This window comes from Psittacula echo (genome assembly GCF_963264785.1).
Source record: "Psittacula echo genome assembly, chromosome: Z".
Taxonomy (NCBI): domain Eukaryota; kingdom Metazoa; phylum Chordata; class Aves; order Psittaciformes; family Psittacidae; genus Psittacula; species Psittacula echo.
This window is the reverse complement of record NC_137742.1, coordinates 25,171,717-25,315,895: the sequence shown is the minus strand read 5'-3', so window position 1 is coordinate 25,315,895 and position 144,179 is coordinate 25,171,717. Positions and strand designations below refer to the sequence as shown.

At 40.4% G+C, this 144,179-nt stretch overlaps 1 protein-coding gene across 5 annotated transcripts; it reads right to left on the bottom strand.

Moving 5' to 3' along the window:
• Positions 1 to 67,200: 67,200 nt before the first annotated feature.
• On the bottom strand, positions 67,201 to 127,130 carry PIK3R1 (phosphoinositide-3-kinase regulatory subunit 1). 5 transcript variants are annotated; one of them, XM_080636516.1, is made up of 16 exons: positions 126,922 to 127,130; positions 121,405 to 122,161; positions 93,948 to 94,040; positions 92,968 to 93,042; positions 89,471 to 89,602; positions 88,384 to 88,585; positions 88,106 to 88,185; positions 78,447 to 78,549; positions 77,679 to 77,777; positions 77,374 to 77,554; positions 76,774 to 76,899; positions 75,594 to 75,736; positions 75,149 to 75,325; positions 74,979 to 75,047; positions 72,433 to 72,603; positions 67,201 to 71,981 (listed from the first exon to the last, which is right to left on the bottom strand). In XM_080636516.1, the coding sequence occupies exons 2-16, from the start codon at positions 121,736 to 121,738 to the stop codon at positions 71,792 to 71,794; spliced, it is 2,175 nt and encodes a 724-aa protein (XP_080492642.1). In that variant the 5' UTR covers positions 121,739 to 122,161; positions 126,922 to 127,130; the 3' UTR covers positions 67,201 to 71,791. The 5 variants fall into 5 exon arrangements, with proteins under 5 accessions (XP_080492642.1, XP_080492643.1, XP_080492645.1 ...); XM_080636517.1 differs by lacking the exon at positions 126,922 to 127,130 and having other exon boundaries at positions 121,405 to 122,237; XM_080636519.1 differs by lacking the exons at positions 88,106 to 88,185; positions 88,384 to 88,585; positions 89,471 to 89,602; ... (2 more) ...; positions 121,405 to 122,161; positions 126,922 to 127,130 and adding an exon at positions 82,125 to 82,586.
• Between the last annotated feature and the right edge of the window lie 17,049 nt (positions 127,131 to 144,179).

Below are 144,179 nucleotides of genomic sequence, written 5' to 3'. Positions count from 1 at the left end.
CTTGAGGGACCACACGCGGTGTATTGACGATACTGATGATAGACTTGTGAGAAAACTATTTCAATCATCTTTTACCTCCAGGCAATTATTAGTATTAAGAGCATTGGCATCACAGCTGGACAAAAAAGTCCAAAGTAAACATTCTTCCACTGAAAAATTATATTCTGATACATTTAGATGAAATATTGGATGCAATTAGGTGAGATGTGTCTATTTCAGTGAGCTTGTATTTAGAAAAATTAAAATTAATTGCTTGGATTAATTTTTTAACTTATCAGAACAGAATATTTTCATATTTCATTTTATATTAATTAGCTCTGAATTAATAAGTTAAAAAATATAGAAGTTTATGTTACTCCTATTTTCCTTGAATTCAGGACTTGTCAAAGAAAGGCAACAGTCTTGTTTGACATGATTATGGGTCTGGTTGACCTATAGGTACATCTGTACTGATACAACAGCTGACATCTTCAAGACATCCTGCATGGCAATTTGATTTAAACACTTGAATGATGCAATTTATGGGGATCATGCTAGGTGGATTAAAAATCATCTATTGATGTGTCTCAAAATGCAATCAAGTCACCACTGAGGAAGGATCAAAGAGTATGCATAGGGCTGATAGTGGTAAAGTTTCTCACACATCTGTTCATTGTCACTGAGTGTTTTATAATCCATATACAGATATAATCTTGTCATGGAGTCGTCATCAAATTACAAAGATCAACAAATGGTCCAGGTATTATGAGGAACACATTGGGATGTTTAGCAAAGAACATTAGCCTTGAAGGATGAATTAATCTTCAGGAGTTCTTTCATGTTTGCAGGAGGTTTTTTATTAAATAGTTGTGTGGATCTGCATCTAAAGCAACAATATGTCTGTGGACACATCTAAATTATGTGAGTGGCCAAGGGACCTGACAAGGAAGTTTTAACTTCAGTGTGATCAAACCACCTCCTATAAGAATGGCTGTCAGCTCCTCCAACAGGTACAGCTGAAAAATCATCTCTAGATTATATCAGTCACAGTATGGTCTGTAAATCTGATTTAATTTCGTACACTTTTTTTTTTTTTAATCTAAGAAAGAAGGAAAATGAAGAGAAATTATCTTACTGTTTCATTGTATGTTTTTTGCTAAATGTAGCATCAATTACAGTGCACGTTGCCTCTGACTTTTGCGTGATTACATCTGCGTATTGTCAAGTGGCATGGAATGAAGTTCCAGTCCCTTGCTTTGAACCAGGTCCTTTGCTCCAGACCCTTTGAACCAGGTCCCCCGCTGGTTCAGTCCTGTGGTAAGGGTAATTGCAGTGACCTACTTCTAACTTAGATAAAGTCATCACTCTGATTCTCACTGGCATTTCAGTTTCATGAACTCATAGTCACTTGTTGCTTTTACATCTCAAATTGCTTCCCTGAATATTTATGTATGGAAAATATGTCATCCAGAAAACGTGCTCCTTACTCTCCAAAGCACTGTTCTATACTTTCCAAAAGAATCATGATTAAGGAGTAGTTAACAGACAATCTGTCACTTTTTTCTTTCTCCAGAGATTCCTCATTAAAACCCAGTTAAATAGGGGAAGAACAAATCCCTAGTGTAATTGGGCCACACACAAGATTCATATATAGGAGCTCTTGATAACAAACACACAGAGGTACGTAAAAGCATTCCAGCTGCAGTCTCAAGCTTTTTCCTGTCTTTTGTTTGTACAAGACCACCCTCTGAATGGGGGTATCTAACTATACTTTCTACTTTCTTTATTAAGAGACATGGATATCTATCTGTGAGTCTTCATTACCAAGCCACTATCTTCTAGGTAATGCTTTGAAAATCTGCCTTCATTGAGATGGCAATAGTACTATCACTAATGGTACCTTGGTCTTCTCCAATCTAGCCCTTGCTGACACAGAGATTGACTAGTTTAATAGCCACAGATATTTTCTTGGGAGATTTGTGGCCCAAAACATTGTGTCTTACAGTGATCTGGAACTGAAAACATTTGCTTGAGATGATACAGTCATCAGCTGGAAGAGAGCTATTTCATTTCCGTTCTAGGTTAGGCATGGAAAATGAAAGTAAGGTTTGAGCGGAATGATATCTAGTGTGTGCATGCCATTGATAATGACAGAGAGCAAGACAGGTTCTTAATTCGTAGTGAACCACTCAATTCATGTGGCTGGAGCCAACAAAGTACTGTCTACAGAAACAGCACCATCTTCTTGATTTTCCCATGAAAACAAGGATGTACAACAAGGCAGTTGGAAGGAACTAATGAGATTTACACTGGTAGGCCTTGAAACATTCACCCCACAGGTGTGAACTCCTTATCTTGGAGATCACAGCTCTTCCCTGGCTTACCAAAATCTGTCTACTTACAAAATAAAATGGCAGATTTTCCTAACTGCTTTTTATTTCGACACAAGGTATTAACTAGCAGCAGAAAGTTGTACAGGTGTTAGTCATGTATATCATACCTACATGTATGTATCACATATGTATTTACAGAGGCATCATGGAAATCACATATTATTTTGAGCTCCATTTCCAGTTGAAATTCAAGACAGAAGTTATGTACATTTCTTCAAAAAGAGCATAACCAGTTTTGGGTAGTCTTGAAACATCTTGAAGAACCATATGGGACACTCAGAAGAATAGGGTATAAGATGGAGAGCTAAGTATGAGACTGGCACTAGATTTAGTGCATAGACCTAAGGTCAGGAGTATCTCAGGAAAAGGTCAAGTACAGGAGTTTCAAAAATAGCAGTTTATGGCTTACCCTTCAAGTCTTTCTCTGAGGTCTTCTCACAGTAGATAATGAGATAATTCCCATATAGATCTTGCTACAAACAACTTTAAAGAGGTAAGAATACACTGACATGCACAGAACAAGCCTTCACTTTATGACAGAAATGCTTCTGGTGTTAAGTCACATCAACATGCATCCTTTGCTGTCTTAGTCAATCTTACTTGAGTTTCTCTTCATAAGGAACATGTATTATCAGTGTCAGAGTTGCTTGGAGGTTCTTTTTTAAGCTTATATGAGTTTAATGTGTATTTCTCATATTTGAAGTAAAAGAGCTGAATCCAGCAGGAAGCTGGTAAGTATGTTTAAGAAATTGGTTTTATATCAAAGGTACATTGCAACAGATGGATGTAAGTTAAGGAACTTGGCATCTTTTTTCCTGATCTAAATTTATTACATATAGTATCTGTCTACTATACATATTCTTGTGTCCAAAGCTGTAGATCAAACCCAGATGCTATAAAGGGCTCCACTTCATGAAGATGCAGAGGAAGAGACACTATTATTTATTCAAGGTTCTTTCAAGATCCTACAACTTTCAGTATCCTATTCCTCATCTCTTGCCCATTGTGGCTTTGCTTCACAGCACAGGAAAACTATTTGAGCTCACACAGAGAGAGGGGGACCTCCCACTGGATAACCAAGAATGCAAGGCATCCTACTGAACAAATAGCTGTTTCCTGAGATGACTCATTGGTGTCTTGCCCACGTCATCACAGGGCAGGTCCTGCTGCTGCTAGGGTCCACCTGGATAGTTGTCTCTTTGCTGACTTGCTGGAGAACTGTGCTGTGCCTGGGGCAACAAATGATGCAGAAGCATTGCAGGAGGTCTGCTTCCTATTATCAAGGCAGGGGACCCGAAGAACCGGTCCTGTTTCCCCGAGGCCATGCTCCCATGGAAGCACCATCCACACAGTAGGAGCACTGTATTCTGTAGCACAGCTGCTCTGTAGCTGGGACCTTGGTGACATCGAAGGCTGGTGTAAATACACAGGTCTTGCATCTTATACCTACTGCATAGTGGGGAACAAAAACCACAGGGTGCTGCTAATGCCTACCAGAAAAGAAGCAGCTGCATTGAGTCTATTTTCTATGACTACTAGTTAAGGCAGGATCAGCTCCAAATGCACTGTTTTGTGATTGTTTATGCAGGTATCTCACGGAGGACACCCATCACAGCCATCAGACAATCGTAAACTAAGGCTGTGATAATCATGTCTTTAGCTGGTTGGGCTTCACTGAAATTTTTTAACTGAAGAGATGGAAGTACCACAGGAAACATGGACAGCTAGAGACCAAAGATCAGAGACCACTGACTCTGGGACATGGAATTTTCTTCCAGGACTGAGAAAAAGCAGCGCTTTCAGCAGCCTGTGTAGAAGATCTGTGAAGGAAGACAGGGTATCACCAGAAAAAAAAGGCTTATCTGGTTATACTGGAGAAGATGTGCGTCGCGATTTAAGCCTAGCCCGTAACCCAGAACCATGCAGCCTCTTGTTCACTCCCTCCACTCCTTCCTTCCTCCTGCTCCTGGAGGGATGGGGAGGAGAATCGAAAGAATGAAACTCCCACGGGTTGATATAAGAACAGTCCAGTAACTAAGGTATAACACAAATCACTACTGCTACCACCAATAATAATAATGATAAGGGAAATAACAAGGTGGGAGAATATAAAAATGAAAGGGGAAAAGGAAAAGAAAACAATAAACACAAGTGATGCACAATACAGTTCTCACCAGCCTCCGACCAATACCCAGGACAACCTGAGCAGCGTTCTGGGCCTTCCTGGTGACTCTCCCAGTTTATACACTGGGCATGATGTGCTCTGATATGGAATACCCCTTTGGTTAGTTTGGGTCAGGCTCTGCTTCCTCACTGCTTCTTGTGCCCCTCCTCACTGACAGAGCATGAGAAACTGAAAAGCTATTGATCAGGGTAAGCACTCCTGAGCAACAACTGAAGGCATTGGTGTGTTACCAGCGTTGTTCTCAGACTAAAGCCAAAACACAGCACTGCACCAGCTACTGAGAAGGAGAAAAATATCTGTTACAGCAGAAGCCAGGACAATGTAACATCTTGCAAATAGTGAACTTGCTCTAGATCAGGAAGTGATATCAGTACTGAAAGTGTTTTTCTGGGACCAGATGATTTGGGCTGAGCTAGTACAGGTAAAAGTGATTTTTCACAGGCAACATTTATTCAAATGAGCCATATCTGTGTCCTGCACTTGTGGTCCCTGGCTAACTGGGAACCTCGAGAGCTAAAGTTTAGCTGCATCCAAATGCCTGAGCACCTGGGAGGTCTCCAGTGAGTCTACTGACTGGACCTCTAGAAGGGGCAAGAACAAATCCAGAAAAGGCTCATGAGGAAGTGTCCAATGTGTAGCAATGCACATCCTGCATCTGAAGGGTTCATGGAGAAAATCCTGGAGAATCAACCACTGGCTGCCAAGCACTCTGAGGGAGAGTCTGGACATGCAGTAATTTGAGTTTAGGACAAGAAAGGCTGAGGTATTTGCAAGAGCAGCATCAGTGGGTGCATCAAAGCATCAAAGCTCTATCCTGCAAGGTAATTTAAAGAAAAATTTGCTGCTTGCCCATAGAGCTAGTATGTGTTATGTGTCTAAGGTAAACATAAGAACAACAGCTGGCTAGGAGAAGGAGGGAACTGTATCTTCATCCAGAGCTCTCATGCAGCCCATTGCACTGAGTGCTGTCATTTCCCTCCTGTTGTACAGATGCTGCGCAAGAGGAAACCAATAGAACATTATCTCAGCCATTTAGACACTTTGAGGTTGTGCTCTGCCCACTCAGGATTCAGCACAGATCTCAGTCCTTGAGAGGAGCAAGTTCATGTGCGTCAGCTGAGCCACAATAACGAGCTATGTTTTCCCTCAGTGTAAAAGGTGGTGATTTAAGCATCTGTGAAAGGCATCTGACCCTGTGCATTTGAGGCTTGAAGTATGCATGATCACACTGTGTTTCAGCTGGTGCTGAAGAACTTCACCAGAACAGGAGGAGGTCTTTCCCACCTAGTGGGTAACCCCATGACTACAGCAGCCATCAAAAAGATCATATATGAAAGACTTAGTTATGAAACTGTCAATCTGTCACTGCTGCATCTCCATGTGGAGAGAGCTACATAGTACAGCAGGAAAAGCAGAGAAGTTGGCTTTGGAGAACACTGAGACCTTTCCTATGTGGAGGATGCCACAGAAACAGCATTCTCAACTGCAGTTGGGAAGTAGTCAACTGCTGGGGACACTTTTCTCCTAGTGCAACAGGGACCTTGGTACAACTCTGGAGCAATGTGCATTTAACCAAGGCAAGTCCTTTCCTCATCTCTGCCTGCCACAGAGAGGACAGCCTGCATCCCCAGACACGTACCAGCAGGCTGCTGAGGTCTGGAATGCCAACCTCCACTGCCTCCTCTCTCAGCATCCTCTATCCTTTGGAATTAAAGGGAAAGATAGAAGGTCTTGATGATCCTGGCTCTTGGGAAATTGGTTTTGCCTGTTGCATGCTGGACACCTACCCCAGGCAGTTCAACTAAAAAGGAGCTTTAGTGTCCACTCATAAAAGTGGTTTTGCATTTACAAACTTCCAGCTTATCATAACTGTCTTAGCTTGATAAAAATACTTGTAACTGGTGACTGTACCAGAGGACATTGAAAACCTGTAAACTACAGAGAACACATCTTGTTCTCTCAGACGTGCTGCTACATATAAGAGGACAGACAAGAACCTTAATTAGTTCTATTCTTTTCTTTCGTTTTTTCTAGAGTATCACTCCCGGAACACTATTATTAACTTTATCTCTTCCACACATTACTGAAACAAAGGCTCTGCAATGTGTATGATATATAACCTCCAAATCACACAGAAAGGAAACCTACATGTTCACATTTGGGCAAGGAGTACAGCCCACCCAGTGCAGACATTGTTTAGATCCTCTAGGTTTATACAGGAAAACAGACCCTTCCTCTCAAAGAAACCTGTGCTGCTCATTTAGAATTAGAAATGAGTAAGTGAGGTTGTCCAGGGATGCCACAGGCAGACCTATTTTCCTTCTGATTGTCCATTAGACATTAGATAAGTTTGTTCTGTCCTAACATTACATTCCTCTCTGAATTGTCCCTAAGTAAAGGGGACAATCATGTTGGCTTAAGAACAGAACTGTCAGGAGTGTCAAGATATTTAGGGAGGACCATTGTCATTGGAATGTTGTTGCTATTTGTCTTCTCCTGTGTGTGCTGTGTTGTCTGGCCCCTAACACTGTTGAGGTACTTCAGTCACATTGGAGGTGTCAAACCTTGTGCAAGGGCAAACAGGATGTGGCTCCTCCTTCCAAAATGTCAAAGTCTAGTAGAGTGGAAAACGACTAGGAAATAGAAATAACTTTTCCACCAACTGTGATTGTGTGTGTGAAGTTGCACAAGAAAAAGCCATTCTGACCTGCAAAGGTCCCTTAACTGCAAAATCACCACCCCTTGTAGAGGCTATTAGCAGGTTATTGCTATTTTTTATTATAAGTGAGTTACTGAGTAATGGCTACTATAACTTTCTTCATCAGGGCATTTACTCAACTCTTTGTAGTTTCATTTCTTGTTTCATTAATTTTTTGGATTGACGCTTGGGTTGGGCACTTAATTTTTTTTATTTTATTTTTTAGTTGGCTGTACTGTTCTTTTTGTCAACTTAGCAGTTATTTGTTAACCATTTTTCATTAAGATCCTTAAATTCATCATACCGCGTGTCTTCCTGCTAAGGCTTATGCTACTTAGTGTTCTTATAGAGCAAATGCAATTCCTTCAGTAAGTTGTTACTTCAGTTCTTCAACTAATGTGACACTGGTCCTTCCAACAAATGATCTTCATGAATATAATTTCACTGTAATTTCTTGCCATGTGAGACACTGAAGAGCAAAATTAACTCTTAATAGTTTTTGATTTCCAATTCTACACATAGTATAAAGTCTGGTGATAGCAAAGTACATTTATAAAGAGATTCCACACCTATTAAAACTTCATGTGACTTGTCATGTAGATCAAGCCTTAAAGTCTGCAGTGGCAGATGAAACAAATTTCTAACAGTAGAGCTGAGGTTTTTCAGTGTCTTCTTTACTCATTGGGTTGCTACAGTAGAATTAGTTTCTACAGACACTCAAACTGCACTTAATGTTCCTTACTTTTCTTCTGAGTTCAGTTCTAACCCTACCATTGAATTTTGCTTGGGGTGAAGAAAATTTGAACATTTCTTTAACTTTTTTCTCTTTGCAACCTATACTGTTCTAAATATCTGATATAGCTTAACTTTGGGTTTTCAGCTGAGGAGTTGCAGGTGTGCAGTAAAACACCAGCAATAGGTTAAGCTGAGACTTAAACATAGTTATATATGAGGTCTGTGGTTTGAAGACGTGTTGTGAGCCCACTGCTAATTGTGGGCAGCCAGGCAGGCTGATCAGTGGGTTATTCTGTTGTAATGGTCTCATGTCTAGTAGCTTTAGTGTTGAGAGAACGGTGAACAAAATTCCCCATTCATAATAACCTTTTAAAACTGATAATTGGTATATATATTATTCTAGAGGTAAAAGTTCAGCTTTCTTTCCTAGATGCAATGCATTAGTATCTTTCACATTAAGTGCAATAAGAAACAAAATATAGATATGGAAAGTGAATAGGAGAGCAAATATGTTTAAACCCCTCCACCCCCCCTTAGAGTAACAAGGCATGCAGTTGGGGGTCAGTCAGTGACTGTCAGAGAGTGTCAAGAAACAGTGGGCACTAAAATTTACAGTTCAGCTCTCTAACCTGAAAAAGCATTTCAAATGAGGTGTTTTAGCCTCTTTTTATCATGCCATATAGGGCCTTCCTGGATATACCATTTTTCAGGTGGAAGCGAGAAGATGGACAGGACCACTTACTGTATTTCTGTGTATTGTCCTGTTATTGACTGATGATTTCTGCCTTTGTGATGGGAGTATGTGTGAGGCAGAGCAGGTAAGCATTTTATATTTGTACTGCACAACATTGTTACAAGGAATAAAACACTGAAAGGGACAGTTCTGTGACCATTTGTCACTCTTGAGGGAGCATTTTCCATACCAATGTTTAGTATTGCATTTATTTCCACATCAGTTCAGGTATATTTTGCTTGTCCAATGTGCCTGTTTGCAACATGGAAAAGTATTCTGTAAAAATATAGTTTGACTGATGGCTGCATCTTCCTCCCACTTCACATTTGCTAGGACAGCTGCCTGTTTCACACCAGATTTTATTAAGTCCTGCCTGCAGAGCCATCATAGCTACTGCAGATGCTGTTCTGCTGCAAGACATACTCTGTCTCCCCAGAACGCCAGCTGAATTTTCTTTCTTAATCACATGCTGCTGACAAAGGTTCATGAAATCCCAAGAGTGCTGCTTGATATTAAGGTAAAGATCGAGATTCTGGCGTGCCAAAGGAATGACTGTGTTTTGGAAGACACAGAGAGTATATGTAAGGGATGCTACTTTCTAGGCAGGCTTCTTTCTTACATGAAGAAATGTCACAGTGCTACTATGTGATATAACAAGTGGGAAATAAATGGCAGGGAAGAAATGGTGATATGACAGTGTGACAGCTTCTGCAGCAGGCTCCTGCTTTCTTGAATCTATGTTGCACCATTACAATCAGCAGTGTGCACACTTCAGGTAAGCAAGGCTTCTTTGCTGTGATTGTACTGGGTCTGGTGGGAGTGGAGTTTGCATTCTTCATAGCAGCCCATATTGCATTTGTAGCTAAAACTGTGTTGATAAGACACCGATATGTTGAATACGGTTGAACACAGCACCAAGGCTTTGTCTCTACTCCCTCTCTCATTCGGAGAGTAGGCTGGGAGTGTACAAGAAGCTGAGAGGGCTCATAGCCAGAACAGCTGACCCTGACTGATGAAAGGGATATCCCTGACCATTTGACATCACACTGAGCAATACATACTCAGGGAGAGGAGGAAAGAGGGATGTTTGAAGTCATGGGTTTTGTCTCCCACAGCAACCCTTATCCCTGCTGAGGTCCTGTTTTCCAGGAAGCAGCAGGACATCCATCTGCCAGCAGGAAGCAGTGAATGAATTCCTCTTCCTGCTTTGCTTGTGCATGTGGCTTTTGTTTTCCCTAATAAAAAAATCATTATCTCAATCCACGAGTCTCTTCGCATTCTCTTTTCTCCCCATCCTGTGGGAGAGGGGAGTGAGTGAGCGTATGGTTGGGAGTTTGGCCAGGGTCAACCCACTGCAGTGGTGGTATGTTTTTTACCTTGTATGTGGTTATTGACACATCAAGATCTCAGAAGTTACATTGCTTAATGCAATGATGTATAACACAGCAGACAGCAAGTGCAGAAGTACATGGAAAATTACTTTCAGCTCTTTTGCCCAGGGAATAATCGGTAAGTTTATTTAGCTTTGCAAAAGTGTTCACACTTACACATCAAGAATAGCTTAGATGTGATGGTCCACTTCTAAATCCAGTGATTTCAGACAAAAGAATCTAAACTTCAAATATACAGCAAGAACAGATTGTTCAAGTTGCAAATATTGTATTTCAATTGAAAGATTTCTTCTCCCCGTGGTAGTTATAATGCACTGGGGCTTCAGCCGACGGGGGGAGGCAAAAAGACTTTACAGATTTTTCCTGCCCATACACACCTTACAGACTAAGTAGTATGGTGACTTTCTTTTTAATCATTAATTACAGTAGACCCGTCAGGTACACATGTGCCAAACTTCCCCACAAAGATTTACTGCCTGTCACCCACACCCACCCAGCTCACGTGAGCCATCATTTTGTCACTGGTCAGCAAACTCACAGGCCCCATGTGAGGACTGGACATCTCACAAAACACTGCTAATTGCATAAAGCCATAGGATCTACAGAAAACCCAAGTCCTAAGAAAATCAGCTTTTCACATGATCTCCCTGCTTACAAGTACTTCAGCTGTAACTGACATTTCTTACGTTTCCAGAGAGGTGAGTGATGTAGTGTGACCATCTGGTTCCCCAGTATTCATGACACTAATTCTCAAAATGCACGAGTGCCTGTGGAAAGTGAGTACGAAAGTCAAAGGTGACTGAATATACATGAGTTTTCAAACATGAACAGGTTTTCAGACATTGCTCTTTTCCTCTGTGTGGGTTTGCAGTGCTGAGAAAGAGAGAGCTCAGTGAATGTGCTGACCTCTGGGAACTGCAGGAACAGCTTACACAAGAGTGATGGAAATTCATCTTCTCAAAATCTACTTTCTTTGTTCAGGAATACAAATATCTTCAAATTTCCTTTGAAATGTGAATCCTAAATTAAATATTTTTGTTACAATGTTTATTTTTTCTAAAGTGTGTGTCTTTTGAATTGTTTGCATATGTGCTTTTTTATATAACATTATGTACAACTACTGACTTGTGAGGAAATACAGAAGTAAAGCAACAAAAAGGGTTTTAAAAATCTTGAGTTAACAAGATAATTGCATTCCAAACAAATTCTGTATTGAAAATATTATTTGGAAGATTATCAATCTTTGTTCAAAGTGTTTTCACTCTGCTGAATTTTGCTGCACTTTAAGCATTTAATGGAAAAAAACCCCCCAACATTTTCTAATGGAAAATTATTTTAGACAAAAACCCCTGATCAGTTATTACCTGATGAGTTTACTAGATGACACGAAGACAGTCTTTTTTAATTTTTGGGATCATCCTGTGATCAGGAGGTGATTTAAGTTGGTTTCTGCTCTCGTAATATTTACTTGAACATTTGCTTTTCTCATCACTCACAGAACCATTAGCATTTGCTATGGGACTTCCATATCATAATTATTATTTTTATTAAAACAACTACTTACATTTTATAAGCAGTTAACAAGTACACACACACACACTTGCAGATGGAGTTTTTTGACTTTGAGCTAGAGTGACTTGCATTTCAATTCTTTCTGAGTCAGGCTGAGCTGCCTTCCATGTGTCAAATTCCTGACAAGGCAGTGGTTTTCAGATGACAATGCAAATTTTTTACAAAACGTGCATTTTAAGCATGGTGCAGGAATGAAAGAAAACTTTTTTAAAATTGCTTTTTTTGGATTATGTTTCATGTATATTACCAATGGCTGAACAGCTGTTGCAGTTCAAACAACGTTACAAGTATTTTCATATACCAGTTCTATTTTCAACTTCTGCATTCTCACTTTAACTATTGCCTATGACTACTGATTTTCTTTTTAAAAGTTTTCACATGAAAAAAATAGAAGTTTATCTGGATGCTTAACTGGATTTTGTTGCCAGTTGTTTGGAACTTAACACTATAGAGGATGATTCTGGTGGCAAAGACGATTGCAGGAAAAGGCTACCAACTTCAGTGAGCCAAGGAAATATCTACCAAGTCCTGTACTTTACAGCTGTAGTGGCATTATTGTGATTGCCAACCAGTCACCATTCAGCCAATAAAGTTACAGTAATGCAGTTATGAAGCAGCTTGCTCTAAAACAATTTAGTCCTTCTCATGTTTCCTAAAAAAATTACTTGTTCTTAAAAATCTGCAAGATCTGCATGTTGCAACTTTCATGGCCGAGCATTTTGGGTTCATTTTGTGGTTTTGAGTGCTGGGGTTTTCATTTTGGTTTTTTGTTTGTTTGTTTTAGTGTGAGGTTTTGTTTGTTTGTTTGTTTTTTCGTTTGTTTGCTTGTTTTTGTCGTGGTTTAAGCCCAGGCTGTAAATCAGAACCAAGCAGTCTACTTCCCCCCCCCACCTTTCTTCCCCCCACTCCTGGAGGGACGGGGAGGAGAATCGAAAGAATGCAACTCCCACAGGTTGAGATAAGAACAGTTTAATAACTAAGGTATAACACAAATCACCACTGCTACCACTAATAGTAATAATGATAAAGGAAATAACAAGGAAGAGAATACAACAGCTCACCAACCGGTACCTCGCCCCCACCCCGCAGTGATCCAGCCCTTCCAGGGAACTCTCCGCTCTACCTCCTGGGCATGACGTGCTGTGGTATGGAATACCTCTTTGGCTAGTTTGGGTCAGGTGTCCTGTCCCTGCTTCCTCCCAGCTTCTCCTCCTCCCTGGCAGAGCATGAGACTCACAAAGTCCTTGGTCAGGGTAAACATTCTGACCAGCAACTGAAAACATCGGCTTTATCAGTATTATTCCCAGGCCGAAAGTCAAAACCACAGCACTGCACCAGCTACTAAGAAGGAGAAAAAGTGACTGCTACTGCTGAACCCAGGACAGTTTTGTTACTTTATTTTTAATCCAAGTTGCACATTTTTAAAATTAAAGGTTATAAAATGATGCTATCTTACCTGCCTGAACAGTGACTGGGCAGTTGTCTGTATCACCTTCTCACCTCCTTGTTTGAACAAAGTACTGTCCATGTTCAGCTCAGACTTACCTCCTCATCCCTGAAGAATGCATGTCCCTGGCAATAGCAGAATTTCTAGTGGCAAATGAAAGATTCCGACAAATACGTTACCTTCTGGTGAGAGATGCAAAGCACTACATGATGTTTGATTGATAAGGTATTCCACCCTACAACAATAACTGTATAGATGCTGACAAAGTTATTTTCTGCATCTCTTAATGACCATGAAATAATGCTTTTAAAATATCAAGACTTAGCCATGACCTTAACCAGCGTAAAGCCCGAGCCAGTTTAATGAGTTACTCCTAATCTAACTCGAGTAATGAATGCCAGAATGGAAGGCCTTACCCAAAGTTTGTACATGACTCTATTCCTATCAAAGGACAGTGGAGCAGGTTTGTTTTTTTCTGCTGAACTGTAAAGATTTTCCACATTTTAACATTAAGTACTGCAGCACAGATATCAGTAAATGTAAAGATGTTCTAAATAAGCAGTTTCTAGAAATTTATGTTCATTAGCTGATCTCAGTTGTAGGTTTCCTGCTTTTTCTTGACCATATACATACCCAGACAAATTTCCCATAAGGTGGCAAACTGTTCAAGCATTGCCATTCACCTACATGGGCTTGGAACAGGATGCCATGTTAGCTTACGGATAGCCGGATGCATCCTTTTCTTTCTTATGAGGATGAAAATCTGATGAGTCCTTAGGAAAAAGCTTTGGGAAAAGTTACATTGAGACTGTAAATGTGATAATGGCAAATTAACAAGAAAGTTGAGTGCATTTCACAGGAGGGAAGGGCACCATACCTTCCAACTGTAAGTAAGAATTCTTCAGAGGTGATCACACTCCATAGTTAGAAGCATATTCCTGCAGGATTTTCTTACCCATGTCATTCTACCTGTACAGAACTTCCGTGGGACCCTGACTTTCATATGGACACTAACCAGTGTTTTCCTTACTACGAAAGTTCTGGCTACCTTCCCATCCTCAGTGCCAAGCAACTTCAACAGCGTGAAGTGCAAAGTTTAAAAAGAACAAGAAGTAGCAAGCCAGATGATAGAAATCTGGAAAACCAACACTGTTCCTAAAGTTATAATTTTAAAAGTTGATAAAGAAATCAGAAACAATCCTCTCCACCCCACAAGAAGACACTCACTTCTCTGGGCAGAGCAGGGTCAGCCAGTCACACTGTAACTCGTGTGTGTTTCGGAAAGCACCTTGTAAATGTAATTCCTGCATTGATCTGAAGGAGCAAACTTGAACTCTTATTCTCAGAAGTCCCTAGCATCAGCTGCAAGAAGGTGTCCCCCAGATTCAAATGAAACAGGGGTTTTGCAAGTAAAAATTCTGAAGATGTGAGATAAATATGAGACTTTAGGAAAGAATTCAGTAACAAATAGTCCACTCATAGGAATGTAAAGCTATAAACAGACCAGTAGTTTTCTGATACCACAGTTACTTAATTACAAAACACACAAGTGCAATAAAGAGCACAATATGAATGTTAGCCCACATGACATAAAATGTTTAAGATGATGTTATATTTGTAAACAGGACACTAGGTAGATTACCACAAAGCAAATTCAATTAGAGACAGAGTGACCTTTTACTGCTTATGCTCAAAAGCAGCATAAGGAACATTTAATGAACATATTTATATTTAATGAACATATTTAAATGTTCATTTATAATGAACATTTAAGGAATGTATAATGAACATTTAGCTATCTCTACTTTGTTGCTGCTTTCTAGCATTATCTAAATGAACATGTCTTTTCTATATTGCAAATGAATTTGGATGTCTGTAGCCTTTCAACAGAGAGATTCCCCTTTCTAAGCTCAGTGTTCGGACTATTGTCAATGAGGTCATACGTATGTTCTTAGTAACATAATGGTAGCTTCAGCTTAACCATCAAGATATTGATTTCACCCTTGGGGAAACTACCAAGCTGGGCATCACTAAAATAACATTTGGCACTTAACAGTGATTGCAGTAATGCAATGTCTCCTCTGGTGCACCAGAGAACAGCATTCCCCCTTACTGTCCTTCCCATAGTGAAAGCTGTGTGTTAAGTGGTGCCTGCTGCAGGTGACAATCCATACATTAGTTCACCTTAGTACATTTGAAATCAAAATTACAACCTAGGCTAAGGTGTGGTTTCTTCTAGAAACAAAGGAGAAGTCCTTTAAAAAACTGTACTGGCTTCACCTAAGAAAAATAACTATCATTTATGCATAAAAACTAATGAGTACCGCGTGATCAAGATCTGTTTTATCTCTCTTTTATGTGATAAAGTGCTATAACCCCTTCACATCATGCTGGTAAATTGGCTCAGTAATGACTCAGAACATGCTACCTGTGCTTCCCACCCAGCAGCTGAGTTTTACTACAAGTCCTGTAATTGGAGATACAATTTTCCAGCTAGGCTTTCTTTTGTAACAAAGGTTTTGCTCTTGTGAATATCTTGCACTTGCTTTGTCTTAAAATGTAGTGGTTGGCATATACAGTATGTGCTTCGGAATAATATCCTTCAGTATAGCAAATGCAGCGAAACATACAGTGTCAGGAAGTGGCTTGTTGAGAGCAGGGGCCTGTTTTCATTAACATGGGAGAAAGGCGCTTTGCTGTGCAGCATTGGATAGGCTTCAGGTACAGCTGCCTGACTCAATGCTGTGAGCGGAACAATGAGCAGAAATTAGTCAAGGGACTTAATTATAGGAAAGCAAGGTGTGGGGGATGGGAGGCAACCCTGGGGAGGGCCTGTGATTGGTGGCATGTTCAGTCAGGCTGTGCCGGCCACCTGCTCTTTGGGAATGCAGTCAGAAAGCCTGGACGGTTGGTTAGTTGAGGAATACCCCTGCCAAGCACCCAGGCTGCACCTGGAGGGGCGGAGGGGGTTAATGAGTCCCTCTGGTCCCAACAGAGCGGGTGACAAGAATGCTGGGGAAAAGCATGAACTCACTGTGGGTACTCAGCAGAGACCTAAAGGAAAGCTCTCCCTCCTCCTGGAGATCTCCAGCTGAGCACAGGGCCAGGAGGCGGAAGGGGAATGGTTTTGCTACTCTCCAGGACAAGGAGACCATATATGTACATCATCTTGGGGTCATTGTTAAAAGCAACATCTCCCTCTCACTCCTCATACAAGTGTGTTCAAGGCAGGAATAGCTAAACTTTTCTCCAACTAAGGCATTTCTAGCTTGTGAGGGACTGGAGACTAGGTTTCCAAGGGGGATGAAGGGTACTAAAGAAGGCACTTCACCATGGGTTCCTATGGACCTTAGTTGCTCCAGCCCTGACATGATGATTGCTCAGACAGCATATAAGCTAGTTTGCTCCTGAGCTGTTTTGTGTTGTGGATCGATGAACTCCTCCCAGAAACCCAGAACTGGTGGATGAGGACTTCGCTCCAGGATTTGCTCCATGCAGCCCACGAGGATGTGGGCTGTGAAAGGCTTCACCACCTCAGCTCAACAGCCTTTCAACATTATCTGTGTAAGTCTTGGGCTCCCCAATGTCCCATGCATGCACGACAAATTGCTGCTTTCCTGAGACAAAAACACTATGCTTGTGGGTTGGTAAGGCTCTGTCTTTAAATATATGTCTTATTTTGTATTGGTACTAAGAACAACTAGCATGTTGCAGTTGGCACAGAGGGCAAAGCTGGGGCTGAAGTGGTCAAAGTTATCCCAGATGCCCTCTAGAGTCCATCACTGGCTGGAGGATGGACATGGATCTTACCAGCAGCTCCTCTCTCATCATAGGTAACCCTGACTGTGCAATGTAAACCATGTGGATAAACAGTCCCAGTACAGTGGCATTGCAATCATCTATCACCTGTGTGACCACAATGAATTTTTTCAGCCATTAAATCAATGGCTTTATTGAGTCTGACATTTTTTTTACAGAAAAGTGCCTTTGAAGTGTTGGTGATGTGGCTCAAAGGGGGTTCTCAGTTCCCAGCCAGGCACCTTATAGGTGACCTTCCATCTCTGTACATTTTGCATCCTGGGTTGAAGATCTCACATGGTTAGTCCCAGCAGCGACAGACACTGGTGTCCGTAACCCCAAACCTTCTCTGTAAAAGGGAAAGACTGCTGAGGGCTGCAATCAAAACTGAGGTTATTTAGCACATGGGGCTGTGTTGGGGAAAGCTAAAAGCAAGTGTAGTCTGCATATCTAGGAGCCAGAGTTGCACCCTCTTAGGTAGTACCCCTCATGCAAGTGTGCCCTATCTCAGCTGAGCTCCCCCAGGCTGAGGCTCTCTCAGTGAAGGGCTCCTTTTATCAAGTTCGAAGAAGCTGTGGGTGCAAGCAGGGTGGGAGCAGCTTTGCCAGGGAGTCATGATGGACGTGTGCTGCCTTTTTATGGTGTGCTTTGTTGTGTTCCCTGCAGAGCGCAGCACAGGCAGTGAGGACACAAGGGCACACTGGCAAATGAATATGAAGGGCACTGGGAAGGTGACAAAGTTTGTTCTGGGTTTTGCTGCAGTTGGCCTGCTCCAGGGAGGCTGATCATGAAGAGCGTGAGCATGAGTCACCCTGCACCAGCTAATTGGAGGCTCCAGGCTCCCTTCATGGGTAATAAAGACTGCATAGATGTAGCCTAAATGTCTCTGTAAGCATCAGCACTCAACTGTCAGTCAACACTGCTACTCACAACTTGTCATTTGACAAAGTAAATTCTTCTGAATCTGATTTTCCAATAAAAGCTTCTAAATCTGTACCTGTTTTTTTCTTGCTGGGGGGTAGACATCCAAATGGTATTCTGTCCAGGGAGAAATCCGTGACTAAGTCTTCCTGGAATTCACAAAATATATCTTCCTACTTATTCCACTTTGCACGCACATACGCTGAGCCTGCTGACACAAGGGGTGTGGATTCGTGGAAAGGGGGAAATGAGACTGTAGCAATATCACCTGATTTCATCTGTTACTGAGTACCTCCTCAGAAAGGCCCAAGGACAGGGTGTGCTCACAGCTGGAGTGCCCAGGGATCCTGTCTGGAGCATCCATCACAGTCAGGAGCCTGTACCTGGCAGGGTCAGCTGCTGCCCAGACAAGAATCCGTGTCTCTGGGTATTCTGAAAGAAAGGCTCTGCCATCGAGATGGCTGGTCCCCTGGCAAGTAGGAGTCACAGCTTTTCTCCACACTAGTTATTTGAAAGAGAGTTTAGACTACAAGGCTCAGGACAGTGTTCATGAGTCAATAAGTCATGAATTTTCCCTGAAAATCTTAAATCAAAAAAACCCCTCCCTGCCAACTCTACTATAGATCAACATTTAGATCAATACAGTAAAATAATTGCTTCAAATTCACGTTTCTCTATTTAACATGGTTCTGACCAGTTCCCATTTTGTAATAAAAATGCTCACCAAGACTGCTGCAGATAGCGTCTGCTTGATTTATATTGATCTGAACTTCCCTATAAATTTGTGGGGAAAGCCCATGCTTGTAGCATCATTACAGGCAGGTAGAAGGGGAGGAAAGGCAGAGGGTAGCTAAAAAAAAAAGACTTCAGATTTACTGTGCTAAAAATACTGGAAGTGGCATTCTGATCTTGCAGGTTTGATGGAACTAAAGGGAAGTTTCAGTAGCGTTTAGTGGTTTGAGTGAAAAGGAATGAAGACTGTGGATTTTTTAACAAAAGCTTCCCTATTTCATGTGTTAATTAATAATTGATGCTACCTAGTTAATAAAACCTAAAATAAAAATAAATTATTAAAAATAAAATACCTGTTAATAAAACCAAACAGAAAACACAGAGCTTTGAAAAGGGCTTCTTGAAATTCTTTCACTCTCTGTTCATACTGAGGTTTTTTTGCCCTACGTAATCTCACCATTTCTTCAGCTCTTCACTCATCCTGATCTCCCTAGTCTGCAGGGTTTTTTTAGCCTTTACTCCTGATGGAAAAAAGGGAATTCCTAGGGGAAGGGACAGTCTTTTGCTATTCATTAGGACAGAGCCTCGCTCAGTCACAGGGATCCTGATCTAGAAGCATGACCTGTAGCTGCTCTCCCAGTGGCAATGACTCAAAGAGTCACCCTTATCTCTGGGCTGGGGATCACATCGTGCTGAGTCTCTACATGGTGCTGTGCACCACTGTCCTGTCTGCAGTGTTGCAAGTACTGCAAGCAGATAGTACTAAAGGGCAATCAGCATCTCCTCATTGAAGTCTGTAACTCCATATGTGCAGAAGTCATCTCTTAAAAGAACACTAAATATTGTCTTTCATCTTACTTCATAGCCGCAGGTCTGAGCAGCTGCATCTCAGCCATCACAGGGAGGGCTCACACGGGGGGCTTCATAAAAGTACTGCTGCAATCTAAAGAGAAAAAGATGTTGCTATTCTCACTCCCACTCCTTCATAGTGTGAAAATTCAGGCCTGTTGACATCCAAAGGCAAACATAAATTACATACATTTGTTAATTATTCCTTTGTTCACTTTTACTTTTGCTGGAAATATTCTTATACTGCTACGTTATTACTCTCAGTAATGTTTGATGCCAAATCTGATACGGATCTCTGGTGTGACTTGTATAATTCATACTTTATCTTTCTTCAGACAATGACATTAATATTTTTCCTCTTCATTGCAATGGAACATATTTTCAAACACTTATATAATGTTTCACTTTTGTCTTGGAAATCTTTTTAAAGTGAAGCTAAAGCTTTTGCTGGGACATCAACTTTCAATCTAAACCTATGTCTAAGACCTTTAGGCATCCTTTTCATGCTGAACATCATTCAATTTCTCCTTTCTGGATAAACTCCACCCAGAACCTGTCTGGTGAAAAATGGTGAGTAAATAAAATCTAAGTGTCTGAGATGGGTCTTATATGCAGCCCTTCAATGGTAAAGTAAAGGTAGTTCTTCAGTCATGCTGACTTCATTCCTTTGGGGTTTTTCCATTCCCTTAGACGCGTGGTACACTCTGTCTTTCCTTTTTCTGATGCAATGCAGCCTACATTATTGAAACACTCCATTGCTGATTTACTAATTAGCCTTTATTACCAGAATTGGTCTGACCTTATCTACCTTCAGTACTATTCTTCCTGGCTCTGTTCCTCCAGAGCATTCTCATCTATTCCCATGTACAACGTGCATTCAGGAGCTTGTTTGGGTTATGAGTCAGAAGATAAGCCCGTCTCCCAGTCTCCAGCTGTAGCTGGAAGGCTCTTGAGGCTGCAATCTCCAATATTCTTTACAGTAATTGTTATTTTCTTTACAAAGTAGATTGAGGGATCAATATCTAAAAGCAGTAGAGATATTATTATAATTTGCCTGGCATTTTTAATCCAGACTATAGACTACAGAGAAAATTTTACAGGCATAGAAGTGCATACCCTGAACATCACAATGTTTTCTCTGCTATTAAGCACAGTGGGAGTGCCAAGAGTCCCCAGCATGAGGTGAAGAGTCTCTGGAGGGTGGGTAAGGTTTGTTCCACCATGTACTTCTTACTCTGAGAAGCATGACAGAGGCTGGTGGGAAGCTGTTGTCCCACCTTCTCCTTCCTGAGCAGCTGTGCCAACACTGTCATGACATAAATGATCAAAATAACATTAACTTTAAACCAAACACTAATCAATCCAGAAAACCTCTCTGTTGGAGTAGGCAGCTGTAAGCTGCAGTTTCTCAAAAACACGTTTATCTGCTCACCAGCTTAGGTGATGTGTAGGAAGCCTGCCCAAGGGGGCTGATTCACTAGCAATCATCAAGATTACACCAGATTACAGTCAAGTGTAGTTGAAAGGCTAGGACTGCTGTCAGAAACTGATGAGTTCAGCCACACAATAAAATGGGTGCTACCACAGAGTGACATGCAGAGCACATGGGAGGCTGCTGGTACTTGTGGTTTCATATAGGCAAATAGGCTGGAGTGTTTCTCTAAGATGCTCTTTTGAGTCCGTAGGACTTATCTGATTTCTTCAGACCCCTGAGCCTGCTGCCTTCAGTGGAGCAGCAGCACCTTACAAGAGTTCAGGGCCTAAGCAAGAGGAATTATATGTTGTTAGATCACTATTCATATCCTGCACTTTAGGAATGTCACACTACACATGCATAGCAGCATGGCAGCCTTAACGTTTTGCTACCCAGATGAAATGTAGGAGGAATTCCCTGCATTATATGAATCTGACTACATCGCTCTAATCACAACATGATTTATCATAGAGATTTGGAAATGAATTTCTGTAAAACACATTTTTGCCTTGATAATGGAGCCATTTTCCACAAAGTGGGAAGCACTTCTTAAGGCTCTCTGCCTTTTACTCCCCTTCATAATAGACAGATTCATTTTAGACTATTTTTTTTAGTATGTTTATCGTATTTTTTAAGCACAATGCATAGCACTTAACACTGTACAAACCTATCGTGTAATGTTGTCTCCCGCAACATTGGTTACATTCGTTATATAATTGTTATATTATAGACTTCAGAGATAGCTGGTACACGGACTATTCTATAGGCAAAAAGGCCAAACTGTTTCCTTATGAGGCATTGTTAAATTATCGACAGCATAGAATTGCCCAGTTATGAGCAGGCTGGGGCGTGTTGTAGTGTTTGGAATAACACCTTCAATTTTCCCTGTAGGTTTTGTCCTGAGAGAAGATGGTGCAGTCATTATTCATTCTCTTTATAAAGCTATAGCAATTTTGCACTCAGCCCCTCAGCTGAGGGAGCAGAAGGGGACTGTGGTCTTTATTCAGATGTAGCCATTTTTCAGGAAAATACAGCTGACAATGACAGAAGACTTCCCAATACAGTACACAGATCATGGATGAAAAAAACCTCCCAAAAATCCAAAGTGCTCCAAACAGTCCAACCAACCCTCCTCAAACAAAGAAAGTGGTTCTTGTGGTAGCTACCAATTTCCTGTTCCCAAGCAGATGCTTTTGAAAAGAGATGAATTTACCAATTATTTTGGCAAAACTATGTTTTCGTGATTGTGCTAGTAAAACTGGAAGACTGCAAGAGGCTGGCTAAAAAAGAAAGCAAATGTAAGAACTGGCTGTAATGTTAGCATGGTGGGAAAGGCCATCACCTGCATCAGTAGCATTCAGCATTGGCAGACTAGGAGGCTCCATCCAAATTCCTAGAAATGATCAAAAACCATACTCAGTTCCCCAAAGACATAAACCAGCAATCTATCTTTCAGTGGCAGTGCTCACAGAGAAGGGAGACTGATCAAACTGCAGTGCATGCAGAAGGACTGACTTGAGCAAGAAGCAGCTTGGAAAAGGTGAAGCAGTTTTGACTAGATTCATAATCAGCATGAAAAGCAACACTATTCAAAGTAAAACAATCCAAGCAGCCATTTAAATCCACCAGGACTGATTGTCTTGGGCAGGGCTAATGGGCAATTTTCCACTTGAAGAAAATGTGGTGGTCTAAACAGGGAAAGCATGCACAAAAAGAGAGGAGACAAGCTGCAGAGAAAACACTAGGAATGCCATGATGGAAAAACTGTACCAACACGGGAAAAAAAGGAGCAAAATAACAGAAACAAGTAGGCATCCAAGGAGTGAGTACTTGTACATATGCAACACAAAACAGCAAAGGAAACCACCAAACACAAGTGAACAGAAGATGCCTGTAAAGCTCAGCGGAGTATCAGATGCAAGAGAAGGGCTGAAGCCTGGGATAAACCAGAAGTCAAAAGCCAAACAGACAGTGGGACATGGCTTCCTATTTTATGTCATGAAGGTACCCTGAGCCTTTTGCAAGGAAAGAAAGTGAAATTGCAACTAGCCAAAGCAAATTAAAATCATATTATGGCATGCTTACAAAACCAGAAACAAAGAGTAGCTTGAAAGCACGGTGTAGGGAAAGAAGAAGGCTGGCATTTCAGGTAGAGGACAAAGACAACAAAGAAGCCTCTGCTTTTATGAAAATGTGACCCTAACAACCCTGAAGCCAAAAGAAATGTTTCCCTCATAGACAAATGGCAAACTGAAGGTGTAGCAGGAGGAATTAAATGTTCTGTTCCATCAAGGCAGATAGAAGGCTTGTAAATTGCTATTATGTTGGGGTTTTTTTTGATGTACCAGGATGTCTTCCAGACTTGTTACATGTGATAATAGATAAAAAAGTTTGGCTATTATAGGAACTGATTCCCAGAAAATCAGTTCCATTACAAGAGCAGAACAACTAACAATGGGAGCCACAAAGAAAATGGAAAAGGAGATTGTATTGTTACAGAAGCCTATTGTTGCAAGAGTTGGATGAGTAGCATGCTTCTTGCTTAGAAATCAGACACACTATTTGCCAGAGACCCTTATGCTTCAAACAAAGCATTAAAAGGACTCAACATCAAAGGCATGCAAAAGGAGAAATATAAACTGACTTGACATCAGTGAAACATCATTGGCAGGCAGTGCCAATGATAGATATTAGTAAATGTCATCAGAGCTACTTCACCATATTTGGGATGTCATCAGGTTGATACAAATGGCAAAGAATGACATTTGGGTAAAAACTAAGGGCAAGACTTTCAGTGCTACCAAAAAGTTGCAAAACCAAGATTCTTAGGAAGTCGCATCATAGCAGATGAGGTTTTGGTGGCACAGATACAATGATAGTTTAGGGAAGGCTGCTGCAAATCATGGCAGAAATCCTTACTGTCTTCTGGGATCACCCAGGAGTGCAGGACTGCAATTGGAAGTGGTGTCACATGCAGAAATCCACTGATCACACAAGGTCCATGACCTTGCTTTGGAGAGACAGAAGTAACAAAACACCATGCTGGAGGGATTCAGTCATTTTACAGGCTAGTAGCACTGCTAAACATACTACACATTTTTTTTTTCCCTGGAACCATTAGGTTTAAGTAAACTTTCATGATCACTATTATACAAATGTGCTATATAGTTACTTCAACATGGCGTAGCTATCCCAAATGTCACAGACTGCCTACCCATCCCGAAATATTGCGATATCTACAGAAAGATGTGACAGAGGCTTCAGAAGTGGCATTAGGTGGCTTCTGTGTTCAAGGCCACACTGAAACAGGGTCTTGCAGGACTGTGTACATGTGAAAAGTACACGGGAAATACATCCAGTGTGTCCAGCTGTGGGAAACCTTCAAATAGAAGTGACCACAAATGACTAGATAAATTTTTTAAAGCCATTATTGTCAGCTTCTGGAAGCTTTCATTACTTGCCACTGATACTGCAGAGCTGGCATTTAAATATATACTTTAGGAGGCTGAGATGTACCTAGCTGGCTTCTTTTCCAAAGGGAATCGTAACATGAAGCATGGCAGTTCACCAAAAATATGACATCATCTTCTTGAAAGAAATACAGGCAACTGAATGACACAGAAAACATCTATCAATGTAGTTATGAGATAATTTCAAGACAGAGGTTAGAAAGAGTCTGAGAACAAGCTATATAAAACAACAAACTGCAAGTGTTCATATCAATTGCTCTGTCGGGAGGGTGAACAATTGGGGCAAGGCATGATCTGCCTCTGAAGACTAGTGAGATGGAGTGGACGGACCATGACGACATCATATGCAGAATCAGGCATATCACAGCAAAAGTTTTCTTCAGGACACATTCGTGCCAATCTGGAATAAAAAGCAGAGATGCCATAGCCAGTGGACCGTAAGAGCCTGTGGTCACTGCAGATATTTGTGGGAAAATTCAAAAGCAATTAAAGTAAACCACTTTCCTAACAGACCTGTCAGCATTGCAGGGATGGAATTTTTCATTGCCATCATCTCGTGTGCTTCCAATAAAAACTGCTGCTTGCACTCCTAGGGACTAGAGATACGGACAATGTAAGCACAGCAACTGTTCTGGACAACGCAAGTAAGATGCGGCAGGTCTGTAAGCTCATGGTGTGGTTTCATAAGTGAAATTGAGGTTACATAAAGCTTCATTCAGGTTACCTGTGTCTAAGAGGTCAATATCAGATCACCACTACTGGAAGAGGGCTAGAAATTTTTTCTCATGTCCAGCACAAAGTTATGTGATTACCACAATTTGCCATTTCTGCAGCAAAATTTACTGACGGCATTTGATGTTCCTTGCGAAAACCATAGGAGAAAAACACAAAAGTAAAAAAGGGAATTGGTAGTCCAAAGATGGGGCTCCCATTCTTGACTCTGGTGGATTCAGCATTCAAGTTCTTTACTCAGCAGTGAAGAAGGATTTTTATCTGAGTCTTCCATATTCCAGGAGAACATCTTTGACCAGAAACATATTCTGTTCTGAGATCACTTGGCTTTTCTCATGAGTTTCTTTCCCTTAATCCTTCATGTTTCTGCTATTTTGGGGGGAAAATGAGGGGAGGAAATTACTATTTTTATTAAAGATATGATGCAGAAAATCAATGTGATCAGTGTCCATAGGGGAATGGCAGGCCATATGATACTCCTCCAAGCACTCTCTCATCCTTCACTACTTCAGCTCAGGGGATACCCTGACTTAGATGTGCCTCTGCCTATTAGTTTTTTTCTTGTCCAGTGTCTTTCTGAGTCCCTGTTAACCTTCAGTAGTGATTTCTTTGTCTCACTCTTGTTTTATGCTTGCACACTGAGCACAGCCAGCTGTCTTAAGCTTTTGCTTGATTTCTGTATATGGAGAGTTATAAAACAGCCTTTTAAGTAAAGAAAATCCTCGAAGTGGCACAAAGCTCATGGTCTGTAGCTACATTAATTTATAGAAAAGTCCTTGTTAAAGACAAAAAAAATAAAACACTGTAGAGTTTTCATTTTATCAGATCTTTATACCAGTAGCATCACTGCAAATTTAGATCCTATCCCCACTAAAGATAGCTTTAAAAATTTATATACTGAATGGAAACTTACATTCAGCAAGATGTATGATTAAATGACACTAATGTCTTCCTCATTAATTTCTTCAGTGCTCCTGAACATGAGCCTCACACTGCATTTTTCTAAGAAGTCCTGAACTCTAGCTTATGTTTGCACTGGCCACCACTCATCATCTGTAGGCATGTGAAGCTCCTTTCTAAATCTGCCTACATACCTCCTTTAGTGATAGCCAGAATGGGTCTGGGCTGAGCACAGAGTCTGGCTGGGCACATTCTTCCCCACGCCACTCATTCTGCTCCACTTGTGCCTCTTCTCCCAGGGAAGTCTGTGGGTAAGTTTTGAACCAGAAGGGAGTTAGGGCTGACATTAAGAGTTCAAAAGCCAGAATCATCTGCCATTGCAGAGAAGTATTATTGATCTCTGTTCATGGCACAGAGATGCTAATAACTACTCAGGGGCAGGATTTTTTGTTTTCTCAACCTGTGGGAGTTTTTAAGCTTCCACAATTTTTCTGTCTCTTTTATCAAGGCATGAAGTTGAAATACTGAAAGCCAAGTCAAATCCACTTCCTTTCCTTCCTTCTGGGTCTTGTTGTTCAAACTGTCTTTCATTTTCAAATGTATTCTTCTGTATTCTAATTTTCCTTTGGGAAGAAGTCATATGTCATACTTAATCTGCTCCCTTTTTCCCACTGCCCTCCAGAAGCAAATGCGCACACCTCTGGCTGTGCCCTCTCACCACATCCCTATGAACAGTGGGGCTGAGCTAGTGTAGAAGTCCCCAGTACTCTCCCTCTTACTGCTACTATAGTACCTATCCAACACGACATCTACAGACTTTAGCCAAGGCTCACAACACTTGTTCTTGAGCAAGCAAGCATATTAACAGATAAGCGTATTAACAGATAGGTGTATTAACTCCACAGGGCCATACCTAATTTCTTTGCTCCTATTATGTCTCTTTTAACGGCAGGACACAGCAGGCCAGGCCATTTAGTCCAGTTCAGACCCCTAGGTTGCACCTTTGTTTGCCACAGCAATGGCAGCAGTATTAGTCGTTTAGTATTATTACTGCAGGAGCTGGCGGTCTTTTTTGTACCATTGGAACCACCATGCCAAGGACAGAACAGCCACAAAGCGAACAGGAGATTGCTGCCTTCAGGGAGACTGCAGCATAGCAGAAAGAGAAGGGCCGGGGCAGATGGAAGAGCACAGGAAGCAGTAGGGTGGCACTTTGCTAAAACGATGGCTTATTCACACTCACAGCAGCACACAGGCAGTCTAATATTCTCAGGTTGCCCATGGACAACTGCAACAACAACCATGCATCCTTCACCTGCGAACAACCACAAAGCCAGCCTTGTGGTTCTTCCAGCTATCACCTGAGTACACAAAAATCAACCAGCAGAACCAGAAGTCTGCTTTAATCCAGACTTATGGATGCAGAAATGTGAGCAAATGAGCAGGGCTTGTACCCAGGGATGTGCTAAGCTCTCTGCAGCCCCAGCCACCTTGTCACCATGAATGCTTGAAAAATATCCCAGAGAAAATAACCATGGTTCTACTAAAAGGTCTTCTGGCCTCCTGAGTGCGCCAGGGATGACCAATGCCCTAGCAAATTTTGTCAGTGACACTAGAAATAGCAATTCAGAAAGGAACCTGATTCATTGACATTTATTCTATGAAATCTCACACTGATGCAATTTTGGGTAAATGCACATAGGTGGAGTCAATCCACTTCTACTTCAGGTAAATAGCATTTATTTATTTCCCATGACCACAAATCAGCAGAATGAACCTGCTGCAGCCCTGCATGATATGTCCAGTTAGCTGATCAAGAAGCAAGAGGTAATTTCTGCAAATTGATACGGGTAAGTTTTTAAGCCAGCTCCATTTCTGCAAGAATCCCAGAAGGCTGAAACTGCAACATGAGATAGGCAGAAGGAATGACAACAAAATAAAACAGGCAGTAACTGGAGACTCAGTAAAAACCTGATAGACACTGAACGGCTTTGTGCAGTGTTTGTAATGCCTTGGCTTAGTGCTATGACTTAGCAGACAGCATGGGAAAGCTCTGAGCCTTGCATCTCTGGCTCTGATCCAGATCAGCCCCTGATGTGAAGAAATCCCTGGCAGAAGCTGTAAAGAGCAGTGAGGACAAGGACACGGCAGTGGGGTCCCCTCTCCAGACCTGGTGCCATGGTGGCTCCCAGCAGGAACACACAATATGTGGAGCGTCAATATAACACAGTGTTGAGCTGCTGAGTGAGGGGAAGACGACACTGTGCTCCTTCAGCATTGCTCTAGCTTCTTCCTGATCCTCCTGATAGATGAGGAAGTGCCATAATTCAACATTAGGGTGCTGCACCTCCCCGATGCACTATTAACACTTCAAACACAGAAGTGAGCTCCAGTGTTTGCATGCAAGGCTGCTGGGCTAACAGCAGCAGTGCACGCTCTCATCTCTCAAATCAGTCTTCAGCAGAGTTTTAATTTATTTGCTCGGAACTATTTATCTACCTTTTTAAACCTTACACAAACAAGGCTTCAGCAATTTGAAAGGTTTTAAACCATTTCCACATCCCCATTTCATTCCAATGTTGAAAGAACGATACCTCATATGCATTATTGAACACCAAAGATGGGAACAGAATTGAAAACCAGACAAGCTAAAGCTGAACAAAATATACTTGGCAGTCTATATGTTACGTTTTTGCTCAGCTCAGAAAGACCCAGAAGAAATTGCCCCATGATACCCTACTTGTGTTATGTACCATTTAGAAATCAGAACCTAAGGAACAGCTTTAGCAATGTTTTGTCAGCAGATAAGCTGGCTAAATGTTAACCATTTTTTGCAATCCGTAATCAGAGGTTTCCATTCATACAGCTGCTCTGTACTCTGAACCTTGAGTTAATGTGTCGCTGTTTTACAGGAAAGTTTTGCTCACATTGCTTTTGTATTCTGCAGACTTCACAATGTGAGCTCCTGCTGCCAGCTCAGGAGGCAACCTGATGCTGCCTCTGCTTAGGTCATGTTAGTTAACAAGTTCACATCAGGTCCAGTTTTTAGCTTGTTGAGCACAACTTGTGGTTTCCAGATGAAGAGGACCATCCTGAAAGCAGAGGTTTACAGTCTGAGAGAAAGTGCTGTGATTTGGAAAGTCACATTAGATAGACAAAAATAGCTCCAAATCCTGTACAGGAGTGAAACAAGCCTGAAGCAGACTCCTTGCCTGGGAAAGCAGACCCTGACAGTACAGCATCTACAAGTCCTCAAGAGTCTTCCTCCATGAAAAAAGTAGAAAATGGGACATTTTGATGTTTATGGATTGTGTATCAATGTGGTCTATTTTTTAAATGTGAAAAAGAGAGTCACATTAGCTCATCATTTATTGGTCCTACTTATTAAAAAATGAACAGAGATAAGGGACATAATAGCAGCAGAAGTGTTAGATTTGCACTGCAAATCTTGAGTTGGTAATTTAGGATTGTTTTGTGATTTTTCAGCAGTGCGGAGCTGAAGTTAAACTGATGCAGTTGAACTGGTTGCAGGACAGATGCAGAGTCCTGGGGTAAAAATGTTCTTGCAGAACAGCTTGGTGGCTCCGTGGTCTGTCATAGTGGGGTGAGGAAGACCGGAGTATCTGAAGAGGAAAAAGCATATAATAATTCTGTCTGTCCTGGACTGCCTGGATTTTGAGAATGTTTTGTGAGCAGTGCTAGGCCAGCATCCCCACATGGCAGAGCCATGCTCTCTCTTCCGCTCCCGGATTCTGCAGCTCTAGGACTTGCTGAGCTACAGCAAGAACTTGGAACAAGTCTTGCTCTTGGTATCCTGGGTAAAGAGACTTTGTTTCGGTGTGCTACTGCAGACTTACCCTGTCTCTTCTCTGTCCTATGAACATAGTTTTATCCCAGCTCCTGTTCAGATATTTTATTTTTCCAGACAAGAAATACAGCTGGGTCACAATTCAGTAAACCACCCCTACCCTACACAATAATTTGTCACATACTTAACTATATCTTTAGCATGGACCTGAAGGGGATGTGAGCCCATACTCAACTTACTGTCCATGCTAAATTATTTTCCTGAGCAAGGACAGCATGAAGGATCAATCTGTAGCTGAACTGGGGCCTTGCCAGATTTTATTTCTGAGATCTCAGATGGTTTTTTTTTTGCTGTTGTTTAGCTTGAAATAACCCAAACTGCATGGCAAGAATTTTACAACACAAAAAAAGATACGTTTTATACTCTGTTATAACTCAATGACAATTAAAATGCTAAAGCTCACTCATTTATTTCTGGTCAGAAAACAGAGATGAACATTTTCAGCTCAAAAAGTGAATGTTTTTCAGACTTACAAAAGGTAAGAACTCAGGCTGACAACTGAGACTCCATTGTGGTCTTTTTGCAGATTTCATCAAAAGTTCCTGGGTGAATTAGTTCTTCTTACATGCAGGCTGAGAAGTAAACTTTTTGTAGAGGTACTTAAGGGTACTGCAAAGCAGTCCTATGAACATAACATCATCAGTACAGGGATTATATTTAATTTTCCCATTGTACAGCTCCAAACACACTCTGACATTAAACAAATAAGGGATGGTAGCAGAGAACAGGGTCAAATATAACCCCACGCTAAAAACAAAACGATGGTGATTACATTAGCTTTGGATTTGAGCACAAATAAAGATACCATTTTCTGACTGTGTTACAGCTGTGGCCAGGATGAGCTCTCCACCAGCTCTCAGCAACCACAGTTCTTGCCTGAGGAGCTAAACGTTAGACTCATGCAATGAACAGCGGTAACATAGAAGCCTCCTGTCTCTCTCCACATCCTTTGAGTGTGCACCACACTGCTAAAGCTCAGTGTTTGCTGCAATATTGGTAACTGGCTATTTATAAGTGTGGACCCCTGCTCCTATTTTGGGTATGAATCCTGACAGAACAGGCTCAGCCCTGTGGGGTGCAGGAGGCAGCAGAGCCTTGGATCAGAGCCTGCCGCCGCCCTACCACCCTGCTCAGCTCCTTTCCAGCCCTAAACATGACACCTCTGCTAAGGCTTTTCACAGAAGTACTGAAGTCCTCCAGTGTCCTTCCTGCCATGGCCATCCTAAACTAGCTGTATCCCAAGTGCCCTTCCCTTCCCAGCCTCCAGGAAGCCTTTTACAGCCTATGTTGTCTCACCTACATGGATGTACTTCTCTCTGGGATCTTTCTGTACTCATGTAAGAGTGGGAAAATAATTTCCTCCTAAGAAATTATATAAACTTTACTTGTAAGTCCCTTGTGACTCACCACCCTCATCAGCAAATTTCTGTTACCATTTTTTATGTTAGATACAATCTAAATCATATATACATGTGTTCTAGGCTTCTGCTATGCAAAGGATTTCCAACATATTGAAGCAAAACCTGATAACTGCTTAGGACTAAGCAGTATTATCTGATTTTTTTTAGTGTCTCAAGAACAGTAATCATACATTACTCTGCAGTAAAGCCATTATATAATGACCCATCTGTGGAAGAAAATTTCCCATGAACCTAGTGGTAAATAGATGACCCACTTTAGCTGCCTATCATTTCCACATGAGGAAGAGAAGCATGGCTATAATGCACAAAACTGCATCTCCAGGCAGGCTGATGAGAAGTAGAAGCACATGGATGGAGACTGGCTTGCTTGAATAATATTTAGCATGGGTAGGCTGCAATGTTATTGTCTGCATCTGTTTAGATTTTCCTCTGTGGTTACTGAGGGGTAGCAGAAGCATATAGTGTCATGTGCAATTACAGAATCCATCCCTCTCCTTGTGGGAGGAGGCAGCACGGCTTTCATTAAACATTTTTTTATCCCAAGCTAAGAACTGTACACAAGCGATCAATAAACTAGAAAGTAAAACATATCTTTTATTCAGATTAATAAAAACTCAAACTGAAGTATAAGCACAAAGGGTCAGACTGTGATGTCCTTATGGCCAGAGAACAGCACTAAATGTGGTTTGGTGGAAGCGCATAGTGGACACAAGGGAGCTAAGAGGTTAGCCAGTGTCAGTAAAGCACCACAGTCAGACAAAATCACAAGAAAAAATAAAAAGAGAGAGACAGTTCCATACTGCCAGGGTTGCATGGAACCGGGTAGGTTTTCCTCTGCTGAGAAATGTTGCCTAATATTCGGTGCCTTGGTACACTGAACCCCCTCTCTCAACAGATTTTCACAAAGATACCGCATTTCAGATGAACCTATCTGAAGCTATATATGTTCCTCTATATTTTTGTTACGTGCATGCATGTTATATACAGCTAAAAGGCATATACTACAGAGTATATAATAGATGTTATCAAATTTACAGTGGCCAGAACAGCCTGTAGAAAAACAGCAGTGATCCAAGCCAGTAAAAGGTAACAAATCTCTTCCTGTGCTTTCAGCACATGGAGAAAGGCTGCAACATCTCAAAACTGAAGTGGCCCTGCAATTCTTGTTTCCTTTGCAACTGCCTGAGTTTCTAAGAGCAGGTTGACTTACTTCTTACTTGTGCCTCTTGCAAGGCAACTGTTGGAGCTGCGCTATGAGGTATTCTTCGAGTTGGATGTACATCCAGATGATGACAAGGTTTTGGTGTGTTTGTTTCAGGGGGTATTTTTGTTTTGCAATTTCCCTCTTTCGGCTTGCAGGTAAGATTTATAGCTTGCTTTGTTTTTATGCAAAAGCAATTATGCATTTCCTTTCTGCATGAAAACTTTCATGTCTCTTTTGTGGCTGCTTTCCTTTTCAGGATGCTGCTTTAGTTTCAAGACGTTCTAGCAATAATAGTTCAAATTTTCAATTGCTGTTCAGCAGTTAGAAGACAGGGGGCACTAGGGCTAGATGCAAGCTGCAGTGCTGATGGGGAAAAGCAGCTGGATAAACAACCGCGACAGTCACCTACTTGCTCCTATGTCAGCAAGATACACACACAACCATGCAGAGAGGATGGACTGGTGAATCTCTCCCTTGATGTGTATCTTCCCATGGAGAAGGCCTTAGAGTGATTATTTGCACGGCTTGATAAACCTTCATCTGTTTGAGGAGCTATTCTCTTCTAACCAAGAGAAGATGTTAAAGCAGGCCCTTAATACACAAACAGTAAACGATGTTAATCTCCTTTGTGCTTATTTTACACCAAACTGACTGCCTGTATTTTGTATGTCAATGACAGACATCCTCCTTTCCTACCCAGCCCACTATGCACCACCGGCAACTGCCGGTACTGCCCCTCAGGGTAACTGATTCATTGAGGAGTCTTTTGAAACTGAGTCCCACAAGCTTTCTCCTTTGCCACAAAGCATACACTCTGATTTATCTTCATGACCATGCACAACTGCAAATATAATTGTCTGTGACAAAAATAACTTCCTAGCACCCAGCCCCAGCTTTCAACTCTGTAGCCATTTCTGAAGTGCAAGCCACACATATTTACAGTTCTGCTGCTGAAAAGCCGGGTTTTGAAGTCAGCATGTCCTTCTGGGTTACAGCATACACAACCCAAAAAAGGCTTTCCTAAAGCTTAACCCTTTCCTAAGACAAAGTCCCCAAGTGAAAAAAGCCAGCAGGAGACCTAAAAAAATAATAGGTCTGGGACACACAGCTGGAGTTCAGTTTGTCTCTCATAATAGCTCCAGGAGCATGCTCCATGTTTGTAAGCATGTGGAAAAGAATTTATGGACACCAGAGTTTTGGGGTGATAGACTTGAAGGCTTGGCAGACATGGTTGGTTAGCGGTAAGGTACTCAGAGGTTGTACAGAGTGAATCTTCACATTCAATGCAGTGCAGCTCCCTGTCCTGCTGCTTACAGTGCACTTTGCAATTGCATCTGCAGTGTCTCTTGCATGAACAGGAATTCTCTTATTTCCACAGATGAGGAAATTGCATCACAGAAGGGCCGAATGATTTTCCTTCAGTCACGCAAAGTCAGAAACAAACTGCAAAGACATCTGATTCATCTTCCTGGCTTGAATCATGAGATGGCAGTTCCTTGGGATGAAGAAAACAGGCCACTTTTTCAATAGCAGGTCATAATTGCTCCACCACAGGGAAGATTGTGAGGCCATAATTATTTGAAACCATTGACATAATTTTGAGAGGTTAATAAAAAGTGAAACATCATTATGAAATGGTTGTTCCAGTCTCTGTTCTTGGTTCTGCCATTAGCACTTCAATCCTCCGCACCTTTCTGAAACCATGGCATTTTTCATCCTTTTCTTAATCTAAGAACTTCATCCACAGGTTCTGTAGATAGATTTGCAATTTTAGACAGATGGTTTTGTGAGGGGTCTTAGAGAATAAATGCAGCGGTCAGATCTTACTGCCCATATATCTGCTTCCAGAACCCAGCATAATTTATCACAATAGAGTGTTAACTCCTGATAAGGGCCAAGATTTGACTAACCAAGTTCTTTGATAAACTCTGAGGAAGAATGCACAGAATACGGTATCATCTTTCTTTCCTTAAGTGCTCAATTTGAATTAGATTTCAAAGAATGTGGGGGGAATAAAGAAAAAAATCCTAAACCCATGACCTAATAAGGAAATAAAAAGAAATGAGTAGAGCAAGGAAGGTTTTTAATAATGTGGAAATCCAGTTCTTCAAGTAGAAAGAAGTTTAATCCATTGTAAAATATTTAAACTAGGAAACATTTTGTAAGAAACATTTCAGATAATTCATTCCATTAAAAAAAAAAGGAATTACCAGAGATGTGTGATGGAAAGCTGGAATGATTCAATACCAGGATAGTGAGGCATTCCTAGTGGGCTCCTGGTTATTTTCTTGGCCCATGCTTTCTAGAATTTCCTGGGTCCATTTTTTTCTATTTCTGTTGCTAGCTGCACAGTAAGCACAACGAGTGAGCATGCTGGGTCAAGGAGGCTATGGAGGTGACAGAAGCAGTTAAGCCTCCAGGGAGGTATCAGCATGTGGAATGGCACCAGGGAACCAGAGCAGTTCCCAGAGGAAAGCAACTCAAGCCAGACAGAGATGAAACAAGGAATGTTTTCAGGGACACTGATGTTTTCCTTGATTGAGCTGACCAGAACTCTGCTAAGTTCTTTGCATCTGAGTGGTGTTGGATACCTAATTTTCACAGCAAAGAAAGATAGCTTTGGGCCTTTATACCGACCCCCTGCCTTGTACTTTTTATTGTGGGATTCTTTTTCCTTCTCATTTTTGTTTTTCTTCCCCTTCTCTATTATTTCTGAGGGAGAGAGAGCAGTGCCATTTCTGTTCCAGAAACTCCAGTCTTTTAAACTCATAGCAGTTCCCCTGGACTCCTAAGAGAACAAAATCAGGACAGTTACCCTGTACTCAGTAGGAGTAGATCAAGGAGACAGATCTAGGGAGCTGCAAGAAGCTCTTTCTGTCTCTGTGCATGTAACTATGCCCCTGACTGCTCTCCAGATGCTGTGGAAATCTCTTTGCAAACTTAGCTATTCAGACCAGAAATAGGCAAGGAATGGAAGAATTACAACAGGATCACTGTTTTGCCTCCTTCCACCACAAAGAGAGGGTCTTCATTTCTAGGGTGTGTAAGCTGTCCAGAGGATAGACTTACATTCAGAAGAGGTCACAGGAAGAGTAATGAAGGCTAGTTTAACTATGAGAGGTTGTAGTCTGAGGCTCCACTGAGGCATGTGAAGTAACAGCAGTGGCCCTACCATTTCTGGGACACGTTTTCCTCTTCGTGTTTTGGTTTCATTTCTCATTGTGTGTGTTAAGGAGGAAAAATCTGGACATCGCTCAGTTGCAAGTAACGTGCTTTATTCACACATGCACCCATGAGTCCTGGTGATTTCTACAGTGTAACAAAAAGAAAATTGGTCAAGGTCTCAAGCTAGTAAAAGGAGTGCAATGTTATAACTTTGTACCATTGGAACAATTGGTGGAAAGTTGTTCCAGGAAAGTATAACTTTCCTGAAGGAAGGGTTTTCTTTTACAACATTCTGTAAATTCTTCTAGTGTAGGGACTACAATGGAAAAGATTTTAAGGAGGCATAAAAGAAATAACTCACCTGTCATATGTAATGCCATTTGTCTTGTAATCACTGAATTCAGGAGCCTTCTTTGCTTGCTTAAAGTTTCTTCTGTGTTCAGTTATTTTAGGAGATGAAGTCATCTACATTAGGCATACACAAAATGATTGAGTCATCTACATTTCCCAGAACCTTTTCGTTCGCCACCCTGTGGCACATTTGCTGCCTGGTGAGACAGTAAAGAACAGTTGACACAAGTGGAATAGAAATCTCTTGCATGCTGCCATAGGATTTTTTCTGGTTTCCTGCTTCCAGATGTGGGGTGTTAAACACATTTTGGGGTTGCCGTTGGAAGCTAAGTGCTCAGCACTCTCAGCTCCTCAGCTGAACCTAATGTCCATCTAATGCTCAGTCTTTAGCTCAGGCAAAACAGCCTGGAGTATCCAGACACCCTGCTGAACTGTAATCTCTTGCAATGCTGCAGAAGCAAACTCCTTTGATATAGAGTTATGTCATGAGGATTTTTGTTTTCTACAGTGTTGTCACTCAGGTATCTTTTATTACTTCCATTTGGTCTTTGCTCAGAGTTCACCCCCTTCATGTTATTGTAGTGCTAACCAGAATTAATGTCTTTTGAAAGTGTCCTTTTCAAAACCTTAAACAGTTTCTGAACTGAAATGAGTATCACATCTCATGAGCAAGCACAGATGTTTTTAAATAGACTAGAGGTATATGCTAACCTGTAAGTGTTACCAAACATGTTGCGATACCATGAGTTTGTCTCAGGGGCTTGCCTGACGGTCAAAAGGTTTAAGAGAAAATATTTATCTGATTGCATCATAATCACATTATTCAGAAGTGCTTTGGAACCAAGCCTAATATATAGGATTAGTCAGGTTCAAAAAGTGCTCCCAGGAGAGTCCAAGCTTTGGTTTAGGAGAACCAGTGTGCCACCTTCTTCATGGTGGTGTTGACAAGCTCTGTCAGTAATGGTGCTCATAGGTATTTTTCATTAGCTATGGTTGGAATAGGTTTGACTTACATGTGGTTACTCTGATTTCTTACAGCTCTTCTCTGCTGCCTGACTCTGTTAATGTGCTGAGATCTGGAAGAGGAAACTCATTCTCTCGTCTGCTTTCAGTGTGGCTGCTCACACATGGAAAGGGCTTCTGCAGTGCCAGAGATGCCTGACACATGCGTCTGCCAGTCCCCCAACACTGTGCAAAGTTGATTTCTGGAGAGACATTGGAGCATTGAGGGCTGACAAGTGGATGTAGAGGTTGGGACAGTCTGGAGTGTGGGAAGAAATTTAGCTGGTACAAAGGGAGAACTGAGACATCTCCCTGCCTTTGACACATCTATGATGGAGGATTTGGGGAACATTTGGAGGATATCTAGATATGCTAATCTTTTTCATGCCTTCTGTTTTATTTTCATTTTCAATATTTAAACCTGATTTTTCCTGCAGGAATGGTTTTGGGACAGCTTGCACTCCAGTGACAGCAGTCTTCTTTGGTATTTAACTATAATTCTTTACCAGCTTTTAGATCCTCCAAGGAGTGGGCAACATTCCCTCAAGGTACGCTTCAGCTGTGAAGCAAAGAAAGGGTATGTGGTAGGTGGAAGATGGAAGAAGAGGTTAACACACAGAAAAGAAGTGTTACTCCGTGGAGTTTTAAGTACAAAGGGAATAGTGCTATACCGTAAAATGAATTTACATCCCTTCATTCATTCTCACTGTAGTATAAAATGCCCTAAATGTCTCTGCGCTTCATTTCTTATTGGAAAGTACATAAAGAAGAACATCAAATGATTAAAAGTGCCCTGGTGCACTAAATAAATAACAACAACAACAAAAATCGGGAAAAAAAAAGACGGCCAAATCTAACACACTAGAATCGTTTTGTGATAAACCAAATTAATTCTTTAGTGTGATGCATTGATGTGTGAGGTTCTTAGCTTATCTGCTGCTAGGAGATTTTATGCTGCCTGCTCCAGCATTATAAATACCAACCAGAAGATGGCTGGTTACTCACATATTTAAGTAGTTACAGAACAGCAAGCTTTTGGGTTTGCTGGATACTTAGGGTGCTTCAGTCTCTTAGGAGACTTAGACTGAAAAGAGTTATACATAGACCCTGAGAGTTCAACGAAAAAATAATGGGACATATACACATCACAAATGAGATTTGGATCTCGCTTAGGCTTGAAAGTATCCAAACAGAAAAGCATATAAGCCTTTTGCATACTTACTAAAGCCTCCAATACGTAATTCATCCTTTCTACTTTGCCCAAATGGAGTTCTTTCTCACATCATCAGACAGATCAACTGAGTCTTTCTTCAGGAGACTTGCTTTTGGGCTGGTGTTCCGGGTTTGGCTGTTAACAGTTATTTTTCTCCTTCTTAGTAAGTAGTGCAGTGCTGTGTTTTTGACTTTATCCTGTGTCCTCTCGCCCTGCAACAGCACTTTGTTTCCTGCAATGCAGGTGACTTAAAGGTCACCTCTGTGACCCAGTATAACCAGTGCTGAATACCTTCCTCAATAACCACTATCTGCCGATAATGTGATGTGCCTGTTACTTTGTGAAAAATAGAAGATTTGTTCATTCAATATCATACGTTTTAGACAGAAGACCTTGTTTGAGATTAAGTAATTAAAATGTAATAACTCCATCATGAATTTCCATTTTGATATAGTGGTGTCTACATGATAGCAAGGACTTGTGGCCCCTACATGACAGCGAAGAAGAAAACACAGACAACATCTTTGATAGCAAAGAGGATGACTGATCACAGAATTCAGTGGAAAGGTGGAGCAATAGGAGTGTTATCAGGCAGAGCAATTAGACAGAAGACCTTGTTTGAGATTAAGTAATTAAAACGTAATAACTCCGTCATGAATTTCCATTTTGATATAGTGGTGTCTACATGATAGCAAGGACTTGTGGCCCCTACATGACAGCGAAGAAGAAAACACAGACAACATCTTTGATAGCAAAGAGGATGACTGATCACAGAATTCAGTGGAAAGGTGGAGCAATAGGAGTGTTATCAGGCAGAGCAATTCAAAGGTAAAATATCCAGAACTGTGAGTTGGAGATTACAGAATTGCCCTGGTATTACAATGCTCCACTACTGTTAATAGGAGGAACAGTTTGATCAGGAGCCTCTAAGAAAAACTAAATTCACAGGCAAAACTTCTCTCTGAAGGACTACCGGTGGCTTTGGCAAATGGGCTGGGGCTGAGCATGCACTAGGAAGAGCAAAAGATGACTCTTCCGTACCAGGTTTAGCTGAGCCAGTGCTCTGTCTGAGCAGTGCTGGAGGGAGGAACACAATCATACAGGTAAAAGAGCTAACGAAGCAATGCTCTGTAGACTGCTGTAGGCCTGGGGTTTAGAAGAGCAACTTAAAATTAATACTTAGGCAAGAAAGTCAGTTTCTAGAAGGAAACCACAGGTTCAGGAAGAGCATAGAAAGTATTGGAGAAAGAGGTGGCTAAGGCATGTCTGCCTCTGCACCGGCACAGCAAGCAGTGAGCAGGCTGAGAGAAGCTCTGGATAAAGACCGTTTTACACCAGCCTCTGTGTGTGAAACCAGCCAGATCATTTTGCCTTTCCTGGGCTTTTTTCTCCTTCTCACTATGGAAAAGTGTCTTGCTCCAGGCCTGCATGGTTCTAGAACAGGAGGGCCTCTGTTTTTCTGGGGCTTCAGGCACCATGGCACCTAATGTGACCTGGCTGTAACAGAAATAACAGAAAAGAGGCCAGGTCCAAGTACAGGCTTGGCAAATGAAGGTAATTACATAGAGAGAAAGTACAAAATGTCCGTTAACAATTACTAGGAAGGAGAAGTGCTCACCAGCTCTGAAATCTCTGCCTCTCCTTCCCTGTGTCCCTCCCTTTTGCTCTTGTCATTCCTCTTGTATTGTGCTTTAACTTTTACAGATATCAGCCAACATCCAGCAGCTAAAATTTACATGTGTCATTCCCAACTGTAGCTTGCACATGGCTACAAACTGCCTCCCTAGCCCTGTTTCCATGGAAATGGAAGTTAGCAGCATGACAATAAAATCAGAGAAAATCGTCAAAAGAGAGCAGTCTAATACCTTTATCTTTCTTCTGCTTAGTAGTAGCAACAAGGCAAATGATTTTTTTCTAGAGCCATTTCCCGTGGTGGTTCTCAAAGTACTTTCCAAACGTAACTGTAGTTAGCATCAAAACATGCCCAAGGTAAATAGTACTCCCATTTCATAATGGGCAATCAGACTTTTTAGTCTTGAAGCTCCCTTACCAGGTACTTATAGAGCCCTTGTCTCAGACATTTTAGGCATTGCATAGCAGGGTCACATAGCGTGTGACATGACAGCACCGTGCTAATGTGTTCAGAAATAGACCGCAGGGCTGCCCATCACATCACTTTTCTCCAAGAAGAATCTTCTTCCTAGGTGTAGAAGGAAGTAAAATAGCCTTTCCTGGCTTCCTGGGATTACAGATTCAAATTGAATACCACCGAAAGGTAACAAAAGGTGTCTGGCTTTCATTCTCACTTCCATTCTCAGAAAAAAATCAAATTGGAGAACAGCGAAGCCTTTCAAGCATCTTTAAAACAATTGCCTAGATTGTGTTCCTGACCTTCTTACTTCCATTTCCATGGAAACAGAGGAGGGAAAAAAATGCAGTGAATGGGACAGAGGACAGTTATGCAAGTGTATGTAATAGTTCTTACTAATAGACTCCAGTTTCAGGCTGGGTGCATTTTAAGCAGGGAAATTTAAAATCTGGCAAATATGGTAGATCTATCCCCAGTACAAATCTTCACCAGCTAGTGAAGTCTCTTCTTTCTTAGCATCATATTATGATAAACTTTATTGCACTGATTGATAGGTTTCTTCAGTTTTGTTATTTGTTGCACCAAACTTTGCTGTGAAGTCCTATGGGACAAGGTACTATTAGAATAGGTACAAATGAACATCACAGTCTTCAAAGAAGTCTCAGATACATTGCAAGTAAGTTTGTGTATGTGTCTATCCATCTGCCTTTGCATTACCTTTGCACTTCTGTTTTCACTGGGCCAAGCATGTAGCACTGATGTCAGCTGCCGTACAGTTCTCTTTCTTTGTTTTCTGGGGTGATAACAAGCATTGTAATGAACGATACTGTTAATTCTGGATAGTACTACAGCTTAAAGGGAACACAATAGCATTTTTTCCTGTAGGTATTCATTTTACATGCCCTCAATGAAAATTTGTATGCACAACACGTATATGGGAGGCAGCAGGTTTGGGTTGTAGGTTTCTGGAGCAGAAGGCTCCAAACTTCCTTCCTTTGGCAGAGAGGTAAGACAAAGAGGTGGCAGTGGGTTCACACACTATACACTCTTGTTTATTTTGTGTCACTGACAGCAGTGATGACAGAAAATTCCAGAGCAATCTATAATATACAGCTGGGATACTTGAAATGGATTAAACTGATATTTGGGAAAAAGGAAGGAAAAGGTTTCCAGAGCTTTGTGGTGTCATCCTGTCACGGAGGTGGTCCTTCATGCATGGGCATGAAGGGATACTTCTGCATGGATTAACTGTCGCAGAGGTCTGTCTGGGCTAGGAAGTTTCCCTACCAGCATCATTTTCTGGGTTACATCAGTCAGGAAGCTCCCACTGACACCCTTCTAAATGAGATGTATCCTTCAGGAAAGTGTCTGGTCTTATAGAGAAGGAAGAGGGGGATGCTGACTGTCAGGACATTCCTCAGTTAAGCAGAACTTGCACTCAGGAAAAGGTCTTTGGGCAAGAAGCCTGTGTGGCCTTAAACACTATTTTTTTTAGATAATTCTTCATTACAGCTGCCTCAGGGCTACTGCAGTCTCTCCTGTGCCCTCACTATGGAACATTCAGTCAGAAAAGAGGGGAAAAAGAATACTCTGAGGCCAGTAGCAGCCAGCTACAGAAGGCTCTTGCTAAAATACCTGAAGGAGCTCAGGAAAGGAGACTGAGGAATTTCAGTGTGCAAAACAGAGTTGGTGGGGAGAAGAGAGGGGGAGACTCTCACGGAAAGAAAAGCCATTTAAAGGAGTCCTGCTGGCTGGAGAAGGAAGGGGGGAGCAGGTCGTATAGTATAATCAGTCTTGCAAAATACTCATTGGGAAAATGCAAATAAAGAATAAATGAGGGGGAATTGTGGTCTGCTTATGGATATTCTGGAAGCAGACGAATAGGCTGACTTAATTGGATAAGTTATTAACTTTTAGTTTTTCTTTCCATCTGGATGATTAGCAGGTCCGTTTATTCTTGTTGCCCATAATATCTCCCCTGCTTCTCAGCCTCCCCTCTCCTTGCTCTGTGCCTGTCTTCCTCTTAAACACTTGTTACATAGACCAGCAGTTTTTTCCAGGTCATTTGTCCCCCAGCTGCCTTAGGAGGAAGGTGCAGGGGTTCAGGCACTGCAGGGATGAAGGCTGACATCCACCCTTACAGCTTCCTTCTCCCTTAATGCATGAATGCAATGCTTACCTGCAGCTCTAGACAGTGATGCCTCTGCTCTGTTTTAGAGGAATGTGGACTACTTTGCCTTGCACAGCTCAGAACCAGTCCTACAGGGAAGGGATATCCTGCAGTGGGTCCTGCACCCCAGAGCAAGTCTCCTCTTGGCTGACTAGGTCACCTTGCATGTGTGCCTTACATATGGTTTTGGGCCCCAGGGACAGGTTCCTTTCTTAGATTCTCAAAACTTAGCTCTATCTTTCTTCCATAACCTGAAATCAATACACTAAAATGGCAAAAAAGGCATACAGTAGAGAAAGGTATGGTAAGTCTGAAGATATTTTTGTTTGAGTCTCTTTTGGAAGCTGTGTGCCTTGTTTACTGGAAATCCTTTGTGTCTTTTGAGGAGGGAGTCATCCACTTCCCTTACAAACAGCCCCGCTCATCCATGGATTTCAGGAGCTTTTTGTAGAGCTGTTTCTCTGTCACTGAGAGCAAATCAGTTCTAACTCCTCCACACTGCAGTGTGTCCAGATTGCTACGATATAGTGTGAGGTGGTACTGCTGAGAGGTGACACCAGGGGTGTCCCAGGTATACCCCATGTAAAGATCACAGCCATCAGACACTAGAAAGAATAGGAGTCTAGGGCCATCCTTCTCTTTAAATATATATTTATATTTATAAATATATATAAATATATAATTGCAGCCTTCTTGCTTTGCTTTTCCTGCTCATGAGCCTGGGAATGTAACCTTGGGAATGCAACCGTGGGAATGCATTTCAATTTTGCAGATACTAACTTTTGCTTCCAAACATTCTTCAGGAATCTTATCAGCAATGCTGAACGGTTTTTTAATTGAGCTAAATTGCCAAGGCAGTTATTTAGTTGGGTTGTGACTCAAAAGATCTGGTGTCTGTTCACTGCTCTGCTACCAAGTTGATCTACAGCCATAAGCAGATCCCTCCATCTGGCTGTAATGCAGAGGGGTGAACTAAGAGCAGATTGGGGAGATTCACTTAACTAGTGTTTTACTTGTTGCAGAAAGTATGATGGCCCCACAACATGTTAAGAAGGAAGTCAGCAAGTGAAAAACACTGACAAGGTCTGCACAGCTTCAGCATAGTACCGGACAGCAAAGAAAAGGAAGAAACAAGCTTCTAGAAAGTTCCAACTAGTCCTGCAGCTATTTGGAGGCTCTGGAAATGTTTTAGAATTCATCAGGTCAGAGCATTTGTCAGGGTAATTTTTGAGTTTATACAAGAAAAAGCAACTGTTTATGCATGTATTTATATCTGTAGTTGTACAGTTCCGTAGCTGTAATTATGAATGTAGGTTACAGTTGCATAGATGGTTTAAAGTCATATAGTTTTTATATATAACTCTGCACATACATGACTAGAAAATCATGCACACTTCCATGTATATATTTTTTATTTCTCCACTCTACAGAAGATTTTATGGGCAGGACTCCCACATGTGGCCAAAGATGCAGGACTGAACTCCTACAGACAAACTGCTTCATATCTACATGTACTCCTCAGCACTATGCTGCCAGGGACAGCAGCCTGACTCTAGCAATATTACAGTAAATTGAAAGAATCAACACTGTGTATATAAGGTTTGTCCCAAATAAAAGTCTTCATTGCCTTTGAGGGAGCAGTTAATTTGAACTGCTTTCAGGGCATGAAGGACAACCTCTTAATAGAGTCTTACAGATAATTCAACAGATACTAGGCTAACCAAGAAAGTTTGGAAACATTTTGACTTGGAAGAATTATATCATTTCAAATACCCTTTCAGAAGTTTACATATTCAACAAACTGTGTTTTTTTTCTCAGAATTCATCAGTTTTGTATAACATCTTTTGAGTGCCCAGGGCTTGAAAGAACTTATGGCCATTCTTGACAGGTTCCCGTTTCTTCTAACATCTGAACTGCAACACCGATGCAAAAGGCTCCTTTAAGTCCCACCCAGACACAAGTTCCCTTCTTTTCCTCTCTCAACTCTCTCTCTGTGACCCCCATTATCAAACACAATTTAATCTTCCAGGGCTTCTTGCTCAGCAGCTACATTTTCAGGAATAGGAGGCATCTTTGTAGCCTCCTGACATGACCATTTATTAAACCCTGTGCGCTGGCACAGCTTGTATTCTTGGTGGTTGCTTACGTGCTGTGCAGGCACTGGGTTTTGGTCACATCCATATCTTGTTGTGGCAGCCTTTGTGCTCCTTGCCTTGCCTGTTTCTTTTCTCCCTACCCCTCCACTAGCCTGACTCAACTCCGGTGAACACTGTCTGATGAGATGAAATGTAGCAGTAAGTTACAAATATTTACACAAAAGCACAATCTACTGTGGAACAGTACGGTCGCTAGAAAACAAAAGCACTTTACTTATTTTTCCTTTATCGTATTTCTTTAGTTCCTTCTACTTTTAAAATTACTTTTATAAGCTTATAGGGACCAAGATGGCATTTTCCTCCTGGTTTTGCGTCTTATTTATCACAGTGGACTGTGTTCAATAACAACATAAAACGTTATAGCAAGATAGCAATGGTTTTTGACATAGAAGAACACAAGGAAGTAAAACTGTGCCAGCTTGAAATAAGCATCATGGTTTTTGAAGCTTACTTGTAGTCACTTCTTCAAGTCATTAATTGATCAGAGCAAAGAGAATTAAGTGAATTATCAGATTTTGTGCACCTCTCAGTGCTTCAGTAGATGTCAGCTGCAAAAAATAAACTCTTTCCTGCAGGTGTTCAGTTACATAAATAGCCTATTACCCATCATTACACAGACTGGGCTAAGGCAAAGCGTCCATGTGACACTTCGTTTTTGAGAGTAAGTCTCCCATTCTTCTTGGATGTACTGCTAGTCTTGGATCTGAAAAATTCTTTTTTATTCAGTCACAAGGGGAAAAGCAATCAAAGATAGTTCTGCATCTTTTCCATGCAATGCTGTAAATTGCTTTGCTATAAACCCGTATTTCTCCTTTGTACTAGAAACTGGCTGTTCTGATACTGCTTGTGAGCATGCACAAAGTTAGAAAAAATCTCAGAGATATCCAGAATCAGTTATGGCTTCTTCCATTATATTCTGATGGAGTTAAGTGCAGTCCCATCTCCCTCTTCTTTAGCTAGGAGTCCTATGGAGAAAAAATCACCAAGAAAAACAATTTTTAAATTTTCTGTCCTCTTATATGGATTCAGGTCCACAATGACTCATGAAATCAAGAATATCAGATCAGATAGTACTGATAGAGAATAAGGAAGGGGAGATAAGGTTGCATTTAGTGAAACACTTTGAAAGATCCCGATTTCAATCAGTGGTTGGAATAGCATGCAATGGACTAAGCATGCTGTGGAAGGTTATTTTTTGCATTGCAACCTTAGCCTAAATACACCTTCCCTGCTGCTTTAATCTGTATGGGTTGGCCACAGATTCTTTGAACAAGATGAAACACTGTTCTCTCCTGAATTTCACGTTTATTAAAAGATTTCATCTTCTCCTGTGCAATGTTTGCATCACAACACAAATCATAAGCTTGCTTTGACCCTGACACCATTTTATAGGCTTAATAATAATAAATCTATGTCCTGAGATAGTTTCTGCAGATTACAGCAATCAATCAAAATTCAGGGAGCCTTAAACCATTAATGTCATCGGCAATGATCCAGCACCCTGGGAATCCATCTAAATCAGCCATTATTACTGAAAATGCTCCTTAAGAGCCTTAAGATAAAGGTAGTATTTGGGAGCATAAATTGCAGTTCTATTTTTATCAGGCATTGAGGGATGATTTTCATAACAATTTTTTTTTGTATCTGTTTTGAACAAGACAAAGCCAGAGCAATTCTTTCTTTTGCCTCATGCAGCTGTTTTGGTTATTTTAACAGAAAAAGAGAAGCCAATGCATAGCAGATTGCTTTACTAGAGTGAAACTGAAGTATTTGTTATGTAAAGGCATCTCTGGATTTTTTGAAGGAAAAGGGAAGAGCTGCCATCACAAGCCCTTACTGCACTTTATGTTGAAATATTTCCAGTTCAAGGCAATGCTCCTAAGAGAAGCTGTGCCCACTTTATTGGACTACAGATATCTACAGGTTTCGTAATTTCACACTCTGGAGCTTTGTGATGTGGAGAAACAATACAAGAGTTCAGGACAAAGGAATTCCTTCACTGAGGGATATACCTACACCTCTGTCTTCGGACATTTTCTGTAGCTGTCCATTAGCAAAGTACCTGAAAGCCTGTCAGGTAAAATCAATGGTAATAGTCAAATGTTGGAGAACTCAGATACTTTCTTCTTTTCTGTGTAAAACTTGACTTACTTTATGGTTTGCATGCTGATTTTTTAATCAGTTTTCTTTTACCTGTTTTAATTGCATTTGTATATGATTTTTAAAGTTTATTTTTTGCTTAGCTTAGAGTTGAAGGATTCTAGTGAAACAGAAGGGCCACATGCTCTGGGGTGGGTTCTTCTGAAAGAATCTCAACTATGTCCTGCTGATCATTGCTAATGTGTTATGACAGCTTGTTCCCACCTAGCTGTGAGCACACAACGCATCCCAAAAACATCAACGCAAGCTCTGTGATCAGCACATCCAGAGAACAGCCATCATATTGTAAAGATCAGAGCTCCATCACTAGTGGGAATTGATTCAAGATGCCAGTGAAGATGAGGTCAGGCCTCATTGGTTTGCTAGAAACTAGCTGATCCTCCAACAGGCTAAACCTAAGGGACAGTGCTGAGGTACTTCAACAGTCTCCATCATCAGCAATCAGTATCTCAGCCGAATAAACATAAAACATGTTAGAAAACTCAAGTCAGAGGAAAAAATATGTAAATCATGTTGCTACAGATAGCAATGTAAATCAGATAAGCAGACTGTCCTTATAACAAGACATCTCTGAAAAAGGGTAGTTGTTTTTTTCCTGATAGCCTAATTTTCCAGCAGGTGCAGGTACTGTTCTGTTGTTCATGCTTTGATTTTTCCTCAGAATAGAGCAAACATGAACTGCATGGATGATTTTGAATCTTACTACCTAAAAAAGAAAAGAACACAGACAAAACCCTGTCTCAGAAAGCATGTTGTGTGAGACTTGCTGAAAAACAGCTTAAATTTTGATCTAATTCAAAGGAAATATATCTGCAGACAGGCTTTCAGCCTTCCATTTCACACTGAAAAGTGGAATATGTAAGAGAATAATTTTCTGGTTCCCTACTTGTGAAAAGCACTCTAGTCTCACTTGGTGGCTCCCTGGTTTTGCAACTACTATAACTCCCTCGTAAGAGATTAGATGCTCTTCCGCACTTCAAATCTGACATTGGCATTGTTGTCTGATAATGGTTCAAGCCAAGCTTCAGGTGTCTAGGGAAAAAGATTTCCACTGCTGACTCATTCCCAGTAAGAAATCTCTAAACGTTGCTCCCCACCAACACACAGGTCTATAAAATTCTGTTCCTACCAGAAGCACACAAAGTTACTTTACTTGAAGCTGGATTATAGCCTGTGGAGTCTATGCAGTAGAGACAGGTGTAAGTGGAAAACAAGCAGGTATTCTTTCTCATCTGTTCTGTGAGTTAATGAAAGAATAATCTATGAATATCATAAACTAAGGAGTATGCAGCTGAATCACCTTCTCTTGTTCTTCCCCTAACCTTGTATTTCCTAAAATGGTACGCTTGACCTTTTACATCTTTTAAATTTGATAGCAGTATCTTTCAAAAACTGACAGGCAATTGTGACCTTGACAATGCAAACTAATTTTATTTACCATTAGATGCCAGTCCTTCCCATTTAACTGATTTGCATTTGGGACTGCAGCTCTCCCTGAGCTAGGTGGCTGTTAATGGGGCCTGCTGCTGCGGTTGGTGATGCAATGAGCTATAAATGCAACCTTTTATTTTAGCTTTTACTATGCAAGCGAAACCAGTTACTGTAAAAGCTGTTTGGGAAAACGGGTGATGAAGCCCATCAATTGAATAATGTAGCCCATTCTGTCTCTGAACTTTTGCTACAGGAACTGCAGTAAAGACTGAGAGTGACGATCAAAAGAGCTCCAAGGCCAAGACTTTGGAGGTGGATTACTACTACTTTAATGGAATTGAAGAACAAGCAACAAAGTTTTTATTAGGTTGTTTCTGAAGCAAAGCACTTGGCTAAAGTGGACCTGGGCAGAAACAGAGTTCAGGGGTGTTCCAGGTAATGCCCTAATCTTCAAGTGAGGATAAAACCAGCTTCTTTCTGAGTTGCATTCTATATTCAGCAGAACAAGCAAAGGTTAATGAAATACCCGTATTCTCCAAACAGGTTTGGAAAGATTGAAATCCCTGGAAGCTCTTGGGAAGAACATTTGGATTCTGAACAGCTAACTCCTTGACTCAGTATCCCTGCTCTCAAAGGAGTGTTATCTTATCTAACAGAAGTGCTAATTTGCACTGAGTTTATTTCTATGCAATCTAAACAGGAAGAGAGAATTTCAGAATTGCAATGTCTGGTGTGTGTTGACTCCCTGTACTTAGGAACATTCAGTCTTTTGGTTAACTTTTGACCTTCCAGAACCTTCTGACTGTCTGGTTCTGGAAATCTGGGGGTTTTGATCTGTGAACTCTCATCTAAACTGCTAATTGAAACATTGATATCAGCACAGAAAGGGAAAAAAGACCAGCAGGATCACCTGCATGCATGGTGTGCTGTATGGCATAGACCATCTTTATGGCAATTAAGTACACCCCGGAGATTTCTAACTAACCATCTCCTGGTTCCTTTGGGGAGCAGTCCGGATTCTGTCAAATTGCACTCTGGTGAAATTACATAAAGGAGATCCATTGTATTATGTACAGTGCATATACTACAGTACATAAATAAGACCATACATCTGATTTTTACAGTTACTTACATGTATGCAATAGAGAGTTCATTGCATCTAGTTAACCATATGGATAAAATGTCTCTAAGAGCTGAACCTTAATTATTGAACATATTTAATCCTGTTCAACATCCTCTTGGATTTATACCATAAAGAGGAAATTAGTGAAAAGCTCTTTAAACTGTGACATTCCTGGAGATTAATGAAGACAAATCAGTATGGAAAGACCTGTCTTAGAAGTATATATGTCTTGTTAAATAAATCAAAAATGATTTTTCTGAGTTTGGATTGGTTTAATCTTAGCTGATTTCAGTTTCCTAATTTCCAAGTTCCACACCATAGAAGATTCAAAATCATTCTGCTTGTTCAAGCTGCTCAGGGGAGGTGAGGGAGAGTGTGTGTCCCGGTTCTGCTGGTCCTAGCACCATCGAAAAGCTATGCCACAAGACACACCTTGCCTCCAAGAGCACAGCACAGCCCTATGCCTAGTGAAGGTTAAGAAGCTCGTCAGGAACATCAAGTACCCCCTGTAGGAGCTATTAAAGATGTGAGGTGTTGAGGCACTTGAAATGAAGAATATAGTCATAAATGTCAGTGGGGTACCCAACTGGTACCCAACTGGCTTACCTAACATTTTTAGTGCCTACAAGGACTAGGCCCTCCGGATTTGCTACAGTTGCAAGATAAAGTAATCCAGCCTAGAACTTTTTGGCTGTGTTGAAGGGGAAAATTGGAAAGTTGGCAAAACGACAAGCAGAGTCATACAAAAATGTACATAGAAAAAAATGTTCTGAGTGCTTTTCCACTCCTAATCTGAAAACCTAAGTCTTTTTCTCAGTGAACCTGTTCTCCGAGTACCTGGCTCAGTGCTTCTGAGTAGTTCCTCAGAGAATCAGGTCCTGAGAGAAAAAGCAGTAGGTGAAGGCGGACTAGTGACTTGAGATAGCAGTTCTTATATTATTGGTTTTATTTTTTGTTAATGCTTACTTCTTATTGCTTATGAGGCTATTTCTAAAACTAAGGATTGAGGGAAGGATCATTATTTTGATTATCAATCTGCTGAACACCTGACGGGGGCTTTTAACAATCTCCAAACTCTCCATGAGGAAGCGTTGGTTCTCTCTTGATTTTCAGGAGATTAGGCAGGCTATCTGGTGTCTGGTGTTTACAGATCCAAGGGCACGGGCAGTTACATATAGTAATTAACAGTAGGAGTACAGTTCTTTTCCAGAAAGAATAGAAAAGATATTGCACTGTAAGTCGTTAGAGGTATCTCTCATGCTTTCATTTCAGCATAGGTGTGTGCTGCCATTCCCATGAGGTCGAGGTGGAGTCTGAATGGGACTGTGGAACAGTGTTGTCTGCACAGGACTACAGAAGTGTTGCCTGCACAGTTGTAGAGTCACGGTACATAGTCAGAAAATAAGCATTTTGACTTGATGCTGTGACGAGGACTGGTATACCCAAGGCCTAATGAGGCCTACAGAACAGAATGTCCATAACAGAGAAGCAACTTTCATTATCTATTCTTTTATCCAGATTATTCTAGATATAATAGGAAAGAACCTCAATGAGCTACACCTTTGAAGTGGATAATAGAATTTCTTAGTCACGGACTTTGAAATGTGAATTTTTTCCTTGTTTGAGATGAAATGTCAAGTGGAAGTGCTGTCTGTATCATGGATGATGAATTCTGAGTGTAGTGAGTGAGCAGAGAGCTGACAAGTATACAGTGGAGGACTTCTGAAAACTGTGTTTTTGAGTCACTAATTGTACAGCAAACCTGCCCTTTGTCTGACATGCATGCCAATAGCAAAGATGTAACGGAGAAGTATGTCTCATTCCGTGTTTCCTCTTTAAGGCTTGCTAACTGTTGTGTAATTTCTAGTGGTGATGAATGTCTTTCTTTGAATTTCAAGAATTCAAAAGGATCAGCAGATGCTCAGCAATTCCCCTCTGTGAGGACTGAGCCAAAAGGCTCATTGCAGACCAGGTCCTGGGGCAGTGCAGGCAGAGAAGTACATATCTGCTGGTGGGCAGAGGTTGAAACCTGTGTAATCTCCCTGTCAACAACAGCCCAGACAGTCTCAGATGCAGTCCTGGGATAATGCAGCGGTTTGGTGTTGTGCAACAGAGCTGGCCTCGGCTGGACAAGGAGTGTCTGACTGAAGTGCCATCCACCCATGGTGGTCCTATGCATAGCAGCTACAAACCCATAATTTTCCACGCTTTCCTGCACTGCAGCACTACAAGTGTGTTGTGTTTCACTGGCACAACTAGAACTAGAAACCCCACTTGGGCAAGCAAAGAGCAAGTAGCTTTTACACTACACCTATACCACAGCATTCACAACCATTCAGGATCTTGCCCACAAATTTTGCTGGGCAGAAAAAAAGCAACCTGTATCATAAACTTACCCTTTCATTCTGAGCTCTGTTCTTGGTTCCTCAGAGATTCTGTCTCAGTAGTCTAAAAAGCATCATTTTTCACTCTTGTTAGCTCAAGCAATGCAGCTCGTGCAGCTCAGAAACTATGTTAGGCTGCAGGCTAATATGCTCTAAAACTTGTTATCTGCCCGTATTTGTCCTGGGGGGAAGTCTAAGCTACAATGTTTTGAGTAATACACCTTCAAACTTTGCTTTGCTCTTAACATAATATAAATAAAACCTGGAAAATATATGGGTATAACTGGATTCCAAAGAGAGACGTACATTACTGATACGTATGCAGATAGATATACATATAGCTTCACTATCTAACTTCTCTAGTAGGTTTCCAGTAGCATTCACAACAGTTTACCTCTGAAGTAAACAGCAACTATAATACATCACTAAAGCTAAGAAAAGTATTTCCTAGTCCTCACTGGAATAACACTCCATGTGTACAGGGCTGTTCCTAAACCACGTCCCACCAAGCACCCCCTCCCATGAGAGAGACTCTTTGCCCTTTGGGATTTGTTACCTCTGCCCTGCTCCTTACGCTCGTGCTCACATGACTTCTTCCTCCACACAGCCTCCTGCAGTAGCAAATCTTCCTGAATGCTTTCTTTGAAAATCTAACAAAAACAAACAAACAAGAAAAAATCCAAAGCGCTCTCCCAGTCTTTCCTATTACTCATAGCTGTAAAATATCTAAGCAGTTTATTTTAAGCCACTCCTTCATTTAATTCCATGTCTCTAATCAAATTATCCTGCTGTTAGCTGTGCTTTCAGTAATCCTCAAAAAATTGTTTCTCAGCTAAGCTGATTTGTAACAAAGACTCCTCCACTAGTTCAATTCTAGGGCTACAGCTTTTAAAGTCTTGAACGTTTCCTCTTGAGGTTGTTTTGCCTGGATGTTGATGAGAAAATTTGATGCCACACTTCTGAACAGTTCCACAAGCAAAGCCTGTTTCAGGTGATTTTAAAGCCTATTTGCAACAGTCCTTGGCTTTCTTCTATGTTCTGAAAAGTTATCAACTGAGCTGAGGCAGCTCACCAGCTGGGATGAAGGTGGTTTTTTTTCCACATCAGTGGCAAAGTTTGCTTCTTTCATGAAAGTAAATGAAATATAAATAATATTATTGTTGTTTGGTAGAAGAAAACCCAAGGGGGAAGAACACCCGTCTTCTGCTCACTAGAATGGCTAATTGCTAATGAGCTTCTGTCTCTGAGTCAGTTTAAGAATAAAAAAGAATCTTTTTCTTGATGCAGTAGAGTACTCTCACCATGATGTTAATAGGTACTTGCAGCAAGACTTTTCCAAGCGAGATCTCTTGTTGGTGCTATTAAAGCAGATGAATAGTGTCTATTAGGGTATATAAATAATTAAATGGATGACAGAGTAGGATTTTGAACCTTGTTCTCCTATATCCCCTGGTGAGAGATCTAGCCACTGGGCCGTCATACCCCTTCTAATCACTTCTCCTTGCTCTGGGCCTGTGATTGTTTACTGATTCCTATAGAGAAGAATAACTCCCACAAAAGAGATTGGTATTGATAGAATATGGCAGTGATGTTGGTGTTCTGAACTTAGTGTGTGGTTATAATATCACAACGTTCTTCAAGAAGTGCAGTGTCCTTGATCATTTCTCCCAGATATTGAACATGGAACCTTGCTGATTACAGAGACTGTGGAAATTGCTTCTGTTAAATTTCAGAGGTTTTTTCTTTTTGTGTTTATGTCTAATTTTTCACTTTTAATTTTTATGGATTGAGTGTTCATCACGCCTTTCTTCCCCACCTCAAAGAAGCCTGTGGCAAAAAGCTAAGAGGTAAGGCTTTTCTGAAACAGAGAAGAAGAAATGTGACCAATTGCAATGACAAACTTGCACTGGGTAATTTCATGCACACTCAAAAGCTTGCCTAATAAACTGTTTTAGTCATTGTAGAAGTCAGAAGGCCACAAGAAAAGACAGAACAAAAGGAAAAAGAAAGAATCTGAGGAGGGAAGAACCCACCCATATTCTCAGGGAAGGGACGAATAAATTTTTGGTACATGAATATTTCAGGTGAATTGCTTCAACTTCTCTGCAGAGCCAGCTAGATTGAAGAAGCAAGCTGATGAGAGTCATCGTCAGTGGGGTTCCCATGAACAGACTAGTCTGATAGACAAAAAACTTTTGCTAAGCCTCATGCCAATTAACTGCTATACTTACACAAAGCCAGAAGTGAAGTAAAATGGCTGAAAGGCTACCAGGTGAAACTGAATCAAAGAATAGGACAAACTTTATCAGATCCATGTTGCATACTGTTTTCTATGACTGAGCTTCACCTGTCAAATTTAGAAATGCATCAGATGGAAATGCCGTGACTGACCTGTTATAATTCAGGGATGAATGGGCTGAATGTGGCATGACCCTAGGGCTTTTGCTTTCCCCCCTTCCACTCCAAGACAAAACTTTCCTTTATGGCTAAGCACTGGGTAATAATGAAAAAAATCATTATCTACTTATCCTCTGGGGGAGGGTGTTTCAGAATGGAAAGGAGGAGGAAACCCTATTTGGATGTTTGGAAACTAAAAGGACTAGATGATCAGGAAAATGTTTCTAACAAAGTGAATATTACTTTCATGCAATATGAGTTCTGAATATATGGGCAGGCAATTATCCAATCTATTATAGGCCGCTGCGTATTGGGTGGCTGCAACATGTTGGGATACAGAAGTACCTTAATTCATCTTCCCCTTTCTGTTAATGGGAAGAACAGCAGCTGGGAGGAACATTTGCTGTGGGCAGAGTGTAGACTGCATTAAGGATCAAACATTTAAGCAGAACATTTCAACAGGGATGCAGAACCCATTTAGAGTTCAGCTGTGAACATGTTCAATCTTGTTTAAAACTGAGCCTCTTAGAATGCCTCTGCAAAAGCTGGGAAATACTAGAAATTAAGTTTGCAATTACCATTGAAGCAAGGGGTCAGAAGAACACAGTAAGAATATCCAGATATTTGTTTACGCTGACAAATACTTGGTGTAATTTTAGTATGTGTAGCTATGGTACCGTATACCCCAAAGTTTGAAAGTCTCACATTCTGCAGTGGAGATGGAATTCTGACAGATTTTTCCAAAACTTTCATTAGATAAGTCATGAGCTCCTGGAGACATTTATATAAAAAAAAAAAAAAAAAAAAAAAAAAAAAGAAGTCACAAGTTTTTATCAAAATTATGAAACAAAAAAGCCAAAGCATAACAACACCTCACTGAATGTAGCGATTGAAATACCTATGTGGAATTGAACATCGCAGCTGAAGTTATAATGAGCCTAACCCCTAAATCCTTAACAAGTTTGGAATCCAGGTCTGAATTCTCTCAGTACCTTTTGTTTTCAGATACTTGATTAGTTGCCCTATAATAGCTTTCTTGGTTTATCATTTCTTCAGTTCTACCTGCAGCCTAAGGATTTTATTGTCCTGTGGTTGTAGCAGCAGTTTTTTGTTCAGAAGTCCAGGTGGATTTGACTGCTATGGATTTGTGTAATCACTCTTTGGTATTCACAGCTACCCAGGTCAAAGAGTACATATTATTTGTACCCATGTGTTTTAAATCAACCACCTATTAACTCTGTCTGATGCCTTTGGACTTTGTGTTCTGAGAAGCAGTAACTAGATTTTCTCTGTTTGCCTTCTCTGTGTCTTTAAGAAGTGGTTGTATCTATCACATCCTCATCAGCCTCTTTTCCAAACTAAAGCACTTGAGTGCTTTATGTCCCCTCACAGTGAAGCTACTCTACAGCTTCAACCATCTTTGTCATCCTACCTGGTACTTTTGTTAGCTTTTTCATTTGCTTTTCCAGGTGAAGGAGAGCACAACCATATGTAGTTTAAGATTTCTACTGTCTGTGGAACAGCTGAGCTGCTTACCAATTTATGAAGCTTGGGTTGGGTTCTATAAAAAGGCTTTCTCACAGATTCAAGTTTGATAAAGCAACAGACCAAGGTGTGAATTTCCTTTGTCAACCGGAAAAAAAAAAAGTAGGTATGCGACATCTGACTGATTGTGCTTATGGTGCAAACTGGTGCTGCAACAGTGACAATTTCTTACTGACTTGTCTTATATGTCTGTCTACACACTTACAAAAACCCGCAAGCAGCTTCATGCATTGCACTTTTAGAAGAGGAAATGTACACCTCCCTTTGCCCTTACCACTAACGAAAAAAACACTTCCTCCCCACCACTCCCAGCTATCTCCACAATGAAACAGAGACAAAAAAATCGGACTTTCCTGATTCAGGCGATCGCCACAAGAATATCTATCACCAGCCCCTGTGAATTCTCTCTCATATCAACTGTTCATCCCATACTGAAAGTGACCACATCAGTCAAGTATCTGATCAGACTGCCAGTTTGCCCTCTTTCCCTCCTTCCCCTGAGCTTATTTTTCAGGCAGGGAGAACATGCAGAAGATTTACAAAAGAAACCCTTAACATGGGAGCAATATTTAAACAACATTTACATCTCATATTCAATGGAAAAAATACTCAGGAAACTCAGGTATCTGTAAGAATAGTCAAGCTTTCTAGCTGGGAAATACAAATTCTGTTTCCCTTTGAAAATAGCATTCAGGCACACCAGGTGCATGCAGTCAGGCACACAAGGGGAACAGGTTTCTGTAACACTAGTCCAAAAGCACTCTGTGGGAACTTGTGGCAGCAAAATTAAATGTGATTGATAATTTACACTTTCTCACTTACAAACGCAGTATCATCAGTGCTAGATAAATCATTGAGAAAGTTGTCAAACAGGTTGTTTGGTGGATATGATCACCATTTTGCTGATGGGAACAGCATTGAAACAGGGGTTCCTCCAATACCCTCAAAAAGGGACTGAGTGAAGTTTTAATGTGACTTCTCTTCTACTGAACTTTCTTTCATGAATACCTGTGGTGCAATTCTATCACCCACTCAGGATTTTTGCACTTCAATACTGTTCCCATGCAGATGACAGAGAAAATGTTTTGCTTTACCAGACCATGCATATCTTCAAGGTTAAGGCCTGTGAGCAGTGATTTCTATTCAGTCACAGTTAAAAATGTTGGTAAAGAAAGCAAAAACAATTCTAAAATATATTTGCTTAGCAAGTGGGCAGGGCTAATTGCTTAAATTTAACAGTAAAAATAGTAACCTGAATGGCAGCCAAACCTATCTATAGAGAATGAAGATAATTCCAGGGAGATTCTTGTGCTGGGATTCAGTGGAGTCAGTAAACCTAAAGAGATTTTTGGCACACACAGTCTCATCAAGTGTATTTGTCTGTTTCTAGTTCACATGGTCTTTTGCTGGGATTGGAGTAACCTGGAGGGAAGGGGTTTGAAATGTTTTTGGGTTTTTTTTCTGAATTGGAGCTTCCAATCAGCTAAGTTGGTTAACTGTGGTACATTTTTAGAGCCATAAAAGCTTCTAATATATTCACTGGCCTTTTTGTTACTGCTGCTTTCAAATGTTCATGTTTCTGATCCAAAAAACTAGGCAGTATTGAGCATTTTAGTAAAAAGGAGGCAAACCAAAACTGAGGATCTGAAATACTTTTGATTTGTGACTGTATAAAGTACAGTTATGAAAACACCAGTCCAGTCTGGTTTCTGTGTCATACTCAGAACTGGCTGGGTTTGGTTTCCTGTTCTGTTTTTAAGTTATATCTGTTCAAAGCAGAAGGTTTGTGATTTCTACAATTGCATGAGATGGTTTTTCGTGGCAGACAAACCTCTCAGACTCTGGTCTTTTAGAATCCAAGGCCAGACTGACATTGCAGACCAATTAGGCCTTGAAATGTAAGTATTGATCTAAAAGTAGTTCTGATCAGGTTTTGTTCTGATCAGGAGTTCTGATCAGGAGTTTCTGTCAGGTTTTGAGCTGTAAAACTCAGTAAAAAACCCAGGAAATCAAAATGCTTAGAGAAAAACACCACCATCTTTATAGCTGTGCTGCCTGCCCCAGCCTAAGCCCACTTAGTTTTCAAGAAGCTTGAAGCTTCATGCTGTACGCATGGAGTAACCATTGAAGCAGGGATGCAAATGCAGCCTTCCCTTCTCTCTGGAGAATGCCAAAATGACTGGGCATTATGATCAGTTTCTTTATCCCAATGAATATTTTTATTTATATGGAGTATAACCACCAGTGAATTGAAGCTAGCTCTTTAGTCTGCCCGGAAGTGTATTCACCTAAGATGCCTTGTTTCTGACTTCAGCCACTGCTCACTGGAGACTCTCTCAGACTCACGTATGCTAAATGACTACTAGCATGGTCACTGTTGGCTAGCAGGCTATAGTACCTGGAAAACTGAGTCTTGCTTTTAATTTTGAACATTGAAAAAGTTCTGCTGAACCTATAACCCTTCTTAGGGTTTCACATCAAACAAACAAGGATTTATTTAATGGTAATTGTCCTTGCAGAACTATTCTTGATCCACTCTAGTATGCACATGCTGAGCTTTACATTCCTAGTCTTTTCAAGCTCCATGACTAGATTAATTCCTAGGAAAGGACGGTGAATGATGACATCTTGTTGCTGAGTGGGCCATTTATCTGACACAGGAATGTAGCCTTTGATTATCAAATGTACCAGCACTAGCAAATACGTCAATAACTTTAAATTGATAAAGATGTTGGGCTGGAAAAATTTGCCCTTAATGATCTGCATAGAAAAATTAAAAAGAAAAGTAAACCCAGGCTTTTAGAAGACTATATGAATAGAAAAGCTAGTCAGTAACAATCTTGTCATATTTCTCTGCCTTGACACTTACTCTTGCATTCAAATAGCTCTCCCAGGAAACTGGTTCACTGAAAATAGGTAGCTCAGGAAAATATTGAAAAAAAAGCTTTTTTTTGAGGTCTCATGGTCCCTCAATCTCAGAGGGAGCCAACTGCTGAAGCTCCAGAGTCAGGTTTGTTTCAGAAGCTAGAGGTGAAAGTGAAGAGGTATTTCAGACGTGAAGTATCTGCTGGGGCTGACACCCACAGGTATTCATTATTTGTTTCATGGGACCATATAGTCAGCTATTTCAGCTTCAAGACTGTTCAGAGCAGGGCTGACATGAAACAAAAAGAACAAGGAACCAGCTGCCTAACTTGTGATGATGCCTTTTGTGAGTGAAAAAGCTTTGAAGATGACAGCTCAAAGAAGAAAACATACACATTGAATTGGGCATGGACATGCATCAGTCAAAGCGTACATATGTATTACCAGACATGAGAGCACTTTCTGCAAGTTTGTGAGATCAGGCATGTTCTCTCATTTCGTATCAGGACATAAACCAGCCACAACCTTCCCTTGCAGTCCCACTGCCACAGGAAACAACCCCTGGCTGTGTGGGTGAGGGCAGCTTTGGCCTGATCTAACTGGTTCCTCTGTCAGTGATTGGAATATTAAACCTTTAGGACAGCCATAAAGATCACTGTTTTTGCTTTTTGACTGGAGGTGAATCCAGCAAATGTGATCTAGAAATCATGATATGCACAATAAGGATGGGATGCAGTGATGGAGCTGAGACTTACTTTCCAAGCTCCAGCGTGTTTTATCTGGAAAACTCCTACAGCAGTCTGTTTCACTTGTGCAGTGTGGTTACTTCTTTATGGATTTCTCAAGGTGCTTTTCAACAATTTCATACCATTTTCAAGAGATCAATGAATTTATTCCTGAATTCAGAATCAATGGGGGAGTGTGGCATTTTGAAATGAAGACTATTTATTGGCACTGCCTGACTAAGAAGCTGTATACATTCTCAGTTAGTCAGCTTGTCTTCAGATCTGAGGCCATGTTGCTGGTTTTATTCACCTAAGAAATGTCAGGGTGAGCCTGTGTGTGCCTGAAGGTGTTATAGTCATAGTATCTGCAGCATAGACATGTTGAGGGAGCACGTGAATTCACATTGCTATAGGTGTTCTGAAAATAAGAGAGGGAAATCTGCTCATTTAATTGCCACAGCTAACCACCTTCCCTAGTAAAGGAGCTTTACCTTAATAGAGGATGTGCTTTTTTTTCTTACATCAAAAGAAACGTTCTTGAGAACAGAATTCTTATCAAGACCCTTCCCCTCTGTTCCCATCCTCTGGAAATGGCTGTTTAGCCAGCCTTGGCCAGGAGCTGTCACATACAGCTGGCCAGAAGAGTGCACAAGTATCCAAGTGACTAAAGGAAGGCCACTTGGGTCCAGCCTCTGTCCCCACCCTGCGGGCAGCCCATGTGTCCCAGACAGATAAGAAGCATTTTCTCCACTGCAGAGCCATGGATGAGAGCTTATTCGTCTCTGCGTGCCAAGATTACAGTGGGAAATGAAGAGACTATGACATGATTTCAGTTTTAATAACAGTTATTGGTAATGAAGACAAAGGTATTTTGAAACATTGACATAATTTAATGGTGTTTGTACACCAGTTTGCTTTTCTCTTGTTTTTTATCAGTTTGTCCTCTCATCCCCTCTGAAATGCTCACAGTCCAGAGGAGGAGTGGTTGTGCACATTTGTTCACCTGCTAGGTCAGTCTATCTTCACCTAGGAGCTTTGTTCTTTTGTCTGGATACCTACAGTGCCTGCCATAAAGAGGTGTAATGCTGTGAACCCACTCTGAGGATCTTATTCACATATCCTGAGGGCTCCTGCTGCCTAAGGGTTGTTCAACAGTCCAAGGCTGTCTTGTTTACATTGCCTGTTATCAGCTGAGCAACAGCTGTTTGCATAACAGCTTCTCATCTTTCATCTCAAGTCTCATGAAGCTCCTGCCCAAAATGTTGTTCCTGCCTTTGACCTGTCACTGTGTCTGTTCAAGCTACTGAGGCTATGCAAGACCAGATCTTCCATTTCCATGGACAGGAAAACTCTCCATGCAGTCTGCAGACCCCTCTCAACATTCTTCACAGACAGTTTTGGTTTACCTGGGGCAGGTATGCGTATACTCCTGTACTCCACAAAATCACAGGGCCTTCTTGAATTTTCCATGTAGTAGTTGCATGGGGAATTCGACAGGGCTTTCCTGCCCTGAGGTAGAGCTCATTATGACTGGAAGGTGATTTGACTGAAGTCCTTCCTATCTTAGTTTCACTGACACAATATCCTACCCTGTGTTCTTGGCTACGAATCAACTGGAAGGAAAGAAAGTCAAGTTCCCTGTTTCCCCTGGATAAGAAAGGAAATACAAATGTGGTGAATAACAAACTGATCTCACTTGGAAAAAACAGCAGCATCTTCTTCTACCATGTCTTTTCATCTGACTACATGGCTGGCAAGAGACCAAGTCATTCCCCAAAAGACATGTCTACAGCTTTCATACAGACAAGCCGTTGGAAGGCACTGATAAGCTGGGTCTTAGTCAGTGCCAGGTTTTGCCCTGGAGCAGGCAGAGAAGCTGGCAGTGTCCTGGTATTACCGCTTATCTGCATTTCTCTGTGTGGAGTCCAGCTTTACAGCTCCAAGGAGAATACATCCTTGGAGCATCCTTTTGAACCTGTCTGCCACATTCACAATTATTGTGAAAGACCCAAATTCTATAAACCAACTGCACTTCCAGCCCCAAATTAATTGCCCTTTATCAATATGCCTATGAGCAGCTGGAAAGTTTAAAACTGAACTGCCTATCAGCAGGGAAATGAAAGATTTCGTCTAACCTTAACCATCCTAAAGTTGCACGTCTAGCATAAGCCATTTGCCTGGGCTCCCCCTCCAGTCAATGGAGTGACTCCAGAGCATGATTCACCGCATCCTAAGAATAGTGCCTGAGGTAGGTGGGGTGAATCACACTGGGGAATTGCCTGGCTCTCTCCGTGAAGAGAGCTTTACCAGATGGCTTTGACAACAAGCTTTTCTTTTAGGTGCTTAAAATTATATGAGATAAATCCCACCTCAAAATGTTCAACCTCAGTGTCTTCCTCAATCACGGAAGAGCTGCAAATTAACTGAGCATATGAGCAGCCGCTGGATTTAAGTGTCAGACTTTACCCAATAGAATAATAATCCTGCATGGATTTCACAGGGAAGGTGGAAGGTGCCTGGAGCCCCAGCAGTTTGTGCTCCTGCCCACAGGGTGCGCTGAGAGGTGCAAGCCTATTCCCTTCACTTTCGCTCCTTGGTATGGCATGGCTGGCTCCAGCTCTGGCTCTGACAGCTGCTGGACTTGCATTCCTCTCGTATTTCTACTTCATGCTCTTTCAGGTCTCTATTCCCATTCACCCTCACAGCACACAAGCTGCTAAGAGCTGCTATACCCACCTTTTAGACAGGTGAAACTTATGCCTCGCTCCCCTGAGTGCAATAACAGGCCTGAGGCCACGCAAAGTCCTGCACCTGTAAGAAGCACTGCGGCAGGTCCTGGATGGGCAGGTGTGACGGACCACCCTGTCACACAAACCAGCCGTGCAGCTCCCTGTAGCAAGGTCCACCCCATAGACAAATCTGCTGGAGTACTTTGGGTAACTGCAACATGGAAAAATTAAATGGAGAGGATTAATGCACCAGCCTTTGCAGGATGCTTGGTTTGCACCAGGCACAAGAGTTGTGGAAAAATCAAGTAAACCATGTAGGAAATAACCATTTATTGAGGAGGAAATGCTCTCAGGTATGAATTCATTATCTTTCTTCTCAGGTTAGTTTCTAAGGAATTAGGAGAACGAGACACACAACAGTGAGACCAGCAGCTGAGTTAACCATATTTATGTCCGGTTTTGTCGATATTGTTTGTTCAAAGACCTGAGGATGGCAGGTTTTAGATCCTCTTGTGTGCTACCTGCTAAATTTTTTCTCCTGTCAATATTTGCACATGTTTAAACCCGTGCCCTAAACTCCTCTTTTTTTGGTATGTAAAGGTAATTCTTTGTAGAGGGAAGCACACCTCACAAGAGATGTCCTTGCAGTGGGTGTTCTAGCAGGGAACATGGCCTGGTGTAGCCATGGGTAAAAGCCTGCCTTTTCAAAGAAGTCTCTGGACATTTCTGGTTATCTGATCGCTGTTCAGAGTTTAAAGTGCTGGTCCCTGCAAAGATTATCCAAAGTTTGAATAGTGGCAGATCGATGCATCTGTTTGCCCAGAAAGTCCCTCCAGTTTCTATTTTTGGTACCTTACGAATTTGAGGACAGAGGTCCTTCTAAGGGATTAAAAAAGAGACACCAGAACCACGTCCTCTGCAGCATTCCCACAGTTTACGCTTCCTATTGTTCTAGAGGCGATGGGTAGGCCTAGTGCCTTTTGTACGGCCCATGTCTGACAGGGAGCGCGTCCAGCGCCGCTCCCCTGTGTGCCGTCCTGCAAGAAAAGCACAACTGATTATTTTTAGCCTTCTTTCCAACAGGGTGCTGGAAGGACCTCACCGTTTGCCACTTTCTCAGTTCCCACCTCTGAACAAGGGCCCCTGTATTGTATCAGACCCATGGGGTAAATGTTAGGTGTATCATAGAATAGCTAGGGTTGGAAAGGACCTTAAGATCATGTAGTTCCAACCCCCCTGCCATGGGCAGGGACACCCCACACTAAACCATGCCACCCCAGGCTCTGTTCAGCCTAGCCTTGAACACCGCCAAGGATGGAGCATTCACAACCTCCCTGGGCAACCCATTCCAGTGCCTCACCACCCTCACAGTAAAGAATTTCTTCCTTATATCCAATCTAAACTTCCCCTGTTTAAGTTTGAACCCGTTACCCCTTGTCCTGTCACTACAGTCCCTAATGAATAGTCCCTCCCCAGCATCCTTGTAGGCCCCCTCCAGACACTGGAAGGCTGCTATGAGGTCTCCAAGCAGCCTTCTCATCTCCAGGCTGAACAGCCCCAACTTTCTCAGCCTGTCTTCATACGGGAGGTGCTCCAGTTCCCTGATCATCCTCGTGGCCCTCCTCTGGACTTGTTCCAACAGTTCCATGTCCTTTTTATGTTGAGGACACCAGAACTGTACACAATGCTCCAAGTGAGGTCTCACGAGAGCAGAGTAGAGGGGCAGGATCACCTCCTTCGACCTGCTGGTCACGCTCCTCTTGATGCAGCCCAGGATACGGTTGGCTTTCTGGGCTACGAGTGCACACTGAAGCCGGCCCATTTTCATTTTCTCATCGACCAATAGCCCCAAGTCCTTCTCTGCAGGGCTGCTCTGAATCTCTTCTCTGCCCAACCTGTAGCCGTGCCTGGGATTGCTCCGACCCAGGTGCAGGACCTTGCACTTGGCATGGTTAAACTTCATAAGGTTGGCATCAGCCCACCTCACAAGCGTGTCGAGGTCCCTCTGGATGGCATCCCTTCCCTCCGGCATATCAACCGAATCACACAGTTTGGTGTCATCGGCAAACTTGCTGAGTCCCACTGTCCATGTCACTGACAAAGATGTTGAACAAGACCGGTCCCAACACCGATCCCTGAGGGACACCACTTGTTACCGGTCTCCAGCTGGACATTGAGACATTGACCACAACCCTTTGCATGCAGCCATCCAGCCAGTTCTTTATCCACTGAGTGGTCCACCCATCAAATTGATGTCTCTCCAATTTAGAGACAAGGATGTTGTGTGGGACAGTGTCGAATGCTTTGCACAAGTCCAGGTAGATGACGTCAGCTGCTCTGCCCCTGTCCATCAGTTTTGTAGCCCCATCATAGAAGGCCACCAAATTGGTCAGGCAGGATTTACCCTTAGTGAAGCCATGCTGACTGTCACCAACCACCTCCTTGTTTTTCATGTGCCTTAGCATGCCTTCCAGGAGAATCTGCTCCAAGAGTTTGCCAGGCACAGAGGTGAGACTGACTGGTCTGTAATCCCCCGGGTCATCCATTTTCCCCTTCTTGAAAATTGGGGTTATATTTCCCTTTTTCCAGTCGTCGGGAACTTCACCTGACTGCCATGATTTTTCAAATATGATGGCCAGTGGCTTAGCAACTTCACTCGCCAGCTCCTTCAGGACCCGCGGATGGATTTCGTCAGGTCTCATGGACTTGTGTACATTCAGGTTCTTAAGATGGTCTCAAACCAGATCCTCTCCTACAGTGGGCCTAGGGTCTTCATTCTCACAGTCCCTGTGTCTGCCTTCCAAGACTTGGGTGGTGCGGTCAGAGCCTTTGCCAGTGAAGACTGAGGCAAAGAAGTAATTCAGAACCTCAGCCTTCTCCAGATCCTGGGTAGCCAGTTCTCCCGATATCTTCCGAAGGCGGCCTACGCTGTCCCTAGTCTGTCTTTTACTCGCTACGTACCTATAGAATCCCTTCCCGCTATCCTTAACATCCTTAGCCAAGTTCAATTCTAACTGGGCCTTAGCCTTCCTCACCTGGTCCCTAGCTTCCCAGACAGCATCCCTGTATTCTTCCCAGGCCGCCTGTCCTTGCTTCCACCTTCTATAAGCCTCTTTTTTCCTTTGATTTTTCCTGAGCAGCTCCTTACCCATCCAAGGCGGTCTCCTGGCCCTCTTGCTGCACTTCCTTCTAGTTGGGACGCAACACTCTTGAGCTTGGAGCAGGTGATCCTTGAATAACAACCAAGAGTCTTGGGGCCCCCTGCCCTCTAGGGCTATATCCCATGGAACCTTACTAAGCAGGTTCCTGAAGAGGCCAAAGTCTGCTCTCTTGAAGTCCAGGGCAGTGAGCTTGCTGCACGCTCTTCTCACTGTCCCAAGGATCTCGAATTCCACCATCTCATGGTCACTGCAACCCAGGCTGCCCTGGAGCATCACATTTCCAACCAGCCCTTCCCTGTTGGTGAGCACGAGGTCAAGCACGGCACCTCTCCTTGTCGGCTCCTCTATTACTTGCAGAAGGAAGTTGTCTTCCACACAATCAAGGAACCTCCTGGATTGCTTGTGCCGGGCCGTACCTTCACTCCAACAGATGTCAGGGTGGTTGAAGTCCCCCATGAGAACAAGGGCCTGTGAGCGTGAGGCTGTTCTTATCTGCCTATAGAGCACTTCATCCACAGATTCCTCTTGATCAGGCGAGCTGTAACAGATCCCCACAGTAATGTCCCCCGTTGCTGTTCTCCCTTTAACCTTGACCCACACACTCCCTGTCGACTGCTCACCCGTCCCCAGAGTTCCATACTCTAAATGGAGTATCCTAAATGTTATCATCCCAAAAGAGACCCTGTGTGAACCTGGGTGCTGGGGCTGGGAAGGGATGCTGGGGCTGGGGGCTGGGGGAAGCAGATGCTACCTTTCCCTACAGTGAAGCCTGGAGAAGGCAACAGTGGGAAGTTTTCACATCTCCTCTTCCCTTTCTGGCCTCACAGCTCAGACAAAGGGATTTGTGTGAAGTAACTCACACACGGCTTCACACGAGTTGAGCGGCTTGAGTAGGAAAAAACCCACAATGAACATTCCCAAGCCTTTAAACCTATCACACCCACTTGCAACTGCACAAAGAGAGATTTAAGCAGTTTTTAATATTCTCTATGAGAAATGACCATCGAGCCTTAGCAAGAGATCAGCGAGGAGAGGTGGGGATGTTTGTCCGCAGATAGCAAAAAAAAGAATGACATTTTTGCAAACTATTTTTCCAATCTGCCAAGAGTGATTTCTCTACAATGTATGACACAGGCAAGATACCTGCGGACCGCAGGGCTCTGCTGATTATGATCAGCCAGTCTTAATTTCTCTCAATAGCTGATGATGGACAATGCGTGATTTATGACCTAGCTAACCTATGTTTAGATGTTGAGCTCTACGGCTGCTGAATTATTTGTGTTGCTCAACACTGGTTCAGGGAGCAGGGACAAGATAAACTTGGCGTCTGTTTAAAAGAATCAGCTTGCTGAGAAAAACTGCAACAGACACGTTCATCGGAGATCTAGCCCTACTTCCTATTAAGCGGGCTAAAAATACGATGATAGCTTTCAATCTAAGTTTCTTGTGAGAACCTGTAAGGGCCAGTGGCAATGTTGTAGCCTGTGTCGCCTGAGTACCTCAGTCAGGGGGTATTGTGTGACTACCGCAAGCAAAGTGTGGGCAGATTTTGGAATGGAAACCTTGGGCAGAATGGGAATATGAAGGTCTTTCTGCTTCCAGGATGGCTGGCTGACTTCCCAAAAGGACCTCTCCTGGGGCAAGGTATGAATGGGCTTGAAGAAGTCAGATAACATATACCAATAACAATGGGAAGAAAAAAATTGCTGAGAATCAGTCTTGGCCAGTCCCATCCTCCCTCCTTTTCTTCATTCTCATGTTGATTTTCACAGTTAGATGCAGCCATGAAGCCAGTAAATGACTTCTAGCTACAAAGGCTGGTAGGCTGGCCTCATGGATATCAGTGGCAAAACTCACACTGATTTCAGAAGAACCAGAACTTCATCTGTAGTGTAAAAAGCAGATCACAGATCATTGTACTGCTTTTGCAAGAGTACCAGATGAGCTCTGTCATTTTACCACTGCTTGAGACAAAACTATTTTGGAGCTACTTAACTACTCCATTCAGTTCACAGGATGGCTGTGAGTCAGCTGAGATCATTTGCTCCCTAATTTGCTCTAATGATATGAGCATTTGGGCCTCATTTTCAAAGTAGGCCATATATAGACAGGAAAAGTAGGCCAAGGATGCTGGTGAACAGTTCAGTCCTTACTGAAGACTCAACAACTGAAATGCAGTTTCAAAACAACCTTTATTCAGCTTGAAGACTTAGTACAATTTTTAAAGCAACTTAGAAACAAGACATAGCTCCATCAACTCTATAGCTTGAACGAAATTTCAAGGAGGCATGCTGTCACACTGTTGCCTTGAAAAGGCAATTTCCAACCCACTTTACCCTCCACCTCCTCAAAGACCATTTAAAAACAAAGTAATCTTAATGTTTTAAAGACATTTAACAGAACAGAGCTTTATTTTTAAAAACAAGAATAATAAAAAAAAAAAAGTAGCAGCATCTTGGGCAGCTAATGCTATCTCATTAGGACAAGTACAATGCAATGTTACCAACCCCCACAGCCCACTGCAGCCTTCAACTGCAGTAAATCCAACATGATTCTGTATCAAATGTTGCATTTTGGAACCTTGTCCCATGGGAGGCATTGTGGTTTGAGCTGCCCATTTCTAAAGTGACCCTGAAGAGAAACAGTATCAGGATTCACTTTCCCAACTTAATACCATGCATAGCAAAAGCACTGTGTGAAAATCGGCAGAAGTTTTGCCCATTAGAAGCATCAGAATGTTTTCCCAAGCATTATTATTTCATTGCCAATTACAAGACAAAGCCATTTCTTCACTACAGAACAGTTGACACCAAATAGAAAATTTAAGATTTGGTTTTACAGATTGCTTGACAAGATTTCTCAGATAACTGAACCATACAGACAAGCTTCTTCTTTTTCTTTTTTTTTTTTTTTTTTCTTTTTTTAAGAAAATATCCAACAACACAGAAACTCAGTTTTCTAAATGCATTTGGAAACATGCTGCACTCACAAAGGTCTAGTGTGCATGTGCGTGTGTCTTTAAACAAAGTCGATTTTATCACTTACTGAATTCAGCAAAATGATCACGTTTGGTGAAAATGCACCTATATTGGTATCTATTCATACATAAAACACAGCAAGTGTGCACACATATGCACAGATACATATCCCCAAACCTGCCAATTCAAATTTAAACTTAGGGAAATCAGAAACTCCTAATTTTGCTTATGGGTTTTGGTTCTCTGTGTTATGTCTCATACGTTTCAAAGGCCTTGTGAAAGTGATGCTGCAGTGCAGCGTAACTCAGGGATTTAAAATAAAACAAAAGTACTCCAAACCAAAAATACATAACAAATAAATCCCACCCTTGAATTATATTGGATGGGAAAAAATATGTGTCATTAGAAATACAGAAAACCAATGTGTTTCTTCAGTTATACCCACATGGGATTTTTCTGTATATATTAGTCTGAGATCAAATCAAAACTGGAGTGAACAATATGGTACATTAAGGACAAACAAGTCTGCAGTGAACAGGGCCTTTGACAGGACTTAGCACTGTGTATTAAGCAGTGAGGGAAATGCAGATGCCATGCAATATGTAAGTACCAAAGAAAACCCACTCAAACCAATCTGAGGGCGTAAGTGATCCTTGCAAATTGCACAGACCCTGTGTAGGCAGGATATCCCCATAAGAGTCTTAAGCACTCATCCCCACAACATAGTGCTTATTTCTCATAGTTGCTTGTGCAAGAAAAGCAAGTGCCAAATTTGTACACACACTATTTTTTTCTCTGCTACAACCACAGATGAAGAGCACAACAGGAACAAGTTATATTCCATACTGGGCTGGGCATGCTAAGGATAAGGCCCACTGACATAGCAGAGGATTTCTTACTATGAGGAAAATTAGATCCAAATGCCTTAACTACAATAAAATTTTTTGACAAATGCTACGTGAAACATCAATTCAGATTACATATATTTTGCTTATAGAGAAAAAAATACAATTTTACTCTTAAAATATTTAACATTCAAAAATTAACATATGTCAAAAGAGTATCTTGGATTGCTACAAGTGTTAAACTGTTGTATATTGAACTAATTTATAACTTCAAGCCCAGTAGTATAACTGGCCTGATAGAGTAATTGATGGTGCTTTTCATAGCAAAAGCCAGTTATTAGTAAATCAAATTTACATAATTCTACAGGCCTGAAAAGTGTGGAATGAGTAAATGAAGGGACGAAGACTAAAATTCTATTGAGAAAAAATATTCAGAATAATTTTGAAGTTGTGACTATCCTGAAACACTAATGTTGGTTGAATCTTATTTTCTTACCAGAATTTGTATCAGGAATCACATCTATAGGAAAGCAAAGACAACCTCCACCCCCCAAAAAAAAGAAAAAAAAAAAGCACAAAATCAAAATAAAATCAAAAGCTTTACAGCTTCAGAAATGAAGGAATAATGTAAAGAATAAAAAATAATACGAAAACTACCAGAGACTGGCAAATTTCCTCATATTACTTCCAATAGCTTAATAAGTACCTGATCCTTTGAACTAAACACATGTATCTCTAAACCAGAGCTATTATGAGACAACACCATGGGTCTTACTCTTTTAATTGTGTGTACAACTCTCTTTAATAGTAATGGGTCTTGCCTTTGCATCTTGGGGAATAAATTTGTATGTTCACCTAGTTAGACCATTTCCAAGATTTCTCTGAACTGCATTACTTTATCAGTTTGCAATGTGCGAATTTTCTCAGTGGTCAGGACAGTAAGCAACCATTGCAAACCACCCACAGTGAATTATCCCAGAATTCTTAGTAAGTCTGTGTTAGTGGAATTCATGTATTCATCTCCTTTAACTCAAACATGATTCTGTGAGTCTCTGGTGTCAGAAATTATAAAAATGTTCACTTTGATATGGTATCAGCCTACAAATTTATGGAAATAAATCCAAAATGTTAAATGTGATAACCTAATGATTTAAAAAACATTTTCCAGTCTTACTTAGCTCCATGTTGTATCCAAACATTATCAGTAAAGGTGGGAGTCTCTTTTTCACAATACCAATACAAAAAACCAAACCTAGGCAACAGGTTAGAGAAAGTTCCTTCATATGAAATGAAAATACCATTACATGCTGACAAAAATTCTGCCACAGTAGGTCAAGAAGTCTTTTATTTACTGTGAAAAATGGAATCATTCTAAGACCCAAATTATCTTCTCCAATAGCTAAATATCCCCTGTTTTTCTGCAATTGCTATCAGAGAAGGATACACAATTTTTCATCTTCCAAATACAAAGACAATCATGACAGAAGTTCAAAATGCTTTAAGAAGCAAACAGCGTGGTACCGTATTCTAAAGATTTCTCTGAAACAATATTGTTGGACTCAGTGATGTTTCATAATGTTCATATATTTTTTTATTGAATAAAGCAGCTTTGAAGCTTATCAGGCACTGCCCAACAAAATATTTAGTAAAAAAAAAAAAAAAAAAATACTAACTCTTAAAACTTTGAGCTAGTAGCTCAGTATTCTATATAAAGAAAATTGTAGAATATTTCATAGTTTTAATTCTGAAGCCAATTGTTGCTGGCTTTCTGTACATTAAAAAAAAAAAAAAAAAAAAAAAAACCAAACACAAAAAACCCCAAATCAAACAAACAAAAAAAAACTAACAAAAAACTAACCAACCAAACAAAAACCAAAATGAGTAACAAAAAATAATCATCAGGAAAAAGGAAAGAGAAGGAAAAAGAAGACAGGGAAGCAAGAAAGAAAATCAAGCTTAACCTGTAGATATGCTTGAGAAAAGACTACAGCCTAAAGAAAATTCAGTATTGCATAGCATGATCTAAGAATTTAGCTTTCAGCAAACAGAAAAGGGAAAAGAGATGCAGTTTGGTATTGATAGTTTCCATCCATGATAGTTAGTCATCCAATACTATGTACATAATTATATATTGTATGCCATTGAAAGTCCCGTTTTCTTCAGTTTTATGTTCTTAAAACTGGATTTCAAACGTCTAAACAAAACACTTCCTGGTACTTTGCTATTACAATTACTCGGAACAACATACTGTAACTGAAGTCCTTTTAAAGTGTCCCCTACAAATGAAAGTGCCATTCTGCTACATATCATTCACCAGAAACCAAAAAATCCACAATGCTGTGTGTCTGGATCCACTGAGTGCAGCAACATCAAATCCAAGCCAGGCTGTGACCATGAAAATTCCACTAATCAAATGACAAAGACCTCTTATACCTTGTGTCTGGAGAATCCAATGTTCTAGCTGGTAAAGCTTCAGAAGTGGTCGTAAACAAGCACCAAGCTTAAAGGCCTCTATGTCCCTGCAGGGAGATCAGGTTTGGATTTCTCTCTCTTGTGTTTTCCTTTTCTTAATTAAAAAAAAGCACTTCAGATTAGAAACATACATTCACAGCTTAGTACTGTGATTTCTCCCACTGCAGTTGTGAAAGAAAGCTCTAGTCTCATCTGAAGATAGACAGCTTTGATACTGCAGCTCAAATTCTTGAGTAAGGCTGAAAGGAGCCTTTTCTCTCCAGAGGCCTCAATGTTGTCACATCTTTTCTACAGAAAAAACCCAAACAACCCAGAGTATTAACATCTTCATCGCCTCTGCTGTGCATATACTGGGTAGGCTAGTGTGACATTGAGAGAGTCATTGTGCTGCACAAGTGATGTGTGTTGATAATGTAGCACCAGTTCTTTGAGTGAGCTGTACAAGTTATACGGCTCGGCAAATCCGTATCCAGTAGGTGTTTTGTTTATCACACAGTGCTTTACTTCTCCATCCACCCTAAAGAGGAAAAAAAAAACCAAAACAAATGGTTTTCGGTTTGTCAGTAAAGTTAAACTAGAAAGTAAGGTACTGGCAATAAATTTTAAGATGCTAGTCACTACATAGAATTCCTGTATTCGTGGTAGGATAATGGTAAAAGCCTAGGTTTAACCCAAATTCCCAGATGTTGTGTTAGCTTAGAGAGGGAGGAGACAGGCAGGACTTAGAGCTACACAGAAAGGAATGCATCCATGCTTTGGTTTCCCTTCTTTTGCATGAGGCTTATCTGTGGGAGTTGCACAGGTTTGAGCTGTGAAAGAAATGGAGCAGCAATAAGGATGGCCTCAGGACTTGCTAGTGTGCAGCTAAGTCCAAAGGTCTAGTGGGATCCAAGCATATGCAAATTGTCTATGTGTCCCTGTAGGTGCCTCAAATGCTGGCTACATCATTCACAAATTAGGGTACGTACACAACAGAGCAGGCATAGCAGCCTTGTTTGCTGCTCTCTCGAACAAGGAATGTTCCATCTCGTTTTCCCCGCAGCAGATTTTCAGCTTGGCTTCTATTGATATTTCCCACATTCCATGTTCTCTCATCATGATGGGGCAAGTCCTCATCATCTTCTACCATAGAGTATTGGCTGTTGAAATAGGACAAAATGTGTCTGTGAAACACGCAGCAGAGCAAAATCCATGAATTAAGTAGTCCCCATTTCATATTACTTTAAAAAATTAAAAAAAATGTCAGTGGTTACTAGAATGCATTCCTGGTAAGAGTAGGGATGTAAACCATGTAAACCACTGCTCAAACCACAGCATAAAAATAAAATATAAATTCTGGCTCTTGCTTCTTTTAAAAACACTCATGTAAATCTGAGGAAGTATATAAAAGGATGCTGTGTTACATTTCAGAATATGCTGCAAGTTTGTCAGTACTTCTGCTCTGGCTAACTGTTTTGGTAAATAGCAAGCCCAACAAAATCAATCTCCTCTGAGTCAGCTTTATATCCAAAGATCAGAACATTCGGTCAGCAGTGAAAAATCAGGCAATGTACCAAGCTGCTGCTTGGGAAAGCTATGAGCAGTTGCACAGGTAGACAGATTAATTATTTATACAGGAGATGGCTTTGTGGAAAGGGTGGAAGAGTGGAGTGGTCTCTCTCAACTTATTACTAGATTATGGTAAGAGCATATAATATAGGGCCTTCTCTACCAAAACAGCCACCAACTATAAAGCTGATGCAGAGTTATAAAGAACCCTCTGAGCTAAAGCCCACCATGAAATAAGATGTCTCTGGTTCAGCTGTGTGGACAACCACCTTGATAATTCTGCAGTCCCAGAGCTCCCCACTCCCCTTGCAGCCTGCACTGGTGTGCCCTGCTTCTCCTGCTCAGCTTGCAATCATTCTGTGCTTGGCTAATAATATTATTATAGGGTTTTAATCAGTTTTCTTTGGTCTAAGAAAACATGACTTCTCACTCATCTTCAGTTCCGTCTTTCTGAAGATTCTCAAACTAGTCTACACAAACTCTCACACAAGAATGAATTTTTGTTTCAGATGACAAGAAGGTCCCTAGAGAGACCTATACTCTCTCTAGGTCTCTTATCCCATTGTATACTCTTTTGTCGTGCATGACATTCAAATGCATTCAGCAGTGGCTCTATTTGCAAGCAGAGCATAGAGAAAGAGGTTCTTGTTTTACCTGCTGCTCAAAGTAAAATATTGATATTTCACTGCATTACAACTTTAGGAAAAAAGTCGTATTTTGAAAGTTTCATTTTCCAGCAGAAACCTGAGGACTTACCAGACCCACTGGCAAGGACAGTCACAGAGTGAGAGAAAAGAAAGGTTTCCTTTAAACAGTTACACTTACTGTTTTAATGCTACACTAAAATCATGGCCTAGCATTGTTCTTTGTCTACTGTTTAAAGGGATGGGAGTAGCACTGGAAACAGGTGCCTAAATATACTCCATCATATTATCTTTGAGCCGTGGTAAGACTGAGTAAACAATATGGCTTTAAAACATGTATGTCATTTTTATCCCCTGCTTCTACCAGTACAGCCAAAGCAGAGAGGCACAATTTCCAGGATAACAGTAGGAGACTCAATGAACCAGGACAAAATAAAACAGATGTGGACAAGGCCAGAATGTAATCCATTAAAGAGTCATTGTCAGTCTGCTGCTTTTGCTATGTGTTCAGCCAGGCACCGTGAAAGGCATGCACAAGAACTATATAGGCAGAAAATGTTGATATGAATACTACTCAGACAACTTTGGCTTTCTAATTTTTCTCCTTGTTCATTCTTCACTGTTATTATACTTCTGATATTATTTTGTGGACTGCTTTTGTTTAAATTTGGTCTACATTCACACCACCCAGATGCTTTTTGCTTTTTTCTCAGGAATAAAGTGAAACATACTCATTAGCTAAGCTCCTGTCAGAACCTACAGTAAACTGAATTGCTTGAAATATCAGAATACTATCCTGCCATTTCCCAGAAAAATTAATTAGATCACAAAACCAGAGAAGGACCACTCTTCAGCTTATACAGTTTTATCACGTCCAATAGCAACGTGATACACTAATGTGGGTACCTCTATACTAGATAGTACCACGGTACCAATGCCTGAAGACTGAAAAAAGCCTTCAAGCTGACCCATGCCTCAGAGACCTTCTGAACTATTTATCCATCCATATGGCATCTCTATAAGATACTAACACCTTATGACCTTTATTTTTCTGGTAAGAATAAAGGTACAGGATACACTGCACTGCTTTGCTATAGTAACTTGATTATGTGCTTCCCTGAATAATGAAGAGTATGGTGCGAGACAGAATCCTTTCTAATACTTGCATTATATAGGCCTGCCATGTTTTAACAGTATGCACTGTTACAGGAGACCTAGGCTTAAGATTTCCTCTTTGTGGTTCAGGAATTAAATACGCTTAATCTCACTTTAACATAAGACGATTTGGAATACCAGAAGTACTTAAATCTTTTAATACTCACTCTTCTGTATTTTCATTTCCAAGCCATTCATTCAACTTCTTTTGACGAACACCTTTTTGAGTCAGCCACCTGGACAGTAATAGCAAATAAAATTATTTTTTTGTCACAGAAGTTGGATACCAATTAAAAAACCACTCAAAAAACCTCTGTTAATTCATAATGATACTCACATCAAGTACTGATCTCTTGTCTTCCTCAGCTGTATGAGGTCTGGCTTAATGCTGTTCATACGCTTGTCTATCTCTCTATACTCAGCTGCTTGCTTCTTCAAATCCTCTTCTAATCTACGTCTGCTGTCCACGATTTCACTGATTCGAGACTTCAGTTTTTCATAGTTGTGCATGATTCTGAATGGAATAACATGATAGGTTACACTCTGGTATCTTATTCATAACTTTATAATCTGCTATTCAATGGTGCAGACACTTAAGAAAACAGATTATTTCTCTAGATGTAGCTACACATTTTGCATTTGAAGCTTCTTTTGCTTCAAATGGGGTAGATGTGAAACGAACAACTGATGAACAACTTCAAACTTGCCATCTTGCAGATCTATACTTGGCACATTTCTTTGTTCAAAATCATACAAGTTGAAATGCAAATACAAATACTGACCTTTGTATTTCTTTTTCATTTCCTTCCCGTTTAAATTTTTCAATGTATTCCTTACTGTATCTTTCTTGTGTCTGGCACTGCTCTTCAAATATTTTTATTGTTTCATTAAATGCTTCAATAGCTGTTCTTTTCATTTGAATTTCCTGAAAATAAAATATTTTTTATTACAGTTGTTATCAGACAGAGGGGATGATTTATTGGTTGCATCACAGAAACACTTCAGTATATTGTAAAAGAAGACTTCAATATCCCTTTACCAGAATGCATTTGCAAAGCCCTGTAACACAGAAAGAACAGACCTGTGCAAAAGGCTACCATGATGGGGTTTTCGAAGAAAGAAAAACTGCTAGACCAAGAGCTACCTACAGTATTTTTTCCCATATAATTATATTTAATTTGTGATGATTAGAGACTTATGGCAAGGCACTTTGCTGCCCTTTGCACCAACTAATGTCTTTAGAGGCACATCTGGGTTTCTGAAATAAACGAGTAAGGTACTTGCCTGGACAGGTCTCAAGATGCCATCTAGTCCATCCTCCTGCCCCTACATAGCTAGTCAATAGTCAAGTCTTTTAAATAATTTTAAAATGTTGAAATTCAAGTTGCCTGCACTTCTTCACATTTCTTCAATTATTTTTTAGGCATATTTCCTGCATATTTTAAGAATCAGTTTTGATTCTGGGTCTATAAAACCGCATTAATTCGCTAGAACTTCAAGACTTGGCTAATAATTGATTTAAATTGAAAGAAGGACAGAGGCAGCTTTTCTTTCCTTCATTGTATCTACACGTCATCTCTACTGTGTACCGATGAAACCATACCCTTCAAAAACCAGTAATAAAATGCAATGCTTCCCTGCAAATGTGCATTGAAAACTCAGAACTTGATGAGGTCAGTAGTCAGAAGTGCTCGTGTACCAGGACAGTGCTGTGCCTGTTTCGGATGCACGTGCTGGAGTTGGGCACAGCATGGGCTATGTTACAGGTGGTGAATTTTCAGACACCAATAAGCAATTCTACTTTTGAGCAAGCACATTAGGTATGTTTCCTCTTTTAGGCAATGGTAGTGGTGGAAGAAGGGAGGAGGATGAGGATGGAGGAAGATAGCAGCATGAATATACAACAACATTCTAAATCTACGGAAGTCTTCCACTCTCCCTTTGGTTTCAAATCCAGCTCACCTGTGATGTTCTTGTGTAGTCTTCATAGAGTCTGTCATACTCTCGGCTTTTTTCTTGGAATTGGGTATTATATTCATGTAATTTCTTTCCCACTGCTTCAATGCTATCCTCTTTTACAACTTGATCCTGGAATGGCAAGCAGATGGAAAGATATTCCATAAAGAAACAATTATACTGCATACATTTTCAGGATAGAACTGCTAAAAAATGCCTAGATAGTTACATGGAAATGTGACTTCTCTTTCATAAGCATGGAGTTATAACATACTACATGCATAATATGCAAATGAGAAATAAATGACAAAAAGCAACTTTGCATTGCAAGTGTTCAGCTTTATACTGAAAATTAGATATTTCATCATAATGCATAGAATATTTATTAACATAAGTTTATTTCTTGATAATGTATCTGCAGTATTTAAAGTTTTAATTATTTCTATGTAAACTGTGGAGTTGGTTTTAAACAAAAATATCAGGTTTTATACCCACTTCATTTTTTTCAAGTTCTAACAGAGCTGAAGTTCTTCACGGTAAATGACTCCCCAGTCTGCAGTAATTTCTATCTATTTAAGTGAACACAGAGAAAATAGATGAAATTACCTGCTGGTACTTAGATACTGGATACAACAATTTTACATCCAGTTTAGGATTGTACTGGGCTAGAGATTCATTCCGGTAGTGGTTTATTAGCTCAACCACAGAGTTGAAAGTTAATGGGTCAGAAAAGCCGTATTTTCCATCTCGATGAAAGATTTTGATTAACTTGTTATTTCCTCCTTTCCTGCAAATGAAGTTTGTTGAAAAGTTAGGCATAATTCAAGTACTACTTCTCAAAGAACACTGTATTTTAAATGCAGTATTGCATTTACTGTCAAGTATTACAGACCTACTGTAATTAATCTTACCTTAGCGTAAGTGTGTAGTCCCCATGCATTTTTGTTGAAGCATCTCGTACCAAAAAAGTACCATCAGCAGTGTCTCGGAGCTTCTCGTTTACTTCTTCTCTAAAATGAAAGCAAAAGTAACCAATCATTTCAGCTACTTCTCACTCATTTATCCTCTCACTGAGCTTTAAAATATTCTGGTTTTGAATTTGTGGGTTTTAGAAATCTTCTTGATCTCCATATTAGTAAATACAGTTACTTCATAGCTTATTTAACATGGCAGGAGAACAACTGCGATATAAAAATGGTATATTCTATGTCCTCTCACTGCCGGACAAAATTATATTCACGCAAAGGTCTTTCTGCTTGTTCATGCAAGCCTGCACAATTGGAGCAGCCAGTGCTGGTCTAGCATACCTACATATAGTACAGTTAAAAATGTTGCTAATATATGGCACTTGTTAGTCTGGCTTGTTAACTGCTGTTCCTACAGTTGAGGTTCTGAACGAAAGACGAGAAGAAAATACTTACTTTGTGCTGTCCTGTCATGCTAGCATTACATATACTGTATGTTAAAGTAATAGAACAATCATTTCACATACTACATTCTATGTGACTGCCAGTAACTTTTTAGTCATGTCTGGATTAAAATCAATCGTAATTCATTTGTTTTAGAAAATACCCTAAAATTGGCTCTTAGAACTGTAATTTTTCAATACTGAAGCATAATACATATACACAAAATAGCATAGCAAGAACACATGAAATAGATGTCTTGAGCTTATTTACCTTGAGATATCTCCCCAGTACCATTCAGCATCTTGTAATGCCATGTTGTTATTCATGCTGTTGTTAGTTACACTATTAGGTTTTGGTGGCTTAGGAGGCAATGCTGCAAAGGAAAGGGAAAAAAAAGAAGTTGATTATAACTCACTGAAAACCTGACTATATATTACTTGAAATTACACATTATTACATGAATGAGAGAAAAAAAAAAAAAAAAGGAAAAAAAGTCACAAAATAGTGTTTTCTGCTACTAACAATCTTTAAAAGACATTAGAGGAATTAAGATATTTTACTGAAAACAATACAAGTCCACAATAAAGATGTACTGTTTCAAAAGCAGTACGTTACTTTTGCAATAATATATTTTAAGCAAAATATAACACCATACCTTCTCCCCCTGTGAAGAAAGCATTTGAGGAAAAAAAATAAAATCTGAAGTTTGCTTCTACCTTCTTTCACTATGGTCAGGCGAATATAAATAATAAAGCATGTAAAACTGCTTCTTTTTTTCCTCTTACGTAATGACCTTAGAGGAATGTTGCTGATTCCTCACCTAGAACCTGAATAATAAAAGATGCAAACCCACAGCAATAATGCATATTTAAAGAAGAACTGGGGTTTTGTCATCCTCAGCATTCTGCATGATGATTTGCCAAAACCAACACTTCAAGAAACCCATCTGTGACCCAAATATCCCTTGTGTTAATCTTAGTATTCTACAGACTAAATTGTGTTCCAAATGCTAGGACTGATTAAAAACCACATCCCCCTCTTCTCAATGTCAAAGCTGCATACGTATACCAGTGAGTGCCAGAGAAGATACTGCAGCACTCCTGACTTAGTAGCAAGGGGAACTACATTGGAATCAGGATTAAAAATCAACCCAGCTCTTTTAGTTTTCCAGTAAGTACATCATTCCTTGCAGATATTCTTGTCCTGTACACTATGACCAGCTACCAAAGATGATGCTTTTAAAGTTACAATGTACATCAATATAGCATAGTATTTTATAAAAAAAATATCTAAAATCAGGTCTTTAATTAATATTGCTAGATTTTAAAGTTTTTGTTTTTTTTTCCTCAAACAAAACAATGATTTGCAATCACTGTTTCAGGAAATAACACTGTTACCACAGCATCTCCTTTTAATTACAGTGTGATTAATAGAACAGAGATAGCAAAAATAACAACAGAAATACAAAATTTTTAGGATACAACAGCAGAACTAGAACTACATCTGGCAGAATAAAATCAAAAGAGAAACAGGTAAATTCAGTAAAAATTACGTAAGCAGACAGGTATTTCTACAGGTTAAGATTCTAAGTACATGCACTAAACCAAAATTTAATTCTAATTTATGAAAAAAGAAAAAAAAAAGAAAAAACTATTTGTATTAATAACAAAGTAAAGAGATTCTACATATCCACTAAAAATTTTTCAGCAGCTACTGTAAAGACCAAAATGAATTAAGTCTTCCATAATAAGGCAGTTTTACCTGGTGGATCCATTTCTATGTAAAACATCAAGTCTGTGCCACAATTTATATCTGTCTTAGGATATTCTATATCCAGTTCTTCCATATTCCAGACAGTATTGTACATCTGTATAAGTTTCACTGTGTGAGCTCAGATTCAAGAAAAGAGTCGGGCTCCCTTTGTAATGGTGTCTTGGAATTCATTTTAAAACCTATAAGGGGCTGCACTGTAACCTATTACATCATAATCTTCAGCCAATCATGTCAAAATAATGTCACCAGACCACTCCTGTTTCCTCATTTTGTTCTACATAAATCTTAAGACAATTTCAGTTTCAGAAAGAATGCACATTTAGCAGAACTGCAATATAAACCTGGTATTAAAAAGAAGAGGAGCAACTGGGCTCTCTTCGCCCCTGTTCCCGTCTCATTTTCCTAACTTTACAGCATGGTACAGTCCAATCCTGGCAGGATGACAAAAGGCTGATATGCTGCAGCACGTAGCTCTTACACACAGGCGCACACAACACATGCACACTCACACACAGCTCCCTTTAGAAGTAGGTCGGTCACATCTCAGCTGCACTCTCCTGCTTGGATGCATGAAGTTTATCATTCAAAAAGCTTTAAAAGGCTTCTGGACTTCTTGTACATATTAAAGATGCAGAAGGGAAAAGAGCATGGCTCTGTGTGTATGTGTATTACACATTCAGTTTACATATACATACAGAGGCATATGTATCACCACATAATGAAACATGGATTATGTTTTTAAATCGTGCATGGATTATGTTTTTAAATCTATTATTTTAATGGACATTCAAGTCTGACATACTTGATATTATTATATAAAATGTGCTAAGTGCAGAGATCTCTTCCCCCTCGTATCATTTGTAATAAAATACAATTCCAATTGATCTAGACTAACCCCTTTTTTAATCTAAACCCCACACATTGTAATCTTAAATTCAGCAGACTTAAATAAATCATGGAAGAAAGTCAAAACTATGCCAGATCTTGAGAAGTGATTTTGCTGAGCACAAAAAGCCGGTCTGTCAGGATACAAGATTTAGTCTGCCTTTTCACACTGTTTCTTTACCCTGTTCTCATTGAGGTATTTCTCAAGTTAATTATTTTTAAAGGCAAGAGTCCCTTGTCCATGTCTCACTCCTCACTTGACTTTATGTCACCAGTGTCCTCCTACCATTTAGAAATATTCCTTCTTAACCCCCCTCCATCACAGACTATAACTCTCTCAGACCTCTTGGAAGAAACATGTACAGAATAGACTATTAATTCCACAGCAGCATGCTATGTAAAACAATGTGAATGCTTCATACTCACTATAATCTATGGGGGCAGAAAACCAGATACCAAAAATAACCACAACAAAGAGTAGCTGTAGCAACTATCTGTGCCTACATCATAAGAAAGCCTGGTGCAGCTGAAATATGCTCTATCTCACAAATACTCATTAAAAAAAGTTAACACAATTCATATCCTTCCCAAATATTTCACACATATCTACACTCCTCTGTGCCGCTCAGCAGCTTACCCCTTTTAGACAAGCATCAAGATACAAGAACATGTCTGGAGTACCAACAGCTACAAAAAAATGCATGATAGTTTGCTTTATACATTAACAACCTTAAATTCATCTGAAGTAGACTCCCCTCCCTGTTTAGGTAGACATGCTCTAAAGATTCCTTCCATTTCCAAAATGAAATAGGATACTTAAAATCACCCCAGACACAAGCCCAAACACTGAACTTGGAGGGTTAGCCCACCTGCTACCCAAACAGTTGAGTTACCAAGGTAATTATTTAAATCAAGTTATAAAGATTTCCTACAAAGACTACACTGCTGCATTTAGATCTCATGTGGGATCAGTAGAAAATTTTATTCCTTTGAATAAAGGCTTTCAGGAACAGTTACTCCTCCAGGGTTTCACTGGTGGCCAAATTTTGGACTGCCCACACTTGTATAATCAGATTAGTGCTCAGCTCAGACTAGCCTAGCTTCAGGCAAAAAAAGACAGGAGGCAGATAGGCAATTCCCCATTCTCTAGATAACCTAGAAAGGTACTGAGATACCTCACTTTCATTGACATATCTTAAGACCATGAAAGCTCTACCTGGTAATCAGTTATAGGACAGTACTTCCACGAGGTGATGAAGAAAACACACAAAGAAATTCAAAATCACTTACTTTGTAAATTATGCATCACAAACGCTCGCCCTTGTAATACAGCCTGAAAATATAATCCAATAACCTGAAAAATGATTTGGTTTCCTCTTACAAAAATCTTGCTTAAAAAATACCCCCAAAACCTCCTTTTACTAGGAAGCTTCGCTGAAGCAGTGAAGTGAAAAAAAATTCTGGAAAAAGGCTGCTCTGCCAATGTTCCATAAAAATCTCTAAAAGATCTGTAACATGCAGTGAGAAAATCCAAGCCTTCTCTCTCAACTGCTCAGAGCTCTGTGCTGTGCAGGAGGTATCCACTTACTCTGGTTCATCATTAAAAAGTGAACCTGACTTTAGTACTGTGGAAAGGAAAAAAAAAAAAAAAAGAAACCACCACCCTCAGTAGCTCGCACGTCTCTCGCTGATAAAGATCTCAGTTTCATGATTAACTTGGGCAGGTTCAAATATTTGCTGAGCTAGGGATTTCAGGTGGGGGAGGGGGGGCCAGATTCAAAGTAAAAGTTGTCATCAGCTAACAAGTGGCCAATGCATAGCTAACTTTCTCATTTTAGCTAAGTAAATGAGAAGACCATTGTAAGAGGCCTTAAAATAGTCTCTGTCACTGGCTGTTGAGTGCAGTCTTAAAGTTGATAAAATCGCCGTGAACAGCCAAATGCAGGAAGTGGCTTACTAACATTGTTGGAAAAAAAAGCAAAATTAAAATCTTTCTTGAAAAGAGCTGCATCTCTCAGAACAGCCCCATGCAAGCAGAATAGCCTGCTTGCAAGCACAGCATCACTTCTTACACACTCATGCTGGATCACAAATACAGGTGCTGCTTGAAGATCCCTGGTGTGATGCTGTGAGGCATTTTATCCATTCCCTATAAACTGAACATAGTAGAAAAAACACCTGCCCGTATCCTTGGTGTTTTGCAGTACATCAGAGTTGTCCATTTTTGGGCAGGCAGGCATGAAAAGGGACTGCATAGAGAGGGAGCAGCTTGGTAAATTTTTTTTCCTTGCCTTAGTGTTGGGTAGAGATCAGTCTGGCTGAAGAACAGAGCAGCAACTGAAGAGCCCACTTCCCCTTGCTTACAGAGGTTAACATCCCTGCCAGCTATACTTTTAAAAGGAAATAAATTCAAAGTGAAAAGAGAAGCACACCACAAGATTTAGTTCAGAGAAAGAAGAGAAGAGCATTAATATTTTCCTCCCTCCTGTTGGAAACTGTGAGAACTTCTAGTAGTTGCATCCCTTGAGATTTGCTTATGCTCCTTAAGGCAGTCAAATGCTATTGTAAAGTGTTCACCTACTGAATACTTCACCTACCAAAATCCTCCTATGCTACAAAATACCACTTATACCTAATAATGAAACTCCAAATATCTGCAGTACATTTTTGATGTTTTACAGTTGATTGTTTAGCTTCACCCATAACCCCCTACTTTTCTCATTTTAGCCATTGCCTGCTTGAACAATTGTCAGTTCTGTATACCATTTAATGCAGCACAATCATAAATGTATAGCCTACTTCAAATGGAGATAGTAACCTGTGTTTCTGCACTTATCCAACTTCTGAGACTAACCGCTATGCCTCCTGTTTACTGTTAAAATCACAGAAGGGGTTGACAACACTTCTTGGTTTATAGTGAGACAATACACAACAAGCATATTTTCAAAGAAGAGAAGACAACCCAAACTTGGTTCACTGAATTGTTTATAATTTTAAAAAGCACAGGTACCAACACAGAGATAAAAGATAAGGCTTTTTCCCAAGTAAATTTTATTTTATTTTATTCTTTTTGTATTCCACTGCCTTGTGCAAAAATTAGTTCCTAATCATTCTACAGAAAGGAATCAAGTGTCTTGTCAAAAAAACATACCAGCATGCACACAGTTGCATTGTCACACAATTGCTCTATCTTAATACTTATTAAATGTAAATTTAAATTTCAAAACCTTGAGTTGTGTCAACTGAATCTATTGATTTGTATTTGCAGAAATTCATCAGCCTACTATTTTTTCTGGAGTCATACTTTGCGTTCTTCTATCTCTAAAGCTTTTTTCCCCCCATCCCCCCCAAAAATGATGTATGAAGGTTTGACAGGCTTCCTGTGTGTTACATATACTTACATACAAAAACACACACATATATCAATCTGTACAAAATTCTAATAATGTCGTACATGTTGTTTCATTTTTACCAAATACATTCAACCGGGTATTGAGAAACATAAAGCATAGACTACTATCAAAACCAAGAATACAGCAGCATTCCTAAGTGTGGTGATTAATAAAGCATTTTCCTGTCGTCTGAAGCAGGTACAAAGCCTGAGTTTATTAGCTTAGAAGGGGAGCCCTCTGCCGGCTGATGGGCGGACGTGCAACATCCTTCCTCTGCAGCACAAGCTCTCCCCGAGACAGACTGCCTCCTGCAAGCCCCAAACCACGCTCAGCACTGCTCAGTCCAGCACAGCCCATGATGTGATGCAGGAAAGTCCTGACAAGGGACAGCGTTCCTACAATATTTTTTGTGTCCCTAAGACAAAACCAACAGGACTATGGGCTGACCCTGATCACCACAGCAGTCCAGTGGAGCTCTGTGTTGGATTCCAAGAGGAAGGAACAAGGCCGGCCTTCACACTCCCTGGTGCTGGCTGTCATGTTAGTATGCTTGCTAATATTTTGTGCAGTTAAAAGCAAAGTGTCTACTGCCCAGACTCTCAACTCATCCCCAGTATTTGAGCAGTTACATGTAATGCAGTCTCATTACCTTACTTTTAGCTATGACCCTGTTAGAGTTAACCCTACATCTTCATGCTTAAAACTGCAATATTTCACAGCTTGAAATATTATTTACAGTAGTATTTACAAGCCTGGGAAACAGGAATAAACTAGGATAGACAGTCTAGATGGAGCAGCTCAGCTTGAGTTAGTTCATAGGCCATTAGAGGCTTCAACTCATAGATATAGCACAGCAGCTCCTTCTGGGAGCTGTGGTAGTTCTCCCTCTGCTCCTCACCAGCCTTTCTGCCTGCAGAGCCATGTTCCTCCGCTTTCCCACCATGTCCCCTTTCCTCTTTGCCTTTCTGTGATATGAAACACACTAATCTCACACACTCAAAGCCACTCCACACATTTTAACACTCCCTGACTCTAAAAGGACCCCCATCTCCCTGAGTTCCCCCTGAAAAATCACTTCCAAGCTCTCCCATCACCCCATCTTCCTATCTATGACCTGCCTTCCCAGACGCCAGCTCCAAATTGACTGCATTGCATAGAGCACCCATCAGGCTCTATGGACAACTTGGACTGGCATCCAAGGCAGGCCTCCTCCAGACAGAAAAGCCAGGAGCCTTTATGATCCACAAAAATAAACTGAAAAAAAGATCCAGTCTTCTGTAGCTGCAAATATAGCCTATTTTTCAATATTTACCCCTTAAAGCACACAGGCCTTCACACCTCTGTAAGATGTATGAGATTCTGTGAGACATGAGCAGCACTGTTAGCTATTATCTGTTACAATTAAAATATTTTCTTTGAATGGTATCATTTTGAACAGCATATTTAGCGACATGAAGGTTTTTTTTTGAGTGTTAAATCAGCATTTTCTTTAAAAATAAAGCATGTGTGGCTGGCTGTTCATTAAATTGGGGTGTTAAAACGGGATGCTACATCACCTAGCTTGCCCACCAACCATCTTTCAGCTATCCTAATGATAAACTTGAAGAATGAGACAAGAATCAGAAAATAGATCTGGTTATCAATTATTCAAAACACCAACCATTTCTCCAATCCTACTTCTCCTGCAACATTATTTTGTCTTCACCTAGTACACACACAGGCACAGCAGGTACTTCAACTTTGGTACTTAAACTTTTGCTGAAGGCTAAGAACTATTTTAATTCACAAAAATAAATGCATCATTTGCTGTTGAACACTGACAGCTAGAAAAAAAATCAGCCTGGAGTTGTCCTGTAATGAAAAAAAATCAAGTAATGGCTCAGGAGTAACTCCAGTTTTTGCATTATCTGTGCAAAGCATCACTCTAGCTGTAAGATGTCCAATTAAAGATACTCAATTTAAGACACTAATCTTAAAATATATATAAGGTCCAACTGCATTCTTTCTATTGCTTTGAAGCAAGAAAGATAATTAGTGGGTGATGTGATAAGAAAAAACCCCACAGTTGTGCAAAGATTTCCTTTTATTAAGTTCAGTTATCTCCAACACGACACTAAATATATCTATGTACTGTGTAATATACCAATAAAACTTCATGCACAGCTCATTTTAGAGTGTTTTCATCCAGGCTTGAGAATAACAGAAGCAGAAGCTATCACTCCAGCCTGTGAAAAATAGAAGAAACCAGGCAAGATTGCCTTCCCTGTTACCACTTAGTTGTCATTCCATTATTTTCAACAAGATTCTTTCTACTTAAAACCTCTTAACTTCTGCACTTCTAAAATTCTATTACAGACTGTAATTCTCAGAACACTTATATGACAAGAAAGTTATCTCTTCTAGGAATCTTCCTTTTATTACAGTGTCTCTAAACAATTTTTATGGAAACTCAAGCCACTACAAACAATAATCTTGAGGATGATAATTTTGAAAGATACATCTTAGAGTCTTCTATGAGGACTATAAAAACAAGAGCACTTCAAATGATCGGTCACTGAGTAATTTTGGTGTGAAAACCAGACTTGTGTTCTAATCCTGTGACCTTACATAACATTCTATTAGGACCCAACTTTTGAAAATCATTCAAGTGTTTTACAGAACTAAGAGCAGTGGATAGCTAACCACAGAACTACAAAGCTTGAAAATTTGTATCTGAGGGTTTTTTTTCAGCTTAGTAGATGTGCAAATGTTCTACTAAGAGTCAAACCCCTTAAATCTGATGGATAGAGCCACATTCTTCAAGTGTCCTAATGATACTCTCAAGAATCCTCTTTAGTAGTTCTAACATCAACATCTTTCACTTTTATACTTCCCTCACATGAAGCAACTCAGGAAGATATGCAACCAAGTGATCTCTTAAGTGCAACTTAAGAAACTCATCACTTTGAAACTCAAGAAACTCTCACTGCTGACTCTACCTTAGTAACCTCCCAAGCATTGCCTCTAGCCATATAACTGTATGCACTCTAAGGCAGTTGTAAACATGTAATTTAAAAAATGCTACCTGCAAGCTCCTTAGAAGAGTAGAGGATTCAATAATGTATTTTGCCTTTTCAGTCTTGAAGCAGGTGACAAAGACAAGAATTCTTTCACAATTAGCAGTTACTTGCTGATTCTTAGTAAAACAGGACAATTAGTCATACAAGTTTGGCCTTTCCTGGTTGTTATGAAGCATGAAGAAGAAAAATACACAGTGGTTCTGGAAATGCCTACTTAGTTGACAAAAACTGAATAAACCAAATAGATATAAGTAGCTGAAAACAGATGGATACAAAATATTAGGGAAAGGTTCCTAAATATTACAGCTGGCGATGTTGAAAATGCCTTCCATTTCACAGCAGTAGGAAAAAAATCTTAGCCATTTTAAATTCGTCTTCAGTAGCTGAGGAAGGGGATTATAAAATGCATCTACCTATAAATAGGAGAAATCAGGCATTTTACTACTGCTGTGCTCTCGCTCTTCAAATCTTAAGCATCTCTACAAATCCTACTGCCATGAACTTTACCTTGTACTTTGAATAGAGGCGGGAAAGCTACAGCCTGCCCAATTTTCTGTTCCCCATCACCCTATCCCTTTTTTGGATATTCTCTGTTAATAAGCTGTAAAAGGATTTACTTTAAACTAACCTATGAAGTCTTGAGTTAACAATTTCCTTTGTAAAGAGTCAGCAACTCTGCCTTCCTCCTATCAAATATCTGATTGAAACCTGGGGATTTTTATTAAAAAAGAAAAATGATGAGCATTTACTGTCCTTAGGCTGAATTTCATATTTAAGAAAACAATGGTCTATAACTTTTTAAATTAAAAATAGTTTTTACCTGGTACAGGCTGTCTCTCATTCCATTCACTTGTGATTAAAACCTCTAGGATTTTTATGTGATATTCAGTATTATCAGAGCTGAAAAAGATGGTTTAAGCAGTAAGAACTACAGAAAAATGACAATGTTTGTTAAAATTATAAGAAAAAAGGAAATTGGAAAAATTTACAGAAGTGCCCTCCACATTAGAAGGTCAGGAAATTAATTCATTGAACTTACCCTTATGTAAAACTAACCCATATGTACAGTACAAAATAGAATAGAGATGACCCACGTACCTTGCTATCTGAAATTTGAAAAGCAGAGGGCTGAAAATCTCAGCCAGAGACCTTGCATTTAAAAGATTTTTGCTGGAGGCTTGACAAACTCTGAGGAAATGTTTGAGCAAATACTGGAGTGTGAGCCAATACTGGGGAGGTAAATTTGGAGATCTGATGAGTTTCTTCAGCAACTGAGCATACTCTTCTGAGCTCTGCACTTCTGCAAGCAAACAGATAAAAGGCTCTTAATATCAGCACAGGAACATCCAACAAGTAAAATGAAACTACATATGACTGCTTTAGAAGCATCAGTTTTAGAGGAAAAAAAAAATAAAATTCTGTCCTTCATTAGTGCAGTAAGACTTCTTTCTTCTTTCGAAAAAAGTGAAATGGCTGAGGCAAGAGTAAAGAACAAGCATTTAAAAGTCAAATGGAAACAGATATGCATTTTGGTAAAAACCACAATGTGTTCACAGTGTACTGGTAGAAGTCTGCCTTGTGTTAAGTGTCACACATGATTGGGTAATTCTGAGATGCACTAGATAAGTCTCACAGGTGCTGTTGTGACTTTGAAGGTTACCAGTAACAATATCCTGTCCTGAGATACATAACAGACTATCTATTCAACATGCTGAAAGCCTGTAACCTGTACTTGCTTGAAATGACCACTGTAGATGATGAATCTTACATGTATGTATTTCTCACATTATAAGCTGCAACTTCCAATGTACTGCAGAATGCCACGACCTCTAATACATTTACTTTGTCAGCACTGATAAAAAGTTAAAAATTAGCTTTCTGCATACAAAGTCCTTGATTTTTCACCCCAGTTTTTCTATAGTCATTTTACTTACCAAAATGAAGAGAACTGTGTTATCCCATATATTTTCCATTATGTTTACCTAAATAGGTAACTAAATAATGCATGTCTACATCTGAATTGAAACAGCTTTTATTAAAAGTGGTGAAGGTACATATGTTTTCTGAAATGCTGCTAGGTTGTGCAGATCTTTCTTGTTCTGTGGCTGACAGCTAGACCACTGGCTATTCAGAATCCTAATAACAGCTTTTTTGCCTGACATTTGAAATGATGTGATAATCATACCTTGAGCTACAGAAATCATGTCACTGTAAACAGCTGCTGGAATGATGGGATTTGGCAGATCCAGGAGATATCTCTTGAGAGCATCTGATAAAGTGTGCACATCAAATGCCTCTAAATCCAGTGAAGAAGCATCTACAGGGAAAGAGCAACATACTTTTTAGATGTTAGGAACTGGAAAAAATACACAAAATGATATTATACCAATCCAAACCTGCTAACTTCTACCTGGTTTATGGGGAACAAACTACAACAAAGAGTGCAAGACACCAAGAAACATTTCTGAGATGAAGAGCACACGGTGCTCAACAGCATGGCCAAGCCTTTGACATCTGATGAACCAAATGGTTTCCACAGCTATGTGTGGCCTTCTGTCACATACAGCACAGGGCTGAACTCAGAATAACAGTAGTGACTTTGCTGCATGTTGGCAATGCTATAGAACATCAGAACATTTTTAAGGGCTCTCTGTTTTACCTGTAAATACTTTGTGTATGAAGTAAGTATTAATCAAGGGTTTGGGCAAATGCAGCTTCTCTACTGACAGCTACCTCTATTACAATTGGAAGTCTGATTAACAACTTGGGGCTCCAAGTCTGTATATATTTATGTGAGCAAGTCAAAACAAATATACACGTGAAGAACTTGGTGCTTGGTGTTTTACGCAGCTGTTAGCATTTATCTTGTAAAACCTGATACCCTTCCAGGATGGTTATGACTTGGGCTAAGACTTGGGACTGTCACATAAAGAGCTACTTGTTAGTGCTGGAGCAAGGAATATCAGCAGCACAAATAAAAATAGGAAAATACATAAATGCTTACTTAGTGCAAGCAAGATTAGGGTTCATCTTAAACTCTTGTGCAGTGAACTCCTACTAAATGTTTGCAGAAAGATACATTTGGTACAAGAATTTAGAGGTATTAATGCTGACCAACTTTTTTAGGCTAGCCAAGTCCCTTGTAAAGTAACTGCTGAATCTATTTGGCCAGTTTGATCCAAATTTGACAGAGAGGTACAGGAATCAGGTATGTGGTGTGTCTACTCACACTGTAAAAAACGGGCAGCCAAGAGGGGGTAGTGAGAAACTCAGTGCTACTCCACTTCATTTCTGGTTTCCTCAAAGGAAAGCTTGCAGTAGGAGCTCAATTTTATCAGACACCAAGGAATTTGCATGAGAAAAAAAAAATAATTATAGCCCACATGATAAAAAACTTGCAGTGCGGGCATGAATTATACAAAAGCAATTATGTGTCAAAATCATAGAATCATAGAATAGTTTGGGTTGGAAAGGACCTTAAGATCATCTAGTTCCAACCCCCCTGCCATGGGCAGGGACACTTCACCCTGTACTATGTCATCCAAGGCTCTGTCCAAGCTGGCCTTGAACACTGCCAGGGATGGAGCATTTACCAATTCTTTGGGCAACCCATTCCATTGCCTCACCACCCTCACAGTAAAGAACTTCTTCCTTATATCTGACCTGAACTTCCCCTGTTTAAGTTTAAACCCATTACCCCTTGTCCTATAGTCCCTAATGAGGAGTCCTCTCCAGCACCCTTGTAAGCCCCCTTCAGATACTGGAAGGCTGCTGTGAGGTCTCCATGCAGCCTTCTCATCTCCAGGCTGAACAGCCCCAACTTTCTCAGCCTATCTTCATACAGGAGGTGCTCCAGCCCCTGATCATCCTGGTGGCCCTCCTCTGGATTTGCTCCAACAGCTCCATGTCCTAATGTTGAGGACACCAGAACTGCACACAATACTTCAAGTGTGGTCTCACAAGAGCAGAGTAGAGGGGCAGGATCACCTCTCTTGACCTACTGGTCACATTCCTTTTGATGTAGCCCAGGATACGGTTGGATTTCTGAGCTGCAAGTGCACACTGAAGCTGGCTCATGTTAAGTTTCTCACGTTAAGACCAACACCCCCAAGTCCTTCTCTGCAGGGCTGCTCTCAATCACTTCTCTGCTCAATCCGTAGCTTTGCCTGGGATTGCCACTGCCTAGATAGTACTGCATTGAAGCTAACGGGCAGTTATCCAGTTAATATGGAGAACATTTTATCCACAAGCAGAACAGCACGCTAATGCAGTTCACAACTTTGAGACCAAAGCCAACTTTGCACTCTGAATTAGTGCTCTGCTAATTCAAAGACAATAGGCAGAGGAGATGAGATCTGTCTTTATCCATATATCTGGACACCCACACACTGCACCAGCTCTGTCCTGGAAGATTCCTATGATATCTTAAAATGAACCCGCAAAGATATACTGTTATTAAAGAGTGAAGTCCTGTTTCATTTTGTCAAACGTAATTACATTCTAAATAAAAACACATGTAAACATGTTCTTGATCTCAGGAGATAGATGAACCTTCCATAAAGGTACACCTCAGTTTAGAGATTTAAGAAGGGATTCAGATAAATTAAGAGATACATCCATACCGGTGCCATAGAAAATCTGGATTTAATTGGATTGAAAAATTGCAATACTAAAAATACAGCTTAGGTTGCTAGCATCTCATACACATCTCCTCTCCCTGCTTGCACTCATATACTTACTTCACTCCCACCACCATCATGAGAGGATGTTCTTTTGATTTGAAGGAACAGACAACTCCTATTATCAGCCATCGTTCATTTTATTAATAATTGCAATTACTAAAAATAAAGAGAGCTAATTCACAGTTTGAATTTGCCTTCTTTGTGTCCCTTTAGCAACACGGCATGTAACCGGTTTCATTTTGTATTTTTTTGCTTTCTTCTGCAAGTGGAAGCTCACACCTGACACTGTGATCCAGCTTGCAAAGGTGTAGTCAAGCACTTCTACATCATCTCCTGATCTGTCATACTGCGACAACGTTGCCAAGCCAGTATATTCTGGCCTGAAGTAGAAATAAAGAGTCCGAAAAAGAGAAGGAAATATATTTCAGGAAACTTGAACGGGTGGAGGGTGTTAAGTGATGTAGCTGCATTTTACTGCCCAAAACCTGAGAATCCAGCCTACTGCAGCAACATTAAATTCTCTTTGCCTTCCAGCATCATCTCTGTAGCAGGCATGGAATGTGCAGCTATTGCCTCCCCACCTGCAGGACCAAAAAAATGCACACAGAGAACTGTATGCAAACAAATGGACATTTGTTTTCAAAATAATAACCTGCAGCCTTACAGGAATAGTGTATCTTTATCTTGCTTCTGATAAAACATCTTGCTTTTCTCTGTACAGCTAGATTGTCAGTCCTTGAACAACAAGCGACCAAGAAATGATTAAAATAATTATTCTTAGAAAAAACCGTGCAGTGAAATCATGAAAAAAAGAAACCCTGTAAAAGTGAAAAATATTTCATGCTAAGTGCAAAAGTTACAAATATTTTTTACTTGTCTTTTTAAAATTATATTATTCAGAGCCGGCACATGTATGTAAGCAGAGTAGGGGAGCAAAGAAGAGAGAAACAGTCTGACCACAAATTCTAACTAGTGTTTCAAGGAAAAGAACTATACTTACCACATTCAAGAATTTGTCTTACTTCTGCTGAGCTGCTTGAACCTTGTGTTCCATACAAAGTTGAGCACTCCAGACCTTCAAAACAAAATTGATGGGATATATCAATATTACAGTGACTGTTGCCATGATACAACATATTTCTGTTTTCTTCAAATAAGTGCCTACAGCATAAATAGCAACATTCTCCCACTAGCATCCATCCACCACACATGGAATGTGATTGCTTTTTAAAGCTGTAAGACACCTCTTAGTACATGCAAATTGCTGTCTGCAGGAAGAGCTGGCCAAGGAAAATCAGAGTTGCCAGCAGTCCCACATATTCTGTACAACTCTACACAGGCTGACTGCAGAAGGCCAAGACTAAGGGAAGAAAACAGCGTGCAGGGGAAACATGGGAGCCAGATCTTCCTTGACACTCTGCATGCCCACTGGAAACACCAGGTCTTTCAGTTGGGTAAGAAGTGAATAATCTGAGTCAGGCCACCCCACAGGAATGGGACAAGGACATGACAAAAGTTCTGACACAACCTAATAGGTTCAAAGATTCAAATGAGGCTTCTACATTACAAGCATGACTTCTGGCACCCTATGCAGTCAACAGACACACACAGCCCCTTCTACAGGACAGGAAACACTTAAGTCATTTTTGATTATCCACAGAACCACAACCTCACTGTGTACATAAGGTGAGTGTCACACCACTGGTATGAGAGAAATATGTCTGATAATCCACTGAATAGAATACACCAATACAGTGTTTTCATGTGAAAGATACTGTTACAACTTCCCTACTTCAGTGAAAATAAGGAAGATAGTCCAAGTAGCCTCCACTGAGCAGAAACCTTAAACTAGATTATTCCATGTCTGTTAAGCTGCATTAGCAGCTCTAGAAAGGGGAAATGCCAGCTCTGGATCTGGTTCTGCAGTCTCGGCTCATGTAAGTAAAAAAAATAATCTTGGTAAATTGTTCTTCAGGATACCTTTCTTTTCAATGGTCTCCACTATCTTGATGAGAATTGGTGGAGCAACATCAGGAGGTGCGAACTGTTCTGTAAGATCTGGAAGTGAAAAAGCTGTAAAAGAAAAAGAACAGATATAAGCCAAGTTACAGCTGAATGCAACTTCTGTTTAGGAAAGTCATGACACATAATGCAACCAGGTAATTTTTAAGAACAGAATAAACATCCCACTGGCCTAAACAAGACCATTCCACAAATAATTAGAAAGCTGAATAAATATGATGACAATTGCATTTTTGAAGTATATTCTTTTAAGGATCTCAGTCAGTCCTAGAATCACTCTCCATATTGCCTAGGAAAAGAAAACATAATGAAAGTTTGCAATCTATAGATGGGCAGAAACACAGCGCAAGGAAGGGAAGTCTTTTGGTCTGAAACATTTACATCCAGTGTCACCAGATGAGGGAGATAAACGCATCACCATCTGGGAATTGCTGATCCCTGGGTAAAACAGACTTAAAAAGACCTGTATTTCACCCTTACAAAAGTTCAGTAACTTCTGTTTCCTTTCAATTTCCAAGCATGCTACTATTAATAGTGTTGTGCTTCACGTGAAGCAAGAACTTTCTCTTTTACAACGACTGGTTAAGAATAAATAGCAGCATAATCAGAAAGGGACATTTTGCAGATTCAAACAAATCTGCATACTGATTTTATACAAAGTCAGCTTTCATGCAAGCCACTCACTTCACAGAGAGAACACACTGCATAAAGGAATGTTCTGGCTTTGTGATGTGAGGGATGGTCTATCTCTCAATGCACTATTTTTGCCAAAAGAGTAATTCAAAAGTTTTAGAGCAGTCCTGTTTAACTCTAGGAAAGAAAGACCGTTTACATAAAGATATTATTAAACTACTGCCAGAAACATATGGCATAGACTGATGGATTATGATTGATAAACAAAGCTTAATCACTGAAGTAAAAGTTGCCAGTTGCCTAAGTGATGGTGATCTCTGCCAAATTAAACTCAAAATGGACAAGTAGACAGCAACCCTTAAACACACATGCACAAGTATGCTTGCATGCATACGTATACATAAATGCACATACTTTATTTCTAAAAGACTGAAACTGGAAAAAAAATATAAGGATAATTAAGAATTAAAAAACCCAACAAACCAAAACTAAAAACTACAACAGCTAAATATGAGTGGAGAGTTTTTAACGAAAAACTTTGAGACAGCCAAAAATTAAATGTATCAAAACTGAGAAAGAGAAAGCAGATATTTTTGGCTGAGAATTCACCCTATTTTGGAAGCAAAAAACATATAACTTTTTAAAGATGCAAAAAATTAAAAATTGGTAAGAGAGTAAGGAACTACAGAAGAAGTTTGGACATGAAGAAAACTGAGGAGAGAAATAAAAGACAATAAATAATAATTATTTACAAACTAGCAATGGAAGTGATGCATAGTGTGAGACTGAGACATGTCCCTTGCAAAAAGAAGAATGATGCTACAATAATAACAGAAAAGTTTTGGTTGGAAGAAACATTAAAAATCATCTGGTTCCAAGCCCACTGCAACAGGCAGGGACACCTTCCACTAGGCGAGGTTGCTCAAAGCCCCATCCAAACTGGCCTTGAACAACGCCAGGGATGGGGCAGCCACAGCTCCTCTGCGCACCCTGTGCCAGTGCCTCACCACCCTCACAGGGAAGAATTGCCTCCTAATATCTGATCTAAATCTACCTTCTTTCACTTTAACGACATTACCCCTTGTTCTATCACTACTTACACTTACAATGATGAAATACTTTCTAGTTCATTCAAACTGAAAAACATGTGTTAGTCATAACAGTTTAACTTTGGAGGCCCAAAAAATGAGCATTCAGGATTCCCTGGAGAGTTGCCTAAGCAGATCTCTGACCTGACGATATTATTTTTTAATGACTTGTGAAAAATCAGAGAAATTCCTGGGGATCAAAAAAGTTCTAATGCTGGATCCGCACTCAGAAAGAATAAGTAAGATGACTACAGGCTAGTTACATTACCAGTTCTGGACAAAATGAAGGAAAACATGATACTAGACTGACATGATAAAACAATAAAAGACAGCACTGTAACTAAGGATTGTCTGCTTAGCTTTTTAGAGGATAGATTCTGTTAAAAACCACAGTACGTACTTCCTTGGTGGCGCCCTAAGTAGCTGAAAAATGCAAATGAGTAGACATAATAAACTCTAAAGTTTTGTCAGATAGTTGACTTAGTATAACACTGCAATTAAAGGCTAGAATTATGAGATACTAAGAGACTCACAAAATGCTAAGGGCATAAAATACATCCCTTATATGGAAGCAGAAGAAGAACAGGTTTTAAGAACACAGTTTACATATTTGTACGTATGAAAGTAACTTTCTGCTCCCTTAGGTAGCTAGTTACATTAAGTATCATTCTCCCTCCTGCATAACAGCAATGAAATTGCGTCACCTCTGAATAAAGACGCTCACCTCATAGTTCCAGCTGGAGGCAGCATGCAGCAACAGTCTAAACTGAAGCTGAGGAAAGAAAGGAGAGACAAGAAGAAATAGAGACAGAGGACAGAAGTAAAATGCAACAGGCATTTGAAACATTTTGGGTGACAGCTAGGCAGTTCAGGGATGGTCCTTTAAGGCTTCTGAAAGCAAAGAGAATCATGCTTTCTCACTTTTTCACACTGTGCCCTGAAATGATGGCAAGAGATACCTATAAACAAGGTGTATTTAGAAAAATAATTCTATTTCACACTGGGTTTCGATTTTCTACATAAGGGATGGAGTCCAAGCAAAGCAAAAAGGAGAACCCAATGTCAGGAAAAGACTTCAGTTCATGGGAAGAAGCCCTTGCAGGGTGAAAAAAGACTCTACAGAAACCAGTTGGTCTTCGTGAGACATAAGGAATGAGGTGGATGTAGACCTTACCTAGATTACATAAACAAAGACTGCCTCCTACAGCAACTATCCAGCTACTCCGTTCTTTTCATCTACACTTTAAGCAGGATCTTAGCTTATAAACTAGGCTTGTATCATAATCTGTTACAGAATCTCTTCATTGTACAGAGTTCTTGGATCAATAATCACCTTAGTGAAAGGCTTTTGGAAGCTATGCATTTACCTTTAATTTATGCAAAACCTGTAATGACTACAGAACATACGTATGCAAAGCCAACGGCACATTGGTTAAAAGGAAGATTTCCATCACTCCTCTGATACCCTAAAATATGCAATTTGAAAAATAATAAAATTTTAGGACTGGTGTCTCTTCCCCCATATGTCAAGTTCCTTTTCTCCAAAATTATGAATTTCTAGCTACCAAACAGACTGCTGAAATTTTAGATATGAAGAGAGCCTTTAAAATAGTAACAATTTATGCCACAAATACATAAACTGTAAATTATTCATGTATTTGACTAAAACCACATGATATTCGCCTCTCTTTTAATACTATGCATACACTGGTGAGTATAAGCTCTACAGCAAAAAGACACAAACATATACACACAGATGCTGGCAGGTATAAAGCCTGTAGTTATCTTCAACACAGCAGTAACAGAAGAATGCATCTAATTCACACAGTTATAGCACTCAGCAACACCGAAAAAAACACTTCCTCCATGAGCATCTAGGCGATGACATTAACAAATTAAAATCACTTAACCTCCCACCTGGTTCTAGGATTTCCTACTTACTGCACCATTTCCAATATAATTAACTCACAGCATCATATTGATTTGTACTTTAAACTTCCCAAATTTTGCGCAAAATAGAAAATTATCTTCATTTAAAGGCCCCATGAACACATATCTGTCAGGAAAAAAAAAGACTTAGCAGTACTTACACAGCTGAAGCCAGTTTATAACATCTACACAGAAGACAGCCCAATTTTGGAACAGTGTCCTTCAATTTCAAAATGAGGAAATGGCAGAGGCTAAACCGAACAAAACTACACCTAATTTTGGAAAAAACCACCCACTTTGACACTCAGAGGCAGAATACAAGTTATCCTTGAAGAACTCCTGATTCTAGATAAGGTGTTCCAGAAGAAAACTCAGCATGCATATTAAGATCTACAGAGGGAAAGGAAAACTTTTCAGATACACCAGTTTTAATAAAAGAGAAGTGAAAAAAGCTCACATGCAATCTGCATTTATTACCTGATTTCAAAAACATCTTTTGCTTTGAAGCATGCTGCAGTATAGCACGGAGGTTGGGTGAACCAAATCCACTCCTAATAATCTGAGCAACTTTGTAGATCCCTTTGCTAAAATCCAGCATCAGTTTTTCATGTAAAGCAATCATTTTTCCCCCGAATTGCTGTAATTTTTCTCAAATTCCACAGTCTCCAAAATACTGCAGTTCTGAAAAGCTTTAACACAGTTTTCGTGTCTTCTTTCTAGTCACAAGTCTGCTAATGGGTCTTCAGATAGTAAGGAAGCTTCTGATGACACATGATAAAAGCTGAATTTTCCACTAGCTTCATTTTTACCTTGACACAGTGAGAACCAGTGAGATGAACCACAAGCAGGAGTTTGCTTCAATAGTGAACTCTTCCCTCTCCCTGACACAGACAGGCCTGAACAGTGCTAAGGCAGTGGCAGCGTGTGAGAGACAGGAGCATACATTATGTTCAAGGGTTGCCAACAGAGCCACAAAGTGCAAGATGAAACCAGCACACAGCTGCACCTTCTGGAAGGGTTCTCAGTAAGAAGTGATACTTTAGAGTTAGTACCTGGCAATGACAAATGGAAACTTAAAACTGGCATTTGGTTTCTGAGGCTTCTGAGCCAAATGTTTCATTACTGCAAGAAGCAGAATGAATATGAATATGAACAAAAATATGGAAAAAAAAAAAAAAAAACGAAAAAAACCCCAAACCCCACCAAACAAACAAAAAATTGCCCAAACCAACCTCCCCCCCATAAAGACCCAAAACAAAACAAACCCCACCCCAACTTAAAATGTAACAATACACACCACAGAAAGCAGTTTGATTTCTAAATATTTTACAGGAAATATATAGTATCATAACTTGAATTTAGCTTTGAGTCAAGACTACTCCATGCACCTTCTTCTTTTTTCCAGAAATTACATTGTGTTTGTACATATATATTGCATTCAGTGACAACACAGCTCTGCATAAAGCCTAATATTTGAGAGCTCAGCTCTTAAGATGATCACAACTGGTTTATGTGCATGCAGATTTACTCTATACATGCAACTGGATTCTCTAGCATAGCGAATTATGTATTCATAGATTTACACATATCCCTTGTTTGAAAGTCATACAGCATGTCCAAATGTGAATGGTTTAACCAGCACTGAAATTAATAAACATAAGCACATGAATTAACACAGAAGAAACACAGTGGTAAGGGTCATTGTCAAGCAAGTTGTGATAATGCCTCCAACAGGATTAGCCAGCAAACTATATTGAAACAATGGCTGACTGAGCACCTAAAATACTTTTGCCAGTGGCATCATCCTCAGTGCACAATGCATCATAAACCATGGACAATGGAGAGGTGTCCACAAAGTTCCATGTGTCCCATGCTTGCTATTCAAAACTCTGGGAAATGTGGGAGCTTGCCTTCTTTATTGAAATGCTGTTATTTCAGCAGTTGTGTACTCTACTAGGTATGAGAAATGAATTCAAAAAATGTTGCTCTATTCTCACTCATCTTACTTAAAATAGAATCTGAATTTTAGTAAGGATCCCTAATGGCTGAATTTAATCATTTGTCATTACATACAATGTCAGCTTCAAGTGAAGGTGCATTGGAAATGAGGGCAGTCTGGCCTTCCTGCCTGTAAAGCAGCATGAATTGAGGCTGTCCCTCATGCTCCTGTGTGCTGACTGCTATCGATCCCCAGACCAGAGACAGCAGTGCATCAGGAGACTGCAGTGTGAACACACCAAAAGACAGACCTGTGGAAACACGAGTTCATATCCTGTCACACTGGGAAGCACCAGAAGGTACCTCCCCATGGGTGACAGCAGGGCCCAGTGCTTCTCACAGCCCTGCAGTGGCAGCTGGTTCAGATGCCCTCTCAGCACTTGCTTCCATCAGCTGGGAAGAAAGGCCACAGAAGTCTCACAACACATCTGAGCGAAACGACTCTTACTGACACAAAATCCTAGGTTTTAGTGAAAGGTCATTCCGTGGCCTCGTGTATGTTTCTTTATAGCCTTACAAAGCAGCAAGTTTGCACAGAAACTTTCGGTAGAGCAGTATGAAAGTGTAAAAAAACCCCCAAACCCTATGGAGAAGGTTTCTATTGAGGTCTGTCCTTCGGGTTTAATGCCAGACCAAGACAGAAGATAAGTCTGGTATTGCAAATAAATACCAGAGAGTAATTCACTCTTAGATTTGAAAGCCATTGCCTTTGCATTTGTAATTTTGGAGAGCCTAATAGCATTTATCAGAAGAACAGTGTTCAGAACTGCCCAACTGCTATTAGCAAAAGGTTTTCACTGGGCAAGGATGAAAGACAAGAAGGTGAGAACAATGACAAAGAAACTGATGTCATAGTATGTCTCAAATCGAGGACTGAAATAGTAAATTAATCTGCAACGCTGAAAGAGAAAAATATCCCTCCTCAGACCCTTCTACCCTTAGAAGATTTAGTTTGGCAACAGTTAAATTCTAGAGGAGAGAAGCATCAGTGAAAACAGCAGGAGAATAGCTGTTCAGGCTCAACCACCTTCTCCAGTACTGGTTACATTAGAAAGATTTTAAAAGACTACACTATTCATGGAAAAATATGAAAGAGATTTAAGGTTCAGTGAATCTGACACATCATTACAAGTGGCCTAATAAATCTGTCTACTATTACTTGCCTTTTATTTTTATGAGATGTCGTCAATCAGGCAGACTGTGGACTCAGAATACCACAGAAGCCTTGGCAGCCAGAGGAGACTAGATCCAGGAGAAATGAGGAGAGGTGAAGACTATACCAGCACTAGAAAAAGAAGTGTTCTGGCCCACCAACACTATCAGCTTTCAGGCTCACAAGAAGCCCACTTTTATAGAGGCAGAAAAATGTCTGAGAGTCAAGATTTATTGAGATATGAATGACCCCAGAGCTATGAAAAGGAGTAAGGAAACAATGCCTGCTGGTGACCTTAACGTGACTGGAGTATAACTGGGAAGCTGGATGGAAATGCTGCCAATTCTAAAATCCTTCAATTCTATGTGGCCAGCAGAGCCTACTTCTTCCACTGGTCAGTAGGTGCTGGGTATGAACCAGAGGACAAAGTGACAACTGCATTCAGATGTTCTCTGTTAATAGCACACTGCTGATTTTAGCCACAGAAGGAAATACAGATCTGTACTGAAAAAAAATGGTTTACCACATCAGCTGTCGCTCTTTTTCCTTCATCTTCAATGGAGAAACATCTGGATAAAGCAAACCACTATTCCTAGGGCATCTCAATGACAGCATCTGACCTTCAGGGATAAACAGTACTGTGTAAATACGCTTCATATAGCTTTCTAAAGCATCTATACTTCTGCTGTGATCCTACACCAGTAATAGAGAATGATAAGAATTTTTCCAAGGGGCTTATTCCAAAGGATGACCTGCAGGAGTTCTCACCAGCATGACCTTCTGAACACCAGTCAGTCCCAGTGTATTATCCAAAACACAAAGCATCTCCAGAATCCTCTGAGTGAGGTAGGTACTGACAACATTGCATATAAGCTTGAAATAGGGCATTTCAATCTGACTTTTGTAGAAGAATGTACACAACTTGTTCTAACATATGTGGCACTTAAGAGAATGAGGACAGGCACGATATTTTCCAGGAGGACAAATGTGTACGTATGTTCCAATTGTGCCATTTATAGTCCAACCCACTGAATCTAGAAGGGTTAGAATATAAATTGAATGTTACTTCATTTTATCCTGGCTACACGTATGTTAAAAAAGACATAGTTATCTGTCTAAATCAATCCTGTAACTGAGACAAGTCAAATACTTTGCCTAGATTCTTTCCAGGGTTATCAGCACATATATGCAGGCAATGATCTGATTGATAAAATATCATGTGCATGATGATTATGCAGGAAGTTTAGGGGGCCTGGAGAACTAATTCCTCTCTTCAACCCTGTTTATAAAGTTGCATCACCTGCACTCTCAGGGCTAAGCAGAATAAGGGGCAACAGCTATGGAACAGAAGGGAAAGAAGCCCAGGCAAAGAAGATAATCTAGATGGCAGAACTAGACAGAATAAAGCTTTTACTTGGTATAGAAAGTCAGACTTTCTAATGTACCAATTCTCTGAAAAGAAATCTGTGTCTTTTTACTGTTCACTGACACAAAAATGAATATTTGTCACAGAGCTGCTGCCTTAAACAACAAACAATTCCTCTAAGGCAAAACAAAATGAAAGCATGGACAGAAAAAGAAAGAAAGAAAAAAAAGATGGTGTCTGGCTTTAAGGAAGCTTAGCTGCACACAGAAGCAGAAAAAGAAAATCACCAAGCAACATAGTGCAGAGTACTATATTCCTTTCTAATAGTTTAATAATTTTAATACTGGCTCCTAATCATGTTTCACACTTCTTAATTTAATGTTTCATGAAGTCCTATTTCTATTATCTGTTGAAAGGGAAGTGATACTGTCTGTACAGAGAAGGAACTCTGTACATAATATTCTATCAGATTAGACTGCAGTAACTTTATAAATTATGAGCTGTCAGGCACTTTTCTCATCTGCTACAGAATATACTTCTTAGAAATAGGAGCTATAATTAAGACAACAGATGTTCTTTGCTGGCTTCAACTGAAGCACAGATAATTTCTAAAACGCAGCCTGTAGTTAAGACTGTTGTAAAGACAGTCTTCTGCTTCCCTCTATGGGTGAGCTTTTGCAATATTCCTTTTCAAACCAGATCTTTGAATTTAGGTTTTGAAATGGCTGCAACTATTTACAATTAGTGTTAACATAATTAGAGAAATGAGCAGTCCTGTTCTGTAGAAAAATTGCAAGGCTTATGAAAATTAACCATGTTCAATATTCTGGCATGGAGTACACTGCATTATAATGCCATACATAATGAACTGTTTTGCAAAAGAACCTCTCCCCAGAACACACAGGAAAGATGGGAAAACCACCTGGTTATTCAACTGTTCTTTCAAAGAGCTGAGGGGGAAGCAGAAACAGTAAAATAAGAAATAAGCAAGAATGTGGTAAAAGATGCCTTTCTGTTTCTAAGCAGAAGAGGGCACTCAGTAAGTTGAGGAGCACAGAGGGGGCCCAGGACAGACAGCCCTGGAGCTGAACCCCAAGCATGCTGGCACTGTGGCTTTGACACTACCAGTGTCTGGCAGAGGTGCATCTCACCTCCTTTCTGCTGTGCAGAGCACCAGGCATGCCTAGAAGCTTCACATGCTTTTCTCAGGGATGGCAGATTGATGCATAATTTCCTCTTACCCCTCATTCTCAGGGATCACCCCAAGCCCTGTGTGGCATTCAGAAGCACAGCGGGTAGCAATGCTCTTACAGTCCCTAAGAGCATCACTTTAAATGGAAGAGCAGGTTAATGTCTCTAAATAGAATGAGCCAGCATGGTCTCAGAGTGTGATTGAGGACAGAGAAAGAAAATATTTTAATGAGCCAACACCTATTTTTTTTTGTGTGTGTATTGCTGATGTCTGCAGGTTCCTGCCAGCAGTTCGCAGTCACAGAGATATTAACAGATGAGAGGTAAAACTTGTAGGCTTCAACTTACTGCATCCCCACAAGCAAGGAAATGACAAGAGAGGTCACAGCAAGGGAGGGATGGGACAGGGTCAACCAAGAAGCTGGACCCAGTGAAGTGCTGAATGTTGCATGTTACATTCCCTTCTCCTCCTTCTGGATTGCTGCTCCAGTGCTAGAAAAGAGCCAAGCTCTGCAAGAACTTGAGTAATTCTGCCCAATTCTCCCCAGAGATACTAATTGGAAATGAAAAACTTACTATTCCAGCTTCTGGCAGTGGTTTAACATGAAACCACACATTATATCAAGAAAGTAAACATGAGACTGAATATTCAAGTGTAGTGTGGATAGCACAGGTGTGAGGACAAATTGCATGTTCCACTGGCAGCTACATCTTGTGACCTACTTACCAGGTTCTCAGTGCAACCTTCAGGGTTATTGTTATCATTAAACATCCAGATTGCAGCAGTACCTGGAAGTCCTTATCAGGATCGGAACAAACCTGCGACAGTTCTCAACAAACAAAACCTCCCTTACAGGTCTTATGATTAACTAAGCAATCTCTTAGAACTGATGCCAGCTGTCTTCCCACAAACTCTGCCTCATATTTCCCAAGGATATTAAAGCCATGATATTAACTTCTGCACTCTAGACATTATTATTTTTTTTTTGTTAAAAGAAACAGTGGAACTCTAATAAAAGCATAATTTATTTTAAAGAAACTATATTCAAGTTAATACATTTACCTTGTATTTTACTACAGGCACTCTACAACGAATCAGCAGCAAAGCTTCCTCTGTCTGATGCTGGCTATACTACAGAGACACATAAAAAGAACTACATTAAAAGAGCATCAACACCACAAGGTCAAGCACTCAAAACTTAAGGCAACAAAGAACTAAGGCTGCACGTGCAATTTCAGTTCCTGCTTTCATCTCTTTCCACATAACGACATAGCACTTTTCCCATTAAATTATCGTGCCCGTTTCAGCACACAAAGCCTAGCGCTCTCGATGGAGAGAACCCAGGTGAAGCGCTGAGGTACTTACTACCTGGAATGTTATCCAAATTGTAAAAGGGCACAAGGTCATCCAATAGGCTCATATTCTCCTGTTTACTTTCCTTTTCAGACCTAATTTTTTTATCACCTCTTTTCAACTCAGCTTCCTATGCAAAAGTAATTCGCAACATATACTTCAGTTCTTCCTACAAAATGGGGAAGGAAATATGTACTCGTTTGTTCCTGGAAATCTTCATCAGAGAGAAACAGCTGCCTGTCTTTCATGGGAAGGAATGATGAGGTCCACCTCAACAGGCACTTGAAAATTTTGGTTCTGGCCAGCCAGTGGAGAGTCATGATGAGATGATTTCAGTGACCTCTACCAGGTAAAACTTCACAGATAGAGAGAGTTCCTTATGTGGAACTGTTTTTATCTAAAAAGCAGTGACATTTGTTTTCTTCTGAATAGTTTGGCACTAACCTCCTGAGATTACTAACCTCAACTCCCTTTCCATATAACCATGATGATGGTGAGTAATGGTGCTCCAGCATCATCTCCTGTTCGTAACTGAGACAGGTCTGCTGGATGGAGATGTTCACTGTAAGATACTGGGCATGCCAAACTCTCTCCACAATGACCTGTCCCACCTTGTAAAGCATCCCTGTTTCCTTTTTTTTTACTGTGAAGATGTTTGTAATGCAAGGCCAGTTAACTTGGCTTGAGAAGCATATTTTAAAGCATTTTCTTTTTATTCAGTCATTGTAATACATAAAAATTCAGGACAGTATGTTGTTTTGCTCTGAAATAATACTTTGTTTTGATATCTTTTTACTGTGGAGAAACTAATGGGATTAAAAATGGCAATAATCCCCCTCAAACTATCCATAGACAAGCAATCTAGAGGAAAAAAAAAAACCTCTTCACTACTGCAAAAAAAAGATAAAGTGTATTACAGTGCTTGAGAAGTCATGTTGTTTAGATCTGGAAGATTTACATATAAGTACTGGCAGGGGCTGCTGACAGATAAAAGCCAAAACCAGCTCCTTCATCTTTTGGGAATTATGGGAAACATTCGTAAGTACACAGAAAGTTATAAATAATGAGTTTATAGCAGTCACTCAGAAAAGAAAAATGCAAACAATGGTAATAGCAATCCAGCATCAGAAGGCTTTTTTATTCTTGAAACTAACGTATTTCAAATCAAGTCTTTGTCCTCCTCTTAAAAAAAAAAAAAGGGGGGGGAGAGAGAAACAACCCCATAGCTTAGGGCTCTAGCTGTAGCAACAGAAATACAGCAATGCTGAAAGGCAGTTTTGCAAGAAAGTAAAACTGGGTTAATCCTTATGGCCATTAAACCATGGCTGATCTGACATACACAGAAAGAACATTATTAGGAAATCCCTGAACTGGATTAACAAAGAGTTAATCCCACCATCATCTTTAATTTCAAATAAGGAAAAAAACCCCCTCTAAGTCTGTATGTAGTGAGATTTTTTTTAACTGTATCATATACCTAGCAAGATTTCTCTGTGCAGTAATGTCAGCGTTGATTTCTCATCCCAGTGTATCTCAACTATAAAGCTGTACAAAAAGCACATCACAGAATATGAAGTACGTGTGCTTAATGCCTGAACTTAAAGACCTCTCTTCCATAAACCACTGTTTGTTCACACTCCATTGCTGAAGTAACTTTAATTTAGACCTTAGCAGTTAAAATGGTGAATGAATTTCATGGACCTTTACAAAGCAGACAGGGTCTCAGCTGGCTGGCTAACTGCGACCAGACAAAGACCTTCATTTCTGTACTGTATAGCCCTTTGTGTTGTGGAAATTCATACAGTGCAAAATCTGTTTATAGGAAGTGTAAAAAAAAATAAAAGAAAATAGCAACAAAGATGGTCATAATAAAAAGCTAGCATAGAAAACTGGCTATGATTTTACATCACCATCAGCAAGCCAAAGATTAACTGATGTCAGAGTAAGGAGGTAGGTAATAGGATTTTAGCCTTCATTGGAAGTATGCATTTGTAAAAAGACTAAAAGCAAGAGGCAAAACCTCTCTTTAAGAAAACCCACACATAATTCTAAGCACTTCAACTTGAAGAAATCCTTTTGCAACCTCATGCAACCTCACAGTGTTAAAAGAGTTTTTTGGGGTCTAAAACTAAAAATAATGTGTCCTTCTTGAAACATGCAGTGTGTGTTTCCCCGTGATTTTTAACTCAGGTGGATAAGAGAAAGCTGCTATTACAGAGAAGAAGGCAGCGAGGCAGAAGGTCTTTTTATATCCTCTACAGAGACTCAAAAAGAGAGCAAAGAAGCATTCTGACTTGCTGCTTCCCTTTCTTGCCTCTGCCAGGCAGCTGCCCTACGCTGGCCTACTCCAGCACAGCGGGAAGCGCTGTTGATGTTCTCTGACTTCCCTGTAGAAAACTCATGAGGACCAGGATCAATGCTCAAGTTCACTGCCTCTGAGCTTAGGGGAGTACTGAATGTATAAATGAGCATGCCAAGAACTACTAATCTGTTGAAGCCAAGAAATACTAATCTGTTGAATATTTAAGTGCTGCAAATGCACAGAGCTTCTACAGGTCACACACATAAAGAACCTGAAGGAGTTTTTCCACCATCCTGCTTCTGCCAAGAAAATTACCTAGTCTTCTAAATAACTCATCCATATCTGAAAATATAATGGCACTATCTATCTATACATCTATTTCTATTTCCACATATGTACAAACAGAGCTTAAAGCTACAGACACTCCTTTGTTTCAGAATGTTGGTTACAGGATGCAATAAAGAAGTAAAAATACATCCCTGACTTGCACAAGATGTGACCAAACATGTGAAAAGGTCTTCCAGCTATGACTCACTAAGAAACGGGTGGAGGTTTGCGAGGCTGAAAAGCTGCTGGCTAGAAAGAATAAGCCTTCTTCCATGCTGGCCAGCAAGGACTGGGAATTGGCTGCTATTCTGTCAAAAGGCCAGGTATATCCTAGTTGTTTTCCTGCTATCCTACTGGGGAGGGGGAGGAGAGAGGGAAATAAAAAAAGAGAAGTTTTACATGTCATTTTTTTTATTGTGCTCCAGAGAAATCCCTTGGTCATCTTGCCAAAACAAAGAATCAGAGTTAACTTTTATTTGACCCTACCAGAAGGGAACACCTCTTTCTTGTTTCATTTTACCTTTGTAAAGGAATATATTTATTTATTTATTTATTTAAATGTGGGCCATGCCAAGAAGTGAAAGGATGTCTCACTTGATTCCCTGATGGAGAATTCTTCCAAAAAAACAATTCCCTGTTGAGAGCAGAAGGAAGAGGAATGCATTAATTTTAAACTGACCTGATTTTTGGCTTATGACTCTCCAGTTTTGACTGTAGTTCACATGAACTGCCTGCTACATCAGAATAAGCATCTTTTAGCCTATCTGTCCTTCTAATTTTACCCTTCCAAACTTGTACATGAAGCTGGAAGAACTTGTATTTTAATTAGCTCAGCCGTGGCATCTTCAGAGAATTTTATTGAGGCTTTTACAAGATAAAGCTCCTCAAAAATGGTAGATGCAGCAGACAGCTGGTTGACACTGGTGTAACTCACCCAAGCTCTCCTATGCTACCACCAGGCATCTAATTCTTGCAGGACTCAGAACTGCTAAACAGGAGCTGGCCACGTCACAAAGGGTTATAATATTTCATGTAAATGTGCATCTAATAGCCTCTTTTAGAGAGATCAGTATGAGCAATCATCTAAATCTCAGTCTTGTTTTAACAGAAATGCTTTTTGTTTATTATTATTACTTTTAAATAGCATTTTTCTTGATGTCTCAGGGGAGCTTGCCCTTCTGCTTCTCTTTTTTTGTGTGTGTGTGTGTTTCACCACACCAATCAGCTTCCCACATTTGAAAGCTTGCTCTCAAACTGAGAAGTCTTAGGAGACAGAGCAAGGCAGCTGGTTATTCCAATGCCAGGGACCAAATGACTGTTCTAATCTGTTCTGCCTGAGGTTGTGAAGGGACCCAGCTTGAGTAAGAAGGTGCAAGGCCACAGGCACAGGCTTCTCTGAACACACATACTCAACTTGTTTGGCTGTTGCTTCCAAAGCCTTTTAGGGTAGTTTAGTTCTAAACTGACACACATGAAGGTTGGGTTGGTTTTTGTTTTGCTTTGGGGTTTTTCTTGCTTAGGTCCTGCCCCAAATAGCTACATATCACCAAATTACATGCAGAAATTTAACATATACTGGGAGTCAATACTGTAGTCTTGCATCAAGCTAATTGAGTCTAAGGACAAAGTTTTAGAGCCAATTACAGTGCCCACTTATGCCACAGTCTGACAGTGCTTCATAAAGTTTCAAAGCAAGCTGCTTTGGTTGGTTTCATTTGAGTCAGGAAAATAAGCATGGATTAAAGATTTTTGACAGGCTGCAAACAGGTGACCAAATCTTACTTAATGTGACAGAAAACTCTGTTTTCCAGAACATTAAATTCATACTGAAATGAGAGAACTTCATGCTTTTACTTCTGCATGGCTATCAACTTGAAACCAACAGAACAAATTGGAACCACATTTAAGTCTACTTTTTTCTACTGGCTTTATAGCTTCCCCATGCTTTCTGCACACCACACATTCTCTCTCTCTCAGTATTTGGTCTCTTTCTCCTTCAGGCATATTGTAATCCTGCCAGCCAAAGAGCTTTGCTTTTAATAAGTAGATCTGCCAACTTAAACACCAGTCTCCTAAGGCAATCAAATAATGAAACACACATGTATGTACTTGCACGTAATCTGTCAAGTGCCTCTCTAGCCCACTACAAATGATTTTTGCCATTTGGGGTTTTCATAGGAGCATGCATTCATACACTTGGGGTTTTCAAAGATCAAATGCCATGGCTCTTCAGAGTCCTGTGTCTTGTTTGTACTTACAAACCCAATGACCCTGCAATTTCTGTATCAGAATCTACAAGACACGGAATATGAAAAACCTAAAAAACCCAGAGGTTGTGCAGACAACTTCATCTAAAGTAAGCATATCCTTCAATTTCTCCAATCTGACCTAGAGGTCTGGTGCAAGATTCCTCCACAGCGCAACACTCTTCCCATGTTTTTAGTTTGCCTGGAAAGTGAATGAATAACCATGCCAGGTGTCAAGAGTGTTTTTCATACCTCCCCCATTAACCATCCATCAGCCACTCTGAAGCTATCTTGATTTGCACTTTCTGAACTCGTATTTCCCAAAAGAGAAATGTAATGTGGGATGTTAGCAACAGAGTAATGCAGAAAAAACTTTTATCACAGTAGGATGAAGTTGCACTGCCACACCTTTTGATTAAATAAGGCTGCACTTTACAGTATGGCAGAGTAAAGATGGTGGCAAAAGTAGCAGAGTGAAGATGGTAGCAAAATCTTTCCAGTAAGCAAGTTATTGACTGGCATCAGAAAACGAAAATCAAGTTTCAAGGGCTGTAATTTATTACTTCATGCCTTCATTTGCACAAATTCTTGCACCGTAACAATCATAATACAGTGAAAAAAAGTAAAACTACTAGTGATGCACCTTAAAAACCTAACCCGAAAGGTACACAGAATGTGCATGTCCCTGCAATGCATATTTCTATTGCAAGACATGCTTCACATGTACAAGAAAGTACTGAGAACTTGAAAATATGAATTCTCAGAATCTAGAAACAAGTGAGAACACTAAATTATGTCACAACATCTGTTGAATCTGTGCACTCACATTTTAGCAATGCTTTTGCTTTGGGTTTTTTATGTTTGGATTCTAGCTGGTGAAGCTGGATGGTGCAGGGAGAGGTATGCTAGGAAGATCTGTTTTGCAAGGAATTGTCTTGGACACGAGGTACTCCGTAACTGAAGCCAGCTGTAGAGTGAGCAGATGGTACTCCTTGTGATGAGTAATGTCTTGCACTGTCAAACCTAATGCAATTCTCATTCCTGGTTTTAGTTATCTCAATGAACATTTTAAATGTTAGACTTAAGAGTTCTTTAAGTTAAGTTCCATCCCCAGATTCAGCTTTTTTAAGCATTTTTCCACATGATGTCCCTATTACAAAGAGATTAACCTTAAACTCTCTTGAACCAGTGGTTATTATTTTAACTGTCTTTTTGGTCTACCTCATTCCTCACAGGAATCATGATCCAAACTTTGCTCACAACAGTGTCCTGAAGATGACTTGGTATTTGTGAACAGGAAGTTTGATGAAGCTGTTATCAGCTGCATTACTCAAAAAAGCAGAAGAGGCAATGAAGAAACTTGTTTCCAGACAGGAATCTGAAGGCTGTAAAGAAAAGTACTAAGACCACAAACTAGACAACCAGAATGAAACAATTCTCATTCAGTGAAGACCGCAATGAAGAAAGAAAAAGCTGGAAAAGCGGTCAGGTGACTGAGTAATTAAAAACTGTATCAGGTGGCATACACTACAAGAAGGTACACTTGCACATACAGACACAAGTTTTAGATGCATAGTTGTGCAATCTTAACCATGTTCTCCTACTACAGAGTGCAATTTACTGTATATATATGCACATACATCAAGATAATAAAACTCTGCATTTATCATAAATGTAGAAATTAGTTACAATAACAGAATATAGAATTACTGTCACCATATAATTTCCTCAATTATAAGAAACCCTCATTACCATCACACTAGTTACCAAAGCAGGCAGTCCTAATAAAAAAAACCACAGCCTTGCTAAAGGATCTAGGAGCATTAGGCAAATTTTTCAAATGCATTTTTTTCAAACTTAAGAGGACTGAATACAATGGAAGAAAATAACTTGGTGAAAATAATCTCTATAGTGCTATCATCAAATACAACTAAATGTGTGTGTGTGTCCCAAATGAAGATCTACTTATCACTAAATTTGCAATTCTTACTATATAATGGACATACAAATGACTAAAAACTTATCTACATGACTACTAAAGGGAGAACTTTAGACTAATTAGGAACATGTGCTAAATCTATCCAGAAATTATGAGCTCTGTACAGGAATTACTGAGTGAAATTCTACCCTGCCTTAGACCAGGACCCTAGTGTTTCCCTTCTGAGTGTTCAAAATCTGTGAAAGGACAGTCAGGCACTATTCTTTACATCAGTGTTTATTGTGCAGTTTTTCATGCACGTTCACATTATATGCAACTGATATACTGGAATCTCTTTAGAACAGAGCTAGCATTTGTGCTCCAAACCCCAGTGGCAATGGGAATTTTGCCTGAGAGAAATGGGAGTAATAATTCTGGATTTACCCCAGTGCTGCTAAACCTTGACTATAGGTCTGATCTTCTTCCTTCTTAAGTTAAAATGCATCTTGCCACCAAATTACAGGAAAGTAGAATAGGAGCCTTCTGCTTCTTCTATGAACAAGTCTTTCAAGTAAACAAAAAAAACCCAACAAAACAATCATGTATAATATTTTCAAGAACATCAGTACTTTGAAATAATCTTATTTTTAGTTTGCATACAAAGGGATTTTGAATAAAGCGTTTTAATAATCTGTTTAGAAGAGAGCAGCTCACATTAACAAGCATGGACATGCTCCATCTAAACTACCAGACGATTTACCAGTTTTAGATTGACTGGCTGTTTAAACAGACAATGAAAAGCAAAAAAAACCAAAAAACAAACCATTCTCATCTTGTTGGTGTGTTCTTACTGTGTCATAATAAAACCCTAGATATTTGTCTTAGAGGAAACATCTGGAGAAAAAGCATAACAGTTGGTAACCATCTTCCCCTTTTTTGCTAAACTGTACATGCAACTCAAGGTCCTACATCTTAAATCACTGGGGAAGCCCACTATCCTTTTCAGTGCAAGTTTTAATACTAAAGATATAAGAACTTTATCACTACAAGAACAGTCCAAAGCAGTGACTAGCATTACACAGAACAGATGAGTGCCAAACGTTTCTGTAGCAGACAGAGTTCTCCCAAAAGGCAGGAAACTGGCTAAAGAAGCAAAACTCTGTAATAAACACAGTTAAACCACTGATTTCTAACCCCCCTCCCCAAAAGTGTGCTGATAATACCAGGACTGTCAAAGTCTCTCATTTCACGTAAGGGGCTGCAGCTTACTCAGACTACCAGAAAGGTGATGGGAGTTGTCAGCACTAAGTTTGACCCAAGAGGAAGTAAGAAAAAAACATGAAAGTGGTGGGGAATGCACACTAATCTTTCAACCAATGGTAATAAATTATAAATAAAGCACAGCAAAGAGAATTCAAACATTCATCCCTCTGTGCCCATACGGACCCCTCACTGAGTGAACAGAGGTCCTTTATTTCCAGATATCTGAGATGAAGTTTTTGCTACTCGCTGTTTTGAATATACTTTCCTAACACTTTCTTCATTGACCAGGCCAATTGCAATGACCACTATAAAACCCCTTTATTCTCAGAACTGGCTTGCTCTGGAGCTAAAGGTCTCCCTAAATCTTTCTCTCCATATGAAAATTGCTTATGTAGGCTAACAACTAGGCTATTCTGGCTTCAGAACAATGGGAGTAGATTTGGACTGGCAAGAATAGACTCGAAATTATACTCCAACATCTGTACAGATTCGACTCCAAAGTACCCAAAATAACTTGCTTCAAAATGTCAAGGGATGATATTTTCTGACATTTCCCTCAAGGGAATGGCTAATTTGAAAACAGTGTAGTATCAAATGAAGAGTGAAAGACTTTATTACAGTAAGAGGCACAAAGCGTGGTCAGCCGAGAGCATCCTGTTTCAGAGAAGCTCTTAAAGGGTGTTGATCCCTCAACAGAAGACCCCCCCACTGGTGGAGACGGGAAGACCAGGAGAACAGATTGCACCCCACTGCACATGGTGTCCTGGAGCCTCACAACCCACTGCAGACCACAGCAGGGCAGATGCCCCTCAAGCGTGAATCAGTCACCTAGAAGGAAAGAGGAATGTGATGGAAGGTTTTGCCATGGCCTCTGTCACCCCTCACCTATGCCAAGCAGCTGTGTCCCAGCGAGGAGAAAATACAAGGCTGAGTTCATAAACACAACAGACATTTTTGCATCTCCATCCAAGCGCAGCACATGAAAAATTGCAAATTAGCACCAGACGACTGGAATGTGTGGTCGCAGGGTTGAACACCACATGCAAGTAAGAAAAGGATTGCAAATCCTTGTCTTTAACTGCTTATTTCTGGAATGTTCCTGGATAGAAAGATAACAAAACCAGACACAGCTGTGCAGCCTTATCTACCACTGTGCATAATTAGTGGTTCCGTTCACTAGTTTCCTAATTTAAGCACTTTGGTCTACCTCCAGCCAAAAACAGCTTAGGAAGAGAACTTGGAAATGAAAAGGTAACTTTGAATTAAGACTTCCCTTTTGAGACAGTCTGCTGGAGAAGCCACAGCACACCTTGAAATATGGATCTGCCATGTCTGATATCATTTAAAAGTTTCTTCACCAAGAATAATCCTCCATGATTATCTGCTACCTCCTAATCTTATCCAAGTGGGATGAGGAGACCTAAGAACCAACTGGTGTCAGCACTTAAGTTTTCTCTCCCAAAACCAACAAATAAATTACATTGATATATCTGTAAGTACAACATAAAAACCTGGTGCAGCCGTGCTTTGTGGGAGGTACAATCCCTCCTTGGACTACAGATCTCAAGTAGTCTCCCTTTCTTATCAGCTGGTGAGCAGGAGCCAATGGCACAGAAGTGCTTGGACATGCCTCATCCAACATATCTGATCCCAAGAGGAAGAAAAAGGAGGGAAGAGACTCTTTCAATTACATCAACCTGTTGTGTTTAAGTGGAATAGTCTGGCATTTGGCCAGTATCTTTACATTTTTAAGTGTCTGTGTTTTTTAGAAGGAAGCATCAAAACTCAGAATACAGAACTTCATGCAGAAACTCAATTTTAAAACAAAACAAAAAAAGGCAAAGAAGCCATAGGGAAAAATCAGCCTCATCTGTGCCTGGCTTATTTACTAGAAAATACAATAGCTGCTGAAGAGCTTCTGGAAGCTGAGTGAACCAGAAGTAAACGCAATTCCTGCAGCAGGTCTGCCTTCTGCAGGAGCATCTCCCCATCCAGGACACCGCAGAGTGATCTTCCAGCACAAATGGCAACTGGCATGTTCAGACCTGCCAAGGGCAGATCTCACTCCTTGCCCTCTACATCCACAATCTCTAGTGAAGAAACTATCTCAGGCATCAACCTCTGGGAAATGCTCTAAGACAGCATATGATGCCAAGTATATACAAACAGATCTAGCGGATTATACAAGCAAACTATCTGACAGCTAACTGAACTGTTAAAGACCTTTTTCATCATTCATGTCATAGTTTACATAGCAGTTCTGAAGTACAAGATAGTCTTAAAGGATATTTTTAAAGTGTAGGAAACCATACACAATTACATCTTTCCCTAGCTCAAGGCAGTAGTGTGGTTTTGAAACTCTGTCCTGAGGATTTTGGGGTATTTTAGCTGAAAAACCATCAGCTTAAACATTATTTTTAAACGCAGTCTTACATGAAAACTCTTACAAAGTGGATCAGTATGTGAAAATAAAGAATAGAATTCTGGTGCTATTCTTATGGACTGCTATATACAGCATTCCTAAAAGACTGAAAAAAAAGCAGTAAAGTTAGAATAAAAAGTTAAACCTGCTAACACTTTACCAAAAGACTTCAGGCAATGTCCAAGGATGGAGGCTTTTCTATAGTAAAGTGCAAAAAACCCAAAAAAGTAATAGTTAAGAAAAAAAAAAAAATCCTCTATTAATGAAACCACAAAATGGGATGGTCTTTTAGACATACATTTTGCTGAAAGCATAAAAGCAAGTTAGCATGTTTTAACCACAAATATTACTCTATTTTTTTTAAAGTAAAAATTCCCTTTAAATTCTCTAAAGTACCTAGACTCTCACCAAAGTTTTCTCAGGACTCGAAATCTTTCTCCAGCTAAAATAAATATTTCTTTAAAATCCTGTAACTCCCCTTTTCATTCTTAGCTATGAAAATAAAGCAGCTCTTTGTATTCTAGCCTTCAGATTGATTTCATGGATATTCATCACAGAAAGCAGCTTTGGAGCAAGACGCAGATGTGAAAGAGTGCACAGCCAGCTGCAGTTACAAGACCTGTGCTCCTTCACACAAGAAAATCTGGATGGGTATATGGCATCACACAACTATTTAAGCGGGCATGGTTATTTGCTTGAGGTGCAGAATGATACATTCTTGGCAAATACTTAGCACCATGTGTTGCTGAAACTCAGAAAATAATGTTATCATATGCAAACCTAAGTAAGAACTATTTGCTAACCTGTGTTTTTTTTCAGATGTTTCTGGATCATAGCTAGAGGAACAGATCCAAGATGATTCCAAAGGAGAGGAGCAGGCTACTTCACCTTTGCCTTGTTTTAAGTCTGCCTCAGGAACATTCATGTCAGCAAGCAGTATTAACAGACTAAGACAGTATTACAGAAGGCTAAAGAAAGGCAAGTCACTCAACATAATGTCACTGTTGTAACTATATAAAGGCATATTACAATCAGTGTGATACAAGCCAGAAAAATATTTCTTACAGCATCAAAATAGAAGTGTCTTATTCTTTCAGCTTCTTAAAACAAAATGTGTAACAAAAGGTAGTAACTTTTTAGACTAATTGATACAGCTAGAATAAAAAATATGCATTTCAGCCATACAAGCCTTTTCAGATCTGAGGTCATCTTTGAGGATAAAAAGAGGGGTCTGTGTGCCCCAAGTAATACATTTTTCACAGAAATATCAACTGGTCCATTAAAATATTTTTCTTAAAAGTTCTCTCTTTTATTCTTCTCCTGTGACGATTAAAACACAACGTGTAAGACGCTGGCCTTGAAGTTCCTTCCTCCCTCATGCTTCTTTCCTCCTCCTACCAGCAGGTGGGGCCACACATCAACCATGAACTTGCCCAGGTCCGCTGTTAAAGTGCAATTCGTACCAACACTTGCAAGCATATATCCCTGCGCTCTCTGTGGTGCATACAAAGACTTTTTCAGTTACTATCATCCTGATTTTATCACTGTGAAAAAAAATGCTCTGCATCTTGAAAAATCTTTGTTTTCAACAGTTATAAAGCAAGTGGCAAGAACTTTAGTTTACATCTGGCAGCTAGAAATTTGACTGGTACAGCAACATGGCCATAAGCAGCTGGCGAGGCTCTCTGGCAGGAACCTACCCCATTTCTTGCTTAAAGTCAAAAGCAACCCACTTGTCATAACTGCCCTGCAGTCATGAACTTCACAATTGCAGCAGGACAAAGGCTTATATTCAACCTGGGGTTTTTACAATTAATCCAAGGGTTCTGGCTTGAATGGCAAGTACATTTACCAAGTGATATAGTGACTCATCACTTCACCCCATAATTTCCTTTTTCCATTTGCCTAATCAGGAGAGATGATGACTGTTTTCTTCTCAATGGAGGCTCCAGGCTCACTGCATTCCACTCAGTCTTATGTCCCCTAATTTACAAGTGTAAATAATTTTCAGAAATGCAATCACTGTACTGGCTTCATAGCAAAATTAAAGAAACAAATTCTACTGCATATTCAGTTCAAACATGCACAAACAGTTTTACGCTGTCAGCTTGGATCTTTGTCAAACATTGCATAACCTGGTCCATGAAAGGAAGAGTTTCCAAATGTTGTAGTGCCATTATCTTTGTCTCATCTGCTGATCTGAATCTGTTCTAGGAGAAAAGTGTAAGGAAAGGTCTTTTGGGGTTTTTTGCTTGCTTGTTTGTTTTTTAGAGAATCTATGTTACAGTTTGATCACAAGAAGGAAGAGCTTTGGATTATTTTCAGGCTCTAAACCAGCGAAATGGCACAAAGTTCTATATACACAACCCTTTCAAGTTATACAGGAAGTTGCAGGAAGCTCCAAAACATCAAAACACACAAATTATTCATATAAAGATCTGGTCTGCCCTTCTGCAGTCTGTCCTTCATTTCCAAGTGAGAATTTAGCCTTCCAAGTTAAATCTGAAAGTGTTTCTGTTGATCGAGCAAAGCTTTATGCTCCAAAGTCTGCTTAAGATCAGCTTTCACAAACCATGTAGAGAAACAATACAGTAGGAACCAACTCTGAATGTATGCAGCTGTATCAGATCAGCTGAATCAAAGTTCACAAAACTCAGCTGGACTCAGTACAGCTTATGCACTTTTCATTTTCAAAGAACTGGTTGAGACACGGATAAATGAGAGGAACGAGCTCCATGTAGCTCCAATTAAAAAATAGCATTTCAAGGAAAAAAAAACCAAATACGTGTCAAATCTTTACTGATTCACATAAACTTCAGATGTTTAGTGAAGGGCATAAGGATTACCCAATTCTGGGTCTCCACTGTTGTAAGTGCCTTGACCCTTCTAGCAGCAGTCAGTCACCCTTGCCTGGTGGGAGAAGAAAACTGGGGAAAAGACAGGTTGGGCCAGTGAGAGCTTCACACCAGCAAGAAGAATTAAATCTGCTTTGCCATAGCTCTGACCTGTGCCAGGCCTGAAACTGCTTCCTGGGGCACTAGAATTCCTGGGGCACTTGTATCCCTTTTCCTTTTGAATCTTCTCGGATGTAATACAATTTTAAAAAAAAACCAAAAAACACACCACAAAAAACAAACAAACAAAAAACCCCACAAAACCACACACACAAAAAAACCCCCAAAACACAATCTAAGACTAAATCTAGTTCTTTATTGACATGGATAAGGGAAAGGCAGGCAAAATGCAAGAGTCTTAAAATTTCAGTCAAGGAACTCCAGTTCTGATCTTGACTGACAGTTCTGGAAATTTGAATGGGTCATGTCAAAAACCTGGGGAAAGATCTCTCCTAAGCGTTGTAACAAATAAATAAATGTTTTAATAGAATTTGAAACCACCGGCAGTTTTATTCTGTCTCAGATCTGCTTTCAACATGTAAAGAGCTGCCTGTTTATAAGACTGTGACTGCATAAGACAATGGCCTGATGAGCAATCCTGCCCATGTTACTAGCCTCATTGACTGCAACATCTGGTCAGATGCCTACGATTAATTGTGTATGAGTACTGCAGCATTATGAATACTGGAAACACTGTACCTAAATATTGCAAATTTGATCTAATACAAAACAATCTGGACATTGATGAGCAAGTGCTCAAGCTTTTCAAAGCCAGGCAAAAAAACCCATTCAGAATAAATCGGTAAGTATTAAAAAGTATTGCAATAATTCCTAAGTATTTTCTTATAAATAAATCTATGTATTGATTAAAAGAACTCATAAAATCTCAAGTTTGATATTCTTATTCAACATACACACAATAGGGGTACATTCAGAACTGACTCTTCACAGAATGAAGAAGTATATGGATTACAAATAACTGAGGTACATTTAAGAAGTCTGCTTCCAGTTAGCCATTAATTTGTCATTTTGATCCACAGCAGTTTCAAATCATGAAGTACTGAAAATGTAAACTTGACTGTATTTGGTCATGCAAGTTTCATACTAGGCATTAATTTATTTGAAATACACTCTAGGAGTGTAGAGAGAAGTGTCATCCTGGGAAGAATCTTCTGGGCCACTGCCCATTATGTTGGCTGCTGGACAATATTAACTGTCTTATTCCCTGCACCAAATCTTATATACAAATATAGTGAAGCCATCTTGAAAGTGAAACGTACATTGCTACATTATTCTTTGTCCAAAATGTATTTCCAGCTGCACCTCTGTTTTCACCATAGGTATCATTCTGTATCATTCTGCTCACTTAAAATATCACCTTTGTTTTGTTTTTTATAATACCTTTTTGGTGCAACATTTCTCAAATTTGCTTCTAAGTTTTATAACACTCTCTGCCTTTTTACTGTAAAGTAAAAAGACATATAAAGAGACCACTTATTTGTTTTAAGTAAACATACATTAATTTAAAAGTAATTAAACCTAACTCTTGAGCTATTTGGAGTTCCCATCTCAGTATTTCCTCCAATCCAGTTGAGGGGGCTCTAATCCTAGGGTATTACTGAAAGTGCCTAGCCTTTTACATGAACCTTAAAATCTCTAATTCAAAAAGAGTAATGTGAACTTAGATTATTTTTTTTATTTTTTTTTTTTTAGTCAGAAAAAAAACCAAGGCTGGATTGCAAGCTGATTCTTAAACATTTCAGAGTATGGTATGATCATGTGTGTAGACTTCGAGATTAAGATTGCCAGTCAAATTAACACATTTTCTTGTTTCAAATCCCCACAGTCCCAAGCTATTAAAAATAAACATGTTGCATGTAAACAGTACTCTGCCTAGAGGCAATTAATTTCAGTTTAGGAGAGATCTAGTCACTAAGGCTTGGGGGCACTGTCTCATCCCAGAGAAGTAGAAAAGTCTACATTTAAGCAAGGCTCCCTAGATCTGTAGCAGAATTTCCCAGAGTAACTCCCAGCAGCTGAAACTCCCATAAATGTCGGTTACAAACACAGTTCTGAGGCATGCTTGAAAACTGCAAGATTAACACCAGGATTTCCCAGCACAGTGCTGTGGCCAGGTCAGAGCGTGGAGCTGTGAACAGGAGTATCAAGCAAGCGTAAGTACAGAGCCCAAGCAAGTTACAAAACACTACTTTTACATTTGAAGCAGTAAATGCATCAAAGCCTGGGATGCTGGTTACTTCACCACAGCATGCACATGTAAACAACGGCATTTTCTTTCCACCATCTGCCTCTCAAAGCAGCATTAAGATGTCTATCCAAATAGCCACGTTTATTCTGCAGTTACATACAATGGAGGCAACCATCTCTGGTTTAAGAAAAAAAGTCAATGTTACTTATCAGAGCATAATAATATACAAGGAATGATCAAAGAAGTAATACTATTTTCTTTAAAAAGCCTCCACCTTCATTCTAACACCAGTGTACACCTAGGCATTATACACTTACAAGCAATTCTTGCATGCTTAAGGACACTGCTTCATAAGACAGTTCAGATTTAACTTTTTATCAAGCCCTCATCAACCTAGAAATGCTTCTACCAGGGAAGACTCTTCTATTAACAGAAGAGTTCTATCAAATTCTGAGTTCTGCCCAACATACTGTTAAAAATTAGGGTTAGAAAGAAAGATATGTTTAAACAAAGGAAATATCTTCATTTTTTCTACTGCATGCCCTACTGCCCAAAAATGTTGAATCTGATTTTCTCTTTATCAATCTGATTTCCTCTTTATCATGATTCCATTTTTCAATTTTAAATACCCGGTCTTACCTTCAATGCCACAGGTTAACCTCCATGACAAAGTACGTATTTTTTGTTATTAGCAAGAAGTTTATAATAGTAACATTCATACTGTCAGATTCACCAAGAAGTTTCTCAATAGTGAGTTTGATGAACCACAGAAGGAAATGCTTCCACCAGCTTCTTAGAAACCTAAAATAAGTGCTGCCCTGCTTATTCTCCATTTAAGCCTTTACAGTTGTGAATTATAAGCATACTTTCCAACCTGTGAGATGTACCTCACAGTAACTTATTGGTCTCTGTGGTGCCTGAGACAAAGCACATTAAATTACAATGTGTGTGAGCTAATTACTATGAAGTAGGAACAATTCTTAATTGACTGAAATGAGCCATGCATTAAAAAAGCTGACCAGCAGGTGTCAAACGCAAAAATGTAAAGTCACACAAGTGCATGAAATAAAAATGTCTGAAAAACATGGGGACACAAACACACCTTCTGAGAACAGTACTGACCTTGTTGCTCACTTTCTGCTTCAACTTTTGCAGGACTTGGTGCTACAGGAAGGGGTCGAGGAGGACGAGGCTTCGGAGTTGGGGGGGATATTTTTTTCCTTCCAATGTACTCTACGTAAGTTCCTGGGAAATCCCCCCTCTCCCCTGTGGTTTCATTAAAGCCATTCAACCAACCAATTTCCTCAGGCTTTGCTTCTTCCCCTTCACTGAATCCAAGTGCTAGTAAGGTACCTTTATTCACAGTTAATATATCTCCTAAGTGCAAGTCAATGTCTTCTTCTCGCTCTTTTTTGTAGTCATATAAAGCTCTGTATTGGTATCCTTCGGCACTCATCTTGGCAAATTATCTAACATTAAAAACTTAAAGTATCAAAATGCAATTGTCCAGTTATATTTTTATGTACAGAGAGATTCAAGATTTATTAACTGGGATAGTAAAAATGTCAATAGCAATGTCTAAGTAATAAAATCCACCAGAAAATCAAAGAGCACCAGAATCTGTCATTTCACTGCTGATGTTTTTACTGACGTATTTATTCTAAGTCAATGATTGTTGCAGAAGTATGCGATCCACTTCTTCTATGTTTAGCAATATTCTTCCAGTTAGTTCCTTTTCTGGGCTTGCTGGCACTTCTGAGTCTCTGTACTCAAGACCAGCTGATTCTTCTAGCTGGTCACACCTTCTTCAGATAGACTTGCCAGAGATTGTCTGCGTACCGTAAGTATTCTGCCACCGAACTCTCCACGTATGCTTTGCCTGGAAAGAGAAGAGAAAACTGGTGAAATGGTTTCAAATTCTCTTGAACTCAATATTCAACTCATAACAAGGTTTTTGCAACCCTGGAAGAGGTTCTGTCCCAAAGAAGAGCCCTAAATAACAAAAAATAAAGCAGCTTTAAAAAAAAATCTGCAAGCTAGCGCTTGTGCCTTTAGAAAGGATATACGCCCAATTACTTGAATCAATTTGCACTCCTGCAATATGGCTTATGGCTACTGAAGCCTCAGAGTGAGGGCTAAACCCTGAAGGTATCCCTGTAGTGCAGTATCTAAACTGGCAGGAAGATCTTATGTTATCTCCCTGAAGACACATGGCCACTTTTCCCCACAAAAGGTCTCCTAGGAGAGAGAAGGAGCTCACTGTAATTAGTGCATACCCTCACCACTAGGTTATTCAATTTCCTGCTGTTTATGCAGAAGGTGAGGATGGGTAACAATCCCCCAGCCCAAAGCCTATATTCTGAAAACCTATTGGAGGGAGGGGTATTTTCATGATCTACAGGAGAATCCAAAAGTCCAAAATGCTTGCATGAGTACCATACTTCTTTTTTCTTAAAAAGTGTCTTCCCCATTCCCCCATCTTCCTGATGTTTTTAAATGTGTTTATGGTATAACACTAGACAAACAATCAGCAACTGAAATGGGCACACCCAGACCACCTAAGCAGCACTAGCAGGAGGGAAGTATCAGGGTGTATGCTTAAATTACACTAAAGGCAAGAGAATACAGGCCTGAACACTTGACTCAAGGTTGCCCGATCATAAAGTAAAAAGAAAAAATATGACTAAAAAAATTTATTTACAAAACAGTAGCTTAAAGACATATAGAACAGTGAAAGTCTTCCTAAACATTATTTAAACTGTCACTCATTTTCACCTACTTAAACAGACAAGCCCAATCATAATCTGAAATGCTACAACGGGAACCCAAAAGTGCTAACTATTCAGAGATGCACTGAAACTCCTAATACAGGTGAATAGAAGACCCAAGTGGGCTATGCAATACCAGCAGGTAAACTAGTGACTGTGTACCATCTACTTAAGTGTACAGAAAACTGGAGGTTTTTTGAGAGACACTCCCTTTTACATTGTAAAGGGACACCAGTAGGCAGGGCTGGAACAGGTAACCGCTGACAGCTCTTTTCCACACCATTCTCTCTAACGTCTCAGACATCAAGTCCCTGGAACATGACTAATTGACAAGCTAAAAAGTGTTTATAAGAATGCATATGGACTTCCTTTGCCAGTGAATGACCCTTATGCCAAATTTGTATGTGGCTCCTCTTCAGTCTGTAAGTACCTGTGGCCTATTGCACAACATCTCTTGTAACAGAATGTAGAAGAAAATCTTAGCAGTTCTTGAAGAACTTGCTTATCATCCCTGCAACCATTTTTTGCTGTAGAAAGAATTACCTGGGCTTGAATTAGACATCTCATTTCAAAAAGCCTACACACAAGTATTTATTTTAATAACTTGAACATCTATCCACGTGGATTAGGCATCCAGCTCCCACCAAAATTTTAATGAGAAATTTCTGCAGCCACTTCCGAAAAACCAAACTATACTGCTTAGTTCACACAATGAAACATCACAGACTTTGCATTTAATGCAAAGAGTTGTGCTTATATTTCATCGGCCACTTCTACCAGTGGAAAGTGTACAGACAAGAACAAGAGGGGGAAAAAAAAGGAGGAAAAAAAAATCTAAAGCGCAAGTATCAAATTGCACAGAAGCTTTTTCAAAAGCATGGGTTCCTCACATTTCATATAGCAAGGAACAAATACACTTACACACCTTAGAGCTAGGTTTTGGAGCTGATCTAAATGTTTCCAATCAAAACCAACTACGCACAGCAAAACCTGCTAGAAAATTACCACTTTGACTACATTAAATATTCGGAAATATTTATTTTCTTTTTAAGGAAAGTTCGACAAGTGCTCTGCTACAATTACTTATTTCACTCCTACTGCCCACGGGCATTTTGGCAGTCGGCGAAGCTAGTCTTCTAAACACTGCATAATTTAACTGACTTGACCTACTCCTCTGATCTTTTATTATCAAATGTATCATAGCAACTTTATGGATAGATGTTTAAAATAAGTACGTACTTGTGTCTCTTATGCTTGGGCTGACAATATAGAACTGGAAAACTTATAGTAACACAAAACCTGTTTATGACAATTTTAAGTGTATTTTAAAAACTCAAAACCTGAATCAGATAGGACAGAAGGTCCAACTTCCTTGCATGTTAGAACAAATCAATGCAGTTGCAGCAGAAAAGTTTCCCTAAATCCAGTTTCCCTGGGGCTCAGAGCTGCAATACTGGCTCACACTCACTCCTCAGCACTGCCCTCAGTAGAGGGCCACCAGCATCCTACCTCCTCCTGACTAAGCTCATGTACCTGGAGACATCCCTGTGGGTGAACCATGCTGAATTTCTTTGATTTATGCCTTTTTCTACTGTCACTGACAGGTTTGGAGATGGAGGAAGACTTGGACTCCAACCTCACAGAGAGGCCCAACACAGAGACAGACACCATTTCCCCACCTCAGCCTGGTAGCACTGCAGCATCTCCAAAGGAGTCTCTTTGACAGTTCTTTACTTACTGCTCTGTTAAGACCCTATATAAACAAATTCCCTTAACTCCAAGTGAAGATACATGGTCTCTACACTCTCATATTTTGACTCAAATTGACTTAAGCTGCCTAGGCTTAGCTCAAAGACCATCTTAAGTACAGGGAAAAAACCAAACCAAACACTTTAGGCAAGAAACATGATTGTATTTGAGATGATGTATTACTGGATTTCCATTTGGCTGGTGCAATGGAAAAGGAGGAAGAAGCATTGTAAGAGAATTAAATGCTCATTTGTTTTTTATTTACTGTCTAGCAGCTTGATCCCAATGAAAGATTCCTGAATTCAGGCAGAATTCTGGTCTCTCAGCAGAATGGTTTCTGTTGGGCATTTAAACAGTTCTAAAATTTAAAATTCAACAGACAGACACAAGAGTTTTTTGTAAATTTAAATGGTAAAGTAAGGGGACATGAAAGCTTCCCTTCCATTCCTCACTTATCCCCCTATTAAAATGATGTCTGGCTCCTACTCCACTGGTACCCAAGCATTTCCTCCCACACTAGAATAAAAACTTCTACTCCGCAAACATACATTGCTACCAGCCCAGCCAGAGGGGTACGTGCGTGTCACTGACATGGCTCCTCTATACAAGGCAGCAAACATTTCCTACACCTTTATATTAACATGTTTAACTACTGTATCTCCTTGTACTGCCATCTCTCTCACATTTACTCCAAAAATCCCTAAGGAAAGAGTGCCTAACACCACTTCCCTTCTATTGACAAAGATCATAATCGCAGTGGAAGAGCAGATAACCATACTCAAGGAGGCACTGAAATAACAAGAATTGAAGCGTAAGTGGAGAATCTGCTTGGATACCTACTCTTCTCCCCACTAGGTGTCTACACACCTGTAACTCAGACTGCATTATCGCTTAGGTAGGATGCTGCCGCTTTCCAAATGGAGATGACCAAGGCAAGTACCACATCGGAAAAGTATTTTTTGCAACAAAGTGACGTCCATGATACATCGTGGAAAAGGAGATACACACTTATAATACCTCTATAATACTTCCAATCTTTGAAAAGAGTGATTTTGAGCTTGTGGAGATTCTCCTGCTGACCAACTTCAAATACATACAACATAGAAGTATATTAACTGCATTGTGAACACTCTAAAGCACATCCTATTCTGAAACATCTCAAAGACTCTATATTGGCTGCAAAGCTATGGAAGGCGGCAGAGCAGCATCAAGACCATTTCAGAAAATCATTAAAACAGTTATAATTAAAAAAACAAAAACAAACAAAAAACAACAACAACAAAAAACAAAACAAAACAAAAATAAAAAAAAAACCACCTAGGAACACAGTACAAACTGAGCTTCACTCCTGTTAAGAGGCCGGCAAGTTAACTCCTCCGGAGCCCTGCACCAACATGCTCCCGTGCAGCAGTCCCCGCCGCAGAGCGGCTGCCTTCCAGGGGCCGGCGGTCGGTCCCCGCGCCCCGGCCCGGCCCCGCTCCGGGGGCGCAGACCCTCCACGGCCAGGACACGGCTGCACGGAGACGGCGCTGCCGCACCCGAGGACGGTGGCGGCGCCGCCGGTGCTGCTCTCGGCGGAGTCCGCAGGACAAGCAGGCTCGACGCCGCGCGGTCCGCACCCCCCCGACGACAGTCGCCCCAGCGCTTCCTAAGGACACCTCTTCCGCCTCCTGGGGGACGCCAGCCGGGCGGGAGCACAGGCCCAGCTCCCCACGCCTCACGGTGCGGCCGGGGCACTCGAGCAGCCCCACGGCCGTCGTACCTCGCCGCTGGCACGGCCCGCCGCCTGCCCAGGTCGACCAGGAAGCGCCAGGCCGGGCCGCCCCCGTCCGCGGAGGGAGAAGCTCCGACACCCCGGGGGAGCTCGTCCTCGGCCCCAGTGGGGCGGCTCGCCAGGGCCTGCTGCGCCGGAGGGCTCGGCGGCGCCACTTCTGGCCCCGGACGGGGGAAAAAGTTGCATGGGGCGGCAGTGCTGCCGCTCCCCCTGTTAGCGCACAAGGGCAGCTGGTGCTTGCGTTCAGGGCGGCCGCACGGCTCAGCAGCGCCCTGCCGTACTCCCTTGCCCCGGCAGCCGTCCGCGGGGCAGCACCAAATGAGGCGGCCGCGGCGGCGTTCGCTTTACCTTAGCGGCGGCGGCAGCAGCAGCGGCGGCGGCAGCTGCAGCAGCCGAGGCTGCAGCGGCAGCACCGTACTCCTCCCGCCGCCGGGTTCTCCGCGTAGCTCTCAACCGTGCGCCCACCCCTCCGAACGCTCAGACCACACTCCCCTCAACCGCGCTCACCCCTCCAATGCCTCTTCGGCGCCCAGCCCGCCTCCAGCACTGCCCCCACCCCGACCCCCGCCGCGCCCGCCAATCCGCTCCGCCACCGCCCCGCTGCTCCCGCTGACTGACGGCGAGCGAGGGGCGGTCCCCGCCGCAGACCGCCCCCGATCCGGCGGCGGGTTCGCCGCAGCCCGGTCCGCCGGGGTCAGCAGCGGGCGGCGGAGCGGGCGGTGGGTCGGTCCCTCCAGGGGCAGCGAGTGATGGTGCTGGCCGACGAGGCCCGAGCGCACTTTCTACCCTGGGAAGCCAGGCGCGGCTGAGGAGCGGCATTGAGAGGAACATGTGCTTCTGTCTAGTTCCTCTTCGGGGATTTTTCTCCTCTTATTCCTTCCCTCCCCACCCCCCCCCACCCCCCCAGATTGATGTAATACGTTACGCTGGTGCAGTGTGCCCATAACAAAGCAGTCGGCTCCCTGGTACCTGGGCTGTGGGTGTCTGGCTGGGCTCGGAGTGGGATCGTGCAGCGCAGCAAGGTGATGGCAAGCCTGCCGTCCCTTGTCAGCTGCGTGGGATACCAAGCTCTGCGTCTGCTCCTTCAGGGACCTCAGAGGTGGCTGGGCTGCCTTGGGTGACAAAAAGGGCCACGGTCCTCCCCTCTTCCCTGTCCAGCCCTGTGACACACCAAACGTCCCTCAGCCCCTGTGCATGCAGGGTGGCCTTGCAGCCCACACAGTGGAATAGGTGGAGGTGGTAGCCGTCTGCAGCAGCTGAGACCATCAGTCGATACTCTTAGTTACCATTGCACGGTGCCCAGGTCAGCTAGGTTCCATGCAGCACAGAATAAGATGTCATTCCCTGCCCCAAGGAGTGCACAATCTCTGCGGGATCTGACAACATGAGGGTGTGACACAACACACAAGGTTGCAGCAAGAGAGTCGTGCTGCTGAGGTATGTGCTATGTTTGAACAGGTCTCTGTTTAAATACTAAATTTGCTTACATGAGTTAACCATGTCTCAGTCATTGTAGGTGTCGCTGTGGAAGAGGAGAAAGTGGTCTGAGCAAAGACATAACACATCCAGGCTGGCAGGGAATGAATGCAAGGGCAGTCGTCCAAGAAGCAAGCTAAAGGTTCATCAAGGCCCATGCTGTAAATACAAGTGCCAGGGGTTGACGTGATTAAAAGCAGACAAATGAGAGATAAATAGAACACAAAAAGCATTTGGCATGTACAGAGTGCAAGGATCAGGCCTTGAAATGCCCTACAATAAACAATAGAACTGGTCAAGTAAGATATCCTGAAGTCTCATGATTGAAATAGAGAGTATGAGTTGGCTGGGGGGGAAGGGAAGAGCCTTACTCTAATTTGGTACTTAGGCATTCTGAAACAGTGAATTGACTTATGGTCTTATCACAGACAATGGAAAGAAAAAGTGGAATAGTTTTACTAGAACAGTGTGTAATTAATTTCTGCGAAGTGCAATAGATGGGTGAACATGTCTTTGGAATCCTTAGACTTTTAGAGGTATTTGTGCTGAAAAATGTTCTAAACCAAAAAATCTGGTTGTACCAAGTATGAGGAAAAGTGGAAGTCTCTTATCAGCTATAATTTCTTTTAAAGGTGCTCTTTCATCAGCTCTTACACTTTGGAGAAGATTTTACTTTTTTTTCCATGGAGTTTCTAATTTTGTAAGAAACTTTAACTTCCAAGAGACACTAGAAGGATGTTTCCTCATGTCCACTAATGTCCTGGGTTCAGCAGTAGCAGTCATTCTTCTCCTTCTTAGTAGATGGTGGAGTGCTGTGGAGTGCTGGACTTTCAGCCTGGGAACAACACTGATAACATCAATGTTTTTAGTTGTTGCTCAGTAATGTTTACTCCAACAAATGACTTTTTGAGTCTCATGTTCCGCCACGGAGGACAGGAAGTCGGGAGGAAGCAGAGACAGGACACCTGACCCAAACTAGTCAAAGGGGTACTCCATACCCCAGCAAGTCATGCCCAGTATATGAACTGTGGAGAGTTACCTGAAAGCGCTAGATCACTGCTCAGATTGGGCTGGGTATCGGTTGTCAGGTGGTGAGTGGTTGTATTTTCTTCCCTTGCTATTTCCCTTATCATTATTATTATTGGTGGTAGCAGTAGCAGTTTTGTGTTATACCTTAGTTACTGGACTGTTCTTATCTCAATCCGTGAGCGTTACATTCTTTCAATTCTCCTCCTCATCCCTCCGGGAGTGGGGGGAGGAAGAAGCTGGGGAACTGAGTGAGAGACTGCGTGGTTCTGAGTCACCGGCTGGGCTTAAACCATGACATCTATTCCAGTAAAACAATTTCTGCATTGATTCATTAGGACTCAGTTCACTTCAGGACTGCAGATGAGAGAAGATGACAGCTAGTAAGGCATCTGAGGTGGCAGTGTGGATCTGACCCCACAGGGGTGTGGCAGACCACTGTGAGGCTGTAGCCTTGGAGTTACAGGATCCAGTTCCTGGAAAAGGGTAAAAATGCCCTCATTAGCCTATCTGACAATCTAAACACACGAAGGACTTTTAAACTAAACAGTCCTTTTGGAACAGAGACTGGTGTTTGTAAGTAAGCAAAAGCATTGTTGTAATTTAAATACTAAATAGTAAAATTGTTGAGGGAAATGGCAGCTCTTTGTCTCATACATTTTTTGAGGGACTGAAAATGCAGAGGCACAGTTAAGAAAGAATGTTCCATTTCTCCTGTCCAGACTGCTGTCTCTGGCATTTGCTGTTGCTGAGGGCAAAAACAGCATGGATTTTGAAGGGGATTAGACAGACTGGCTGGTTGGAATGCCAGTCCTGGGCACTGGCCTGACAATGGGTATTTAAGGGAACTAAAACCTCACAAGTAATGGTTCCCAACTGGTGAGACTAGATGTGTCCCACAGGTGAAATACAGGGCTAGAGTTGATGGCTGTGCCACCTTTCTATTGGCATGGCTTCCCTCTCTGAAGGGGAAAGTCTCCGGGGCAGGGTTCAGAACCTCCTTCCTGACTCCCCTCTGTAGTAGCTGAGCATCTTGGTCTCTGCTTTCTTTACCAGTTTTCCTTTCTGAAGTTGACTTCTGAGTTTACCTCGAGCATCTCACTTGCTGCTTTCTCTGTCAATCAAGGACAGAAAGGGACACAGAAAAGGAGAAAGTAGTCAATAGCAGTAGGTTGCTTTGTTGCACCCCTTGCTGGCTTCACTTTGAAGCCTGTTGTGACTTCTGTCTCCAGGTCACTGCATCTCCCTCACATCCGCTTCCCCACAGACCCCAGCATTGTCCTAGTGTCTGTAGGGATAATTTCCTATGTCTAATCTTAGTAGGTGAAGGCTATGTAACAAGGTTTGCTATGAATACTGAGAAGCAGTACTCTAGTATAAAGCTTGATAAGGAGGATGCGGAGGTTGAAACTCTGGGTTCCTTCTTCAGTCAGCTACTTTTCAGGAGGTACGAAGACCACATAAAGCTTTTGCATACAGAGCTTACAGTGGACGTAATGCATGTAGATGTGTTTCATTAGGTCTAGATTTGTTGAGAAGGATATTCTTGACCAATTGAAAGCTAAAGTCATTAACGCAACATGTAAGTGGGAGGGATTAGTCAAGGCAACAGTCAATGGAAAGAAGAAAAGACAGAAGGGTGAAATATGGGCAGAGGACAGGATTAGCAAGGTACAAGCCATATGCACTTGTTCTTCTTAGGGAAGACAACTGTTAAGTCTCCATCTGTCAGGAGACCTCTTGAGCATTTCTGCAAAAGGCTGCTTAGGGGAATGCAATAAGAAAGTGAGCAGGTCTTTTGTTCAGTCGTAGTAGCAGCCAGGTGGTTTGAGCCTGCATCTTACCTCTGGGTAAGTTTTCTGTGGTAAAGAACATGCAGCATTGGAGAGAAGGTTGTTCCCTTTCCTCTGATGAAAAATGTTCAGCTTGAGCTTAGAAAGGAAATTTTAAAGTATGGAGACTGAGAGGAAAAAACACTCTCACCAAAGGATCTGTGGGAAAAGCAGAGTTCCCAAAGCATCAGAACTCTTCCACTATCACTGGCAAACTCAATTTTTCTTCTTTACTGACACATTTTAAGCAGCGAGATTTCCTTCTCTTTCTTCTAAGATATCAAGGTAAATCCATTTGTAAAGTAAGATACCTACATTAGTGGATTTTATCAGTGCTGAATCTGATCTCCTTGGATAGCTTGGGCAAAGGCTGAAGAGACTGTGCACGGGAGTTTTACTGGAATATACCTTAGGTGTGATGAATGCTAATAGCACATGTAATTTATAAAGTTCAGAAGAGAGTCCTGTGATTCATGTCATAATATCATACCATCCTGCAGCCAGGATGGTATTATTGAATTTCAATTTTCAAATTTTCAAATCATATATTTCAATAATGAGCCATTATTGAAAGATAATCGACTTAAATTTTTTCATATTCCAAAGATGAAAATGAATTCATACAGTGTAACTATGGTGTTCTACTATCACACATTGCTAAATGACTCATTTAAAATTCCCAAAGGAGTGACCATGGTGGGGAATCAGGAAAACAACAGAAAAAAACTGTCCATAGTTATTGTAGACATGAATTAAATGCAAAATAGATAAAATGGATCACAAGAAGGACAAGCATCAAAGACTGTGAATGATGATGTTTTCCTGTCTTAGCTAGGGCAAAGAAAATATTGCTATTCAAAAATGTGGTTTTAAGTGTGTTTCAAGAGACAAATAATTAGCAAAAAAAAGCAAGTTCCTTCACTGCTTAAAAGCACTCTAGCGTATGAAGGAAAAGAATGAGCTAAAAATAAGATGCAAGTATCCAGGAAAGAAAGTGGCAAAGCTTTCTATCATGCTAAGAATTAGAGAAGTAAGCCTGACAGCCTTCATGTTAAAAATGGAAGGAAGCTGATTAGCAGCATGCCAGTCATGCTGGACATCACAGCGTGATTTGATTTGAATTTATTTCAGTTCCTGTGGGAATGAGAATGACTTCTATCTGGCCAAACCCCTGACATCACTGATAAATGTCAGTATCTCAGCTAATCAGACAGATCTCCCTTTATAGACATTTCCAGTGTATGATTCATTTCATGCTATGGTGGACATCTAAGGGTTTTTTTCCATTCTTCAAGATATAGGGAGACTGAGGAGGTGGTGGAATCTCCATCATTTTAGGTTTCAAGAAAGGCTAGTCAAACAGTTGCCTGGCAGAGATTCTGGTTGTCCTGCCTGTCCAGAAAGATGGAATAGATGACCACTGCAGGCCTTTCATGGGTCTCTTAAGTGCATGTGTATATGACTTAGGAGAAGAAGTCACAAACCTGAGCTACCATACTTTCTTTTAATTAAATTTGCCACCAGAAACAAAGGTGCCTAAAAATGGCTCCACCTGGTACCTGAAAGCCATGATGACTGTAGCTATAAAAGCAGAGGGCCTTGCCTCTGCAGTGTGATCTGTTAGAAAAGAGTTTCTCCAGTTTGCTTTGGAGCACATTTCCAAAACATGAAAGTAGTGGAAAACAAGATTTCTGTGTGCAAATCACAGCCAGAAAATACTTTGTGTTCATGAAAAATCTTCACAATATTTTACTAAAAAAAACCAAAACCATTAGTCATCTGAAAGTTGACTTTTCATCTATTATTTTCTCTAGTTTCATAATTTTATGTAATTAAATGTATGAAAATCTTCATTTTGTCAAGAAACTTTTAAAATGTAGAATAAAATTTATTTGGATCTACAGCCTATTAAGACAAATAAATAGATAACGTTTTTCCATGTGTGAAGCACAGCATAATTGATAAAATAGCATTATAAATGTCATATATGAAAATGCAACATCTGTGTTTATCTTTCAACCATATAAAATTATATAAACATAGATTCTGCTTTTTATGAAATCCGTGAGTAATTCCTCCTCTGCTCTTTCAGTGCTTGTACACGAAGTGGTAGGAAAGTCTAGGTTTGACAGCCGTGCAAGACTCATGTCTTCTTGTGTAGACAAGTGGTGCGGTGTGAGCAGAAATCTTGGAAGTTTTCACATGCACTGTATCATTTGTGCACCGACGTCTATCAGCGCTGTCTGAATAAGACCATCAGGAGTAATAAGACCCCCATGTATAATAATGTATCTAAATTTCCAGGGCCATCTGTAGATGTGTTTTCTGCTGAGGCTGTTTTCCTAATGATGCCATTTGCAGGTTTTGGTATTGACATCTGATCACAGGGAAATTTGCATCTTGCAGTAGTGAGCTTGGTCTGAGAAACAAATGCAGCTTAATTTAAGTTGAGACCATTTAGTAATTACATGTCAGTTTGCATAGGGTGAATGCTGTCTAGTTTCTTCCAATAGCATTGAGGTGGAAGATGTGACATCTTAATAGCAATTGTCTGAGATATCCTGAACCCTTAAATCAATTATTCAGAGTAGTCACAGTAAGTCTCAATATGAGTACTTGAGAGATGGCACCTTCCCTTCTCTTGCAAAGTGCATAAGATGCAAGACCAAGCCTCGAAACGCTTGCCAATTTAGATGTGTTTTTGTAGAGCCTGTGAAATTCACTGCAATATGGGCATGAATAATCCAAATTCTGCCAGGCAGGAACATGTGCTGTTGCTCCTACATAAAATGCATCTTGAGTGACATCTCTAACAATTACAGTACTAGGACACAAATACAAAATTAGGGCTTATCCTGTGAAGCTAGTAGGAGTTCAGGTCCAGAAGAAAAGTGTGTTCAGTTTCCCTTTGCTGCCTATGCTGAGAGAGTAGTTCTTTTTTACTGAAGCAATAAACGAATGAATCTTTGCTGTTTTATCTGATGGGCCAAAGCTATATAGTTTTTTACTCTGAGAAATTTTTAAACTTTGAGACAAATTTGCAACATGACTAATTAATTGTATCATGGCTTTCTGTGGCTAACAGCACATCCACAAAGCTTCCACCTGTTTGTTGCAAATATCATCACACAATACGACAGCTGTCACTCTAGCAAACTCAAAATTATAATATAGATGCTGTGAGCTGCACCTTAGAAATTCAGGCTTCCTTAAATCTCAGTTAGCTGAGAAGGCTGAGAATATTTGCCTCTCACTTTTTCAAGGTGAAATAGCGTGGCAGCAGATTGCCTTTATTATTCCTACCTACTCCTCTTTCTCTTTCTAGAAACAGGAAATGGAACTAATACCGCCAGTTCCACCTTGCAGATAAAGAACAGGATGATTCATCATGGGTCTCCTCAGTATAGACACCAACACAGATACACATGTAATTGATCATTAACAGTGTCTGTCATCTGAGTAGGGCATTTGTGTCATTTTATGGCAACAACATAGGTGCTGCGCTACAAGAACATAGGTCTTACTGTAGACCTATAGTTACAAATAGTTTAATAGTTGCCGAACTATTAAATGAATGACAGTGTAAACCAAGCAATTATCTGAAAAATTAGTGTTTGGAACTTTTTTTGTTAACACAATCTGACTTTGAAGGTAGCTGTGCTTGGAGTGAATTGGAAAGGCTGGACTAGATTGCCCTCAGAGGTCCTTTCCAACTTAAATTATTCTGCAAGTCTGTAATTCTGTGAAATTTTAATTGCTTTTCTTTTCATTTGAAATGTAGTAGAGTCAATATATTATATGCAGCATTTCTACTAGGACACCTTTTTAATAAGATGAAAAATAGGATTTGACAAATGCATGTGAGCTAGTATATTTCAGTCTAAACTGGTTAGAAATTATTTTCTTTGCAAAAATAAAAATATGGAAAAAAAGGATGTTACTTTTGGGAAAAAAGAAAGAGATAAAAAAAAATTCATATCAAGACAATTGCATCAGGAATTTGCTAAACTGAAAAACCCAACCAAAGAAGCCCTCTGTTACTAGCAGAAAAAGAAAATGCTATCCTTGATGTTCAGTTGTCGTCTTCATACTATCAGTGGGCCTCAGAATAACAGAATAATTTAATGTTTTTACACGCAGCAAAAGCGGTGAAACCTCCTCCCATTCTGACTTTATCTGTTAAACCACAAAGAAAACGGGAGTGTGGGGGTTGTGGGAGGAGAAAAACCACAGTTTTAAGTAAGAGTTTGGGGTCTAAGGAAAAGAATGGAAATTCAAAGATAAGGATGGTGTTGTCTGCCCATTAGCCAAAATTTGTACATTGTTGTTAAATGTTACATATGAGAACAAGTATTTCACTCTTGTATAACTCTGGAAATGAAATGTATTTTGGAAAAGGAATGCCTCCCAGTAACCTTTACAAAAGAGGGAAACGGACCTGGAACAGAGCCATGTGGTCTCTGGCAGTATTTGTTGTGCTGTAGGGGGTTGGGTTTTGATTTTGGATAGGCATAGGCTTGTATGGCAAAGAAAAATCAGTGGCTAGTGCAAAGATACCGTGATCCCCCTCAGATCATTATGAAAATGATCTATCTGGATTGGAGCAGGGCTTGGTCTCTCACTGTCCTTGTTGGAGTGTGCTGGCTGCCTGAAGCAGAAACTATGTTATGAAGTGCAGTTTATTCATGCAAGTTGCTGCTGGAAAGAGGTGCCTTAATGTGGTGCAAATTGGCTTATGGTAGGATCACCAGACTTTTAAGAGACAAAACTGCCCTCTGGCCTGTTTCCTGAAGCATCACTTTTTAAAGTAAAGGAATTTGGGGAACTTATAGTTCATCAGCTGTGTCATATCATAAGTGAGATCTCAGACGGATCTTGTGACAGCCTTGAAGATGTAAGAAAAAGCTGAGCTCAGTACAGAAATGGATTGAGACAGCAGCCAACATAGAAGGTCTCGGATTGGATTAAAAATCAATGTTTTTTTACTTTCTTGACTCCTAGAGAAAAATCTTAAAAGAAGCAGAAGATGCCAATGGCTAGTGCTGATCCACAAACTATAGGCTGTGGGAACAGAGTGATATGGTAAGGGGCACTGTAAGAAACATCATGGTTAAATGCAGGACAGAAGAATTGCAACTACAGCGAAACATTTTCTTGGAAGCTGATGAGAGGAAGTGCTATTAAAGCAGCCTGACATGTCCTGAAACTGTGGCTGGTTTTGTATGTGACTGAACTCAAAACTGCCAAGGGGCTGGACTGTGGGAAGTGAATCTCCTGTCTCAGATTGCCCTGCAGCACCTGAGGAATACAATCCAATTTTCTGGAAGGCCAGGAGGTAGAAAATGGTGGTCCAGGGAGGGCACACATCTCTTCAAGGTTGGCTTCTCCCAGTGCTTATACAGCATTCAGCACAGAGGCCTTTAGATGATAAATATAATTCAGACATTCACAACTACAGTGTCACCCAGAGAAAATCCATGTTGAGCCTGTTGAGCTTTTTTCCTGCACAGTACTATATTTCATATCATATCAGTACTGCATGGAATATTACTGAGCCTTGGCAACAAAATGCTGAAGGGAGGCAATTTTTGGAGGTACTCTGAAATAGATTTCATAGAATCATAGAATGGTTTGGGTTGGAAAGGACCTTAAGATCATCTAGTTCCAACCACCCTGCCATGGGTAAGGATGACTGATCCTAGACCATGTCACCCAAGGCTCTGTCCAACCTGGCCTTGAACACTAACAGTACTGCAAGTGAGGTTTCACAAGAGCAGAGGGGCAGGATCACCTCCTTCGACCTGCTGGTCACGCTCCTTTGATGCAGTCCAGGATACAGTTGCCTTTCTGGGCTGCAAGCGCACACTGAAGCTGGCTCATGTTAAGTTTCTCATCAACCAACACCCCCAAGTCCTTCTCCACAGGGCTGCTCTGAATCTCCTGTCCACCCAGCCTGTAGATGTGCCTGGGATTGCCCTGACCCAGGTGTAGGACCTTGCACTTGGCACGGTTAAACTTCATAAGGTTGGCATCAGCCCACCTCACAAGCATGTCAAGGTCCCTCTGGATGGCATCCCTTCCCTCCGGCGTATCAACTGAACCACACAGCTTGGTGTCATTGGCAAACTTGCTGAGGGCGCACTCAATCCCACTGTCCATGTCACCGACAAAGATGTTGAACAAGACCGGTCCCAACACTGATCCCTGAGGGATACTACTTGCTACTGGTCTCCAGCTGGATGTTGAGCCATTGACCATGACTCTTTGTGTGCGGCCATCCAGCCAATTCTTTGTCCACTGAGTGGTCCATCTATCAGACTAATTTCCCATGCTAGTATAGATTCTGAAGCCTCAGTATTTCTCGAAGAGTCCTCCCTCCTTCCATGAAGACAGCAGGAAGTTGCCCTGGCTGGCTGACAAACTCCTTCTTGTGATAGCTTGTGCTGGGTCATGAGGCCAGTGTGATTATAGAAAAAGTAGAAAACCTCTCTTCTGTTACCATTTCCATATAAAAAGTCAAATCCCTTCAGTAGTTTTGCTGCAGGGGTATCTTCATAGCAACAGATGTGATATGTAGCTCTCAAATTTCATTGGCTTATTATGCCCTGTGGATAGAAGGATCAGGATCCAAGCCCCAGCTGTGCTTATCTTTGGAGCAGGTTTTGCAAAAAAAGGCCAATCCTGGAGACCTGTTTGGTGAGATATAGGTAAAAGGCTTAGGTTGACGAGTGCCTCTTTTTATGCTCAGTACTATTGCTGCGGTGTTTCTGTGGAGGCTTCATTCTCCCTGAAAACAGGTACTGGGCATGACTCGCACATGACTTGCATCTTGATTCAGTGAAGAAGTGTGGTAGAGCACAGAAGTGTGGTTACCCTCAGAATTGTTACTAGGCAGTCAGGCTGGGGATCAAGCTGAAGAATTTCTGAGACGCAATGCTTTCTCTGCAGTTAGACTCCAGCTAGTGGTAGTAGCTAGTCTTCCATAATACATCAAGCAACACACAGATCCACTGGAGAAGAGCAGTGCATAGCTGAGAGACCTGCTAGGAATCTGCATAGCCTGGACTGTAGCAGGTGAGCTCACACTTTGCATATTAACTTTATCCTGCACTTGGGGTGTAGCAGCAGAATAAGTGTCCAAATTCCTTCTTCCCATACATGCCCATGGAACATAGGCCAGGGTTGTTAGGTCTACATATTTGTTACTACAATCTGAGCAGAAAGGATAAAATTCTGTGCCTGTAGTCTTTTCTGTCCAAGTCACCTGGCCACAGCCTGTGTACTGAAGCCTTCTCATCTGAAGAAGAGCTGGATAAGATCCTGGTGGCGCAATGTGATGGGTCACTAAACAAGTCTGATAGGAGCTTCACTGATGAATAAGAAAGAAAAAAGAACATTCTCTGAGATGGCTTGAATAGTTGAATATAATGTTTAATTCATACAACTGAAGCCTTAAGAGGCAGCTACAGCCTTCTGTTACACCAGAAAGTTGATGACTGATATTTTAATTACATATGTTTATTACCTTACATGGCAATTTCAGGTGGAATACATTCCACTGAACAATCCTTATAATTTCAGGACCTACCTACCTGAAATATTTTACTCCTTAGAAAACTGTTGTCATATCTAGTTCCACAAAGGAACCAGATGACATAGTCCCATGTCCTTGTGTTGAGCCCTGTTGAAGCCTGCTTTTCAACTCTCACCTGAGGTGAACCAGCATGCCACAGGGTTATTTATGTATCTGGATTCATTGCTAGTAAAAGAGTGTAATGCAGACAGATCTTTTTAAAGGATTCCCTTTCTGGAATGTTATGAAGTTAAAGTGTTAAATATTCTTGTCATAATCATTCATCTTGTCAATAGATAAGATTTCATTGGATTTTATCATTAGGTTACCACACAGGTTTCTTAAATAGTCACAAGGGCATGTAACCATATTCCTGTATCTACCAATAAAAGTACTCTCCACTACAAGAGGGAACAAAATGTGGTCTTAGTTAAAAGCGATATATAGCACAGAAATAGTATTCTACATCCATTTTTATACTGCCATGTAGGAAAATTAAGCCTTCAGTAAATTTATTTTTTTTTTATATTAAGAGTTATTCCTATGTAGAATTATTCTGCAAATCTCCCTGCTAAGTGCTAATATTGTTCCTTGTAGAATCCACTTTATATACTTGAGTGCCTAACATTTACAGTACATTTTCTCATTTGTTTTTAAGCTATGCTCAAATTAGCAATTAACTAAAATAGTTGCTTTTGTAAATGGAGTGTAAGAATAGTTAATAATTTATATTTTTCTGATTCCAGAGTACAACAGTGTGAAAATGAATGACTAATTTGTTGTTGATATGGGAAGGAATTTTAATCTTTTATGAGAACATCTTGGCTATGGGTATGCTTATCTGTGAGCAAGGGAGCTGGAATTCTTCAGTGGACAATGTATGAATATTATCTGAGGCAGTGTTGAAAGTAAAAATAATTGAACAAGGAACTAGTAACAATTTCCTCTTCTGTGTCTAAGATTTTTATCTGCCTCTTTCCAAGCAAATTGCTAGTCCATGTGGAACTGAGTATTATGTCAGAACCATAACCATTCATTTATTAATTGAGCATTTATCTGCTTCTGTTATAGAATTCAAAAGTCCATTGTTACAAATAAGCTCAGAGAGAAATTTGGCTCATTTTTAATAAATATTCCTAAAAAGGGGATTTCATGATCAATGTAAGCATCAGTTCTACTTCAGTTAAGATTTCAGAAGAGATGTTGTCTTGTTGTATTCTGGAGCCATTCCCTTTTGTCCTGCAGTTAGGTTCATGCTTCCATCTAAAGATCAGCAGTGTGACTTTTAAGTGCAGACCTGATGACTGTAGGGGCAAATCTATGTTCTGTTCTCACCACTAGCACACCCTGGTACAATGCCCTAAGGATGTTTTTAGGCAACCTCCCTTTTCATGGGTGTAGCTGGCAAGCAGAAAATAACAAAGCTCTGGTCAGCTCCAGCAGTCTCAGGTGTGCACGTGTCAGGTGTGCAGCCCAGAATCACCCTTCCACGTGTTTTTCCAAGAAACAAGTAAAGCCTCTTGGTACTGGATCTACTACATAACTCACCCAGGGAAACACAGCACAGAGGGTAATTAATTTAAAGTACCGCCTCTCATAGACTTTTGGTACTGCTGTTATAGTGGTCAGTAAAGAAATGCAGGGAACAGGAAAGGAATCTTCCTAGCAAAACCCAAGAAATATGACATGACTTCTCCATTACACACATACATGCACACCCACACTACCTGTATCACTTCCACACTCGCAGTTTTTATAATCACGTGCTCTCCATGTATGAGCCACTCTTTTATCCAGACAAGGAGATGAAATGTCTAAATGTGCTGCTAAGCCTATGAACAGTATCAGCTGTCTAAGTGAAGTGACCATTAATGTCTTAGGCAGAAATAGTGACTTGAGACCTGTTTTTCAGCCCATTTGTTTGGCGCATGTTCCAGCTGCTGCCTCTCTGTTCTTCTCTTTCACCTCACTCCTTACCAGATGCTCCAGACACTCATTTTACTTTACAGTTTCTGCCCCAAGGACAGGATGCCTTTGTTTGTGCTTACATAGCACCTAAGTTTACAAAACTTAGGACCACACAAACCTTCTGAATGAAATTGAAGTATAAATAATGACTGCTACCTCTGCTAGCCACTGGACTGACTCCAGTAGCTAAGGCAGATTTCCATTCTTTTCATATTTTGCATTGCTGGTATAGTGACAAAATCCAGACTATTCATATCCCCAGATGTACTGGTTCATGAAAAGTCATTTCTCAGTCCTTCTTATTATAGTCGTCTTTTGTCCAGGTAGGGCAAGGGCAGGAGTGGAGATTTGTGTGACGGGACTCAGGAAAGCAAAAGCAAAGTAAAAGGAAATAGAAAATAGGTTTAACACCCTTGTGTGAATCCAAGCTGCCTTGGAAGCTATTGGGCTTTTGCTTTTCCTAGGTTTGGTCTTCTCATTTTATTTGAGGTAGCATGATCTTGTCAGCTCTCTGTGACTGACTTCTTTGTTTTCTATTTGGGAAACAATACATCTGAAAAAACTGTTTCAGAAAGAAACGGATCAAAGTTAATATTTGCAGTGACATAGATTTTTATACTTTCTTTGCTTTTTTTTTTTTTTTTGAAGAAAGCCTGTTCTTCCTTCATTCTTGCAGTCTAACATCACATCTTCCATAATTGCCAGGTTTTAGATTTAGTGCTTCTCTTAACTGATTTTATAGAATTTCTCTTCTCTTAACACAAATGTAAAAAAACTTTTCATACCTTTTATCGGTTTTTCTAGCAATGCACTTTCAATTATATTAGATTGTGGTGAAAGTAGGGGTGGAAAGGACCCATTGTACTTCCAGTTCATGCTCTTCACCAGAATAGCCTATTCTCAAGTGCTTTGAGCAGTAGCATTGTAAGGGGTTCTCCCACTCTTGATTTAGTGTAGCATTTTGTGTTATTGTAGATATCACTACTCTTAACAAGTCACCCTAATTTAGCTCCACTTCAGACAAGTCACATTGCTTTGTGCCTACAAAGGGCAACTTTCTCTTTTTAGGAGTCTTACTCCAACAGCTTTCTGGAGTGAGTAGTCCAGTGTCTAGTAACATGCATGAAGATCTAACAATTCAAGGAATCTAGGGTCCTAAGCAATCCTGAATTCAGACACCAGAAAGTTGTGGGAGAGATAACTTGAACTGTGTTTTAAATATTAATTGTTTGTGAGCTTTCAACAGAAGTATAGGAGAAGTGGAGTGTTCCAACTCTTCTGTAAGACAAATATTATTTTATTTTCCTATAACAATTTATCTTTTTGAGTTCTGCGTGCTTCCTTATAATGACTCCAGGGATGGAGGATGACACTGAGACAGAGGAAGAAAAGTAGGGTACCAGAAAGTCCCTTTTTTTCAGCAAATAGGTTATCTTGCCGCCTTTGTTCCTCTCTATGTATACCATACTGGTATCATGCTGCTTCAGGTTACTGAAAAGAATTTCCCTAGAAACTGGGGAAATCAATTATTCAGCTTCATTTTCTATCATTTCCCAGCAACAGTTTGGTGAGTGATTGGAGCAATAAGCCCTAAATTGTCTGGCTGGTTTTTCATCTGCTTTTTTCTTTTGTTTTGCACGCACCAGAAAAATGGCATCAGATTATGTATAGAATACAGGCTTTTTGTTCTTGTATGCTGACACGCACATGCAAGTACGTATATGACCATTGCTGCTGCCCTGTTGGTTTTACATTGCAGAGAGGAAGCTATTGTTGGCTATGAACTCAAATGTCATACGGGTTTGGAGTCTTCCAGCTTATGATTTCATCTTTGCAAATGCTGATTTTTAGAAGTCTGTTTATATGCACTGTAAACTGAAATGTTCAATCTGAAATAGTTTCAGACATTAAATGCTAATCAAAACATTTTATGGTTGAATTATGCCTGCTTCCACTGTTTTAAAAATTCTGCTTGTGAAATCACTTCACAGTATTTTAGATTAAATGCGTGACACCTGCTTGTTCATGCACTTCTGTCACCAAGACAAGCCACCATGTTCAGTGAGCACGTCTTAGGACTCTGAAAGGTACACATTATTTCTGGAACAAATCAAACAAAATAACTGCATTACTATGACCATTTCCATGAAAAGCTTAACAGCTTAACAGGAATTTGTTTGTTTAAGTCAGTTGCCACCTTTAATTTGGTAGCTACCTTTAAAGATCATGCAATTCCTTTAAATTCCAGGATAAATGCCGTTATAAATGGTACAGAATGGGGGCTGATGATCTTTTGAATGTTTCAGTGGGCAAAATAGGTGACAGGAAACCGTTTTACTCACTTAAAAGATTCATCCAAGTCCTGCTATAAGGACTGGAAAGACACCCATTGACTTCACTGGGAACTGGAAGAGGCTCTAAACGTCAATAAAATCAAAGAAGTCTCACAGTGAATTGGCCTATCTGGCACACATTAAAAAAAACGATTGTAAATTTTGAAAATGAGTCTTCTTGCAGTGTAGGCCAATTGGTCAGCTGCAAATTTGGCACAGCTGTGAAGCATGTGTCCTGGGCAGTCCGCAGGAACATGATGTTCTTTTTCACTTCTGAGAGCTTTGGAGATTGAAAAAAAACCGACTCAACCTAGTACTGAAGAATAAATGCTGAAATAATGGAGCTAAATACAGAAATCAACAAATATTTTACAAAGGTAACACTTATTTCAGAAGAAAATAAATTAACAAAACATTTTTTAGGCAAGCATACAGCTTCATTGTGTGTCTCGGAAAAAAGCACAAATTTCAGAGAATTCTCTGGCAGAAGCTGATGGAATTTGACCTTTATATCAATGCACTGTAGAAATCAAGCAGAATTCTTGAAAAAAAAAATACTAAGCTTGTAATTTTCATCCTTTAACCATCTGCAAGGGGAGTGAAACTCATCCAAAGACAGAAGAAGCTACTGAGTGCTAGGCATGCAAACTGCTGCGCAGAAATGTTGCTGCTCTGTCTTCAAGTAGAAATATGGTTTGCAACATAGACTTCTAGCTGATGCTTTTAAAGCCTCATGCACTGGGTATGAACACCAGAAAGAATGTGTAGACTTTCAACTGCACATAAAGATGCAAGAGCAAAAACGGCAGTTGAATATTGTGGTTGTTATAATGTTCAAATAGAGCACATGCGCACTTAGGCTTGAAAGCAGCCACTGTAAAACTGGTTTTGATTGCCCTGATTTCCCACAAAGGAAGCTTCTCATGCTTAGAAAGCAGGAGTAATGTCATTAATGGCAATGGAGTTTCACCACAATAAAAGAAATGTGAGGTTCAGTATCTGTACCATGCTGTTAAACCATAATCTCAAGATACCTCAAGTCTAGCGTTCTTACAGCTCAGGATTCTGCAATTACATAGCAGAAGATACTTTGGAATTCCTTATTTCATGTCTTTGGGGGTAAACTGCACTGGTAAAACAACATGTCACAGTATATATGATTAGTAACTAAATATCCCTGTGATTTTGATAGCTGCATCTCTCTTGTACTTGCACCTTTCCAAGGAAAGTGAACTGCTGAAGAGTATAGTTGCAGTTGTTAAAGGGACTTGAGAATTTTGTTTTCAAACAAGGATATTAAAAAGTCACCATTTAAAAAACAAGTCTATGCAATTTTAAATCAGCATTTCTATTTTAGGGCTTTAGAAGCCCAAAGTTTCATCTGCCCTTTGTTTTGCT

Coding starts and splice junctions, on each gene's coding strand:
- PIK3R1 (XM_080636516.1), bottom strand. CDS start 121,738: ATGAGTGCCGAAGGATACCAATACAGAGCTTTATATGACTACAAAAAA. Junction 75,326..75,593: donor AATGAAAAAGAAATACAAAG/GTCAGTATTTGT, acceptor TATTCCATTCAG/AATCATGCACAACTATGAAA. Junction 72,604..74,978: donor GGAAATGAAAATACAGAAGA/GTGAGTATTAAA, acceptor CTATTTCAACAG/CCAATACTCTATGGTAGAAG.